Genomic DNA, 121896 nt, shown 5'->3' with positions numbered 1-121896 from the left:
GGCCCGAAAATAAATTCTTGGACTAGGAAGGCATCCTTTAATGCCCAAGTCTCCGGGTAAGAGCAAACCGACCGGCTAAGGCCAGAATCTCCAAGACCCGAGGTGGTGCAGGCGGTAGCCAACGCCCACAGCCCAGGTCCTCTGGGCCGGCACGCCCCTCCCACCACCTCAGCCAATCGGGGCTGAGGGGGCGGGGACCGGGCCAGCCGGGGGCGGGGACCGGGCCAGCCGGAGGCGGGGCAGACGCGGGAGGGGGTGTGTCTAAGGCGGGGCCTGGCAGGTCCCAGAAGGTGGCTATTTTCGCTGCCAGCGGCTTCCCAGCCCAGGTGGAGAGGCCGGGCTGGCCGGGGCTTCCACCTCTGGCGTCAGGAAATGGCGGCGGGGGGCAGGATGGAAGACGTGAGTGCACGGAGGCTGCGCGCCGCTGCCGGTCCCGGAATCTTCTTTTTCCTGTGTTGAGGCGCACTGGGCGGAGGCTGAGGGATGGAAACCTCCTTTGGCAAGTGCGGCCACGGCCGTAGGGGGCGCCGCCTGTGCCGGGGAGGCCTGGGCGCGGGGCTGTGGGAGGGCGCCGGGCGGCCGTGGAATCTGCGACACGCCGGGTCGGGGCTAATTTTCCCGGTGGAAACTGGGGCGGGCTCCCGGGCGGTGGGCGCGCGGCTCCAGGGGTCCCAGGCTGGCGCCCAGCCCACGTGCATGGCGCGTCTTTGGTCCCGGAACTGGCAGCTTCACGTGATGCGCGCCTGGCCTGACAGCCCTTCCTCCCCGCGAGTCTCAGGGCGCCAGGCCGCTGGGCTCCGCTCGGACGCTCCAGGGGCGCAGCGGGGCAAATCTCCCTTCCTGGCGGGGTCCCTTGCCTTGACTGTAGAGGCTGTGGACCTGGAGTGACAGCGACGCTCGGGTCGGGCGCCAGCGTCCTGCGGACAGACCTGTCGCTATCATCGCCTGAAAACCCACACGAGAGAAAAACAGTGTCATGTGCTGTTTTGAATCTAGCATGGTAGGAATGTAAAGGTTTTTAAATCTTTGATAGATTCAAACCGGATTACCAAAAAAACCCAGTGGCCTAGTTTACAGCGTGTGTAATACAGAATGATAGCATAATTACAAAAATCTTATTTCTTTCCTTAAGTATCATAAGACGTTTTTAGAGGAAACATGTATATATGTCAAGAATTAACTGGATTTTCTATTGGAAAGTAATAGAACTTTTGCTTTTGAGAAATGCAAAGTTGACAGTTACATTAAAGTACTAATTAGGGTTAATAAATTAGTAGGAATATTACTATGATCCTACTGAATGAAGTGCATTAGGAAAAGAAAGAAACGTGAAACAGTTCCAGCACTATGGTAGCTTAGATTCTTGAGCAGTGACCATAGTTAAGTAATCTTGATGAAATAAAAACCAAACATTTCTGAGACTAAAATTTTCTATTTTTTCCAGTTGAGAAAATGGAAAATTAACTGTAAGACCTGTAAGTAGACTTGAGACTCACATATATTTAAAGCAAAATCCATTGTTTCTAAGTTTTTAAGGGTGAACTTCATGAGCTGATAGTGTATGGGAAAAAATGAATATGTAAGAGGAAAATGAGAGACTCTTAGAAAAACCACGCAGTAAGTGCTTCTTGGTTGATACTGAGCTGCTCTAGCGTTCTTGGATCTGTAGCTTTTAGCTTTAGGATGCATACAGTATTAGAAATCTGCTTCATCAAACACGGAAGAACGGAGCAGTCTGGAAGGCCCATGTCTGTAATCCCAGCACTTTGGGAGGCAGAGGCAGGCGGATCACCTGAGGGCAGGAGTTTGAGACCTTAGGAGTTTAAGATCACCTAAGGGCAGGAGTTTGGCCAACATGGTGAAACCCTGTCTCTACTAAAAACACAAAAATTAGCCAAGCATGGTGGTGGGGGCCTCTAATCACAGCTACTCGGGAGGCTGAGGCAGGAGAATCACTTGACCCCAAAAGGCTGAGGTTGCAGTGAGCCAAGATTGCGCCACTGCCCTCCAGCCTGGGTGACAGAGCGAGACTCCATCTCAAAAATAAAAAAAAAAAGAAATAAAAAATAATTAGAGATTAATATTTTAACACCAATCACATATTGAAGTCACTTTAGATCTGACTAAGTCGCCTGCTTTTGGTATTTTGTAGACATGATTCCTAGCCTTCAGTAAAAAGCTAAAAATTGTGGACCATGCTTTGGGTGCAGACACTTAAATGGGTTGGATCAAAGACTTTGTGTTAGTAAGGATTCATTGTTTCCAAGCAGTGAAACCAACTCTGGCTATTAAGAAAAGGATTTATTTGAAAGGCTATAGGGTGAGTAAATGCCAAGGCCTCTGAAAGGACCCAAACAAAGGCATCTCAAGGGATTGAAGGGAGCAATGGGAGTTCTTTCAGGGTCAACCCCAGAATAAATCTGCCTAAACCATGATCTTTCTTTTTTTCTTTTGAGACAGAGTCTTGCTCTGTTGCCCAGGCTGGAGTGCAGTGGTGCAATCTTGGCTCACTGCAACCTCTGCCTCCCAGGTTCAAGCGATTCTCCTGCTCAGCCTCCTGAGTAGTTGGGAATACAGGCATGTGCCACCAGGCCCGGCTAATTTTTGTATTTTTAGTAGAGACAGGGTTTCACCATGTTGGTCAGACTGGTCTCGAACTCCTGACCTCATGATCCACCCTTCTCAGCCTCCCAAAGTGCTGGATTACAGGCGTGAGCCACCAAGCCTAGCGATCTTTTATTGCTCATGGAGAGAGTTGGATTCACCCAACTGTTGTTTTGTTCCATGACCACTTCTAGGCCAGAGGAGGAGGAAGGTTATTGAAGGATGTTTCCACTAAGACTTAACGCAGTAGACAGTGGGTCCTCAAAGGAAATAGAGTTATTGTCACAAAAGAAGAGGGAAGAGTTGCCATGTGGGCAAAAACAATGGATATGTTCTATAGGTGGTAATACAGTTAATAACGGAAATGAGGCCGGGTGTGGTGGCTCACACCTGTAATCTCAGCACTTTGGGAGACCAAGGCGGGCGGATCACCAGAGGTCAGGAGTTCAAGACCAGCCTGGCCAACATGGTGAAACCCTATCTTTTAAAAAAAAAAAAAAAAAAAGGAAATGAAAAAATCATTTGGATTCAAGAGTCCTCTTCCCCTCACCTTTACTTGCAGATGGTGAGTTAATAGAATGACTGGGTGCTGCTTGTATGGTTAGGCTGCATATTTCCTATAGGATTCATGGGAAAGTAAATACTCATAAGTGACATAGAGAAGAAGCATATTATAGTCCCCAACTCCTTCACTGTAGTTAGAAAAAACAAAAGATACATACATGGAAAGGAAAACAATACAAGGCAACGTAAGAAATACTCCAAATGACTGTTATGGGCAATATGTTTAATAGGAGTTTAAAGCAGAAGGAAAACTCTTAGGGCAAGTTTTATAGAGAGCATAAACTTGATTGGGACCTTGAAAGATGCATAGAATTCTGAAGAAGGCAAGAGAGGATATTTGTAGGGATCTATAGAAAGCTTATTTAGGCTAGACAAGGTGCATGAAAGTGACATAGTAGGAGATAAATAAAGTAGATTATTGTCTTATAGTGAAGGTTTCGATGCTAGCTTTGTTGAAATTTCCCAGGTCTGGCTAGATGTAGTGACTCATGCCTGTAATCCCAGCACTTTGGGAAGCTGAGGTAGGTAGGTCACCTGAGGTCAGGAGTTTGAGACCAACCTGGCCAACATGGCAAAACCTCTTATCTACTAAAAATACAAAAATTAGCTGGGCCTGGTGGCACGTGCCTGTAATCCCAGCTATTCAGGAGGCTGAGGCAGGAGAATTGCTTGAACCTGGGAGGCAGAGATTGCAGTGAGCCCAGATCACACCATTGCACTCCAGCCTGGGCAACAAGAGGGAAACTCTGTCTCAAAAAAAAAAAAAAAAAAAAAAAAAAGCAGTGGCTCACACCTGTAATTCCAGCACTTTGGGAGGCCAAGGTGAGTAGATTGCCTGAGCCTAGGAGTTCGAGACTAGCCTGGGCAACATGGTGAAACCCTGTCTCTACTAAAATGCAAAAAATTAGCCGAGCATGGCGACGTGCGTCTGTAGTCCCAGGTACTTGGGAGGCTGGAGCAGGAGAATTGTTTGAACCTGGGAGGCAGAGGTTGCAGTGAGCCAAGATGGTACCACTGCACTCCAGACTGGGCAACAGAGCGAGACTCCATCTCAAAAAGAAAAAGAAAAAAATTTCCCAGGTCTGAGGCATACAAGAAGTTGGGCAGCCTTTCATTCTCTCAACACACATACTGAACACAGCACCTGCTATGTGTTAAGTGTTAAAAATACAAAGAACATAATATAACAGTCTCTGCTCTTGTGAAGCACATTTTATTCTGACAATTTCAATACCATGTGCTTAGTATTGTAGGTTATAATACAGGTGTAAGAGAGTTTAGTAGGGACTTCCATTCCCAGCCAACATGGAATAACCAGGAATAGATGTACCATTGTGCCTGAAACAACCAAAAAACTAGATATAACATAAGATACAACACTTTGTGAGATATTGGACGTCAGACAACAAAGGGTAACAATCTCGGAAATGGGAAACAAATGCTGTGAACCCCATCACTGCCCCGGCTTACTGCCTTGAAAGAGTGCAGGCTGTGACAAGGAATGGGGAAACCAGGCAGAGCCCAGCAGATTTCTGAGTTAGCGAAATGGAGTTGAGGATCTGGGAGACAGAGGCAACTAGAGTTCCCAAGACAGAGCACCCAGAGAGGAGAGAGCTACAAAGAGGGAGGACCCTGAAGATCTGCATGGGGAGCCCCCCAGGCATCCAGTAGAGTGCTAATCAGGGCATGAGGAAGCTCTTGGAGGCCTCAAAAAGAACCACCTTAAAGGATTAGAAGGAACAGTTTCTCCATACCGGGCCAAGAATACTGCCTATTTCACCTACCAGCCAGACAAAAACCCCATAATTCACAGAACATGCAGGTGGAGTACTCAGAAAGGCCTTGTCTCAGTAGTGGAGTAGAATTAGCCCTAGATGAAGCCCACCTAATTTCTTAACAGCAAGATCAAAAAGATCAGACTGTTTCTAAGTGACTTCGCTGTACTCCAGAACAAAGTTTAAGAATATAGGAACACAGAAAATGTCCAGCACCCACGGAGGTAAAATTGGAAATATCTGGCATTCAATAAAAAATTACAAGGCATGTAAAGAGGCAGGAAAATATGAGCTGTACTGAGTCCATTGAAACCGATTCAGACATGACATATGCTAGAAATAGCATATGGACATTAAACATTATTATGAATACTTCTGTATATTCAGAGGTTAAACGGAGGCGTGGAAGATACAAAGTGGACCCAGCTCAAACTTGTGTAGATGAAAACTACAGTGTCAGATGAAGAGTGCCGTAGGAATGGTGCTGAGGCTGGGAATGCTGGAAAGGCAGCACAGAGAAGGTGGTTTTGCTGGGACAAGCATTTGACAGGTGGGGAAGAATAAGTAGAGGTGGTGTAGAGATGGAAAGTGTTTCATGAAAGATGGATATTATAAGCAGGCAGCACCAGGAAGGAGGGAAATGGTGAGGGGCAAATCCCTGGGCAGTCACAGTGGCTCATTCCTGTAATCCTAGCACTTTGAGGGGCCAAGGCAGGTGGATTGCTTGAGCTCAGGAGTTTGAGACCAGGCTGGGCAACATGGTGAAACCCCATCTCTACTAAAAATACAAAAATCAGCTGAGCATATTGGAGTGTGCCTGTGGTCCCAGCTACTTGTGAGGCTGAGGTAGGAGGATCACTTGAGCCTGGGAGAGGGGCATGGAGGCTGCAGTGAACCGAGATCGTGCCACTGTACTCTAGCCTAGGTGACAGAGTGAGACCCTGTTTTTTTTTTTTTTTTAAAAAAAGGGTCAGGCACAGTGGCTCACGCCTGTAATCCCAGCACTTTGGGAGGCAAAGGAGGGGCGATCACTTGAGGTCAGGAGTTTGAGACCAGCATGGCCAAAATGGTGAGCCCTGTCTCTACTAAAAATACAAAAACTAGCTGGGTGAGGTGTCGGGCGCCTATAATCCCAGCTACTTGGGAAGCTGAGGCAGGAGAATCATTTGAACCCAGGAGGCAGAGTTTGCAGTGAGCTGAGATCGTGCACTCCAGCCTGGGCAACAGAATGAGCCTCCGCCTCAAAAAGAGAGAGAGAGATCTTTAGAAGTAACTTGATTGTAAAGCGATAGACTAAGAATTTGGACTTTGTCCTGAGGACTATGGGGGTTGTATTAGGATTATCCAGAGGGACAGAACCAATAGTATATATGTATATGTAAAAGAGAGTTTACTAGGGAGAATTGGCTCACAAGATTACACAGTGAAGTCTCACGAGAGGCCACCTGCACGCCGGGAAAGGGAAAGTGGTAGTTGCACAGTCCAAGCACAAAACCCTCCAAACTAGGGAAGCCAACGGGGCAGCCTTCAGTCTACAGCCGAAGGCCTGAGAGCCCAGGCAAGCTGCTGCTGCAGGTCCCATCAGTCTATAGCCGAAGGCCTAAGAGCCCAGGCAAGCTGCTGCTGCAGGTCCCATCAGTCTACAGCCGAAGGCCTGAGAGCCCAGGCAAGCCGCTGCTGCAGGTCCCATCAGTCTACAGCCGAAGGCCTGAGAGCCCAGGCAAGCTGCTGCTGCAGGTCCCAGAGTCCAAAGGCCGAGGAACCTGGAGTCTGATGTCTAAGGGCAGGACGGAAGGAAGCAAGCATCTGACACAGGAAAGAAAGAGAGCCAGAAGACCCAGCAAGCTGCTTATACCCCCATTCAGTGCTTGGTCCTAGCTGCATTGGCGGCTGATTGGATGGTGCTCACCCATATTGAGGGTGGGTCTTCCTCTCCCAGTCCACTGACTCAAATGTTTGTGTCCTCACAGACATACCCAGAAACGATACTTTACCATCCATTTGATACCAGTAGTGACCATCACAGGGAGCTACCCAAGGGTTTTGAGGAGAGAAACACGAGTGTTTGTCTTGGAAGAATTCTGGCAGCAGTGAAAGAGATTGCCAAGACCAGGAGACTGGAAGCTTCTAGTGAAATGGGAAATGGGAGGCCCTGGATTAAGATAGTGAGAATAGAGAGGAAAGAACAGGTTTAGGGGTTAGAATGGTAATGATTTTTTCTCTTTTTATCATGCCCCAGCCCTGAGTGGTTAGAATGGTAATTATTATAGGAGTAGTGTCTTTGTTTGTTTGGGTTGCTATAACAAAACACAGGTGGAATAATTTACAAATAGAAATTTATTGCTCACAGTGCTAGAGGATATGAAGTCCAAGATCAGGGTGCCAAGAGCCCTGGCGTGGGTTGCTCTCTGCTTTAAAGATGGCGTCTTCTTGCTGATCCTCACGTGGTGGAAGGTGGAAGGGAGCTCATTCAAGCCTCTTTTATAAGGGCACTAATCTCATTTATGAGGGTGGAACTCTCATGGCTTAATTACTTCCCAAAGGAAAGTGGGGGACTATTGAGGGACACCAACATTTAGACCATAGCAGGGTGCAAGTGAAAAGTAAGAGTTAATAAAAAGGCTACGTGTGGTGGCTCACACCTGTAATCTTAGTACATTGGGAGTCCACTTGGGAGAATTGCTTGATGCCAAGAGTTCAAGATCAACCTGGCCAACATAGCGAGACCCCCATCTCATTTTTATTTTAAAATTTAAAAATATTTTTAAAAAAACAGTTAATAGGCTGGGCATGGTGGCTCATACCTGTAATCCAAGCACTTTGGAGGCCAAGGCGGGCGGATCACCTGAGGTCAGGAGTTCAAGACCAGCCTGACCAACATGGTGAAACCCCGTCTTTATTTAAAAAAAAAAAAAAACAGTTAATAAAGAGATAATAGTGGCTAATACTTATTGAGTGCTTTTCCTGTGTCAGGCAGTGTTAGGAGCACTTGCATGCCTGGTAACTCATTTAATATTTCTGACAGGGCTACAAAGCAGGTGCTATTATTAGTCTCCTTTTTAGATGTGAAAACTGAGGCATGAGAGGTGAAGTAACTTGCTCTCAGCTAGAAAGCAGTGAAACTTGTGCTGGAATCCAGGCAGTCTGCCCTTAGGAGCCTGCCCTTAACCACAGCTCTTACTGCCTTTGGTCACAGTTGATTCCCCATGTGTCCTGATAATCTCTTCCGATTAGCCCACGTCTTTGATGATGCCTGTAACCGAGTTAGAAAATACTGCAGAGACAGGTTTGGGGCACTCAATCATTCATCTATCAAATGTTTGCTGAGTGACAACTGTGAGACAGTGTTGGGTGCTGGGATTACAAAGACAAGAGGTGTAGAGTTAATGGGTCCAGTGAAGTCTAGTGGAGAAGAGATAAGTAAGAGACTATCACAGGATAGTATGATAGAAGAGGCAAGCACAGAACACTTTGAAAAACATGGAGGGTAGCATGATCCAGATTAGGGGCATCCAGAAAAGCCACATGGTGGGAATTACCCCTTCTGAGCATGAAAGAATGCACAGACATTAGCTAAGGGAGGAGCAGTCTTGAAGCTCCAGCATCTGCTGACTGAGAATGAGCTAGAGGCAGAGGGGTCTTGAAGAGAACAGGAGTAATCCAAATCATACCATGACTTATAGTAAACTAAACGGGAAGCAGTCTAGGCGTTGAAATTAAAGAGTTGGCCAACTGTGGTGGCTCACGCCTATAATCCCAGCACTTCGGAAGGCCGAGGCAAGCGGATCACCTGAGGTCAGGAGTTCGAGACCAGCTTGGCCAACGTGGCGAAACCCTATCTCTACTAAAAATACAAAAATTAGCCGGGCGTGGTGGCGTGTGCCTGTAATCCCAGCTACTCAGGAGGCTGAGACAGGAGAATCGCTTGAACCCTGGAGGCTGAAGTTGCGGTGAGGCGAGGTCAAGCCACTGCACTCCAGCTTGAGCAACAGAGCAAAACTCCATTTCAAAAAAATAAATAAATAAGTACAGAGTAGTGTTGAATGCCTGTGACTGGAAATTGAGGAGCCCACTCCAGCACTCCAGAGCTGGGTTATAACCCAGATTACTGTATTTACCTTTGTTATCTTAGCACTCAACAGACATCCCTTACATCATTCATCCTAGTCCCTACTTCTTCCAGAATGAAGAGCTCTCATTCTGTGTAACCAAATCCTATTTATGAATGCTTCATTTCCATCTCATCAGTGTAATTAGCTAACCTAATTTTTCTGCATTGTCCTCTGTGCTTTTCTTTTGCTGAATTATTATGTACTTCCCATGCACCATATTCTTTTTCTTTTTTTTAACATGTGGTGGGAACACTTAAGATCTATACTCTTAACAAATTAAAAGTATATACAGTGCAGTGTGTGTGTGTGTGTGTGTGTGTGTATGTGTATATATATATATTTTTTTTTTGAGACTGAGTCTTGCTCTGTCACCCAGGCTGGAGTGCAGTGGTGCGATCTCAGCTCACTGCAACCTCTGCCTCCTGGGTCCAAGCGATTCTCCCGCCTCAGCCTCCTGAGTAGCTGGGATTACAGGTGCATGCCACCATGCCTGGCTAATTTTTTATATTTTTAGTAGAGACGATGTTTCGCCATGTTGGCAAGGCTGGTCTCGAACTCCTGACTTCAAGTAATCTGCCCACTTTGGCCTCCCAAAGTGCTGGGATTACAGGAGTCAGCCACTGCGCCCGGCCTTACAATTCACTATTGTTAACTATAATTGCTATTCCGTCATTGGATCTCAGTGCACTGTGTTCTATTGTGCATTCTTGCACCGTCGTTAACTATAATTGCTATTCCGTCATCGGATCTCTGTGCACTGGGTTCTATTGTGCATTCTTGTACTGTCGTTAACTATAATTGCTATTCCGTCATCGGATCTCTGTGCACTGTGTTCTATTGTGCATTCTTGCACCGTCGTTAACTATAATTGCTATTCCGTCATCGGATCTCTGTGCACTGTGTTCTATTGTGCATTCTTGCACCGTCGTTAACTATAATTGCTATTCCGTCATCGGATCTCTGTGCACTGTGTTCTATTGTGCATTCTTGCACCGTCGTTAACTATAATTGCTATTCCGTCATCGGATCTCTGTGCACTGTGTTCTATTGTGCATTCCTGCACCGTCGTTAACTATAATTGCTATTCCGTCATCGGATCTCTGTGCACTGTGTTCTATTGTGCATTCTTGCACCGTCGTTAACTATAATTGCTATTCCGTCATCGGATCTCTGTGCACTGTGTTCTATTGTGCATTCTTCCACCGTCGTTAACTATAATTGCTATTCCGTCATCGGATCTCCGTGCACTGTATTCTATTGTGCATTCTTGCACCGTCGTTAACTGTAATTGCTATTCTGTCATCGGATCTCTGTGCACTGTGTTCTATTGTGCATTCTTGCACCGTCGTTAGCTATAATTGCTATTCCGTCATCGGATCTCTGTGCACTGTGTTCTATTGTGCATTCTTGCACCGTCGTTAACTATAATTGCTATTCCGTCATCGGTTCTCTGTGCACTATGTTCTATTGTGCATTCTTGCACCGTCGTTAACTATAATTGCTATTCCGTCATCGGATCTCTGTGCACTGTGTTCTATTGTGCATTCTTGTACTGTCGTTAACTATAATTGCTGTACCGTCATTGGATCTCTGTGCACTGTGTTATTGTGCCTTCTTGTACGGTCGTTAACTATAATTGCTATTCCGTCATTGGGTCTCTGTGCACTATGTTCTATTGTGCATTCTTGCACCGTCGTTAACTATAATTGCTGTACCGTCATTGGATCTCTGTGCACTGTGTTCTATTGTGCATTCTTGCACGGTCGTTAACTATAATTGCTATTCCGTCATTGGGTCTCTGTGCACTGTGTTCTATTGTGCATTCTTGTACTGTCGTTAACTATAATTGCTGTACCGTCATTGGATCTCTGTGCACTGTGTTCTATTGTGCTTTCTTGCACGGTCGTTAACTATAATTGCTATACCGTCATTGGGTCTCTGTGCACTGTGTTCTATTGTGCATTCTTGCACCGTCGTTAACTATAATTGCTGTACCGTCATTGGATCTCTGTGCACTGTGTTCTATTGTGCATTCTTGCACCGTCGTTAACTATAATTGCTATTCCGTCATTGGGTCTCTGTGCACTATGTTCTATTGTGCATTCTTGCACCGTCGTTAACTATAATTGCTGTACCGTCATCGGATCTCTGTGCACTGTGTTCTATTGTGCATTCTTGTACTGTTGTTAACTATAATTGCTATTCTGTCATTGGATCTCTGTGCACTGTGTTCTATTGTGCATTCTTGTACTGTTGTTAACTATAATTGCTATTCTGTCATTGGATCTCTGTGCACTGTGTTCTATTGTGCATTCTTGCACCGTCGTTAACTATAATTGCTGTACCGTCATTGGGTCTCTGTGCACTGTGTTCTATTGTGCATTCTTGCACCGTCGTTAACTATAATTGCTATTCCGTCATTGGATCTCTGTGCACTATGTTCTATTGTGCATTCTTGTACTGTTGTTAACTATAATTGCTATTCTGTCATTGGATCTCTGTGCACTGTGTTCTATTGTGCATTCTTGCACTGTCGTTAACTATAATTGCTGTACCGTCATTGGGTCTCTGTGCACTGTGTTCTATTGTGCATTCTTGCACTGTCGTTAACTATAATTACGATTCCGTCATTGGATCTCTGTGCACTATGTTGTATTGTGCATTCTTGTACTGTCGTTAACTATAATTGCTATTCCGTCATTGGATCTCTGTGCACTGTGTTCTATTGTGCATTCTTGCACTGTCGTTAACTATAATTGCTGTACCATCATTGGATCTCTGTGCACTGTGTTCTCTTGTGCATTCTTGTACTGTTGTTAACTATAATTGCTATTCTGTCATTGGATCTCTGTGCACTGTGTTCTATTGTGCATTCTTGTACTGTTGTTAACTATAATTGCTATTCCGTCATTGGGTCTCTGTGCACTATGTTCTACTGTGCATTCTTGCACTGTTGTTAACTATAATTGCTATTCCGTCATTGGATCTCTGTGCACTATGTTCTATTGTGCATTCTTGTACCGTTGTTAACTATAATTGCTATTCCGTCATTGGATCTCTGTGCACTGTGTTCTATTGTGCATTCTTGTACTGTCGTTAACTATAATTGCTATTCCGTCATTGGATCTCTGTGCACTATGTTCTATTGTGCATTCTTGTACTGTCGTTAACTATAATTGCTATTCCGTCATTGGATCTCTGTGCACTGTGTTCTATTGTGCATTCTTGTACTGTCGTTAACTATAATTGCTATTCCGGCATTGGATCTCTGTGCACTGTGTTCTATTGTGCATTCTTGCACCGTCGTTAACTATAATTGCTGTACCGTCATTGGGTCTCTGTGCACTGTGTTCTATTGTGCATTCTTGTACCGTTGTTAACTATAATTGCTATTCTGTCATTGGATCTCTGTGCACTGTGTTCTATTGTGCATTCTTGTACTGTTGTTAACTATAATTGCTATTCTGTCATTGGATCTCTGTGCACTGTGTTCTATTGTGCATTCTTGTACTGTTGTTAACTATAATTGCTATTCTGTCATTGGATCTCTGTACACTGTGTTCTATTGTGCATTCTTGTACTGTTGTTAACTATAATTGCTATTCCGTCATTGGATCTCTGTGCAATGTGTTCTATTGTGCATTCTTGCACCGTCGTTAACTATAATTGCTGTACCGTCATTGGGTCTCTGTGCACTGTGTTCTATTGTGCATTATTGCACTGTCGTTAACTATAATTGCTATTCCGTCATTGGATCTCTGTGCACTATGTTATATTGTGCATTCTTGTACTGTTGTTAACTATAATTGCTATTCTGTCATTGGATCTCTGTGCACTATGTTCTATTGTGCATTCTTGTACTGTTGTTAACTATAATTGCTATTCTGTCATTGGATCTCTGTACACTGTGTTCTATTGTGCATTCTTGTACTGTTGTTAACTATAATTGCTATTCCGTCATTGGATCTCTGTGCAATGTGTTCTATTGTGCATTCTTGCACCGTCGTTAACTATAATTGCTGTACCGTCATTGGGTCTCTGTGCACTGTGTTCTATTGTGCATTATTGCACTGTCGTTAACTATAATTGCTATTCCGTCATTGGATCTCTGTGCACTGTGTTCTATTGTGCATTCTTGTACTGTTGTTAACTATAATTGCTATTCTGTCATTGGATCTCTGTGCACTATGTTCTATTGTGCATTCTTGTACTGTTGTTAACTATAATTGCTATTCCGTCATTGGATCTCTGTGCACTGTGTTCTATTGTGCATTCTTGTACTGTCGTTAACTATAATTGCTATTCTGTCATTGGATCTCTGTGCACTATGTTCTATTGTGCATTCTTGTACTGTTGTTAACTGTAATTGCTATTCTGTCATTGGATCTCTGTGCACTGTGTTCTATTGTGCATTCTTGTACTGTTGTTAACTGTAATTGCTATTCTGTCATTGGATCTCTGTGCACTGTGTTCTATTGTGCATTCTTGTACTGTTGTTAACTGTAATTGCTATTCTGTCATTGGATCTCTGTGCACTGTGTTCTATTGTGCATTCTTGTACTGTTGTTAACTATAATTGCTATTCCGTCATTGGATCTCTGTGCACTGTGTTCTATTGTGCATTCTTGCACCGTCGTTAACTATAATTGCTGTACCGTCATTGGATCTCTGTGCACTGTGTTCTATTGTGCATTCTTGTACTGTTGTTAACTGTAATTGCTATTCTGTCATTGGATCTCTGTGCACTGTGTTCTATTGTGCATTCTTGTACTGTTGTTAACTATAATTGCTATTCCGTCATTGGATCTCTGTGCACTGTGTTCTATTGTGCATTCTTGTACTGTTGTTAACTATAATTGCTATTCCGTCATTGGATCTCTGTGCACTGTGTTCTATTGTGCATTCTTGTACTGTTGTTAACTATAATTGCTATTCTGTCATTGGATCTCTGTGCACTGTGTTCTATTGTGCATTCTTGCACCGTCGTTAACTATAATTTCTATTCCGTCATCGGATCTCTGTGCACTGGGTTCTATTGTGCATTCTTGCACCGTCGTTAACTATAATTGCTAATCCGTCATTGGATCTCTGTGCACTGTGTTCTGTTGTGCATTCTTGCACCGTTGTTAACTATAATTGCTATTCCGTCATCGGATCTCTGTGCACTGTGTTCTATTGTGCATTCTTGCACCGTTGTTAACTATAATTGCTATTGTGTCATTGTATCTCTGTGCACTGTGTTCTATTGTGCATTCTTGTACTGTCGTTAAGTATAATTGCTGTACTGTCATTGGATCTCTGTGCACTGTGTTCTATTGTGCATACTTGTACTATTGTTAGCTATAATTGCTATTCCGTCATTGGATCTCTGTGCGCTATGTTCTATTGTGCATTCTTGTATTGTTGTTTAGTCATCCTCGTCTTTGTCTCTTACCTCCCCAATGATAACCTGATCACCTTATAGTCTTTTACCCCGCGAAAAGTGTTACAGGTAATAGTTTACAGTAAGGGTCTGCGATTGAGAGAGTGTTTCGATTCATTTATATGGAGCAGAGACCTGGAAGAACTGTTGCTGTCAAAATCGTACCTTTAAACATGACTTGCTGAAATGTTTAGGTGACAGCCTCCACAAACTAAGTCTTTGTTGGCCGCTTGGTGAGATTACAACTCTGTAGTTGTTTTCATTGAGAATCTAGTATCTATGCCAGGCGTGGTGGCTCATGCCTGTAATCCCAACACTTTGGGAGGCTGAGGCGGGCAGATCACGAGGTCAGGAGTTTGAGACCAGCCTGAGCAACATGGTGAAACCCCATCTTAAAAAACAAAAGGGAGAGACTCTGGTATCTACAAACTGAAGTTTTCTCAAGGGCCAATCTGGGTGATCTGTTTCCATTAGTACACTAAAGTATTTCTATCATAATGGAAAGCTTGTTTTAAGAACTCTTAATAAAGCCTCCTTCAACTTTTAAAAATGTTGTGGAACCACCAGAGACAGTTTAAGAACTGCAACTCTGGGGCAGCAGACCCAGGAAAGAAATGGGGAGATGTAGGTCAGAGGATACAAAGCAGCAGATACAGAGGACGAGCAAGTCTACTGGAGTTACGTACAACGTGAGGGCTATAGGGAATAAAATTGTACTGTGTGTGGGATCCATGCTAAATGAGTAGATTTTAGGTGCTCTTGCCACAAACACAAATAGTGGATTACCATGTGAGATGTTGGATGTGTTAATTTGCTCTGCTATAGTAACCTTTTTACTATCTGTATATGTCCCATAACGTGTTATTTATCTTTTTTTTTCTTTTTTTTTTTTTCCAAGATGGGATTTCACCATGCTGGTCAGGCTGGTCTTGAACTCCCAACCTCAGATGATCTGCCCACCTTGGTCTCCAAAGTGCTTGGATTACAGGCGTGAGCCACCATGCTCGGCCTATATACCTTAAATATACATAATAAACCTTTTTTTTTTCCTAACTAGAATAACCAGTTTAAATAAAACTTTTTTTAAAAATTGCAACTGGGCCTGATGTGGTGGCTCACGCCTGTAACCCCAGCACTTTGGGAAACTGAGGCAGGGGGATCACATGAGGTCAGGAGTTCAAGACTAGCCTGGCCAACATGGTGAAACCCTATTTCTACTAAAAATATAAAAAAAATTAGCTGGGCTTGGTGGCAGGTGCCTGTAATCCCAGCTACTCAGGAGGCTGAGGCAGGAGAATCACTTGGAGTGAGCTGAGATGGTGCCACGGATAACCTGAGGTCGAGAGTTTGAGACCAGCCTGACCAACATGGAGAAACCTCGTCTCTACTAAAAATACAAACAGTATCCCTCAGGAGAGAGGAAAATAAAAAAAAAAAAGAAAAAGAGAAAATAGAAAAAAATACAAAAAGTAGCCGGGTATGGTGGTGCATGCCTGTAATCCCAGCTACTAAGGAGGCTGAGGCAGGAATCACTTGAACCCGGGAGGCAGAGGTTGTGGTGAGCTGAGATCACACCATTGCACTCCAGCCTGGGCAACAAGAGTGAAACTCTGTCTCAAAAAAAAAAAAAAAAAAATTGCAACTGTATGTAATTATTTCAACAATATAAGTAATGTTAAATAAATCAATATGTATGTTTTTAAGGCTTGAAAAAAAATATTTCCTTAGATCTCTTTACATATTAACTTGTTTATGAGAGGTAGATATAATTGTCTGGGCGTGGTGACTCATGCCTGTAATCCCAGCACTTTGAGAGGCTGAGGTGGGCGGATCATCTGAGGTTAGGAGTTCAAAACCAGCCTGACCAACATGGAGAAACTCCATCTCTAATAAAAAAAAAAAGAGAGAGAGAGAGATGTAGATATAATTGATTTAAGACTTCCTCTACCCGTTTAAAAACTTGTTTTCCCAAGATGTACATAGTAGTTATTCATAGGAGAGTATTTTTTGTTTTTTCTCTTTTTTTTTTTTTTTCTTTTTGACATTATTATTATTTTTTTAATTGGCTTTAGCCTGAGTGTGGTGACTCACATCTGTAATCCCAGCAACATGGGAGGCCTAGACAGAAGGATCACTTGGTGCCAAGAGTTCAAGACCAACCTGGGGCTGGGCGTGGTGGTTCACACCTGTAATCCCACCTCTTTGGGAGGCTGAGGCGGGTGGATCACCTGAGGTCAGGAGTTTGAGACCAGCCTGGCCAACATAGTGAAACCCCATCTCTACTAAAAATAAAAAAATTAACTGGGTGTGGTGGCACACACTTGTAGTCCCATCTACTCAAGAGAATTGCTTGAACCTGGGAGATGGAGATTGCAGTAAGCTGAGATTGCACCATTGCACTCCAGCCTTGGCAACAGAGCCAGACTCTGTCTCAAAAACAAACAAAAAACAAAATACAAAAAAAGCAAAAGACCAGCCTGGGCAATCCAGACCCTGTCTCTACAATTTTTAAAAAATTAAGTTTTAAAAATTGGCTTTAGGTAGGGAATGTGTTTTCTCGCCTTTAATTTGTATATGGTTAAAAAGCTCGGCTGGGCATGGTGGCTCACGCCTGTAATCCAAGCACTTTGGAGGCCAAGGCGGGTGGCTCACCTGAGGTCGGTAGTTCAAGACCAGCCTGACCAACGTGGTGAAACCTCGTCTAAAAAAAAAAAAAAGCTTTATAGTTTAGTAGATTTGTCTTCGAAACATAATCCAGAAAGTGGTGATTATAGCTTGCTTTCGTTTTTCTGCACCCCAGGGTTCCTTGGATATCACCCAGAGTATTGAAGACGACCCACTTCTGGATGCCCAGCTTCTCCCACATCACTCACTACAAGCTCACTTTAGACCCCAATTCCATCCTCTTCCTACAGTCATCATAGTGAATCTTCTGTGGTTTATTCATGTAAGTTGCTGGACGAAGGGGACCTATCCAGCGGTGATGTTTGTAAAAAATATATAAGTATTTCAGAGGGCAGTTGTGCTGTATCTAGCAACATTTAAAACGTAGGGCACATGGCCGGGCGTGGTGGCTCACACCTATAATCCCAGCACTTTGGGAGGCTGAGGTGGTTGGATCACAAGGTCAGGAGATCGAGACCATCCTGGCCAACATGGTGAAACCCTGTCTCTACTAAAATACAAAAAAAAATTAGCTGGGCGTGGTGGTGCACACCTGTAGACCCAGCTACTTAGGAGGCTGAGGCAGGAGAATTGCTTGAACCTGGGAGGCAGAGGTTGTGGTGAGCCAAGATTGCACCACCGCACTCCAGCTCTGGTGACAGAGCAAGACTGTCTCAAAAAAAAAAAAAAAGCCCACCAGTAAAATGTAGAACAGATGTCCTTAGGATATCCTAACAGCTGTGTCATGGGCAAAAAGAAAGTACATACATTTTTATCTATATCTTCAAAAAATTCATTGTGGATATATTGGCACACATGTAAAGATATTGCTGATAATAGCAGTGTTGTCCATCGTATCAAGAGACTACAAACTACTTGCTATCCAGAGGACACTGTGTGCCCATTCACACTCAACCCCTATTTGCAGTTTTTAAAAGGGAGTTGAGAGGGCTGGTGTGCACCTGTAGTCCTGTATATAATACAATATTTCTAAGGACAGGCTTGGTGGCTCACACCTGTAATCCCAACACTTTGGGAGGCTAAGGCGGGCGGATCACCTGAGGTCTGGAGTTCAAGATCAGCCTGACCAACTTGAAGAAACCCGTCTCTACTAAAAATACAAAAAGTTAGCAGGGCATGGTGACACATGCCTGTAATCCCATAATCTTCACTTGAACCTGGGAGGTGGGGGTTGTGGTGAGCCGAGATCACACTATTGCACTCCAGCCTGGGCAACGAGTGAAACTGTCTCACAATAATAATAATAATAATTATAATAATAGAATATTTCTAAAAGCATTCACAGATCTGGTTAACACATGTTGCCTCTGAAATGAGGACCGAGGGCCTTTGTGGAAGTGACACTAATATGTTTTACTGTTTACTTTTGAGTACTACTTGATTTTTTAACCATGTATATATATTACTTTTTCGGTTACAAAAAAGATGCAGAAAAGTCTATATATGGTAACATAGGAGTTTATCAATGTACTTAGACCCAGGTAATAATGTTAAGCAGACAAATCAAGTTGCAGTGGAATAATACATACAATTTTTATATGATGACAAGATTGCAAATATCTGGCATTTATAAAAACGCATGTGTGAAAGGTCTAATTGCAGGCCTCACTGGTGGTGACTCCGCTGCCAGTCAGTTTAATCACTTCCTCCATTTCGATCATTGTAGATTTGGAAGAACTAGGGGTTATTGTTGTTATCTGCTGCAGTGTGAAAACCAAGAGGGCCCATTCTCACCACTCCTTGAGTATTTATGAGGATGGTGAATGGAGTTGATTGACTTGCTCAACCTCTGCTCAGCCTCCTACCGATAAGTTTGCCTGTCTGTAGGGACCATATGCCCCAGCACATTTCCCGGGTTCCCCTGCAGCTGGGATTCCTCTCCGGCGAGGTGTACTGTGGGAGATGAGTTTGGAACTGAATCACTGGGGAGAGAGGTGGTGTCCCCTTTCCTTGAGGGAACTAGTAGCTGTGGCATGGCTCCACCATGGCCTCCCAGTCCCCAGATCTCAGCTGAAGCACTTTCTTCTCGGTCTTACCATGTGCAGGGGTGGCCTTGTGGTTTCCAGATGGTGGCCTCTTTTTCGTCTTTCCTTTGACTTTTTGTATGACATACTCTGTACCAGCCTGGGTACCATAGCAAGAACCCCTCTCTATAAAAACTTTTAAAAAATTGGCCAGGTGTGGAGCCACGGGCCTGTAGTCCCAGCTACTCTAGAGACTGAGGTAGGAGGTTCGCTTGAGCCCAGGAGGTAGAGGCCGCAGTGAGCCGAGATCACACCACTGCACTCCAGCCAGGGCAGCAGGGCAAGACCGTATCTCACACAAAAAACAAAAGTACATTTAAACAAAACAAATCAAAAATACATTTAAAAACTCATTTATAAAAGTAGGATAGTGGAAGCTATAGGTATAAGAGTATATGCTGGGATGGTGGTTATTGCTTCTTAATTCCAAATATTGAACATTAAATCCTGCTGCTCTCCTTTCCGCCAGCTTGTGTTTGTTATTTTAGCATTTTTGACAGGTGTGCTTTGTTCTTATCCTAATCCAAATGAGGACAAGTGCCCAGGAAATTACACAAACCCACTGAAAGTTCAGACGGTCATAATCCTTGGGAAAGTTATTTTGTGGATTCTCCATTTACTCCTTGAATGCTACATCCAGCACCACCACAGCAAAGTCAGAAACCGAGGCTATAACTTGATCTACCGATCGACAAGGCATCTCAAGAGACTTGCGCTAATGATACACTCCTCGGGTACGTCCAGTTTTCTTTCAGCTACGTGGTTGCTTGAGGGGCAAAAATGACAGAAGAAAGAATATATGAAGTTTGATTGTAGAATCAAATGTATTCTCTCATTTTTGTAAGGGTGATGTGTGTTGTGACCACTAAAATTTGGATCACCTTAATGTCGTAAAGCTTTTCTTATGAAATATACAGCCTTAATTTTCATTTGAAAGCTGTTATTTGTTATGAACATGGTATCGCATATGCATATGTGAAATGTGGAACTATACCCTCTTTTGTTATCAGGTGATTTACTCATCTCACAAAGATAGAAATGCTATTGCTATTTGATGTTTCTACAAAGATAGAAATGCTATTGCTATTTGAGGATAAGGAAAGGGAATTATTTTATTTTATTTTTTCTGGGACAGGGCCTTGCTCTGTCACCCAGGCTGGAAGGCAGTGGTGCCATCATGGCTCACTGAAGCCTGGAACTCCTGGGCTAAGCAATCCTCCCACCTCAGCCTCCCAAGTAGCTGAGACTACAGGTACATACCACCATACCCAGCTAATTTTTTTAAAAAAACTTTTATGTAGAAACAGGTTCTCACTGTGTTGCCCAGGCTGGTCACTTGAATCCTGGCCTCAAACAATCCTCCTGCCTCAGGCTCGCAAAACACTAGGATTACAGTTGTGAGCCAGTCCTGGTGGGAACTTTTTAAAAATGAAGCTCAGTGCTTTTCTTGTGGTAGGAGACAGTAATGGTTAGTTCCTAGGAAAGAGGGACTGTTATGCAATGAGATGCATTATATCAAACAGAAAACCTGAAAAACACACAGTCCCTAATATATGAAGGCAAGACCAGAAGACCTATATAGGACCTAGAATGCACAAGTACCTGCTTTTCTTTATTGTTGCAGACTTTTTTTTTTTTGAGACGGAGTTTCGCTCTTGTTACCCAGGCTGGAGTGCAATGGCGCGATCTCGGCTCACCGCAACCTCCGCCTCCTGGGTTCAGGCAATTCTCCTGCCTCAGCCTCCTGAGTAGCTGGGACTACAGGCATGCGCCACCATGCCCAGCTAATTTTTTGTATTTTTAGTAGAGACGGGGTTTCACCATGTTGACCAGGATGGTCTCGATCTCTTGACCTCGTGATCCACCCGCCTCGGCCTCCCAAAGTGCTGGGATTACAGGCTTGAGCCACTGCACCCGGCCTGTTGCAGACATTTTAAAGATTTAGTGGACTTAAATTGAACTTCTTTAGGTAAATTTGGCATTAAGCTATAGTAAATGGCTGGGCACAGTGTCTTATACCTGTAATCCCAGCACTTTGGGAGGTTGAGGTGGGCAGATCCCTTGAGGTCAGGAGTTTGAGATCCGCCTGGGTAACATGGTGAAACCACCTCTCTACTAAAAATATAAAAATTAGCCAAGCGTGGTGGCGTGCCCCTGTGGTCCCAGCTACTCTGGAGGCTTAAGTGGGAGGATTGCTTGAGCTGAGATGATGCCACTGTGCTCCACACTTTAGCCCTGGTGACAGAGTGAGACCCCATCTCAAAAAAACAAAAAAGAAAAAGTTGTAGTAAATAACTTAGTATCAATTTCTACCTTTTAGGAAGGTCCTGTTTTTCAATTTGAGTCCAGAATCAATCTTTAAAAATTTTGAATCCAGGCCAGATGTGGTGGCTCACGCCTGTAATCCCAACACTTTGGGAGGCCAAGACAAGAGGATCCCCTGAGGTCAGGAGTTTGAGACCAGCCTGGCCAACATGGTGAAACCCCATCTCTACTAAAAATAAAAACAAACATGAGCCAGGTGTGGTGGTGCATGTAGTCCCCAGCTACTCGGGAGGCTTAAGGCAGGACACTTGCTTGAACCTGGAAGGCAGACGTTGCAGTGAGCTGAGGTCGTGCCACTGCACTCCATCCTGGGCAACAAGAGTGAAACTCTGTCTCAAAAAAAAAAAAAAAAAATTGAATCCATATGTAGTCTTCCTACTTGGTGAGGGGTGGGGGTTGGGGGGCGGCAAGAAAAATAAAAAGAGAAAAAGAAAAAAAAAAATTTTTGGAATGCAGGCTGGGCACAATAGCTCATGCACATAATCCCAGACCTTTCGGAGGCCAAGGTAGGAGGATTACTTGAGGCAGGAGTTCGAGACTAGCCTGGGCAACCTAGTGAGCCCCCGTGCCATCTCTGCCAAAAATGAGAAATTTAGTGCTGTAACAAATGAGCACCAAGTTAAGTTTGAAAAAAAAAAAAGTTGGCTGGGTGCCGTGGCTCACACCTGTAATCCTAGCACTTTGGGAAGCCAAGGCAGGTGGATCACCTGATGTCAGGAGTTCGAGACCAGCCTGGCCAACGTGGTGAAACCCTGTCTCTACTAAAAATACAAAAGTTAGCTGGGCGTGGTGGCAGGCGCCTATAATCCCAGCTAATTGAGAGGCTGAGGCAGGAGAATTGCTTGAACCTAGGAGGTGGAGGTTGCAGTGAGCTGAGATCGTACCGTTGTACTCCAGCCTGGGTGACAAGAGCGAAAATCTGTCTAAAAAATAAATAAATAAATAAGGCTGGGCATGGTGGCTCATGCCTGTAATCCTAGCACTTTTGTTGGCTGAGGTGGGTGGATCACTTGAGGTCAGGAGTTTGAGACCAGCCTGGCCAAGATGGTGAAACCCTATCTGTATGAAAAATACGAAAATTAGCCGGGCGTGGTGGAGGGCGCCTATAGTCCCAGCTACTCAGGAGGCTGAGAGTCACTTGAACCCAGGAGGTGGAGGTTGTAGTGAGCAGAGAACGTGCCACTCCACTCCAGTCACTCCAATCTAGGTGACAGAATGAGACTCCATCTAAAAATAAATAAATAGGTAAATAAATGAATAAAAATAAAACAAAATAAATAAATTAGCCAATAAATTAGCCATGTGTGGTGGCCTGTGCCTGTAGTCCTAACTACTTGGGAGGCTGAGGTGGGAGGATCCACTTGAGCCTGGGAGTCCGAGCTATGATTATGCACCGCACTCCAGCCTCGGTGAAGGAGTGACATGCCCCTCTGTAAAAAAAGAAAATAAATTGAATGCAAATTAGAGACTTTTTTTTCCTCCAAAAAAAAGCTCTACAGAATTTAATATTTTTTTTTCTTCTCAGCAGGACAGAATTTAATTTTTTTTTTCCTTCTGTTCTGTTAGTACATTTTCTTAAAGGGCAGGCTGCAAGTTCATCTACTCAGTGAAATTCTCAGTGGAGGCTGAAGGGCTATGCTGTAGCAGAGAGAAGCAGTTTATAGAGATGGGTGATCTTGGCTGCTCTTGAAGCGGGAATATTTATTGCTTTCTGTCTCTTTTGAGAGTGAGTTTGAGAATGTTTAACTGTTGATATGCAGCACTCTCTTTTGGCCAGAAGATGTCAGGATAACACAAAAATTAAAGAAAAGAAAAAACTTTTAAACTACAACAGATCTTACAAATTATATTCAGTTTCTCAAGTGATGGAAATAGCATTTTTGAAGCTCACAAAGAGATTGTCTGATCTTTAACCTTCCCAAAATCTGCCTTTCAACTTCTTATTAAACATGTGAACCTTAACATGATCTATTTCTAAATACTTGGACCTTTAGAATCACAGGTGATATCACGTTTATGTGAAGACCCAGAAAATCAAATGGAATGGAGCAGGTATTTACCTTATTTCTGTTTTTAAAAATATTTTTTATTGGCCAGGTGCGGTGGCTTATACCTGTAATCCCAGCACTTTGGGAGGCCAAGGAGGGCGGATCATGAAGTCAGGAGATTGAGACCATCCTGGCTAATATGGTGAAACCCTGTCTCTACTAAAAATACAAAAAATTATCTGGGCGTGGTGGTGGGTGCCTGTAGTCCCAGCTATTTGGGAGGCTGAGGTAGGATTGAACCAGGGAGGCGGAGGTTGCAGTGAGCCAAAATCACACCACTGCACTCCAGCCTGGCTGACAGAGCAAGACTCCATCTTAAAAAAAAAAAAAAAGACAAGGTAAGTCTGTGGAGGTATAAGACTTACAAATAACAATACTGATAATATTAACTTCAGCCTGATACATTTCTTTTTTTTTTTTTTGAGACGGAGTTTCGCTCGTTACCCAGGCTGGAGTGCAATGGCGCGATCTCGGCTCACCGCAACCTCCGCCTCCTGGGTTCAGGCAATTCTCCTGCCTCAGCCTCCTGAGTAGCTGGGATTACAGGCACGTGCCACCATGCCCAGCTAATTTTTTGTATTAGTAGAGACGGGGTTTCACTATGTTGACCAGGATGGTCTCGATCTCTTGACCTCGTGATCCACCCGCCTCGGCCTCCCAAAGTGCTGGGATTACAGGCTTGAGCCACCGCACCCGGCCTTCATTTCTTATTTATTTATTTATTTATTTATTTATTTATTTATTTAGAGACGGAATTTTGCTCTTGTTACCCAGGCTGGAGTGCAATGGCGTGATCTCAGCTCACCACAACCTCCGCCTCCTGGGTTCAAGCAATTCTCCTGCCTCAGCCTCCCAAGTAGCTGGGACTACGGGCACGCGCCACCATGCCCAACTAATTTTTGCATTTTTAGTGGAGACAGGGTTTCACCATGTTGACCAGGATGGTCTCAATCTCTTGACCTCGTGATCCACCCACCTTGGCCTCCCAAAGTGCTGGGGTTGTAGGTGTGAGCCACCACACCCAGCCAAGCCTGATACATTTCGTTATTTTCTAGAGAAGAAAAACAATTATTTATTTTTGGATGAGGGTGGGAGAAAGGGCTTTGCTTTCCTACCAAGTAAAAATATTTGGCTGGGTGCGGTGGCTCACGCCTGTAATCTCAGAACTTTGGGAGGCCAAGGCCGATAGATCACAAGGTCAAGAGATCGAGACCATCCTGGTCAACATGGTGAAAACCCGTCTCCACTAAAAATACAAAAAATTAGCTGGGCATGGTGGCGCACGCCTGTAGTCCCAGCTACTCAGGAGGCTGAGGCAGGAGAATTGCTTGAACCCAGGAGGCAGAGGTTCTAGGGAGCCGAGATCGCGCCATTGCACTCCAACCTGGGTAACAAGAGCGAAACTCCACCTCAAAAAAAAAAAAGAAAAATTTACCTAATTTACCTGTTGTTCTTCCTTAGATCCAAATACATTTTTTTTTTTTTGAGACGGGGAGTCTTGCTCTGTTGTCCAGGCAGGAGTGTAGTGGCATAAACTCAGCTCACTGCAACCTCCGCCTCCCAGGTTCAACTGATTCTCCTTCCTCAGCCTCCCAAGCAGCTGGGACTATAGGCATGCATCCACACTCAGCTAATTTTTGTATTTTTAATAGAGACAGGGCTTCACCGTGTTGGCCAGGGTGGTTTCAAACTCCTGACCTAAGGTGATCTGCTCACCTCAGCTTCCAAAGTGCTGGCATTACAGGCATGAACCATTGCACCCAGCCTAATATTTGATAGAGTTCAAAATGTATTTGGGCCAGGTGCGGTGGCTTACGACTGTAATACCAGCACTTTGGGAGGCTGAGGCAGGTGGATGACTTGAGGTCAGGAGTTCGAGACAGGCCTGGCCAACATGCTGAAACCCCATCTCTACTAAAAATACAAAAAAATTTAGCTAGGCATGGCTGAGGTAGTGGCAAGCACCTGTAATCCCAGCTACTCGGGAGGCTGAGGCAGGAGAATTGCTCAAACCTGGGAGGTGGAGGTCGCAGTGAGCGAAGATGGCACACTGCATTCCAGCCTAAGCCAGTAGAGTGAGACTCCATCTTAAAAAAAAATCAATTATTATTAGTTACATAGCCAAGTTGCATATTTGGGGCTCTTTTCCCATTAAAATGAAAACTTGGTCCTTCACTGAAAATATTTTACCCCATCTGATGGGTCCAGTCAAGCAGTGTTCCTTTCTGGGGCCTCAGTGTGAAGCCAGAGGCTGGGGACGTGCAAAAGTGCAGTTCAAGGAAACTGCTCTCAAAGGTAAATTTGCAAAGAATACTTATTTATAAAGCAGGTCCCAGTAGGAATTGTAGGGCCTGAGAGCGTAGTGATTGTGTCCTTCCTGCACACCCTTAGTTCTCAGGGGCCCACATTCTTTGGGAGGGCCCAGGGCTGTCTTAGTTGACTTGTGGAAATGCCTACTGGAGTCCGCACTGATATCTGGGCCTGGTGCCCTGCGGTGAGCCAGAGAGGCTAGGTCTCTCCTGTAGCATAGCATCTGGCTGCAAGTCCCCTGTGAGTTGTCTGGAGGAGGGGCTGCATAGCATGTGCCTGGAACTGAAAATCAGAATTATTGTTATAATAATGATAACGATATATGCCACTTACTGCATGTCTACTTAGGTATTGTTAGTTCATTTCTTCCCACCAGAACCCTGTGTGATAAGTATTATTTCCCCCGTTTTATACTGAAGGAGTTCAGATCTGGGTGAGATCATGGGTTTTGTTTCTAGGAGGCAGCAGGTCCTACCCTGGATCCCAGGGGTGGCAGCTCTCAGCTTGTGGTCATTAAAGAACCTCCACAGCCCACAGGAACTTATTTCTTCCAAATATTTTTAGTGAATAGCAAGTCTTCCATTAACCTTAGAATATATTTTTTTTTTTTTTTGAGACAAAGTTTCACTCTTGTTGCCCAGGCTGGCACAGTTCGGCTCACTGCAGATTCCGCCTCCTAGGTTCAAGTGATTCTCCTGCCTCAGCCTCCTGAGTAGCTGGGATTACAGGTGTGCACTACCACACCTGGCTAATTTTGTATTTTTAGTAGAGACTGGGTTTCACCATGTTGGTCAGGCTGGTCTCAAACCCCTGACCTCAAGTGATCCATCCGCCTCAGCCTCCCGAAGTGTTGGGATTACAGGCGTGAACCACCGTGCCTGGCCTAGAATCTTTTTAAAATGGTGACTGAAGTAAAACAAAAAACATTTAGGCTCTGTCTATGGTTATAAAACCATTTAAAAAACACCAAAGTAGGCCAGGCACAGTGGCTCACACCTGTAATCCCAGTACTTTGGGAGGCCAAGGTAGGCGGATCACTTGAGGCCAGGAGTTCCAGAGCAGCCTGACCAACATGGAAAAAACATGTCTCTACTGGCTGGGCACAGTGGCTTACACCTGTAATCCTAGCACTTTGGGAGGCCAAGGTGGGCGGATCACCTGAGGTCAGGAGTTTGAGATCACCCTGACCAACATGGAGGAACTCTGTCTCTACTAAAAATACAAAATTAACTGGGCATGGTGGCACATGCGGGTAATCTGAGCTACTCCGGAGGCTGAGGCAGGAGAATCACTTGAACCCAGGAGGTAGAGGTTGCAGTGAACTGAAATCGAGCCATTGTACTCCAGCTTGGGCAACAAGAGAGAAACTTTGTTTAAAAAAACAAACAAACAAACAAAAACCCAAAAACTGTCTCTACTAAAAATACAAAAATTAGCTGGGCATGGTGGCAGGTGCCTGTAATTCCAGCTGCTAGGGAAGCAGAGAATCACTTGAACTAGGGAGGCAGAGGTTTCAATGAGCTGAGATCTTGCCAGCCTGGGCAACAGAGTAAGACTCTGTCTCAAAAAAAAAAAAAAGACATCAGTTATTAGACTATTACCGTATAATTGGAGAGTGTATTTGGTTAGCACAAAACTGATAAGGAGGCTGGTGTGGTAACCCAGAGCTGAAGTAACTTTCGTCTGAACTAAGATATTGTATAGGGTGGGAGGGGACTTGTGTAATGTCCACAGCACATACCATTATAGGGAATGTTTTATTTCAGTATGCCTTTCCCACCAGACTGCAAACTTCATGGTCATAGAACTTGCTGGTATATAGGATTTGCCTAGTACTTTGAAAACTCCTTTGAAAATGCTTTCATTTCTCTGCGTAAGTTTTTTCTCCTAGTATTTCTCTCCTAAATGTTGTAAAACTGTATTGGCCGGGTGCAGTGGCTCACGCCTGTAATCCCAGCACTTTTGGGAGGCTGAGGCAAGCGAATCACAAAGTCAGGAGTTCAAGATTAGCCTGGCCAACATGGTGAAACCCCATCTGTACTAAAAATACAAAAATTTAGCTGGGCGTAGTGGCAGGTGCCTGTAATCCCAGCTACTCAGGAGCCTGAGACAGGAGAATCGCTTGAACCTGGGAGGCAGAGGTTGCAGTGAGCTGAGATCACGCTACTACACTCCAGCGCTGGCTAATTTTTGTATTTTTAGTAGAGACAGGGTTTCGCCGTGTTGGCCACACTGCTCTTGAATTCCTGTTAAAAGTCGTGTTCTGAATGAAGAGACCCCCAAACAGGCTTTGTGTGAGCAACATGGCTGTTTATTCACCTGGGTGCAGGTGGGCTGAGGCCGAAAAGGGCGTCAGCGGAGGGCGGTGGGATAGGAGTTGGTTTTATAGGTTGTCGCAGAGGCAGTGGAAAGTTACAAAAGTTACCCAGTTACAGTTGGCAGTTTTTTGCAAGCTGGGAAGGAGTTGTAGGGTGTTGAGTCGGGAGGTTGGCCAAGCTGGGAGGGGGTCATAGGGTGTGGAGTCACTAGGTTGGCCAAACTGCGTTACAAAGTCCAATGGCCTTGTCAGTTGAGGCCAGAATAAGAAACAATAGAAGAATGTCTCACGTTAGTTAGGCACCTCAGGGGTTTATCGTTTCTTTCAGGAACTCATCTGGGGTGTACGTGCAGGTCACAGAGATTATCATGGTGAGGTCAGACCTTACACTGACCTCAAGTGATCCACCTGCCTTGGCCTCCCAAAGTGTTGGGATTATAGGTGTGAGCCACCGCACCTGGCCCCTCTCTTCTTGAGTTCTGTAATTGGCTAGAATGGCTCACAAAACTCAGGGAAACACTTTACTTATATTTACTGGACACTTTACTTATATTTACTGGCTTATTACAAAGGAGATCGATGAACAGCCAGGTGAAGAGGTACATGGCATGAGATCTAGCAGGGTCCCATGTACAGGAGCTTCTGTCTACATGGAGTTGGAGTGGACCACCCTCCTGGCAACCCAGGAGTTCATGTGTTGTTCAATAGTTTTTATAGAGCTTTAAATCCAGCCTCCCTCCTCCTCTGCCCTTCCCTGAGGTTCCTGGGTGGGGCTGAAAGCTCTAATCACTGGTCACCTTGGTGACCAACCCCACCATGAGACTGTAGGGGCGCCACCCTAAGTCATGTCGTCAGCATAAACTGATGAAATGTGATGGAAAGGACTTGTCATAAATAACAAAAGGCACTTCTCTCAGGAAATTCCAAGGGTTTTAGGAGCTCTATACAAAGACCAAATGGACCTGTTGACTCAGAACACCATACTCCAAAGTGCAGGGTCATGCCGGGGCATGCTGCGTACTCCAAACTAAAGGAACTTGGAGGGGCTCAGGAGCGGAGTGTCTGCCTTCCTGCCCTCCTGTTTCGTGACCTTCTTTCTCCCCAGCCAGTCGTAGAAACCAGAACTCCTCTTCCCAAAGGCAGGCCTTAGAAACTAGAATCCTCTCTCCAAAGCAGGCCATAACACCTAGAAAGGTTACTCTCTCGCTTTAGCTTGTTCCCTCTTATTTCGGAGGGGTCCTGCCCTGTATGTCAGGAGGGTTGGGGGTAAGGAGTCTACACAGAGAAGCCAAGGAGAATCTGAATAGACAGGCCTTGCTGGGTTTCCCCCTTCAGTCTATTCCCATTAGATCATATTTTGTCCAATCACATTTCTACAAGGCTGTCCATTCTTCATCAAACGTAAGCATAAGAATAGTTTTCTCACCAGGTGTGCTGGTTCACGTCTGTAATCCCAGCACTTTGGGAAGCTGAGGCGGGTGGATCATGAGGTGAGTAGTTTGAGACCAGCCTGACCAACATAGTGAAACCCCATCTCTACTAAAAATACAAAAATTAGCTGGGTATAGTGGCATGGGCCTGTAATCCCAGCTACTCAGGAGGCTGAGGCAGGAGAATTGCTTTAACCTGGGAGGAGGTTGCAGTGAGCTGAGATCACGCCACTGCACTCCAGCCTGAGCGACAGAGTGAGACTCCATCTTTCTTTCTTTCTTTTTTTTTTTTTTTTCCTGAGATAGGGTCTTGCTCTGTTGCCCAGGCTGGAGTGCAGTGGCGTGACCTCAGCTCACTGCACCTCAACCTTCCTGGCTCAAGCAGTCCTCCCACCTTAGCCTCCCAGGAGAATCGCTTGAACCCGGGAGGCAGAGGTTGCAGTGAGCTGAGATTACGCTATCCCAGGTAGCTGGGACTACAGGTGTGTGCTACCATGCCTGGCTCACATTTTATGTATTTTTTTTGTAGAGATGGGGTCTTGCTATGTTGCCTAAGCTGGTCTCAACCACCTGGGCTCAAGCAATCCTCTTGCCTTGGCTTCCCAAAATGCTGGAATTACAGGAGTGAGCCACTGCGCCTGGCCTGGGTGTTCATTTCTGAAGGCTCCAATCACTCAGGAAATTACAAGTGTTTTAGGAGCTCTGTGTCAGGAACTAGACAAAGACCAACTATATGTTGAACAAAGACCATACATGTCTTTCTCATTTCACGCTGTGTTTTCTGTTTCTCCTCCTCAGGCAACACAGTGCTTCTCCTCATACTGTGCATGCAGCACTCCTTCCCGGAGCCCGGGAGGTTGTATCTTGACCTCATCCTGGCCCTCCTGGCCCTGGAACTCATCTGTTCCCTCATGTGTCTCCTCATTTACACAGGTGAGAATTATAATCAGGCTGTTCTGAAAGGAACTTCGAACTACTTCCTTTCCTCCCAGTTTAAAGTATAGCTCATTTTCTTAGTGACAAGGAAGTTCTCTGTGTATCTGAGTGGAAACGACCTCCAGACGTCTTTAATTTCAAACCAACAGGAAGGTACAACCACCACCAGTGAGACCCTGTTCTTCTAAGATTGTGTCATTAGTAAATTTTTGTCAATGCAAGTGAAACTTGTCCCTTAAAACAAGACACAAACTTTTTGGGCTGGAAATGGCACCTCAAGCCTATAATACCAACACTTTGGGAGGCTGAGGCAGGTAGATCACTTGAGCTCTGGAGTTCAAGACCGGCCTGGACAACATGGTGAAACCCCATCTCTACCCAAAATACAAAAAATTAGCCAGGTATGGTGGTGCATGCCTGTGGTCCCAGCCCCTTGGGAGGCTGAAGTGGGAGGATCACTTGAGCCCGGGAGTCAGAGGTTACAGTGAGCTGAGATCACGTGCCCACACTCTAGCCTGAGTGACAGAGTAAGACTGTCTCCTAAAACAACAATAACAACAACAACAACAAAAACATTCACAAACTTGCTTCACTAAAGGCAGCTGAAATGTCAGCTTGGCATTTAAAATTAAAAATTAAGAAATAGGCCAGGCACAGTGGTTCATGTCTGTAATCCTAGCACTTTAGGAGGCTGATGTGGGAGGATCTCAAGCCCAGGAGTTTCAGACCAGGTTGGGCAACAAAGGGAAACCTAATCTCTATTTTAAAAAATTAGCCAGCTATGGTGGTGCACAGCTGGAGTCCCAGCTACTAGGGAGACTGAGGTGGGAGGATTGCTTGAGCCTGGGAGGTTGATTGCAGTGAGCCACGATCACCCCGCTACACTCCAACCTGGGCGACAGCAAGACTCTGTTATCTCAAAAAAAAAAAAAAAAAAAAAAAAAAAAAGAACAGAAAAGAAAAAGAAAGAAATGAAAAATAAATAAAAATAAGTTAATTAGTAGCTAAATTGTAGATGCAAAAAGTGTATTTATGAATCTTAAATTCAGCTGGGTAAATTTTTTTTCTTATATATACAAAATATATATACATATATACACATATTTTATACACACACACACACACACACACACACATATATATGTATATATATATAACTGAGACAGGGTCTTGCCCAACCTGGTCTCCAGCTCCTGAGCTCTAGCAGTCCTCCTCCTCAGCCTCCCAAAGTGCTGGGATTACAAGTGTGAACCGCTGTGCCTGGCCCCCCAAATTTTTTAAAGTTAAAAGGAAAAGAAAACAAAACTGTATTTAGCCCAAACTTACAGGGTGAAAAGTATGTAAATAGTGACCAAGCCCACCTGTCTTTAGTATTCTGATATTCTAGCATGTGCGCTTTCCTTGGCTTATTATGGGAAGGAGGAAGGGAAAATTCTCGTTCCATGTAATTGCTTTGGTGTTACGTCTGACCTGTGATCTGAAAAACGCCAAATGCATTCAATTTAACTTACTTTAAGGGCTGGTTGTGGTGGCTTACACCTGTAATCCCAGTGCTTTGGGACACCAAGGTGGGTTAGGAGTTCGAGACCAGCCTGGCAACTTAGTGAGGCCCTGTCTCTACAGCATGTTTTTTTAATTAGCCAGGTAGTGGTGGTGCACACCTGTAGTCTCAGTTACTTGGGAATCTGAGGCAGGAGGATTGCGTGAGCCCAGGAATTCAAGGTTACAGTGAGCCATGATCACACCACTGTACTCCAGCCTGAATGACAGAGTGAGACGCTGTCTTTAACAACAACAAATTATTTAAAAACTGCAGAGATGAGTCTGAAAGGTGGATTTTTTTTTTTTTTTTTTTTTTGGAGATGATGTTTCACTCTGTCACCCAGGCTGGTGTGCAGTCGCGATCTTGGTTCACGGCACTCTCCGTCTCCCAGCTTCAAGCACTCAGCTTCCGGAGTAGCTGGGACTACAGGCGTATGCCACCACACCTAGCTAATTTCTTGTATTTTTAGTAGAGATGGAGTTTCATCATGTTGGCCAGGCTGGTCTCAAGTTCCTGACCTCAGGTGATCCACCCACCTCGGCCTCCCAATGTGCTGGGATGACAGGTGGGAACCACCATGCCTGGCCTGAAAGATGGACATTTTTATATTGTCAGACTGTAGGTACCTCTTTTATTTCTGCCTCTTTTACTTTAATACCGTATCACTGTTATCCCCAATACTCCAATCCAAGAAACTTCTGTCTTCTATATCTAAGAGAGGAACGTGTTCTGACTTTCTTTGTTTATTTAGGAATTATTATGTTGAGATGCTATTTTAGGGAGATAAGACAGAAACATAAACAACTTATCTGATCTTTCAGTGACATTTGACTTAGTGGATCACTCCCTCCTTGAAATGGTCCTTCCCTTGTTCTGGGGCTCTTGCTTTCCTGGTCTCTTGCCTGCTTCTCCAGCTGCCTCACTTTCTTCTCCTTTGCTGAGTGTTCTCCTGGACCCTTCAGTGGAGGAACCTCAAGGCTTAGTCTCGGTCGTTCCTAGCCTGGCAGTGTAGAGCCTCATCTTCTGTGCCCAGTTCCATTTCTGGCCTTAAGATGCTTGTCATTTCTAGCTTTCTTGACTGCTAAAAGTTAAGGGCTTCTAGTTATATTTCCTCACTTGATTCTTTGGCTGCCTGCTTCCTGCTGCTTTCTGATGAACTCTGCAAATCTCCTCATCTTTTCACTTTTCTGTTTAACCTCTAGCTAGCTTCATCAACCTAGTTCTCAGCTGAGAATGCGCATCAGAATCATATGTGGGGGACAAAAAAGAGAATCATATGTAAAGTGTGCAGTTCGTCAAGGGGTTAAACATAGGTTTACCCTGTGGCTCAGCAATTATACTCCTAGGTATATATCCAAGAGAGCTGAAAACATGTATTGACACAAAAACAGGCACATGGATGTTCAAAACAGCATTATTCATAATAGAAAGTGGACACAACCCAATGTCGTTGGAGTAAACTGGTGAGTAGATAAATAAAATATGTTATATCCGTACAGTGGAATTTAATTCTACCATAAAAAGGAATTAATACATGGATTGGATGAATGTACTGATATAGATGCAGTGTGGATGTACCTTGAAAATTTGTGCTAAGTGAAAGAAGCCAGTCACAAAAAACCACATTATATGATTCTATGTACATGAAATGCCCAGAGCGGGCACTTCTTTTTTTTGAGATGGAGTTTCACTCTTGTTGCCCAGGCTAGAGTGCAATGGTGTGATCTTGGCTCACTGCAGTCTCCACCTCTTGGGTTCAAGTGATTCTCCTGCCTCAGCCTCCCAAGCAGCTGGGATTACAGACATGTGCCGTCATACCCAGCTCATTTTGTATTTTCAGTGGAGACGGGGTTTCTCCATGTTGGTCAGGGTGGTCTCGAACTCCTGACCTCAGGTGATCCACCTGTCTTGGCCTCCCAAAGTCCTGGGATTACAGGTGTGAGCTACCAAGTCTGGCTGAGCAGGTACTTTTTTTTTTTTTTTTTTTTTTTTTTTTGAGACAGAGTGTCTCACTCTGTCGCCCAGGCTGGAGTGCAATGGCATGATCTCGGCTCATTGCAACCTCTGCCTCCTGGGTTCAAGCAATTCTCCTCCCTCAGCTTCCTGAGTAGCTGGGTTTATAGGTGTGTGCCACCACGCCTGACTAGTTTTTGTATTTTTAGTAGAGACAGGGTTTCACCATGTTGGTCAGGTTGGTCTCGAACTCCTGACCTCGTGATCCACCTGCCTCAGCTTCCCAAAGTGCTGGGATTACAGGCGTAAGCCTCCGCCATCTGGCTGAGCAGGTACTTCTGTAGAAACAAAAATAGATTAGTGGTTGCCTAAAGCTAGAGGGAGGGGACAAATGAGGAGTGACTACAGGGTTTTTTTTGGAGATATGAAAATGTTCCATAATTGATTGTGGAGATGTTTACACAACTCTGAATATGCTGAAATCATTGAATTGTACACAAGGGTAAGCTGCATGATATGTGAACTCTGTCACAGTAAAGTTCTTATAAAAAAGGAAAGAATCATATGTGGAACTTTTAAAAAATTTGGTGCCTGAGCCTAACCTGCCTTCCCTCCCCCAACTCATGTGCTAAATACTCTGATTCATTTGGAGCTCCACATAGATGGGTGACAGTCTGAGTTGACAGTCACTCCCTTCATTGGGACTTGTCTCATCCCATGCTGTTTCTCCCCACTTTTTTTTTTGAGACAAGGTCTCACCCTGTCATCAAGGCTGTAGTCCAATGGCACGATCTCTGCCTCAGCCTCTCAAGTAGCTGGGGCTACAGGCATGCGTCACCACGCCCAGCTAATTTTTGTATTTTTAGTAGAGATGGGTTTCGCCATGTTGGCCAGGTGGTCTTGAACTCCTGACCTCAAGTGATACACCCACCTCACGCTCCCAAAGTGTTGGGATTACAGGCATGAGCCACCACGCCTCTTCCCAAACTTTTATATATTCATCTGCTTGGTGAATTTTTCGTCTACATGTCCCACAGACATAAACAAGATCAGAATTGAACTGAACATTATTTTCTTCAAAATTTCCCTCCATCCTAACCCTCTACTTCTAGCTCAGTTCACAATACCAGTCTGCATCCATGATAAATCAGAACCCTAGAAATGTAGGTGTCATCTAGCTGCTTCTTTCTTCTTCACTCCCCAAGAACTGGATAGGATTGGTGATTAGTCATCAGTCTTACTTGGTCTACCTGTCTTTGAACTTGGTCTCTTTTTTTTGATCCCTGCCACTGCCTTGGTTGGGTACTCATCATCTCTTGCATGACTACGTCCATAGACACATTACAGGTCTCTTTCCCTCTGTCCACTCATTCATATTCCTTATTCCTGCCAACGTGATCTTGTTCATAGTTAACTCTATTAACAGTTTCCCTGCCCAGAGTTTTCTAATGGCTGAGGGAAAAAAAAATATCTAAAGTTTTATTGTGGCATAAAAAGCTCTTTTTCTTTTTTTGAAACAGAGTTTTGCTTTTGTTGCCCAGGCTGGAGTGCAATGGTGTGATCTCAACTCACTGCAACCTCTACCTCCTGGATTCAAGCAATTCTCCTGCCTTAGCCTCCTGAGTAGCTGGGATTATAGGTGCTCACAACCATGCCCAGCTAATTTTTGTATTTTTAGTGGAGACGGCATTTCGCCATGTTGGCCAGGCTGGTCTCAAACTTGTGACCTCAGGTGATCCACCTGCCTCGGCCTCCTAAAGTGCTGGGATTACAGACATGAGCGACCACGCCCAGCCTAAAAGGCTGTCCTTGAATGGCCTCTACCATCTGCTCTTCAGGGATGATGGTGAGATCCTTTCAATGACTGCCAGTTGCTCTGAGGATAAAATCTAAATGTCTTAGGCCAGGCCCGGTGGCTCACACCTGTATTCCCAGCACTTTGGAAGACCAAGGCGGGCAAATCACTTGAGACCAAGAGTTTGAGACCAGCTGGCAAACATGGTGAAATCCTGTCTCTATTGAAAATACAAAAAAATTAGCCGGGTGTAGTGGCATGCACCTGCAATCCCAGATACTTGGGAGGCTGAGGTGAGAGAATTGCTTGAACCTGGGAGGCAGAGGCATTGGTTGCAGTGAGCTGAGATTGTGCCAGTGTACTCCAGCCTGGACGACAGAGCAAGACTCCATTTCAAAAAAAAAAAAAAATATCTAAATGTCTTGCATGACATAACAGTCACTCCTGATTTGTTCTCTGCCCACCTTCCCAGCCTCACCCCTTGTCTATACATCCTCACACCCGTACACACATTTACCTTCTCAAGACCATGGCACTCGCTCAGACTCCTCCTGCACCTGAAGCACCCTTCTTTATTCTCCTAGTCTGTGTGATTAATTCCTGTGTTAATTCTCAAGGATGGGCTCAAGCTCTATCCTCTTTCCCCTCTCTGATACCTCCTGTTGAGTTACACACTGCTTCCCAGGGCAAACAGCAGCTTGACAACTCCTTGTGCAAGCTTGTTGCGCAAGCTTCTATTGAAGGTACTTTCTAGACTGTCTTAGATAGGCTTATTATGTATATTTTCCTCTGGAGCAGAGGAAGTCATGATTTCTGAATTAGATGGCTGGCTAGTTGCTCAACTTCTCTGGGCTTCACTGAGGGGTAATAAGAGCATCCATTTCATGCAGGTGGTTATGAGAACCGAATGAGGGCATCCATGTAAACCATTTAAACTGTGCCTCATGTGTTCTAAGTGCGAGTTAAATGTCAGCTATTATTGCTGTTTTCAGTGCTAATGTAATCCCTGTATTCAGGGCTTAGTACAGGCCTGGCACATAATAGACTTTGTAATACTCGAGGACGTTAATAAGAACAGCAAATTAGCATAATTTGAAAAAATGAATAGACTTGTTTTTCAGAATTAGATCTGATAATGACTTTTATTATTTTAGTGAAAATCCGGAAATTTAATAAAGCTAAACCAGAGCCTGATATACTTGAAGAAGAAAAAATCCATGCTTACCCCAGCAATATTACCTCGGAGACTGGATTCAGGTAAGATTTAGGTGAGAAATAAAATAATTTTTTCCCTTAGAAAGCTAGAAACCATTCTGATGCCTAGAATTTATGACCCTGTATTTGTACTTTCACAATTGCTTGATTTATTTCTTTTCAGCTGTGGTAAAATCAAGTCTAAATCAGGACATGTAAATTTATTAAATAGGTCATATATTTGATTCAAAAGTTAGATTAACCCACTTAGCCGACCTAGTTAACCTCTCAAGAGCTTTTGACATCATTAATTGGTTACTCCTTCCTTGAAGCATTCTTTTTTGTAGATGTCTTGGTTTTTTTTTTTTTGAGATAGAGTCTCTCTCTGTTGCCCAGGCTTGAGTGCAGTGGTGCGATCTCGGCTCACCGCAACCTCTGCCTTCCAGGTTCCAGTGATTCTCCCGCCTCAGCCTCCCGAGTAGCTGGGACTACAGGCATGCACCACCATACCCAGCTAATTTTTATATTTTCTTTTCCTTTTTTTTTTTTTTTTTTTTTTTGAGACGAAGTTTCGCTCTTGTTACCCAGGCTGGAGTGCAATGGCGCGATCTCGGCTCACTGCAACCTCCACCTCCTGGGTTCAGGCAATTCTCCTGCCTCAGCCTCCTGAGTAGCTGGGATTACAGGCACCCGCCACCATGCCCAGCTAATTTTTTGTATTTTTAGTAGAGATGGGGTTTCACCATGTTGACCAGGATGGTCTCCATCTCTTGACCTTATGATCCACCCGCCTCGGCCTCCCAAAGTGCTGGGATTACAGGCGTGAGCCACCACACCCGGCCCAATTTTTATATTTTCTAGTAGAGACAGGGTTTCATCATATTAGCCAGGCTGGTCTCGAACTCCCGACCTCAGGTGATTTTCCTGCCTCGGCCTCCCAAGGTGTTGGGATTACAGGCATGAGCCACCTTGCCCAGCCTGTTTTATTCTTTTTAATGGATGGAGTCTCTCTGTGTTGCCCAGACTGGCCTCAAACTCCTGGGTTCAAGCAGTCCTCCCACTTTAGCCTCCCAAACAGCCAGCCTGGTCTGCCCTCCCTTGTTTCTATCACAGTCTCTCCCTAAGTGACTTCCATGGCTTAAAATATCATTCATATCTGTTGGAGATCTTGGGGCTAAAGTAGTTGTAAAAACTATATAGGTTGCGTATGGTGGCTCACACCTGTAATCTCAGCACTCTGGGAGGCTGAGGTGGGTAGAACACTGGAGCCCTGGAGTTCAAGAGTAGCCTGAGCAACATGGGAAAACTGTGTCTCTGCAAAAAATACAAAAAAGTAGCCAGATGTGGTGGCAGGTACCTGTGGTCACAGGTACTCAAGAGGCTGAGGTGGGAGGATTGATTGAGCCCAGGAGGTTGAGGCTGCAGAGAGCAGAGATCATGCCACTGCATTCCAGCCTGGGTGACAGAGTGAGACCCTGACTTAAAAAACAACAACAAAAAAACTATATAAACAAAAAATGAGGTGATTATTCTAGGTAAATCAGAAGGCTGATTTACATGGCTTAACTGTGGCTAATATTTAGGTAGTGATATTGCAGATTCTGAATATTGATTTAATCCAAAATTATAATACTGCTTACTGGATTGAGAGACTGCAAGAAAGAAGACATAAATGAGTATGTATGGCCAGGTGCAGTGGCTCACACCCATAATCCCAGCACTTTGGGAGGCCAAGGCAGGTGGATCACGAGGTCAGGCGTTCAACACCACCCTGGCTAACATGGCGAAAGCCTGCTTCTACTAAAAATACAAAAAATTAGCCAGGCCTGGTGGCAGATGCCTATAATCCCAGCTACTCAGGAGGCTGAGGCAGGAGAATCTCTTGAACCTGGGAATCGGAGGTTGCAGTGAGCCAAGATCATGCCACTGCACTCAAGCCCAGGTGACAGTGCAAGACTTCATCTCAAAAAAAAAAAAAAGAAAGAAAAGAAAAAAAAAAGGATTATGTATATGGATTTGGGGAAAGTAAGAGAGCTAAATTCTAATTTTTTATATAGGAAGTGTGCAGATAATAGCAAAAACTTAAAAATCAAGAAATTATATAATCTCATTGTTTAGAAATACGGAGATAAATATAGAAGAAACACAAGAGTTGAAAGAGGTTATTTTTGGGCATGAGACTCAGAGGCGGTGGGTAGTGAGGAGCGAGGGAGGGGATTGTTGTTTTTCAACTCTGAGTATTAAGTGGATATAAACAACAACAACAAAAATAGATTCCTTAGCTGGGCACGGTGGCTCACGCCTGTAATCCTAGCACTTTGGGAGGCCAAGGTGGGTGGATCACCTGAGGTCAGGAGTTCAAGACTGGCCTGGCCATCATGGTGAAACCCCATCTTTAAAAAAAAAAAAAAAAGATCCCATAAATATGCTGCTGATTCCCAAACCTGTATCTCCAGCTGTGAATTTCTCCTGTGGTCCAGATGTGTGTATCTGACTTTCTCGTTAGCTATCAGCATCTCCAGCTGGATGTCTGCAGACTTAATGTGTCCAACACAGGGCCCTCTCCCAACTCAAATTCAGCCTTCCCCCATCTTGGGAAGTGGCATCGTATTCAACAGGTTGCTCAGGCCAGAAAGCTGGCATCATCCTTGACTCCTGTTTTCTTCACCCCACCTCCACCCAGATAAGCCATCAGCAAGTCCTGTTGGGTCTGTCTCTACTATTATAATCCAGCGGAGTGCAGTGGCTCATACCTGTAATCTCAGCTACTTGGGAGGCTGAAGAGGAAGAATCACTTGAACCCAGGAGGTGGAGGTTGCAGTGAGCCGAGATGGAACCACTGCACTCCAGCCTGGGTGACAGAGTGAGACTCCATCTTAAAAAATAATAAGAAAAAAAAAAAGTATATATATATATATAAATAAAGCAAAATAATAATCCAACCACTGCTTTCTACCTCCACTACCACTAACATTTGTCACTTGGATGTGCAAGAGTCTACTTACTGGTCACCCCACTCCCATCTTTCCCTGCAGTCCCTCCCCTCTTAGCAGGATATATACCGATGGCCTCTACTTTGCCCATTCCAGAGTGAACTGACTCTCGGTCCTTGTTTTTGCCCTCTCAGTGGCAGTGGTCACAGTTAACCTTTGACTTTTCCTTGAATGCTTCTTTCCCTGGACTCTGGGGCATGATGCTCTCCTGGTTTCCTTGCAGATATCAACCTGCCCTTCCTTCTTCAGTCTCTTTATCCTGCTCTCCTTCTCCTTCCAGATTCCTAAATATTGATGTGTCCAAAGTTCAGGCTTCAGACCTCTTTTCTTCTTTATGTGTGTCATGTCTGTGCTGCTGCTGCTGCCGCTTCTTCTGTCGTCTTCCTCCTTCTTCTTTCTTCTTGGTTCTTTATTCTTCTTTCCTCCTCTTCCTCCTCCTTCTTCCTTTTCTATTTTTTTTTTTTTTTTAGTGAGAGGAGTGTCACTCTGTCACCCAGGCTGGAGTGCAGCGGCACAATCCTGTCTCACTGCAACCTCTGCCTCCTGGGTTCAAAGGATTCTCCAGCCTTCTGAGTAGCTGGTATTACAGGTGCCCACCACCACACGCAGCTAATTTTTGTATTTAGAGACAAGGTTTCACCACATTGGCCAGGCTGGTCTCGAACTCCTGACCTCAAGCAATCTGCCTTCTTTGGCCTCCCAAAGTGCTGGGATTACAGATGTCAGCTACCGTGCCCTGCCTTTTTTTTTTAGAGATACATCAAGAGCTCTGTCCCCCAGGCTGGAGTACAGTGGTGTGATGTTGGCTCACTGCAGCCTTGACCTCCTGGGTTCAAGTGATTCTCCTGCCTCAGCCTCTCGAGTAGCTGGGACTACAGGCATGTGCCACCACGCCCGGCTAATTTTTGTATTTTCAGTAGAGGCGAGGTTTCACCACGTTGGCCAGGCTGGTCTCAAACTCCTGACCTCAAGTGATTCACACGCCTCTGCCTCCCAAAGTGCTTGGATTACAGGCATGATTACACCTCCTGGCTATGTCCATGGTTCTTCTCATACCACTATTGGATCTATATAATCTAGGACACAAGTTATTCCTTAACATCATCTGAAATGGACAGCAACTGACATAGGAGTAGAGTCAGTATATAAAGAAAGTGCGGGCCCGGTGGGGTGGCTTATACCTGTAATCCCAGCACTTTGGGAGGCCAAGGTGTGTGAATCACTTCAGGTCAGGAATTCAAGACCAGCTTGGCCAGCATGGCGAAACCCCATCTCTACTAAAAATACAAAAACTAGCCAGACACAGTGGCACACACCTGTAATCCCAGCTACTTGAGAGGCTGACGCAGGAGAATCACTTGAACCCGAGAGGCAGAGGTTGCAGTGAGTTGAGATCATGCCACTGCACTCCAGCCTAGGCAACAGCGCGAGACTCCATCTCAAAAAAAAAATAAAATGTATTCTTCAGGGGCTTAAGAAATTGACTCAGTGCTATTTCTGATACACTAGTTAAAAAACAACAACAACAACAAAACACCGATTGGGTGTGGTGGCTCATGCCTGTAATTATAGCACTTTAGGAGGCTGATCACGAAGTGAGTGGATCACGAAGTCCAGAGTTCGAGTCCAGCCTGACCAACATGGTGAAACCCCATGTCTGTTAAAAATACAAAAATTAGCTAGGCATAGTCATGCATGTTAGGCTCATTGCTCACATAAAGAGACCACCAGGCAGGCTTTCTGTGGGCAGCAAGGCCGTTTATTTCGTGCTTGGGTGCAAGCAGGCCAAGTCCAAGACAGGAGTTAGGCAAAGGGGGAGTAAAGGGGGCAGGTTATGTAGTTTGGGGCAAATGGCCAGTTAAAGGTGGTAATTTACTTTAGGGAGGGGAAGGGAGTCACGGGATGCATGATCACAAGGGTAGGGGTTATCTATTACAAACAGGCGTGATCACAAGGGTAGGGGTTATCTATTACAAACAGGCGTGATCACAAGGGTAGGGGTTATCTATTACAAACAGGCGTGATCACAAGGGTAGGGGTTATCTATTACAAACAGGCGTGATCACAAGGGTAGGGGTTATCTATTACAAACAGGCGTGATCACAAGGGTAGGGGTTATCTATTACAAACAGGCGTGATCACAAGGGTAGGGGTTATCTATTACAAACAGGCGTGGTCACAAGGGTGAGGGGTTATCTATTACAAACAGGCGTGATCACAAGGGTAGGGGTTATCTATTACAAACAGGCGTGATCACAAGGGTAGGGGTTATCTATTACAAACAGTCGTGATCACAAGGGTAGGGGTTATCTATTACAAACAGGCGTGGTCATAAGGGTGAGGGGTTATCTATTATAAACAGGCGTGATCACAAGGGTAGGGGTTATCTATTACAAACAGGCGTGATCACAAGGGTAGGGGTTATCTATTACAAACAGGCGTGGTCATAAGGGTGAGGGGTTATCTATTACAAACAGGCGTGGTCATAAGGGTGAGGGGTGTTATCTATTATAAACAGGCATGATCACAAGGGTAGGGGTTATCTATTACAAACAGGCATGATCACAAGGGTAGGGGTTATCTATTACAAACAGGCGTGATCACAAGGGTAGGGGTTATCTATTACAAACAGGCATGATCACAAGGGTAGGGGTTATCTATTACAAACAGGCATGATCACAAGGGTAGGGGTTATCTATGACAAACAGGCGTGGTCATAAGGGTGAGGGGTTATTGGTTGCAAGGAGAGGGGAGGGTGCGGTAAGTTACATAGTTATAGGGGTGGTGGTGGTGAGAAGCCCAGTGTTCCGGGGCGGGAGGACGTTCCACAGGCTGAGCAGGAACAATGGTTGCAGGTTGCAGGGGGAGAGCAATTAGTTGAGGCAGGAACAAGTTGTTTCATTTGCAGCTCTCTGGTTACTTCAGACTTTCTAGCTCCTGGAGACCATCCCAAGGTGTACGTGTAGGTCATCAAGGCTGTAATGGCCAGGCTTGGACTGGGAGGCCTGACAGTGCATGCCTGTAGTCCCAGCTACTTGGGAGGCTGAGGCATGAGAATCTCTTGAACGCACGACGGGGAGGTTACAGTGAGCCAAGATCTCACCACTGCACTCCAGCCTGGGCGACAGAGCAAGAATCTGTCTCAAAAAAAAAAAAAAAAGGTTGGGTGCGGTGGCTCACACCTGTAATCCCAGCAGTTTAGGAGGCCCAGGTGGGCAGATGACCTGAGGTTGGGATTTCAAGACCAGCCTGACCAACATGGAGAAACCTTGTCTCTACTAAAAATATATAATTAGCCAAGCGTGGTGGTGCATGCCTGTTATCCCAGCTACTCGGGAGGCTGAGGCAGGAGAATTGCTTGAACCCAGGAGGTGGAAGTTGCGGTGAGCCGAGATTTTGCCATTGCACTCCAGCCTGGGTAACAAGAGCTAAAGTCCGTCTCAATAAAAGAAGGAAAAAAAAAAGAAAATTTGAATCAACTTCAAAGAAAGAAGGTGAATTTAGCCACCCATTTATCCCTTCACCCTCCGCAGATCCTTCCAAAAGGATAGTGAAGGATTAAAAAAGACCACCCTACCCACACTAAGAGAAAAACTGGAGGAGAAAGGGGCCATCAGTGGTTGAGTGATTTCTGAAAATATATGGGCTATGGAATACAGATGGAGGAGTGGTAAAATGATACTTCAGGGCAGGGCAGGCTACATTTAGAGGACACGGGGAGAAATAAAGCCAAGGAGGCAGCCATTCTTTTTGTAGCCCCAGAGAGACTTGGAACTTAGAAATGAACAGGATGCCCTTGGGAGTGGGGGACAGGGCAGGGAACAGGGACACTAATTGAAAGTCTGCTATATATAGAAGATGGCCAGGTCTAGGCCCAGTGGCTCAGGCCTGTAATCCCAGCATGTTGGGAGGCTGAGGTGAGCAGATTACCTGAGGTCAGGAGTTCAAGACCAGCCTGGTCAACATGGTGAAACCCCGTTTCTGCTAAAAATACTAAAATTAGCTGGGTGTGGTAGCACACACCTGTAGTCTGTAGTTCCAGCTACTCAGAAGGGTGAGGCAGGAGATTTGCTTGAACCTGGGAGGCAGGGGTTGCAATGAGCCAAGATCATACCACTGCACTCCATCCTGGGTGATGGAAAAGACTGTGTCTTGGAAAAAAAAAAGAAGATGATGGCCAGGAGTGGTAGTGGTGGTGCATGCCTGTAATCAGCCTTATGGGAGGCCAAGGCAGGAAGATGACTTGAGTTCAGGAGTTCGAGACTAGCCTGGCCAACATGGAGAAAGCCCATCTCTACATTTCTGTAAAAGTACAAAATTAGCTGGGTGTGGTGGTGCATGCCTGTAATCCCAGCTATTTGGCGGGGGGTTGAGGCAGAAGAATAGCTTGAACCCAGGAGGCAGAGTTTGCAGTGAGCTGATATCTCACCATTGCACTCCAGCTGGGCCACAGAGCAAGACTCAGTCTCAAAAAAAGAAAAATAGAAAGTCAGTATATAGAAGAGTTGACTCTACTCAGAACATAACCCTTCTCAGTTCCATCAAGATAACTTGAAAACCTTCAATATATTTTCAGTGAATAGCCAAGCTCAGAAAAAAAAAAAAAGGTAGGAGGTTCCTAGGTGCTTTATACATATTAAGTGCCAAATGTTTGTTGTTATATTAACCTCTGAAGACCAGAGAGTTTAGGTAACTTATTAAGTTCACACAGCCTATGGGTGGCAAAGTCAGGATTAGAACTCAGGTAGTCTTTTTCTGAATATGCGTATAAATAATAGCATATTCAAAGTCTTTTTAACGTTATGTTTATAAATAACGTGGTTATTGGCTGGGCATGGTGGCTCACGCCTGTAATCCCAGCATTTGGGAAGCTGAGGTGGGCAGACCACTTGAGGTCAGGAGTTTGAGACCAGCCTGGCCAACATGGTAAAACCCCATCTCTACTAAAAATACAAAAATTAGCTGGGTGTGGTGCCAGGTGCCGGTAATCTCAGCTACTTGGGAGGCTGAGGCAGAAGAATCACTTGAACTTGGGAGGCGGAGGTTGCAGTGAGCCAAGATCATCCCACTGCACTCCAGCCTAGGTGACAGAGATAGTCTCCATCTCAATAATAATAATAATAATAATAATAATAATAATGTGGTTACATAGTCCATTCATGTAACCATGTTATTTATAAGCATAACTATTTATAATTATTTCAAAGAAGAAATATTTTTTGTTCACATGGGACCATTCTATATTTCTTATGCTGAATTTCTCACCATCCCTTGAAATATTTCCCTTTTAGCACATAGAATATATGAGTAAAACATATCAAATAACATTTTATTTCTTGAATAGGCAATTTTTAGTCACAACATTAAAATTCATCTGGCATATTTTGTCATCATTATCGTCATCACTATTCCTAGTACTAATATCTTATATTAGTGGAAGGAAATTAAAAATACTTTATAGCTATTACTTCTGAGCAGTGAGACCAAAGTGGGTTGGGACAGCAGCATAGGAAGGAGTTAGATTTTGTTTTGTTTTATATACTTATGTACTATTTTTATTTGTGTCAAGTGTAAAATACATTTTTATGGTATGGGGGAAAAAAGGAGAAATGCAAAAAGAAACAAATGCCATACATAAAAAAAAAATGTTTCTTGGCCAGGAGCGGTGGCTCATGCCTGTAATCCCAGCACTTTGGAAGGCTGAGGCAGGTGGATCACAAGGTCAAGAGATCGAGACCATCCTGGTCAACATGGTGAAACCCCATCTCTACTAAAAATACAAAAAATTAGATGGGCATGGTGGCTCATGCCTGTAGTCCCAGCTATCCAGGAGGCTGAGACAGGAGAATTGCTTCAACCCAAGAGGCGGAGGTTGCAGTGAGCCGAGATCACGCCATTGCACTCCAGCCTGGGTAACAAGAGCAAAACTCCATCTCAAAAAAAAAAAAATGTTTCTCATGGTCAGAGTTGTCTATTTTAATCGTCGCTTGATTATTGAATGATTTTGTCTTGTCTTCAAATGCCATTTAAGTTGATCACTTATATTCAATTATCTTACTCTAACAAATGAGGATTCTTCTTATTTATTTATTTTTTTTGAAATGGAGTCTTGCTCTGTTGCCCAGGCTGCAACACTGCCTCCCAGGTTCAAGCGATTCTCCTGCCTCAGCCTCCTGAGTAGCTGGGATTACAGGCACGTGCCACCACGCCCGGCTAATTTTTGTAGAGACGGGGTTTCACCATATTGGTCAGACTGGTCTTGAACTCCTGACCTCATGATCCGCCTGCCTCGGCCTCCCAAAGTGCTGGGATTACAGGCGTGAGCCACCGCACCCAGCCTACAAATCCTTCTTAAATAAAGCAATGATGGCCTTTTTTAAAACTTAGAGTTGTGAAAGTTTATAACATTTTAAATTTATTTTGAGAGTAGAAGTTACAAAAATGATTTATGGAAAAAATATTGTTTGCCAATATTGCCCTGACTTCTGACATCTAAGAAAAGGTAGCAAATACAATATGCTGTACTAAAAACTAATAGGTACTCGTTTGCAAAGACACTAATGAGTATTGGTGAATATGTGTAACCCACTTATATCTTGATTATTTGCAGGACTATTTCAAGCCTAGAAGAAGTTGTTGAAAAGCAAGGAGACATCATTGAATACCTGAAGCGCCACAATGCACTGCTGAGTAAGCGATTGTTGGCTCTCACTTCCTCGGACCTGGGCTGTCAGCCAAGTAGAACGTGAGAGGCTCGCCCTCATGACAGCAATTGCAGAGAAACCCAGAGTGATTCAAACTAACTGACTACTGGACAAGCTGCCACAGGGAACTGCAGCTTTTGCTGAATAGCATTTTACAGTGTTTGTTGGAAACCTGAATTTGGTTCTGACTTCTGTGGCTGTTTAAAATATAGGGCTTGACTGGGCATGGTGGCTCATGCCTGTATGTAATCCCAGCACTTTGGGAGGCCAAGGCAGGTGGATCACCTGAGGTCGAGAGTTTGAGACCAACCTATCTCTACTAAAAATACAAATTAGCCGGGCATGGTGGCACATGCCTGTAGTTCCAGCTACTCGGGAGGCTGAAGCAAGTGAATTGCTTGAAGCTGGGAGGCGGAGGTTGCGGTGAGCCAAGATTGTGCCACTGCACTCCAGCTGGGCAACAAGAGTGAAACTCTGTCTCAAAATAAATAAATAAAATAAAATAAAATATAGGGCTGTGGGTCACTTGAAAAGTGCCTGTAGAAGCCCTGATAACTTGAGGAGAATGTCCGTTTTATACTTCTTGAACTGATTTAACTGCTTGGTTTATCCTAGGATCAGAGGCTAAACAACTCCATGGTCAACATTTTTCTACCTGACACTGAACCCTGTAATGATTTGGTTATGAATAGGGGAAGCCTAACAAGACAATCTATTTTAAACAGGGTTTTAATCAAATAAGTTCTTCTCACTTTTAAGCTGTTGAAAGAAGTCATTATTTCTTGTGAATGTTTTTCCTGCAGAGTGTTATCATGTATTTTATATGCTTATGTGGTGTTGAATGACATCATGGGCCATGTAGCTTTCATAGAGAAATTTTCCCACCATAGGACTGAGGTCTCACTAGGTGATATACTATGCAAACTCCTACAGCTTTCTATTCTCAAGAAATAAGATAGTCCAGGTGTGGTAGCTCACGGCTGTAATCCCAGCACTTTGGGAGGCCAAGGAGGGCAGATCACGAGGTCAAGATTTCAAGACCATCCTGCACGACATGGTGAAACCCCGTCTCTACTAAAAAAAAAAAAAAAAAATTAGCTGGGCATGGTGGTGCATGCCTGTAGTCCCAGCTACTCGGGAGGCTGAGGCAGGAGAATCGCTTGAACCTGGGAGGCAGAAGTTGCAGTGAGCCAAGATGTCACTGCACTCCAGCCTGGTGACAGAGTGAGATTCCATCTCAAAAAAAAAAAAAGAAGTTGTGATAATTATTTGGGCCAGTGTTAGACCGACCTGTGTTACACAAACCTATGTTGCCTGTTATATTGGCAGCACATTTCATTAGCAATAGCTGCAAAATGCAGAGAAGAATTTAGAACTTCCACTTTGTTTTTATCATTCTTCAAGAAGTTGCCATATATTTCAGTCTGGTTATACCTTCATTGGATCAATAACTTGTTATAGGAAGGGCATCTTCTGTGATTTTAAATTACTGGGTAAAAAGAAAAAAGATACCTTTTAAAATCTTGGATTATACTTAAAAATTATAATGGGGATAAAATGCATATTAAGTTATTTGCAGATATTAAACATCTGATTCTCAAGATAAAAATGAAGTTGTTTTCAGAGCAAATGGCATTATTTCTCCATTTTTCCTAGTATGCTCCTTTTGCCAACTTGCTATTAGCATTGTTATATGCTGCTGTAGAAAGATTTTTGGTTGAAGGCTGAATATGAGGGGAGGGGATATTTGTGACTGTGTTAATCTTTTTTGATCATTAGCTGAATATTCAATACTTGATATGTAACTATATAGGGATATATTCAATATAACTATATAGGCAAGAGATATATTGATTTGGCCACATCCATTTGATTTATGGAGCACAAATACTTGTTTCCTTTAGATATAGCCATTGCTGGGGCATTCTAAGTTTTCCAGTAAGATACAGATGATTGTGTATGGCTGGGAAGAGTTGCTCATGCCTGTAATCCCAGTACTTTGGGAGACTGAGGCAGGAGGATCACTCAAGTCCAGGAGTTTGAGAGCAGCCTGGGCAACATAGTGAAACACCATCTCTTGAAAAAAAACGAAAAGATCGTGTGTCACCTGCACACAACAGTCACAAACTTAAAGCCAAATTGTATTTTTAAAATTCAGATTGTGTTCAAGGTCGCTCCCTTCTTTCTCCCTTCCGTTTTTTTTTTTTTTTTTTTTTTTTTTTTAGATGGAATCTTGCTCTGTTGCCCAGCCTAGAGTGCAGTGGCACGATCTCGGCTCCCTGCAACCTCCACCCCTTGGAGTCAAGTGATTCTCCTACCTCAGCCTCCCAAGTAGCTGGGATTACAGGCATACACCACCATGCCCATCTAATTTTTATATTTTTAGTACAAATGGGGTTTCACCATGCTGGCCAGGCTGGTCTCAAACTCCTGACCTTGTGATCCACCCTCCTTGGTTGAGATTACAGGCATGAGCCCCTGCACCCGGCCTTCCTTTTTTTTTTTTTTTTTTTTGAGATGGAGTTTTGCTCTTGTTACCCAGGCTGGAGTGCGATGGCGCGATCTCGGCTCACTGCAACCTCCGCCTCCTGAGTTCAGGCAATTCTCCTGCCTCAGCCTCCTGAGTAGCTGGGATTACAGGCACGTGCCACCATGCCCAGCTAATTTTTTTATTTTTAGTACAGACGGGGTTTCACCATGTTGACCAGGATGGTCTCGATCTCTTGACCTCGTGATCCACCCGCCTCGGCCTCCCAAAGTGCTGGGATTACACTTCTTTCTTTTTAGTATGTTTCAAAGCCATTGCCTTCTCTAGAAATCTTTTTCTCTGTTCTGGAAGAAGAGCCTATAAACTTTGGTTTCAGTTGTTTTTCTTTTCAAAAAGGAACAGCAGTGTTAGTTAGATGATAACTCTTATTTATTTTTAAAATTTAATTTGGATCTATAGAGTTTCTGAGATTTATGGGGTAAACTTTGGTTTACAAGAAACGGTGTCGTTAAAAAGTTAGGGTGCCCAGGTTCTCATGTAATATTTGTATAACCATCAACATTTTTCTGAATCCAGTAATGAACACTTCAAACAATAAATGAAAGTGAAACTAAGTATCAGAAGTAGCAAAACGGCCAGATGTGGTGGCTCATGCCTGTAATCCCAGCACTTTGGGAGGCTGAGGAGGGTGGATCACCTGAGGTTGGGAGCTCGAAACCAGCCTGGCCAACATGGTAAAACCCCATCTCTGCTAAAAATACAAAATCAGCCAGGTTTGGTGGCGCATATCTGTAAACCCAGCTATTTGGGAGGCTGAGGCAGGAGAATAGAATCCCTTGAACCTGGGAGGCGGAGGTTGCAGTTAACGGAAATTGTGCCACTGCATTTCCAGCCTGGGTGACAGAGCTAGACTCTGTCTCAAAAAAAGAAAAAAGAAGTAACGAAACAGAAAAATGAACAAAACGATTTTTAAAAGTTTATTTATTATACTTTAAGTTCTGGGGTACAAGTGCAGATGATGCAGGCTTGTTACAGAAGTATATACGTGCCCTGGTGGTGGTTTGCTGCATCCGTTGCCCTGTCGTCTATATTAGATATTTCTCCTAATCCCATCCCTCCCCAATCTCCCCACACCCTGCTATCCCTCCTCTAGCCCCCCATCCCCCAGACCCTGGTGTCTGATGTTCCCCTACCTGTGCCCATGTGTTCTCATTGTTCAACATCCACTTATGAGTGAGAACATGTGGTGTTTGGTTTTCTGATCTTGCGGATCCCTTCCTTACACCTTATACAAAAATTAACTCTAGATGGATTAAAGATTTAAATACGAGGGCTAACGCTATAAAAACTCTAGAAGAAAACCTAGGTAATACCATTCAGGAAATAAGCATGGGCAAGGACTTAATGACTAAAACACTAAAAGCAATGGCAACAAAAGCCAAAATAGACAAATGGGATCTAATTAAACTTAAGAGCTTCTGCACAGCAAAAGCAACAGTCATTAGAGTGAACCTGCAACCAACAGAATGGGAAAAAATTTTTGCAACCTACCTATCTTGACAAAGGGCTAATATCCAGAATCTACGGAGAACTTAAATTCACAAGAAGAAAACAACCTCATCAAAAAGGATATGGACAGACACTTTTCAAAAGAAGACATTTATGCAGCCAACAAACATATGAAAAAATGCTCATCATCACTTGTCATTAGAGAAAAATAATTTAAATGTTAAACATTCTATTCACCAGGCTGGTAATTGTGCCAGTACTGTGGATAACAGAAAGAAAAGACTCTGGTTGGTAGCTTACATTCTAAAGAGACCGAGGAATAGATTTCCAGACGTTGTGCTGAGTGCAGTAAGGACATTGGCCCAATGTGCTGTGCCAGATCCACATCAGGGGACACCTGGGGGCGGGAGGGTAGAGGGTGTAGGAATGCCAGGCAAAACGATGAGTAAAGTAGCAAGGCAAATAGCTACAAAATATCACAAGCACTGTGTGTAGCTGGAACCAAAAGTGTGAGGCAAGACCTGGGTGGAGAGGTGGACGGGGTCAGAGCTTGGAGGGCCTTTATACTACGCCGGAGACCCGCACTTTATCTTGTTGATAATGGGATCCTCTGAAGCATTTCAAGCAGGAAATGACGTCAGTTTTAGTTTCAGGAGTATCAGATCATAGTTCAATATGGACAAAATATAAATGGCAGAAAGATATGGCCCCGAACTAGGGTAGGTGTCGTAAACCTTTTGTTATAAGTATATATGTGTATATGTATATAGATAGATATAGGTATATATATATGACACAGTATCATGACTTAGAAAGTTAAAAGCTTATTTTTTTTAATGGCAATATGGAAAAACATAAAGCAAAAAAGTTATTTGAAATCTCACTACCAAGGAATTATACCAATGTACACTTTTTTTTTTTTAGTCTCACTCTGTTGTCCAGGCTGGAGTGCAGTGGCGTGATCTGGGCTCACTGCAACCTCCTCCTCCTGGGTTCAAACAATTCTCCTGCCTCAGCCTCCCAAGTAGCTAGGATTACAGATGTGTGCCACTATTTTTTAGTATAAAATACTAAAAATTTTATATTTTTAGTGTGAGCCAGCACATTCAGTCTCCATATCCTTACCAATAGTGGGTGTTATCTTATTTAAATCTTGACCCATCAGATGAGTATGTCATTGTTTCAAATTGCATTTCTTTGGATACTAACGAAGGGTTAAACATTTTTTTCCAAATTATTTGGTCATTTATATAACTTTTATGACATGTATATTCAAGTCCTTTGCTTATTATTGTCCTGTGATATTCTTTTTCTTAACAAATACAATCTTCTGAGCAGGCATGGTGACTCATACCTGTAATCACCAGCACTTTGGGAGACTGAGGCGGGCAGATCGGTCAGGAGTTGGAGACCAGCCTGGCCAACATGGTGAAACCCTGTCTCTACTAAAAATACAAAAATTAGCTGGGCATGGTGGCAGGTGCCTGTAGTCCCAGCTACTCAAGAGGCTGAAGCAGGAGAATCACTTGAACTCTGGTGGTGGAGTTTGCAGTGAGCCAAGATCGTGCCACTACACTCCAGCCTGGGTGACAGAGGGAAACTTCATCTCAAAAAAAAAAAAAAAAGACACACCACACACACATGGTTTTTTTACATACACATATATATAATATGTGTATATCCGCCCACCTTGGCCTCCCACAGTGCTGGGATTGCCGGCGTGAGCCACTGCACCCAGCTTGCATTGGATATCTTCTTGTCATGTGAGAGCTGCCAGTGGCTTAAGTGAATTTTAGTATATCCAGGCTTCTGCCATAGGCCCTCTTTCTTCTTTCAAGGATTCAAACAAAAGTTTTATTTGAGACTTTTTTATACACACACACACACAAAATCTTCCTTTATATATTAAAGATAGTCCTCACGTTTGTTAGAAATACATCCTAGTTACTTACACTGGTTATTCTAGTTAGCAAAAAATAAAAAAAATAAAAAATAAATAAATACATCCTACTTTGTTATTTTGGGTTCTTTTGTCATTTACTTTTTAAATACTGCAGTCTGGATTCTTCCTCCACCAGCACTGGTGAAAAAGTTTACACTAATGAATCACTAGAGCCACATTGGATATCTTCTTTTTCTTTTTGGAGACAGGCTCTATCTCTCAGGCTGTGCAGTGGCATGCTCACAGCTCACTGCAACCTCTGCCTATCAAGTTCAAGCGATTCTCCTGCCTCAGCCTCCCGAGTAGCTGGGATTACAGGTGTGAGCCACCGCGTCTGGACTGTTTGTTTTCTTTCCTTTTTTTTTTTTTTGAGACAGTTTCACTCTTCTGCCCAGGCTGGAGTGAAGTGGTACAATCTTGGCTCACTAAAATCTCTGCCCCCCAGGTTCAAGCGATTCTCCTGCCTCATCCTCCTGTGTAGCTGAGATTATGGGCGCCTGCCACCACGCCTGGCTAATTTTTGTGCTTTTAGTAGAGACGGGGTTTTACCATGTTGGCCAGGCTGGTCTCAAACTCCTGACCTCAGATGACCCGCCTGCCTCTGCCTCCCAAAGTGCTGGGATTACAGGCGTGAGCCACCGTGCCCGGCCATATTACACTCTCCTTTATATATTTTCTTTATGTGACTTCCAGGTCAGCACAGTCTTGTGGTTTCTTTCCACCTTGTTGGTGACTTCTTCTCAGTCTCCTTTGCTGTTTCTTCTTTTTCTATACTCATTTTAATGTTTATATTCAGTAAAATTCACTGTTGGCATATAGTTCTATGACTTTTGAAAAATGGTCATAAAGTCGTATAACCAATATTACAATAGTAATAGGGTGAGACTTTGGGGATGTTGAAATGAGGTGAAAGTATTTTGCATGTGGGACAGATGTGCATGTTTGGGTCCAGAAGATGGACTGTAGTAGACAAAATCATGTCCCGGCCCCAAAGATGTTTATGTCTTAATCCCAAGAAACTGTGAATATTTTAATTTACATAACAAGAGAATTTGCTGTGTAATTAAATTAGGGATTGAGAGAGATGGTGAGATTTTCTTTAATCAGCTGTGTGGGCCTACAGTAATTTAAAAGATTCTTTTTCTGTTTGTTTGTTTTTGAGATAGTTTTGCTCTTGTTGCCCAGGCTGGAATGCAATGGCATGATCTTGGCTCACTGTAACCTCCGACTCCCAGGTTCAAGCAATTCTCCTGCCTTACCCTCCCAAGGAGCTGGGATTACAGGCATGCACCTCCATGCCTGACTAATTTTGTATTTTTAATAGAGATAGGGTTTCACCATGTAGGTCAGGCTGGTCTGGAACTCCCGACCTCAGGGATCTGCCTGCCTCATCCTCCCAATCAGCTGGGATTACAGGCGTGAGCCACCATGCCCAGCTTCTGTTTACCTTTTAAATTTAATTTTTTTTTTTTTTTTTTTTGTAGAGGTGAGGACTCACTATATTGTCCAGGTTAGTCTGGAACTTCTGTCCTCAAGTGATCCTCCAGCCTCAGCCTCCCAAACTGCCGGGATTACAAGTATGAGCCACTATGCCCATCCAAAAGGAGGCTTCTAAAAACCATGAAGATACAAGAAAATATTGGAGACCAGTTTTACAATTGTGGTATAGGAAATGACTTTCTAAATGATTTGAAACCAGAATCTACAACATGTTTAATGTTTTGTAGTAATTTACATCAAGAAAAAATTTTTAATTGAAAAAAAATTGCATGTATCAGGATTAAAAATAGAGGTCAGGAGATGGGAAATCCCTCAAATTCTCGTAAGGAATTTACGAGACCTATATCTGATCTCATGCACTCCTCCTTACCTTTTAAAAATGTTTATTATCTATGTTTTTACAATTCCACTGGAACCTTTTTTATTTTTTATTTTATTTTTTGAGATGGAGTCTTGCTCTGTCACCCAGGCTGAAGTGCAGTGGGGTAACATCCACCTCCTGGGTTCAAATGATTCTCCTGCCCCAGTCTCCTGAGTAGCTGGGACTACATGCCCAAGCCACCATGCCTGGCTAATTTTTGTACTTTTAGTAGAGACAGGGTTTCACCGTGTTGGCCAGGCTGGTCTCGAACTCCTGACCAAAGGTGATCCGCCTGCCTTGGCCTCCCAAAGTGCTAGGATTACAGGCATGAGCCACGGCCCTCAGCCAGGAACCTTTTTTTTAAATCAAGGAATTACCTGTCCACATGTCAAAGGTTGAACATTCCTCTTGTGATTTGTATACCATCCTCTTTGCTTGTGGAACTTTAAAATTGTAATATTCACTTTTTTTTTTTTTTTTTTTTTGAGGAGTCTTGCTGTGATGCTCAGGCTGAAGTGCAATGGCGCTCCACTTGGCTCACTGCAAACTACACCTCCTGGGTTCAAGCAATTCTCCTGCCCCAGCCTCCCAAGTAGCTACGGGTGCGTGCCCCTATGCCTGGCTGATGTTTGTATTTTTAGTAGAGACAAGGTTTCACCATATTGGCCAGGTTGGTCTTGAACTCCTGACCTCAGGTGATCTGCCTGCCTTGGCCTTCCAAAGTGCTGGGATTACAGGCATGAGCCATCACGCTTGGACTAGTTTCTATGCAGTTACTGCTGACTTCTAAATTTATATATCCAGCTGAGACCAATATTCGAAATTTGAGTGATACAGCCAATGAGATAGGAAAATCTGATGATCTCAGTTCCCTGCTTCAAGCTTTTCATTAGCTTCCCATTCTTCTTAAAGTCCCAAATCCTTAATGTACTAACAAGTTTATGATCTACTTTCTTCCTATCTTTTAAAGCTTAATGTTGGCCTTATTATAGATTAGTTCATATTAAAATAATGTATATAAACTAGTTTATGTAGGCCAAAGAAATCTCTATAGATATATACCAAAAATGTGTGCATGTGTGTGGATAGGTGAGGTTATACTAATAATTTCTATTTATATGCCTATTATTTGATTTTTTTTTAAGCGACGGGGTTTCACCTTGTTGGTCAGGGTGGTTTCGAACTCTTGACCTCAGGTGATCCACCCACCTTGTCCTCCTGAAGTTTTGGGATTACAGGCGTGAGCTACCACGCCCATCCAATTATTTGATTTTTAGTAAGCATGCTAAATTACTAGTATAAGAATCAAAGAGTTACCCAATTGGAAACCAAAGGTGAAATGTGGCCAGGCGCAATGGCTCATGTCTGCTATCCCAGCACTTTGGGATGGGTGGTTCGCTTGAGCTCAGGAGTTTGAGACCGCCCTTGGCAGCCTGGGTAGAGACCCTGTCTCTACTAAAAACACAAAAATTGCCAGGTGTGGCGGTGCAGGCCTGTGGTCCCAGCTATTTGGGATGCTGAGGTGGGAGGATCGCTTGAGACCGGTGTGGTAGAGGGGCTCAGAGGTTGCAGTGAGCTGAGATCACGCCACTGCACTTCAGCCTGGGTGACATAGGAAGACCCTGTCTCAAAAAAAAAAAAAAAAGGTTGGGCAAGGTGGCTTACGCCTATAATGCCAGCACTTTGCCTGAGGTTGGGAGTTCGAGACCAGCCTGACCATGTCAAAACCTTGTCTCTCATAAAAATACAAAATTAGCTGGGTGTCATGGTGGGCACCTATAATCCCAGCTACTCAGGAGGCTGAGGCAGGAGAATGGCTTGAAACTGGGAGGCAGTGGTTGCGGTGAGCAGAGATCATACCATTGCACTAAAGCCTGGGCAACAAGAGTGAAACTCTTGTCTCAAAAAAAAAAAAAAAAAAAAGGGAAGTGTACTCCTAAAAAGTTTATAATAACATAATTCATATAGAAAACTAGGTATTAATAGAAGAGGCTGGGCCGGGCATGGTGTCTCATTCCTGTAATCCCAGCACTTCGGGAGGCTGAGGTGGGCAGATCACCTAATGTCAGGAGTTTGAGACCAGCTTGGCCAACATGGTGAAACCCTGTGTCTACTAAAAATACAAAAATTAGCTCAGTGTGATGGTAGGCACCTGTAATCCCAGCTACTAGGGAGGCTGAGGCAGGAGGAATTGCTTGAACCCGGGAGGCGGAGGTTGCAGTGAGCTGACATCATGCCATTGCACTCCAGCCTGGATGACAAGAGCAAAACTCCATCTCAAAAAAAAAAAAGAAAAAAGAAAAAGGCCAGGTGAGGTGGCTCACACCTGTAATCTCAGCACTTGGAGAGGGCTGAGGAGGCAGATCACCTGAGGTCAGAAATTTGAAACTAGCCTGACCAAGATGGCTCCAATTCTAAGGAAATGGACAGTTAATAATATTTATAGTTCAATAGCTAGTTTCTCAAATCTTAAGAAATTTGAAACTAGCCAAAATACACAATTTAACTGAGTTTTAGACAGGGGAGTAGGGATGAATATGTTCATTCAACTATAAGTGTGCCCAATCAAACCTCAGGTAGAAATGGCAGTCATACAGAAACCATAACTCAGAACATATGGATAAAAGGAAACAATTTTACTTGTTCTTTAAGGTACAAAGAATAGTACATAAAGTGAAATGTCCATCACCTAGACACAACAATTATTGATATTTTCTCACATTTGCTTCATTGATTGTATTTTTTTTTTTTTTTTGGCTAGAGCTCTTTAATAAAAATCACAGAAATACAATTTCACCCCTAAATATTTTACTCTGGATAAAAGCATTTCGTAAATTGTAATGCTATCACACCTAACAGAATTAACAGCCTTGTTATCACCTAATGCCCTGCCATACTCACATTTTCCTGAGTCAGAAATGTCTTTTTTGGGTTGGGCATGGTGGCTCATGCCTATATTCCCAGCACTTTGGGAGGTCGAGGCAGGAGGACCACTTGAGGCTAACAGTTCAAAATCAGCTTGGTCAACATAGTGAGACCCAGTCGCTACTAAAAAAAAAAAAATTAAATTAAAATTGCCTGGGGCAGGTTGGGCACAGTGGCTCATGCCTGTAATTCTAGCACTTTGGGAAGTGGAGGCAGGAGGATCACTTGAGCCTAGGAGTTTGAGCCCAGGCTGGGCAACAAAGTGAGACCTCATCTCCTCAAAAAATCAAAAGTTGACTGGGTAGCAGGTGCCTGTAATCCCAGCTACTCAGGAGGCTGAGGCAGGAGAATCGCTTGAACCCAGGAGGCAGAGGTTGCAGTGAGCTGAGATTGCGCCATTGTACTCTAGCCTGGGCAACAAGAGCGAAACTCCATCTCAAAAAAAAAAAAAAAAGTTAACTGGGCATGGTGGCATGCATGCCTGGAGTTCCAGCTACTCGGGAGGCTGAGGTGGTAGGATTGCTTGAGCCTGGGAGGTTGAGGCTGCAGTGAACATGATCCTGTCACTGCACTCCAGCCTGGATAACAGAGTCAGACCCTATCTGAAAAAAAAAAAAAAAAAAAAAAAAGCTAATTGTGATGGTGTGAGACCATTATTCAGAGGCTGAGGTGAGACAATCCCTTGAGTCCAGGAGTTCAAGTTTAAGGTTATGATAAGCTATGATTGTGCCACTGCACTCTAGCCTGGGCAACAGGGTGAGACCTCATCTCGAAAAAATTAAAAAAAATAAGTTAACTTTGGTGCATACACACACATATAACTTCACCTTCATAGCTTTCATGCAAAATAAGTATTATGTCCATCTTACACATGAGTTTAGGCCCACTACCAGACATCAGTGGAATCTAGATATAAGCCCAGATCCTTCTGGTTAAGTTAGTTTAGCGTTCTGAGAGTTTAAACATGTACCTGTGGACATCTCCTTTCTCATAGTCAGAGGGAAAAATAATACCTTATTACTTCCTGTGTATGTATAAAGCATTCCATTGACAAACCATTTAAGGGGCTGGTTTTGTCAGTGATTGAAGGCATCCCTAGATACTTCTTTACCACTGATTCACCTTAACTAGGATACTTTTTTTTGTCTCAAAACTGTTTTCTTAATTTTAAATCCGTTTTTTTTGTTGTTGTTGTTAACCTACTGCCTACATCTCAGAGTTGTTTTGAAAATACTGCAACTTCTGGGACATAGTTAGGGCTCCATAAATGTTAACAGTCTTTGAAAGAAAACATTCTGAGTCAATATAGGTGCACCATCCTGCCCAGTGATTCATCTTTTAGTCTCTGACATGGTGTCTAACAGTAATGTCCATTAGTAACGAGATTTCCCAGGTCTCTCTAGTGTCATAACAAGTCACTCTCTTCCAAAATACTGTGCACAGAATACAGGAAGAGATGAAATAGCAAAGAATACAGGAAGAAATGAAAATGATGTGACGCAGAAGGTTTCTAAGAAACCTAACGTAGTGATTCCCACCAGTAGGTGGCTTCTGGCGATAACAGAAAAAAACTGTTAAAGCCTCACATGTTAAAAGCTAAAAATGCTTACCCTCTCCCTGTGGTCCCCACTCCATCCCTTTAAATTGTGCCCTATGGTTTAACTAAGGATTACAAGCTGCTCCCTGCCTAGTATGTGTCAGGAATAGCACAATCCAACCTTTACACTGAGAAGGCAAAGTTGATAAGTTTGTTCTAGTTCATCCCCTGGAAGCTCTATCTGCACTTTCTGAAAAACAGAAATAATCACCCTTCTACTCAGCGATGCACCAAGTCCACGAACATGATAGGTAACCCCCACAACATTCCCGAAAGGTAACCAATCCTAGCACTGTTTCATAGACAGTTGTCGGAGCAACATAAAACTTTCTTCTTGGAAACTGTGAGAGAAAAAAAACTAGAGGGATTATATCCGTAGATACATTAATACAATAGCCTCTGCATCTTCCATTAAAAAAAACAACTAGAAAATTAGTTCAGCCTCACAGGTGAGTTTTTATTCACCAGTGGTTCCTGTATAGATTCTGAGAGGTTGTGAATCTGGTCCAACGTAGAAATAAGGCCAAAGAGGTCTGGTAAAAGTGTCAGAGAAAGTACAGATGTGAGATTTCTCAGCCATGTTATACAATGAGATCTCACCCAGCTCCTAGTCCACCAAAATGCCAATGGTCCTAGCTTTCACATCTAACAAGAGAGGGGTTGGAAAAGCCCCTGGTGCGTGATAGCCATCATCCTACAGCTCAGTTCTCCAACATCCCTACTGGGCTGATGAGGGTCTCCTCGCCTTTGTGGGAAGAGAATCTTTGCAAATGCCAATAGCCCATTCCGACTTATCTCCCACTTCAATCTCCCAGAAATGCCTGCCAGAAGGAAAACATGGAAAACCCAGAACAACTGGCTTGACTGTCAATCTTTTTGGGAAACCAGGAACTTTTTGTTTTCTTTTTGTAAATTTCACACATTTTTTATCTTCGGATACAATCAGGTTAGCGTGTGCTGTTTCAGAGTCTAGAATTACATCTACTTTAAATTTCTTTATAATGCTCCGCAGAGCAGAATACTGGGGAGGAAAACTGCAGCCATCTCTCTTCAAATGAATTGAAAAGATTGACGGGCTACTCTCATTTTCAGACTCGTAGAAAAGTTTAATTTGTGACAGCAGTTCCAGTTCAGACAGCTCACTGAGCTCTACCACCTTACTTAATTGGCTTTTGAGTGTGCTGATGTAGTTTGAAAATGCTGTTATGTTTGCACTGAGTTTCTGTTGATTGTCCTTCTCTTCTTCAGTTAGTCTGGAGAGAGCTGCCTGTTGCTCACAGTCTAAAAACTGGGTGAGGTGCTCAAATTCAGAGGACAGTTCCTGCCTTTGGCTTTCCACCTTCTCTCTCAGCTCTAAGAGTTTTTTGCTTTGAGTGCTTATTAATTTTTGGAGGTCTGCCAATTGCTTTTTCAGGGGCTGGATGTAACTGCGAAGCCTTTCCCTGTGATGAGAGGCAGCCTCCGCTATGGGCCTCACATGGTGGCCCTGGTGGTCAGGGGGCTGAGTGCACAGGGGACACAGCACCACCAGGTCCTCCTCGCAGAAAACACTCAGGGGCTGGTTGTGCTTCTCGCACAAGTTCCTCTTTTCCTGCCTCTTTTTCTTGCTCTTAGCGCTCTCGAGTATCTCGGCAATTTCAGTCATCCGTCCCATCTGGGTGTTGCTCCTGAAGTGCCTGTCTTGACATTGGTGACGACAAACAGGGCAAGGGAACAGTTCCTGCAGATCCATCCAGGACTGTTGGATGCAGGAACGACAGAAGTTGTGCCCACAATCGATGGTGATGGGGTCTCTTAGATAATCCAGACAGATGGAGCACTTGGATTCTGCTTTGAGTTTGGTCACACGTGCTGCTCTTGCCATTGGTCTGTCAATGAAGGTCTTGACCAAGGTGGTTGAGCTCTGTGGGTTTCTCCAGTGAGAAGCAGATATGCTCTTAGATCTCACCATCCTTCCTGGAGACAGTCACTGGAGACAGACCTCACTACAGTCCCACTGATTTCTCACATTGGTGGTAGCCCTTGAAGTCCTTTGAATCATCAGACCCTTTATTCCAGCTGCCAAAAGGAGTCCCACACACAGCCTGCTGGCAGTCACAGCTCAGCCAGACAATTACTCTTCCAACCTTTGGCTGCACGGAGAAAATGAAGCCAAGCTAAGCAGCTCTGTTAGGAAAACATCCGATGCCTCAAATCATTAGTTGCTGTAGGTGAGAAGATATTTCTTTCTTAAAAACAAAACAAGGTGAAACAGACCTGAATTTATTTCAGGTGGTCCTAACTTCCACCACATTCTAGCCAAACACAAATTATCCTCCCCTAGCCCTAGTCTTTTATTTCCATGCCTTTATTATTGTGCCCTAGCTACTCCACATGCTCGGTACCACAATCCCCACATCCCATCTACCTACCAGTCATCCTAACTGGGGTTGTGGGAACAGCCTAGGCCCTGAGGCATGGAGACCACCCAAATTAGAAACATCTTCGGTTACCTATCTCTGTAACTTGGAGAAATTTGCTTTACATCCCAAATTCTGGGAATCGGGTAAATAATGACAATCTCCCTTTAAATTTTTGTCTTGATAAGGTATCTCTAGCCTGGGCAACGTAGAGCGAGCCTGTCTCTCCAAAAAAAAGGAAGAAGAAAAACAACAACAAAATGTAAAAAATTAGCTGAGGGTGATGGTGTGCACCTGTAGTCCCAGCTACTTGGGATTCTGAGGCAGGAGGATTGCTTGACCCCATGGAGGTCAAGGCTCCCATGAGCTCCAGTGAGCTGTCATTATGCTACTGCGCTCTAGCCTGGGTGACAAAGTGAGACCTTGTCTCTAATTGAAAAAAACAAAAGTGTCTTTCTGATGGTTCAAAATCACATCTACCAAATTTACCTTGCTCTTTCATCCTTGCTTCTCTACAGCTGAATAGGCCACAGAAGACCTATCCATTTGTGAAGTGAAATCAAACGAGACAACAAATTGAATATAGACAAAATTTGGAAAAATACTTTTAGTATTTGCTAAAATGTCATTATGTCTAAATGCAAAATATCTATAAGAAAATAAACAAAAACTGAACATATTCCCAATATATAGGAACATGCTCCCCAAAGGAGCATAGAAGTAACAGTTATGGAAAGATGCAGGACTTTATTATCTAAGAGTTGAAACGTAGATATTCCAACACTGTAGGCATGTGAAATAGAAACCTCTTTTTTTTTTTTTTTGAAAGCAATGCTAAAATTCCAAAGGCTGAGCTTGGTGGTGGCTCACACCTGTAATCCTAGCACTTTGGGGGGCTGAGGCAGGAGGATCCCTTGAGGTCAGGAGTTCAAGACCAGCCTGGACAACATGGCAAAACCCGGTTGCTACTAAAAATACAAACAAATTAGCCTGGCATGGTGGCACACGCCTGTAATCGCAGGTGTAGGCTGAGACACAAGAACTGCTTGAACCCAGGAGGTGGCAGTTGCAGTGAGCTGAGATCATGCCACTGCATTCCAGCCTGGGTGACAGAGGCAGATGCTAACTCAAAAGCAAACAAACAAACTGAAAACTTTTTTTTTTTTGAGACAGAGTCTCGCGCCAGGCTGGAGTGCAGTGGGATCTCGTCTCACTGCAACCTTCGCCTCCCAGGTTCAAGCAATTCTCCTGCCTCAGCCTCCCGAGTAGCTGGGACTACAGGCACGTGCCACCACGCCCAGCTAATTTTTGTATTTTTAGTAGAGACGGGGTTTAACCATGTTGGCCAGGATGGTCTTGATCTCTTGACCTCGTGATCAGCCCGCTTTGGCCTCCCAAAGTGCTGGGATTACAGGCGTGAGCCCCGGCGCCCGGCCTAAAAACTTAAATTGAGAAGTTTTTCCTATGCCGTTGTAATTCTACAATACTAATCCTATAAAAATGCATATAACTTGAACAAATATTCAAACATATATACGAAGACTTCTTTTTTTTTATTTTTTTTGAGACAGGGTCTCTTTTGGTCACCTAGTGGCGTGATCATGGCTCATTTCAGGCTAATTTCTTGTTATTTTTTCTAGAGGTCATGCTATGTCACTCAGTCTGATCTCAAACTCCTGGATTCAGGCAATCCTCCTGCCTCACCCTCCCCAAATGCTGTGATTACAGGTGTGAGCCACTGCAAAATACAAAAGTTAGCTGGGTGTTGATGGCGCATGCCTTAGTCTCAGCTACTCTAGACGCTGAGATGAGCGAGTCACCTGAACCAGGAGGCGGAGGTTGCAGGGAGCTGAAATCGCGCCACTGCTGAGCGCGGTGGCTCACTCTCTCCTACGATCCCAGCACTTTAGGAGGCTGAGGCAGGCGAATCACGAGGTCAGGAGTTTAAGACCAGCCTGGCCAAAATGGTGAAACCGCTTGTCTACTAAAAATACAAAAAAATTAGCTGGGCATAGTGGCTTGGGAGCTGGGCATAGCTACTTGGGAGGCTGGGGCACGAGAATCGCTTGAACCCGGGAGGCGGAGATTGCGCCTCCGCACTCCAGCCTGGGCGACAGAGTAAGACAATGTCTCAAAAAAAAAAAAAAAAAAAAAAAAATTCAGAGCCCCGCTCCCACGGCGCCGCTGCTCAGTTGTCTCGCCCAGCCGACCCACTGCCCACGACCCACCGACCCACGAATCGGTCCAGCCCTCGTGCACCATGTCTGGCTCCTCCAGCGTCGCCACTATGAAGAAAGTGGTTCAACAGCTCTGGCTGGAAGCCAGGCTCAACCGCATAAAAGTTTCCCAGGCAGCTGCAGACTTGAAACAATTCTGTCTGCAGAATGCTCAACATGACCCTCCGCTGACTCGGGTATCTTCAAATACAAATCCCTTCAGACCCCAGAAAGTCTGTTCCTTTCTTTTTTTTTGAGACGGAGTCTTGCTCTGTCGCCAGGCTGGAGCGCAGTGGCGCAGTCTCGGCTCACTGCAACCTCTGCCTCCCAGGTTCAAGCAATTCTCCTGCCTCAGCCTCCCGAGTAGCTGGGACTACAGGCGCGTGCCACCATCCATGTCCAGCTAATTTTTGTATTTTTAGTAGAGACGGGGTTTCACCATGTTGGCCAGGATGATCTCGATCTCTTGACCTTGTGATCCACCCGCCTCGGCCTCCCAAAGTGCTGGGATTACAGGCGTGAGCCACCCCGCTCAGCGCACTTCTTGATCAAACATAAATTTCTGGAGCAGAGTGCAAGTATATTTCTCTTGCCCTGAGCCATCTCCAGACAGCTATCTAGAGTACTGCAAAGCTCTGGTCCTGCCACTAGTTTCCTTCCTTAGCTCCTCCTCTTTCTTCAGATCTCAAGCTTCCTCTCTGGCCTCATCTTCCAATTTCAAGGTTCAGTATCAGACACCTCTCCTTTGTAAAGTGAATTACCTTACCGGGCACGGTGGCTCATGCTTGTAATGCTAGTGCTTTGGGAGGCAGAGCTGGGAGGATCACTTGAGTCCAAGGAGTTCAAGACCAGCTCGGGGCAACAGAGTGACCTCAGGGCCTTGTATCACGGCTCTAATCCCTCCCACTCCACCCAACTCTATACACAACCCATTCCTCACTTCTACATCCTGGAAGATAACTCCACACTCACCACCAGACCAGCATTTCTGGGAATGTTCCCAGACAGATAATCAGTCACCTCTTTTTCTGACTCCTTAGGACAGAGTGGTCTCTGGGCTTACATATTTTTAGCAAGCATTTCGGTGACTTAGGACAAAACTAGTAAATAAATCGGGAACCATAATAAATGGTGGCTGGGCATGGTGGCTCACGCCTGTAATCCAGCACTTTGGAGGCCAAAACGGGTGGATCACCTAAGGTCGGGAGTTCAAGACCAGCCTGATCAACATGGTGAAACTCTGTTTAAAAAAGTAAATAAAAATAAAAACAAATAAATAGCATGCGTTTTTAAATAAACTTATGCTGCAGGTGCGGTGGTTCACACCTGCAATCCCAGCACTTTGGGAGGCCGAGGCAGGAAGAACACTTGAAGTCAGGAGTTTGAGACCAGCCTGGCCAACATGGTGAAACTAAAAATACAAAAATACTAAAAATACAAAAATTAGTCTGGCTGGTGGCAAGTGCCTGTAATCCCAGCTACTCGGGAGGCTGGGGCAGGGGAATCACTTGAACCTGGGAGGCAGAGGTTACAGTGAGCCGAGATCGCTCCACTGCACTCCAGCCTGGGTCACAGAGCAAGATTGAGTCTCAAAAAAATAAATAACTAAAAATAAAAACAAAATAACCAGAGGTTGCAGTGAGCTGAGATCGCCCCACCACACTCCAGCCTGAATCACAGAGTGAGACTGCATCTCAAAAAAAATAAATAAATAAAAATAAAAACATAAAATAACCTGATGATGAGTTCGGGTTCCCTTGTGAGGGGCAAGCTGCCTCCAGGCACAGAGCAGATGCTCGAGAGGCCACAGGTTTCACTCCAGTCTCTGGCACCCACAGAGTCTCACCTCCAGGCTTATCTGGAGCAGGGGGAACCCTGCGGCGGTCCCTTATCCGTGCAAGCGGCCACACACTAGACACTAACTAAACAAACCTGGAATGTACAGCAGTGAGGACTCCACCCAGCTAAGACCGGCTTCTACCCGGAAGTGGGAGGGGTGGGGGCAGGAGAAGGTGGGGAAGGCTTCCGGCCTGTAAGCAGTTAAGTGTCCTTGGCCTTGATCCAAGAACTTTAGAGTCTTTTTTGTAATAAGTGAATAGGACAGGTTTGCATTTGCTCATGCAAATAACCAGAGCCTGCTTTATTTAGATGAGTAAAAAGGAACAGAGAAGTTGAGAAAGACTAGAGATTTCAACCCAGAGCCTGCAATTGGGCTACCTGCTGAAAGATATTCCTTATAGAAGATTAACAGTGAGGGTGTCGGCCAGGCTTGGTGGCTCATGTCTGCAATCCCAGCACTCTGGAAGGCAGAGGCGGGTGGATCACTTGAGGTCAGGAGTTCGAGACCAGCCTGGGCAACATGGTGAAACCTTGTCTCTACAAAAAATACAAAAATTAGCCATGGGTGGTGGGGCAGGTGCCTGTAGTCCCAGCTACTTTCAGGGCCTGAGGTGGAAAAATCACTTGAGTCCGGGAGGGTGAGACTGCAGTGAGCTCAGATTGTTCCACTGCAATCCTGCCTAAACAACAGAGTTGAGACCTTGTCTCGAAACCCAGTGAGGGTGCTCATATAAAACTTTGACCGGCTGACAGATGCAACCTGATTTTATAAAGATATGTTTGCAAAATAATCGAAGTCATTTTTTCTTCTTTTTTCAGACAGAGTCTGGCTCTGTTGCCCACGCTGGAGTGCAGTGGCGGGATCTTGGCTCACGGCAACCTCTGCCTCCCAGGTTCAAGCCATTCTCCTGCCTCAGCCTCCAAAGTACCTGGGATTACAGGTATGCATCACCACACCTGGCTAATTTTTGTATTTTTAATAGAGATAGGGTTTCACCATGTTGTCCAGGTTGGTCTCAATCTCCCCTGTCTCAGCCTCCCAAAGTGCTAGGATTACGGGTGTGAGCCACCGAGTCCTGCCCGAAGAAATTTTTGTCTACTATAAATAAAAAAAAATTCTAAGCCTGGCGCGGTGGCTCACGTCTGTAATCCCAGCACTTTGGGAGGCTGAGGAGGGCAGATCACAAGGTCAAGAGCTCGAGACCATCCTGGCCAACATGGTGAAACCACGTCTCTACTAAAAAGACGAAAAAAAATTAGCTGGGCATGGTGGTGCGCACGCCTGTACTCCAGACTACTCGGGAGGCTGAGGCAGGAGAATTACTTGAACTCAGGAGGCAGAGGTTGCAGTGAGCGGAGGTTGCCCACTGCAATCCACCCTGGCACCCTCTATCGAATACGGATGGAAGGGAAACAATTCTCAGAAAGAAAACTTCTCAAAGCTAAGGCTGTGGAAAGGTGCGTAAATTCTACCAACCTCATGTTTTCCTCCCTCAGGAACGAAACTCTGTTTTCCTCCTCTGCTTCTCTGGGAAAACTGCAACAACAACAACCACCACCACAGCAACATCAAAACTCCAGACCATATCCAGTTACTGCTTAAGGAAAAAAGAAGTTTCCTCCGTCAAACATGCTCGCTTAAATTAGGCTCTTGGAACATTATCTACTTCTCATTCCTATTTTATGGGACCACTACATTTTTTGACCATTGATGCCATGGTATCCCAGGCCACGGGAGCGGTCACTGTGACGCGAGCCCCGGCTGGGAGGTCGCTCTTCTGACGCGCCGCTCGCGCATGCGCATTGGCGTGCCCGGCTGACCAGCCGCAATGTCCGCGGCCCCCCACCGGCCGGCCGCACCGGCACGGGAAAATGCCGGCGGCCGTGTCCGAGGCGGCCACTGGGAAGGAGGCTGCCTGCCACAAGCAGCGCAGGAGCCCGACCGTCCTGACCTCAGTGGCTCCCCGAACCGACTTTCCTGTTCGGGTCCGCTGAACGGGGAGGGCGCTTCAGATCGCGAGGTGGGCACTGGGGAATGCTCTCCCCAGGAGATTCCGGATCGGACGGCGTGGGCGGGGATCGGGTCCCACGGGGTTGCAGATTCACTCTGGTGAGGTGTGGCGGGGGTCGCCGGAGCCCCGAAAGATGGCTGAGACCCTCCGGGAGGATGTCGGCGAACGTTCCCCATCTCCCTGAGCTCACCGCCCCCCTTTCGACCTGGGCCACCCGCCAAGGGGCCCTGCCTTGCTCTCCAAGCCCAGGGACCCCTGCTTCTCATCACTGCTGTCCGGTGAAGGCGGGAAGAACGACAAAGCGGCGGCAAGCGCAGCGCAGCGTGCAGCAGAGGACTCAACACCTGGATCGGGCCTCCCCTGGGGGCAGATCGGGTGGAGACAGCGTCTCAGAAGCTTTCTGGGGCCAAGCCAAATCCCGAGACGGATGTCCAGGCATGCCGCTGAGGACTCCCACGAAAGCCCAGCACAGCATGCTAACGGATCTTAGTCACTTTATTGGTTTCACAGAAAACAGAATCATCTTGCTACCGAGTGTTTCGATCCGACTGCCTTGATGGCCCATACACAGAGACCCGTTGTCAACTTGTCCTGTCGAGAGAAAAAGAATTCCCGCTGTTACAAATGCAGATTCTCACTCTTACCGACCCCAGAGTCCAGAGTGTTACCGGGTGTGGGAGGTTATTCAGTGGATGAAATCTGGTTCTGAAGGACCGTTTCCACTTAATCATCTTTTCACGAAGGTCCTACCCTGCCATTTGGTCTGACATTTTTGCCGTGATGAGCAAGTCAGAAACATGGAACCTTCATCCCCTCCACACAAGCTTGTAGCATCCAACTTACCTGACAGGAGTTTCATTGTCTCCAGTTCCCTTGCAGGTTGCACATTCCGATCTCCAGTCTTCAGCCTGGGGCTTCTTTTGCAACACAGACCATCTTTGTCTTCTCTCTCTAGGAACTATTTCCTACCATACAAGGGCTAATCAAAGAAAACAGAAGAAAACCGGATAAGGTTAGAAGGCAAACAAGTTTCAGAAAGAAAACTTCTCAAAGGTAAGGCTGTGGAAAGGTGCGTAAATTCTACCAACCTCATGTTTTCCTCCCTCAGGAACGAAACTCTGTTTTCCTCCTCTGCTTCTCTGGGAAAACTACAAGAACAGCAACCACCGCCACAGCAACATCAAAACTCCAGACCATATCCAGTTACTGCTTAAGGAAAAAAGAAGTTTCCTCCGTCAAACATGCTCGCTTAAGGTAGGCTCTTGGAACATTATCTAGTTCTCATTCCCATTTTATGGGACCACTCCATTTTCTGACCATTGATGCCATGGGAAATAAAAGGGACCCAATTCAATGTACTTTATAGATAGTGTAATAAATGTCCCTGATTAGGATTGACTCAGAGTGTGTCAGTTTTCCTAACTTGTCTGGTGTGACTTCTACAGCTGATAGGCTAAACCTGGGATCGTCCTACACACATTGTTTGCCCACATGTAGGCAGGTGCGTTCGTCTTTACGGAAAGAGAGAGTTTTTCAGCAGCAGCAGAAGAACGGAAGGAAAAGGCCTCACAGCTCCTAAGTCCTAGTTGAGGTCAAACCGCTTAGAATTCCATAGAAAGGATCCCTGTAAACTAATTCAGCTAAAATTCCAATCGTACAGTTCAGATGACATTGACCATCTCAATGAAGGCATACAGATGTTGAAAGGAACTGTAAGTACCTGAGTATTTGCAGCCAATAGGTTAGAAATCTCCACCAACCACAGCACAACCTCTGTGTAGATGTTGCCACGAACACGTGCAGACCACGGTTCCTTAGACACTGGAAGGGAACGTGTGCACTGCTTCCCAGAATTACCTGGACAGCTGAGATCAAGGATCATTCCCAAGCTAGAGTAGGTACCAAATCATTCTCAACACAATGACATGATAGTGGAAATCTATAAACGTTTTCCTACCTTACTGTCATTTCAATTTTTCCTGATACCAAGCCCACTGTGATTTCGTCCCATGGCTAACTGCATACCATTTCATCTGTCCGTACAAAAGCAAAGAGTCCACTAAATGAGTCATTGAAGAAAAGACAATTTAGGACCTATCTCTCTGTTTCCATCAGTCTTGCCAATCAGTGTGTTTGAATCATGTTACCGAAGAAATTAGGAAGAAAAGTGAAAACTGTCTCCAGAAGACACCTTGAAATGCACACCCTACCTCTAGAATCATGACTTCCAAAGAGCAATAGTGAGACTTGCTCCTGGAAATATCGATCATGTCCCAGAAGCACTGGCATCCCCTGAGGGCCTACTCCAAATGCAGAATCTCAGGCTCACTCTGACACAGGAATGACAATCTGCTTTCCTAACAAGAATCCTAAGTGGGAAACCTACCAAGAGTGTAGTCCCCGAAGGGGTCCCAAGGACAGCACCAGCCCTCCATGTGTCGCACGACCAAGGGCCCATGGAAGAGTTTCCTTTTGGGTGTGCTGTGCTCCTCTTCTTTCAGGAGGATTGGCCCCCCTCGGGATGGGCAGGTGATTAGGAGGCCTGCGGGTGGGAGCCACACCCCCACTACACTAAGGCTTCAGAGACCAGGAGCAACACAAAGAAGGCGGGGTCCCACAGCCCCTCAGCTAGCCGAGGACACACGTGCACCACAAGCTAGACAGACTCCAAACAGCGCTGGAGTGCACTGGCCACACTTCGCTCCAGCATCCACGGCTCGCACACACAAATGAAACCACACAGAAAGATACACACAGACTGACACATAGACACACACACACACACACACACACACACACACACAAACAGAAAAAAGACACACGGAGACATCCAACAGTCGCAGGCTGCTCCTGAGGCTGCGGAGGTCTGCTCTCTGCCGGGAAGCCCCTCGGGGAGAGAGCAGCCCCGTGGCACACAGGCTGGCCGTACCTTGAAATCCCAGCAGAGAGAGCTTTCGAGGAGGCGCACCGCCCACAGCGTCTGAGCAGGCTGGAAGCATCGTGGGGATTCCTGGGGATCGCCCTGGGCATCCCTGAAGTTCCGCTGCAGCTTCTCTCAGCCTGGCTCCGCCCTGCCCGACTCGTGAAATCGCGGCACCGTGGCCACGATCCCCGCCCGGTAGAGGGGGTGCCGTCGCCCAACGCCGAGGCACTGTCACGGAGGGCCCCTGCTTGGCCAAGCTTTTGACAAGGTGGTTCCCAAGGCCACGGCTCATGCATGCGCATTGGCGTGTCCGGCTGGCCAGCCGCAATATCCGCGGTCCGCCACCGGCCGGCCGCACCGGCACGGGGAAATGCTGGTGCCCGTGTCCGAGACGGCCACTGGGAAAGAGGCTGCCTGTCACAAGCAGCGCAGGAGCCCGACTCTCCTGACCTCAGTGGCTCCCGAACCGCCTTTCCTGTTCTGGTCCGCTGAAAGGGGAGGGCGCTTCAGATCGCGAGGTGGGCACTGGGGAATGCTCTCCCCAGGAGATTCCGGATCGGACGGCGTGGGCAGGGATCGGGTCCCACGGGGTTGCAGATTCACTCTGGTGAGGTGTGGCGGGGGTCGCCGGAGCCCCGAAAGATGGCTGAGACCCTCCGGGAGGATGTCGGCGAACGTTCCCCTTCTCCCTGAGCTCACAGCCCCCCTTTCGACCTGGGCCACCCACCAAGGGGCCCTGCCTGGCTCTCCAAGCCCAGGGACCCCTGCTTCTCATCACTGCTGTCCGGTGAAGGCGGGAAGAAAGACAAAGCGGCGGCAAGCGCAGCGCAGCGTGCAGCAGAGGACGCAACACCTGGATCGGGCCTCCCCTGGGGGCAGATCGGGTGGAGACAGCGTCTCAGAAGCTTTCTGGGGCGAAGCCAAATCCCGAGACGGATGTCCAGGCATGCCGCTGAGGACTCCCACGAAAGTCAAGCACAGCATGCTAACAGATCTTAGTCACTTTATTGGTTTCACAGAAAACGGAATCATCTTGCTACCAGGTGTTTCGATCAAATTGCTTTAATGGGCTATACTCAAAGACTCTTTGTCAACTTGTCCTGTGGATAGAAAAATATTTAGAATATTGTAGACATAAATGGTCACCAGCCCTTGCACTCTGAAAGTTCAAGAATGTACTGATTTTTACTTTTCCTTATAAATATTACTGTCACTAGAAATATAAATTTAAAGTTAATATTTTGTGATCTGGAAATTCATGGCTTTTAAATTATTTATTTATTTATTTATTTGAAACACAGTTTCTTTCTTATTACCCAGTTTGAAGTGCAGTGTCACTATCTTGGCTCACTGCAGCCTCTACCTCCCACGTTCAAACGATTTTCCTGCCTCAGTCTCCTGAGTAGCTACAATTATAGCCACCCTCATCCACACTTGACTAATTTTTTGTATTTTTAATAGAAACGATGGTTCACCATGTTGATCAGGCTGATCTCGAACTTCTGACCTTATTTGATCCACCTCTCACAGCCTCCTAAAGTTCTGAGATCAGAGGTTTTAGCCATTGTGCCCAGTCACATGCATATTTTTCAAGTACTCATATATCTCTGAGACAGTGAAGAAGGAAATATTAATACCTTAATTGAACAAATCAGAATAATAAGGTAAAGCAACAAACATATGAAGAAAAAACTCTCAAAATCACTGATCATTAGAGAAATACAAATCAAAGCCACAATGTGATACCATCTCACACCTGTCAGAATAGCAATTATTAAAATATCAAGAAAAGATAGATGTGTCAAGATTGTGGAGAAGTATCAATGCTTTTACACTGTTGGTGGGAGTGTAAATTAGTTCAACCATTGTGGAAGACCGTATGGTGATTCCTCAAGGATCTAGAACCAGAAATACCATTTGACCCAGCAATCCCATTACTGATTATATACCCAGTGGTATGAGATCATGTTCTTTGCAGGACATGGATGAAGCTGGAAGCCATCATCCTCAGCACACTAACACAGGAACAGAAAACCAAACGCTGCATGTTCTTACTTATGAGTGGTAGTTCAACAATGAGAACACAGGGACACAAGATAGTGAATAACACACACCAGGGCCTGTTGGGTATGTGGGGGGCAAAGGGGAAGAAACTTAGAGGGTGGGATAATAGATGCAGCAAACCAACATGGCACATGTATACCTACGTAACAAACCTGCACATTCTAGACATGTATCACACAACTTAAAGTAAAATTTTTTAAAAAATAGAAAGAAAATTAAGGTAAGGAGAAATTACATAGCTAAACTGATGTGGTATATTTAGATGACAGGAAGTAATGGAAACTGACTGAAGTCTCCCGACCAGATAGACTACCCAGCAGATAAGCAACATGTCTGCTGCATGATCCTTGAGTAACTGCAACTAACCCAGTATGTACTGAGTAAGTTAAAAATCCTTGTTTTGTCTGGAACCTCCTACTAAAAAATTAAATTATTTTAGAAGATATGTAAAAAACCAGATGACTCCTTTTAAAAATACCCAAACAGTTGAAGTTTATTTTTAATAACTTCCAAGTCATATAAAATGTATTTTGATCCTTGAATATATACTGTTCCATAAATATTTCAGAATCTATATTCCAGGTTAAGGGCTTAGCATCAAAAATAAAAATCACAGTCCCTGCTTTAAACAGCTTGAACACATCTGTTACACTAGAATGTTGGTAACTTGTGGACGCCAGTGAAATATATGTCCCTCTGTATGGAGGGGAAAAAAGGTGATTTGATAGACTACATTTTTTCCTTTAAATATAGGGCCCAAACATGATAAAGGATCAGGCAAAAAGTCTCTTAGGATATTTCAAGCATCTAGCTGGTATTGAAGTCTTCTATTATACCAGTGATTTCAAAAAACATAAAAGTTTAAATGTCTTCATAAATATAAAAAACAAATTAATTAAAAATATTTGTCCAATTAATACAGGAAAAATGCTTGTCCATTTTATATCATTAAATAATGATATGTTTGTATTACCATTGCAAATAAAATGTATATAATTTACTAGGTCTGCTGGAATTAATATTCATAAAAATTAAAAACATTTCTTCATTTGAAATCTCAGATGAAAACATGAGTTCTTATCATTAAAAATGATATCACAGGCTTGCTTATTTCAGTTAAAATGTTTTTCAAATTGGATGGTGTTTATTGAGTACGAAAAAGATACTGCTACCCAAGAGAACAAAATCAACTTCATGAGTGAGTTCTTAATTTTTCTGAAGAGCCTATTGTCAAATAATTTGTCTTTTCCACAATGTGCTCTGTGACACTTACAGCATATCTCCTTATATAAAACAATTGGCTGTTAATATATATTTTGGTTGGCATGCTCTTCATAGTTGTGCTTTAAAGAACTTCTTAGTATCCACCAAAGTGCCTAATTAACATGGTGAAACTCTTATTATAAAAGTGCACCACAAAAATGATAAATTATTTCTTAGTTACCGTTTCTCTGTCTCCTTACTGAGGTTCTCATTCTTGGCTCAGATTGAAAGCGAAAATGTATACAGATGATTTGCAATTAAATCATATTTTTAATTTTTTAAAAAATGTATTTGATACAAATAATCTTATGTGTTTAGATCAGTTGTCCGCATATCTATAATTCTGCTTTGCAATTCACTCTTTAGGGGGATTCAGGAGGACCACTGATGTGCCAAGAAAACAACAGGTGGTTCCCGGCTGGCATGACCTCATTGGATTCCAGTGTGCCCTGCCTGATCGCCCAGAGCGTACGCCAGAGTCTCAAGGTCTGCAGAATGGATCCAAAGTTTTCTACATTAGAGCATTTCTTAAACCAAATGTGAAAGTCAGGTTATTTTCACATTCTACTCTAGAAATTATGGAATTTAAGTGTTTGGTACAAAATTTTTAAAAAGTTACCAGAAGTATTCTTACCTATGCCAATTAAATGCTAGGGGGCCAGGGAAGCAAAATTTTAAAAATAATAGAATTCATCTTGGCAATAGAGAGTAACTTTAAAATACCATTAAATACATTTTTATTTCATTGTGAACAGTTATTTCTTCACAGATCTCATTTTTTAAATTCTTAATCATTATTTTTATTATTTACTGTTATTTAAAGGGGTGCTATTTTAAAACATATACCATATACTTAAGAAATTTTGAGTGTAATTAAAAAAGAATGAAAATAAAATGTTTTGCTCATAGTATGTCACTGTTGGAAATAAACTGCCATAAATTTTCTAGTTCCAGTTTAGCTTGCTATTAGCAGAATCTCAATAGTTTTCATCTCAATTACTTTTCTGTTTTTTTCTATCAAAATGCATTCTTATTTTGACATATGCATAACCTTAATATTTTCCCCACTAATTGAAAATATTTACTGTAAGCTTATATCACAGGCCTGGACTGAATTGACTTTACCTTCCTCTTAAATAAGCAAATTAAATAAAAGATAAATTAATTAATATGGTCATTATATATTAGATAAATTTTTACTTGGATTATGTATAGTGTCTATTTATTTCAAGCTAGTATTTTTAAGTCCACCCCAAAATAATCAGACATACCAAAGAAATGCACCTATTGCAAATGTTGGTCTTGGTTTATGTGTGTTCCGGTGAATATTTCTAATATGTGAAAAACTTATTTAGACACAGCTGAATTGCCCATGAGAAGGTCAAATGTGTGTAATAAATGAATTTGCTTCGCTTGTTTCATCTGTTGGATCATCTCCAGAGTAAGTGCAGACTTCAATTTAGCTCACCATACAGAGTCTGTTGATGTATTTGGGGAGAAAAAATTCATACTTAGTTAATACAAAACAACACACACACATGCACACACACACACATTCTTGCATGGACAATATAATAGAAGAGAGCGTAAGGTTAAAAGAAGTTGAAATAAGGGACTAATCTGTGTGGATTGGCCTTATGGAAGAAAGGATACTTGCACTTCACCGGGAAAGAATAATTATTACAGAGGCACTGAAGAGGATATTGGGGACCCACTGTGCAGGTGGGAGTCAGTTAAGGGAAAGGGGTCAATAGAGAACCATGTGTTGTCATACCAAAAGACTCTCTCTCTGGCAAACAGTCAGATAAAGGGGAAAAAGTGTTATATGAAGATGTGGCCAGATGATGGAAGACTGTAAATTCCTGTTAAGGAATTGTAGAATTCATTATTTGGACAAAAATCAGAAGCCACTTGTTTAAGTCCATTTTCATACTGCTAATAAAGACATACCCAAGACTGGGTAATTGATAAAGGAAAGAAGTTAAATAGACTCACAGTTCCATGTAGTTGAAGAGGCCTCACAATCATGGTGGAAGGGAAAGGAGGAGCAGAGTCACATCTTACACGGAGGCAGGCAGGAGAGCATTTGCAGGGGAACTCCCATTTATAAAACTATCAGATCTCTTGAGACTTACTCACTACCATGAGAACAGTATGGGGGAACCAGCCCCATGACTGAATTATCTTCACCTGGCCCTGCCCTTGACACATGGGGATTATTACAATTCAAGGTGAGATTTGAGTGGTGACACAGCCAAACCATATCACCACTGAACACACTATTCTTTTTCACCTTTCCAATGGTCTGATTCTAACAGTTGGGGAAGACAGACTTACCAGCAGGGTGTTTGTTTTTAGTACCTGAAGATTGTTCCATATTTCTGCTCCATTTCCAACATATAGCAAAAATATATTCTAGAAATGCTAACACTTAAAACAGATACAGCATGTATTTCTTTTCATTTTTCAAAGATTAGCTAAAATTTTAAGAAACTGTTAAGACAGCATCACTACCATTTTCTAATAAAAGAGTTCTTTTTTTTTTTTTGGCTCAAAAAGTGACATTTATTCAATGAAAAAAAAATGACCAGATGTTCATCCCTTGATTCCCTTCCCTCCCTCTTCCTGCTGCTCCTCAGCTCCCACCAAGACTGAGCTCTGGCTGGGGCTCAGTGGCAGGACAGCCCCTCAGATGAGGTCAGCAACATTGTTTCACCTCTAGTCGCTTATAGGTTTAGTTGTTGATACCAGAAAAGTTACCCAGACCTAGATAAAGATCAAGGGCAAAAGCAAGGCGTATCTGCATTGATTTGCTGTTTTTCTCTTGTAACTGTTATAGTCATGACGGCAAAGACAAGGGGGAACACCTGGTTTTCCTCCACGGTGTCCACACAAGAGGGAGAAATCCATGATAGTAGTTTGGAGGAAAAAGATTAGGTCCCAGCAGCTGGTCTCCAGTTCTACCCAGAAAGACAGGTAGCCAAGAAAAGAAGGAGGAGTGCTAGATGTTGGCAGATCTCAGCTTCAAATGCAGCTGCTTATTCTCTCAGTCTATGAGCAGCTGAAGACAGGCAATGCTCATTGATTTCTCTTTTGCCTCCTAGCTTTGCCAACCAATGTTAGTTGTGAATTGTGTTAAAGAAAATACCTTATTATGTAACTGAAAAGAATTCATAGGGAAAATATTAGACATAACCATGCCTTCCATTCTTAGCACACTTAAAGAGTAATTTGTTTTCAACTTTATATATCGATGCAAACATATCTGTACTTTTTTCACATAAGAGTTTCAGACAGGACTAGTGATCATTCTTCAGAAACAAGAACTCTTTATTTGATTAAAAGGAGCACAGGGACATATGAAGACCAGACAGTTACAACTCTCTCTTGAGAAGATCAAGGTACAAGCATTGAAGAAACTAGGACATAAGACAGAAAGGACCCACCGTTTTCTATCTCAAGCAAACTCTCTTCAATGAAAATGTGGTCACTGATGGGTTCCAATCCATTTTCACACAATTTTGTGGTTCCTTTCCTTCCTGAAATGTCTGTGTGTTGTGCTTATCTCCACACTGATGGTGACTATTCACCTGGTCTCAACCACAAGACCTCTTTGTATACTAATATAGTTAGAGGCTAAATGCAGCTAGGGAAACTTAGACAAACTCTGCAACTATCTGTCTCAAGTGTCAATTCCAAACCCCAGACAACCATCTTTGTTTAGTGGTCAAGAGAGGGACCACACTGATTCCAGAACCCTCAGAGAGCTGCTTGTCATTATATAGGCATCGTGTGAAGACATATGATTTATATTGTGTATGCCACTTTTGTTCAAATTGACTGCATTACAAAGTTACATTATTACAAAATCTGTTGAATTTTAAACTAAAAATAATTATAAGGCACGTGTCTTGCACAATTGAAATCAGACAATCCTTGCCTCTAAGTAAAATGTTTGAGGAGGTTTATATCACACTTAATGAAACAGCTTCTTATTTCTGAAGAGATTTCTTAGACTTTTGACCAAAAGCAGAGAAACTGAAAGATGAATCATTTCTAGAAAACAAACTTTTCCATGGTGCTACATTTGTGTGTGTGTGTGAATTCCACTGATAACAGTAATAAATTTCTTTAATCAAAACAGCATGTATTAAAAAATAAGATGCCATAAAAATAAATATTAGAACAGTTAAATTTTATCAAACACTTATGCAAACGTAAAATATTTTTGCACACTGTAAATTTCAATACAATATACATTACATTAACTACATTACAACTTTTGAAAGGTGAAAGAAATAAAAATAATTGCTTCTAACACACGTAATCCCAATGTGTTGATAATAACTTGATCTGCATTGTCCAATTCATTTGCTTGGTGTTTGGGTGCATCCTTTAGCAAAACAAGCATGTCTCACTCCATCATTAGCACAGAGGATTTTGTAAGTGAAATAATAAACATATAAAAAATTACTTTAATATTTGCCTCAAGGGGGGAGCTTACAGTTCGTCTTGCAGATCCTTTGTGATTTCAAGCCATTCCAAGCTAATGCTCTGATGCCATTCCTTATACAGATCCCGAATTATAAAACTCTGGAACCAAGTCGATGAGTTATTATACTTCCATGCCACTTTCTTTTCTGGTGCTCTTTGAAATCCACAGTGTAGACTGGTTTGGACTAGTTTTTGTTCTTCCTTTACTGAAAAACATAAGAAAAAATATGTTTAGTTCCTAAAACCTCTTATTAAACTAAGCATGTCTTGAAGGGAAATATCTCAGACAATTATTTATGAAAGAGCCCTTCTCCTCTCAGTAGTATATTTTCCCATTCTTACAAAAAATTCTAGATTATTCAAATATGTGAAGATGGCAAACAGTTTTTGTGAATTATGGAGAAAACAAAACACATCTTTTCCTGTTGGATCTTTCCTAACTTAGACTTCATGATTTCTGTTTTGGTTGTTGTTCTTTTAATTTTTTTATTGCCATAGGTTATGGGGAACAGGTGGTGTTTAGTAACATGAGTAAGTTTTTAGTGGTGATTTGTGAAATTTCGTTGCACCCATCACCTGGTTAGTATACACTGTGCCCAATTTGTAGTCTTTCATCCCTCACCCCCTTCTCACCCTTTTCCCTGAGTCCCCAAAGTCCATTGTGTCATTCTTATGCCTTTGCATCCTCATAGCTTAGCTCCCACGTATGAGTGAGAATATATGCTGTTTGGTTTTCCATTCCTGTATACTTCACTTAGATTAATAGTCTCCAATCTCATCCAGGTCGCTGTGAATGCCATTAATTCAGTCCTTTGTATGGCTGAGTAGTATTCTACCATATAAATATACCACAAATTCTTTATCCACTCAACATTTAGGTTGGTTCCACACATACAAACATGTGCCTGACACAATATTAAAAATTTCTGTTTTATTCACTACTTAAAAACCTTTATTTTCTTTGATCAATTATTTTGGAAGTCTTCTGTCACTAATGTCTGTTGAATTCAATGCCAAATTATCAAAACAATGTTATTATACTACGTGTAAGGATGCGTCTATTCCCCTCGTCCCGTCCGTTCTCCAGTCTTGCACCTAAGTCACTTGATTTCTGGAAGCTTACTGGTGCCTCAGTCTCTGAAACTAATGTGGTTCAGTAGCAGGTTCGGGCTTTGGTGACTTAACAGTATCTGAGTTCCTCCAGATCTGAGATACAACTGCACCCTTGTCAGATTTGGAATTCTGGCCCACATTTCCAGCCTGTGTCTAGGGTTCTGCTATCTTCTGTCTTCCCATAAAATGGTAACTTTTCAGGCACCTGCAGAAGTTATCTGTTCCTGAGTTTACCCAAGTCATTCTCTTTATTTTATTATATGATTTTTTGAGGTGGAGTCTCACTCTGTCACCCGGTTGGAGTGCTATGGTGCGATCTCAGCTCATTGCAACCTCCCCCTCCCGGGTTCAAGCGATTCCTCTGCTTCAACCTCCCAAGTAGCTGGGATTACAGGCACCAGCACCACACCAGGCTAATTTTTGTATTTTTAGTAGAGATGAGGTTTCGCTATGTTAGCCAGGCTGGTCTCAAACTCCCAACCTCAGGTGATCCGCCCAAGTTGTTCTCTACTAGACGCCCTGTCAAAATCTAGATTTCTTTGGGCTGGTTTCCTCAGGATAATCTTTTGCCTGGAACATAAGTGTTTGTGTGTCCCAGTTCACTGTGTTGTGCACTTACTTGCTCGCTGACCACCCCAGCCCCGGTTCCTAGCATCTGCCTCAGTCCTCACAGACTTCTCCTCATCTTCTCCTCTCCATCCACCAGACATTGCAGAATTCCCTCAAAGATAGAAAATAACTATTTCTAAGCACACTTGACCATTACTCTTTTAAACTATTGCTTAATTCACTTCGATTTAACTCTTTTTATTACGAATAAAATATTACGTCCAAATTTTATGGTTTGTGAGTTCTCATCCAAATAAGTAAGATCAACACAAGTTTATTCTACCAAGTCATCTAACATCGATGATGTTAATAAGCCAAGAAAGTTTATTAAAAGCACAAAATGTTCTGAGTGGTAAAAAAAAAAAAAAATTACTAATGTGGCTTTTGTGTAGAATTAGTATTTCATTTAAGGATTACTACCCCATAAGGAGGCTGAGGGTGGTGGCTCATGCCTGTAATCCTAGCACCATGGGAGGCTGAGGTGGGCAGATCATTTGGGGTCAGAAGTTCAAGACCAGCATGACCAATATGGTGAAATGATCTCTACTAAAAATACAACAATTAGCCAGATATGGTGGTGCATGCCTGTAGTTCCAGCTACTTGGGAGGCTGAGACAGGAAAACTGCTTGAACCCGGGAGGCAGAGGTTGCAGTGAGCCAAGATTGCACCATTGCATTCCAGCCTAGGCAACAGAGTGAAACTCAATCTTAAAAAAAAAAAAAAAAAGAATTACCACCCTGTAAGGAAACAAGAATTATTTTGAACAGGACATGGAATGATAGAAACCATTGTGTCCACCAGATTGGAATTTAAACTTTCTGCAAGGTACCCAGATAATAATGGAATAGACTCTTTGATGAAGTTTCTCCTTGCTTTCCTGGAAGAAAGAAAAAGGGGAGGATCTAAGAACAAATGAATTCAGTACTACAATTAATCACAGCATCTGGAGGTGCTGTGTTTTGGTTTATGTTCTCACTCTGAGAATTTCAAACAAGTGAAAACTCCACAGATCTTTAAGCTGTAAAAGCCTGGGAGAGATTTTTGAATGAATAGAATCACCACTATAATATACTACTTGGAAGAAAGGAAGCAAATAAGGAAGCAGTTACTTGGCACTTTAATGACTTTTACTTTATAAAGAGGAAGATATGAATAAAAAGTTCAAATCATCTTTTCAAGCATATTTGCTACTTTCAGGTCTTCCATAACAGTTTGGCTGGAAGGAAGGATTTATGTCAAATTCTCCCTCTGTTTCACTCCTTTCCACAACATTAAATCATCTTTCCATCTATAGTCTTAGAAATCAGAGCAAGAAATTACATATTTACTGTTCTTTTATTCTATACAAAATACAAAAAGAAAAATTTTTTTTTTTTTTTAGAGAGTCTCACTTTTATTGCCCAGGCTGGAGTATAGCAGCATGATCTTTGACTCACTGCAACCTCCACCTTCTGGGCTCAAGTGATTCTCCTGCCTTGGCCTACCAAGTAGCTGAGATTACAGTCACACACCATCAAGCCTGGCTAATTTTTGTATCTTTGTAGTAGAGGTAAGGTTTCACAATGTTGGCCAGGTTGGTCTCAAACTCCTGACCTCAGGTGATCTGCCCACCTTGGCCTCCTTAAGTGCTGGGATTACAGGCCTGAGCCACCTCATCTAGCCCAAAAAATATTTTAACTGTGATCCACATATATACTAGAACTCCAAAAGGACCCAAAGTATAATATTAATTCACCAGGCTTTATTTATCATTACTCAAAATGTTTTACTTTAACATCCAGCTAGTTACAGTTTGGATTCTTTGGAAAATTTATGTGAATCATTTAAAACTGACATCTACTTAATTTTTTTCTGGGTCTTTTGTTACTTGATGGGTTCTTTGGGGTTTATTTCAGAAAAAGAAGGAGACGCAGAAAGGTCAAAAAGAAAAATGAATTTGTTTGCAGGTTTTCCTGATGGGGGTAGTCTCTTGACCAGTTCTTAGTTAAACCACTCAGACAAAGATGTCTACTTTATTCTGGAAAATATGCTCTTTTATAAACAGAACAGCTTTTCTTTTTTTTCTTTTGACACGTTTACATGTCATTTTCATTTGAAAATGAAAAAAAATTATTTAATTTTTTTCATTTTTATTAAAAAATTGACACACATGGAAAAACTTCTCTAACTCAAGGTTATGAGTAAGCAGATACAAAAGTCATAATATTCCCCCAGAAAACCTGCTGGTAAAATACAGGATTTTATTTCAAGATACCTGCCAAAAAGTGGCCTATTTTAACCACTGTATTTTATTTCCTATTCTTAAAAGATCTTTATGAAATAAAATAGAAACCTGTAGCTTGAATTTTGAAAAGTAATACAAAGTGAACCTACAAATATCAAGTCTTACATATAGCTTGATGTCTAGATTGAAAAGTTCAGCATTAATTCTTTTATTTCATAAACAAGAAACAATATAGTGTAGTGCATATGTTGGAAGTTTACAAATATTCAAATTTCAGATTCACCTTAAACACTAGCTACGGGACCCGAGGCAGAACAGGAAACCCATCTAAGACACCATCTGCTCAGCTGAGAAATACAAACAGAAGGGTAACTGCTTAATAAGGCTTGTGAAGATTAAATGATACATTAATTCTGTAATCAATGTATATCTTATTAGATGTATGTGTAGGATTGTATGTGCAGGGTTTCTTAAGGCATATTAAAATATAATTAACTTTATACTAATAGTTTGAAAACATTTCTGAAAACCTATTTAAAGTTTTTCAAATTGTCTCTACATGTGTGAGTTATTCACCTTTCATGTAGCATCTGGAAGCAACAGGTTCCAAAAGCAGCCAGCATCAGTAAGAGCAGCGGTGTTGTTACAACAACATAAATCAGGTTGGGAATTATATCTACAAAATCAAACAGTCTTCGTGTGAAAAGATAGTTGAGGAAGAATTCTAACACAAAAATTTGTAAGAATGTTTCAAAAAAAAAAGAAGGTGAAGTTGAGTTCTCACTAAATTGATCCCAAAGTTCTTCTCAAAATGTTGACAAATCTAATGAAATAATTGACAGTCCTGTACCACATAGTGACATTGCAGGCAGTGATGCACCACACGAGACAGTGGGCCTGGAAGGTTACAATGGAGCTCGCCTGTATAGCTGCACCATCTTTTATAGTTCATATCCCATTTTATGCATTTCTATGCTTAGATAGGTTTTGAGAGATACCGTTGTGTTACAGTTGTCTACAGCATCAGTACAGTAACATGCTGCAGGGGTTTGTAGTCTAGAAGAAATAGGCCATATCAAATAGCCTAGTGCATAGTCAGCTGTATGATCTAGGTTTAAGTACACTCTACGATGTTCGAACAATGACAAAATCACCTAATGGTGCATTTCTCAGAACATATCCCCATTGTTAAGTGGTACGTAACTATTCATGTTCTGGTAAAAATTAAAAACAGAGCTTTACTGAACTGAAAATTGAATTGTACTGATCTGTAGTGGTATCAGACTCTTCCAATTTGATATCCATACCTCCAAAACTATTATTAAATCAGCAATTCAGACATGGACTAGCTTTCACAATATATTAATAATCTTAGGTAACTCATTTCATTATTCCTTCTCAATCATTACTTACAAAAATAAGTGCTTATTAAAAATAATTATTATTAATATTATTGTGGATATATTGGATATATCATTACCTAGCCAATAAGCTTAGTGCTATGATTATACGCTAGTCACTGGGATTAAAATGAAATATGTAAATATTAACTGATGATACAGTAATGACTCAGAGACACAAGACTCCAGTGGCACAAAGACTTGATCTTAATTAAATTCTAAAATGAATTATTTTTTAATCCTGTTCCATAACATTTGATAATGCTAGATGTTCTTAGTAAAATTAAAAAAGTGTGACACCAAAATCCCATACAACTTAAAATTACTTTAGTAAACATTTGTTCAATTTCATAAGAGAAAACATGTTTCCAATGTGATTATTTACCGATTTTTTTCTTTTTTGAGACAAAGTCTTGCTCTGTCTCCCAGGCTGAAGTGCAATGGTGCAATCTCGGCTCACTGCAACCTCCACTTCCTGGGTTCTAGCGATTATCCTGCCTCAGCCTCCCAAGAAGCCATGCTTACAGGCACCTGCTACCATGCCCAGCTAATTTTTATATTTTTTTAGTAGAGACAGGGCTTTGCCATGTTGACCAGGTTGGTCTCAAACTTCTGACCTCAGGTGACCCACCTGCCTTGGCCTCCCAAAGTGCTGGGATTACAGGTGTAAGCCACCGTGCCTGGCCTACTGACCTTTTTAATTACTTTTAGATGTTCTGAATGGTTTTAAAACCAGGCACCTGAAAAGTGAAAAGCACTGAGCCTTAATATCATGTCTATGCAAGAAAAGCAAATTGAAGAACTATGCATTTAGCTTGCAAATTAAAAGTCATCATCATGACTAATCTAAATAATTCTGGTCAAAGTGGACCAGATGTGTAGATAAAGCTTTCCATTGAAATGCACATCATTTCATTTGTTAACAGAAGACAAACTCATGAGGTCCAACAATCAATAGGGTATCTGAGCAATAATTTGCTGTTTCCACCCACTCTTGTTTGACTTCAAGCAATTTAAGGATTCAACCAATCTCTAGACATGTGTCAGCACACCTTGGTTTGCTCTCCACTGAATGTGCCAATTTGCATCATGACACCTACGTTAGAGAAGTTTCTTGTAGACCCAAAGTTGTTTTTGTTGATGTTGGTGGTGTTTTTATCGTTGTTGTTTGTTTGAGACAGGGTCTCACTCTGTTACCCACTCTGGACTGTGGTGTCATGATCACTGCTCATTGCAGCCTCAGCTTCCCAGCGTCAGGTGATTCTCCCACCTTAGCTTCCCAGTAGCTAGGAATACAGGTGTGCACCACCATGCCAGGCTAGCGTTTTGTATTTTTGTAGAGATGGGGTCTTGACAGGTTACTCAGGAGTCTTGAATTCCTGGGCTCAAGTGATCCCCCTGCCTCAGCCTCCCAAATTGTTGGGATTACAGTGGCGTGAGCCACTGTGCCCAGCCAGATCCAAATTTTCACGTGGATCACATAGTTTAGTAAGACTTTAAAGAAAACCAAACAGATTTTTCTATTCAAATACTAGCTTAACATAATTTTTTCTAATCTAGTTCAAAAGTAAATTTCCATAGTACCAAACTCAGTGCACCACTTCCCCAGGCAAGAAAAGTTTCACTGGAGTCAACATGAAGCAGCGTTTGAAAGTGCAGTTCAGTTCTTGATGAAGTTAAAGACACATGAAGTAATTACCTGCTTCAGTAACAACCACATTTTGATGGGTGTCTCCTGGTTGATTTGTAAGATAAGGCTTTCCTACAGGTGCTGTTGGATTAATCTCTGTAAATAATAAGTATCAGCATCATATATGATGATTAAATAAGAGAATTGAAAACATATATGAATATGAATGTTTATTATAAAACCATAAAAATATACTTTTGATTTCTGAACATCTTACAGCTAATAAAACATATTCTGAATTTATATTTACATGAAATTACCTATCTTTGATAACATTTAAATATATTTGAATAAACATTTAATTATCTTTGAATAAAAGATGCACTTGATACATTCTCCCTTGAAACTCCAAACTCCATTCAGCAATTAACAGTGGGTCTGTGCTGACGGCAGCCTGCTGCAGGCAATAATGGTAGACCAGGAACAAAGTTCAGCTAGGATAAACAAGAATTGGTAAGTTGAAGAGTGTGATATACTCAATGCAATTCAGAGACAAAAAAGATAATTTCTTTAGTAATATCAGTGTATTATTTAGGGTTTCCCTTGCGATAATAATCAGATGACTGTATGTGGATTGCATTTGGAATTGATTCAAGCCACAATGTTCTAAGGCATATTTCTGTTCTGCACATACAATGCCATCCTTAGATTTGCTCTTCAAGAGTGTCTACTGTTAAAAATAATAATAATATTGAATTAAAGCCTGCAAATTTCTTTCAGTAGTTTTATAGATGTCTCTTCTATTGACACACGCTTTGTTTTTGATTGGTTTTCTAACTTTTACTTTAAGTCCAGGGGTACATGTGCAGAATGTGCAGGTTTGTTACATGGGTGAACATGTGCCATGGTGGTTTGCTGCACAGGTCATCCCATCACCTAAGTATTAAGCCCAGCATCCGTTACCTATTCAGCATCCATTAACTATTCTTCCTGATTCTTTTCTTCCTGCCACACAATTTAAAATTGTTGACATTTCTTGTCACAATTTGGTATTGCTCTATTTTCTATTTTTATTTTCCTTAAGGAACTATTTGTTAAATTAATAATTCAATGAAAGTAAATGGAATTATTATTAAAAACCTGTGCATTTGTTAGCATTTGTTCCAAAAGTGTAATTTTCTACTTACTTTTGTCAATGGAAATAAGAACACATGTAACATCTTATATAGTTTTTAGGATACAAAAGAATTTTAATTTAATGTTTACCATTATTACATTGTCCTAGAATGTCATAGAGTCTCCCTTTGTTGGAAGTTTGACCGTATACCATCCTGTAGTAATATTTGTTACTCTTGTATACAGATTTTACCCTGACATCTTAATAGCCTCCTCTGATTCAGTCCTAAACTATACCTGCTCTTCTGTAGTATTTAGTCACCCTATGCCTACTCGATTGGCATTTTTTTAACAAATAATATAAATATTATGCAAAATATCACTAAAACTCAAGCAGTGATTACATAACCAAGGAATTTAATCTAACCAACATCCTTACAAAGCAGACACTAAGCTCAAGGAAGGTTAACTAAGTAGAAAAAAAAAGGTTAAATCATGAAATAAAAAGTTGAAATCCTGAGCACATTAATAAGACCAACAGTAAACCTGTGAATGTGGTTCAAAATAATAACTACATAAAAATATTTTAATCAATATAGATTATTTGAATATTTGGGTAGAATGTAGAAGATAAAAAAGAATAATTTGATATCTTAAATGCTCTTGCATGAGTAATATAAACCTAGTAATGTAAACAAGAAAAGAAGATTGTAAGATTTATAGTGTTCTAAATAATGGCATAAGTTTGAATGCAAAACTTAAATTATATATAATACAATGAAGGGTCAAATAATTGATCTGTGAACTCAAAAGAAAGGAGAAGGCAACAATAATGTGATATTAAGAATAATGTATAATATTGTATTTGTTTTATTCAATAGTTTTAAGTACATAGAATGTCACAAATTAAAAATATCAGAGAATTTCAACTTTATACTTCTCCAAGAGAAAAATAAAGGACATAAGTGTGTAACAGACTCAGCTTTGCAAAGGCTTCCAGGAGGGTAATGATGGGTTTAGCAACCAAGGTGTTTAAAGAATAAACTCACCAGGGATGTAAAAAGTTGCCTAATACACTCAAGAGCAGGTTAAATCTAAGAGAAGGGTAAGTCTAATCCAAATAATCCTTTGTGCTTTATGTTATTATGAGAAAAAGAATAATGTAATTTCAAGAGAATAATGGAAGCAGCAGTACTCAACTATAATTACCTTCTGTGAACACATATTATGAGTTCAAGAAGACACCCCTTCAGAAGAGTTAAAATGACACAAACACTGGGGAGAAAAACAGCTAAGAGATCTCAAAGCCTAAGGATCTAACTTGACTTTCTCAGATGATTTAAAAAAATGGGTCCCCGGAGTTTTTATTAATCCCTCTTTCAGTCAAATATCTATATCCAGATGATCTGCCCCATTCAAAGTAATTCAAAATTTACCATATTTTAATCTAGAACCCACGCCAGTATAGCCCAAGTCAATGTAATCTTCCCATTTGCTGCATATGACAAGTAGTGGGAGATTTCAAAAGAAAGCTGACTGAGGAGGCATATTTCAAGAATGGGAATCATAGGGAGAACAAGCCACATCTTCCCACTTTTTTCCACGATGGGGCAATGAGCTATGATAGTCTTATTTTCACTCAGTACCACAGGTCAAGTATTATACCATAAATGATAAGCAAATTATCCAGGAGAAAGTGTGTTCTTCTCTTAAATTCATGAGATAAAGAACTGCTGCTCACATGTGCAAGTCTACAGGTGCTTTGGTAACTTACACCTACTTCCCACGTTATAGTAACTGTTTAAAATAATTTAAAATAGATATTTATTGTTTATAAAATCTATTTACAAAAATCAAATTATTTTTAATGTTAGAAATGATTATTTTCTCTTAAGGACACTTCTTCAGATGTTTTTATTTACTCTCTTCTTTGAGCTCATTGCGGAGTTTGCTCTACAGGATATGATAGGTTTCAGTACACAAGTGATATGACAAGCTGAAGGTAATTTTCTATTTCACAGCAGAAAAACAAAAAGAGCCAAAGGTAGTGAAAATTAAAGACAAAACTTAATATAATGAAATATGCACAAAATCTTCTATACCTTCTTTTGCTACTGCTTACCTGGTTCACACTTGCAAATACAACTGGGCTTCATGTTGCGCCTGTCATCATTCCACTGGTAAAGGTAGCGACCCCCAAGGCCAAGATTGGCAGTTGGTTGGTGATACATCACAACACACTTTTCACTTCCACAGGAAGGTTCATCTGTGTACCAGTTTCTGCAAACACAGAGTAACACAAACACTCAGATATAAGCCTCCTAAGTGATTCTTCTTCTTCTACTCTTGACATCCTCTACAGGCAACAGAGTCCTCTCCCCACCTTGTGGAGTTCCCCAGAGCACCTGTCAACTGCTCAGGATCCATACTCACCAGTACTGTGAACTGCTTCCATCAGACCACTGGTAGAGATCCTGGCAGGCACCAGAAGTTTGCCCGTTTCCACTCCTCCAAAGCCCTATCCAGAAATCGCCATCAGAAATCCCTGTTCCAGGTTTTGTCAAATTTTGCAACATGCTCTCTATTAACTTCTGTTCTGCTTCATTCTCAAAGCTGGGGAGGACTCCTCCCTCACTCTCACAAGCCAGGCGCACCTCCTGAAAGCTCACTCGGCTGGACAGTTCATGGAGGTAGGCCATTTTGAAAGGTGTGTACCTTTCAGCCTGAAAAAGAAAAAAAAAGATGCCAATATATTGATAATCTGAACTCTATTTGTAACACCACTAAACCAAAATTTAAGAACCAACGCTTCTCCCACTGAATTATTTCATAAAGTTTATTTTCTAGCCTATTGTTTGCATTTGTAAAAGCAAATTGATTCCCTAGTAAACTTGGAACATAAACTTTTAAACCCAGTACTTCAAGAAACGTTTGTTAAGGGAAGTTATAACTCTTCTGGCTTAGATTTTATAAACCAATTCACATAGGAAATGGAAACAGCTAAAAGAATTTCAGGAGCATATATTAAAGTGAGCTAAAACTTTATGAAAGAAGAAGAACAACTCATAAACCAATTTAGTTATCAAAACAAGTAAAGTAAAATGAAACAGTTTTATATAAGGTGTTCTGAAAGAGATACACAGTGGCAAATTTAAGGTATAAATATTTGCTTTTATTTTGTATACCCAAAAGCAAATCTATTAACATTGAAAGTTTAAAGAGGACAGAATGAAGGTAATTGGTAGTATTAATTAATTAGTATAATATTACATTGGAAGTGACAGAGTTGATTTCTAAAGTACTCATTATCTCTGAAAAAAATCTCATTACCAGTTTTTTGAGTATTTTCTGGGGGCTTCTGGGGAGATATTTTGTGTAAATTCCAATTCCTAGGACAATGTCTTCTCTCATTTTACAAAGATAACTCTGATAAGTGATCAATTGCAAATAAAAACTCCCAGCTATGAACATAGAGAAATAAGCACTTTTTAAAAAAAGAAATATATTTTAAATGTGAAAAAATGATGGCTTAGAAAACAGTGGAACAAATATATCACGAAATAAAGGAGCTAGTAATATCTTATCAATGGCTAACTAGTGTTGATGTCTCTCAATTTGGATGGAGACCTAAATAGGCTGAAATTTGGCCAAACTGGTCTTTCAAAGACAGTTAAATAATTAGCTGGAAACAAGGTAATAAACATTTTGCAAACTTGAGAACAAATTATTTGTCAGCTTTAGAGGCTCTACTTACATATTAACACATATGAAATAACAATGGCTTCCTCTCATTTAAACTTAAAAGATTCCATTAGTTCCTTTATGAGTTTGAAAGTAATATCACATTTTTAAACCTTCCCTAACTCAGAATTTTATTAAACTTAAATACAAATTTATTTAAATTTACCTTTCTCTGTAGTTAATCTTACTACTGGTGGTTTTGTTGCGTATTTCTTCAGGAATAAAGATTAGGATGAACAAAATATCCAAAATCTATGAATAAATACATACCTACTCTAAATTTGAAAGTGAAGCTTACAATCTATTTTTTATTTTAAACCTGTATTTTAAAGGTTTTTATATTACAGGATTCAGTTTAACCACCTATCCTGACATCTATTGACTATGTACACTATATACTATACACAATAAAGTCGTTATGTGTAGTATACTGAAAATCAATTTGTTTTAAAATATTAGACAGAACCACAAAAAAAAAGCTTAAAAGAATTTTTGAGACCTCATAATGGAATTCTGCTCTAATAACATTTGTGAAATCTTAAACACATAGGCAAAAAGAGTTTGAAAAAAATCTCAAAACTAAATTTTACATACCTCTACATGAAGTGGTGTGAATTTTCCTAATAACCTAGTGAAATAACTGTAAATATTCATGATCATATCAAGTCATAATAAAGTCATGTATATTTATATTTACATATATATGTCAGAGAAAGAAAGGGAAAAGAGGGAAGGAAGGAAGGAGGGAGGGAGGAAGAAAGGAAAGAGAGAGAAAAAAGAAAGAAGGAAGGAAGGAAAGATAGAAAAGAAAAAGAAAGAAAGTAGGAAAAGAAAAAAGAAAGAGAAAGAAGGAAGGAAAGAAAAAAAAGGAAAGAGGTCAAGAATATTATGACGTATAGGATTTATCTAGCTCTACCAGCAATAGATTTTCTATTGTTCTATTGTCCACACTCATCCTTGTCTACCACTAAGAATGTAGGCCGAAATTATAGACAATCTCCAGAATGATCATTCTGGCTTGTTTTGGTTTTCACCGCTTCTACTTTTATTCACCTCTGGTGTCTGCTGTCAACTTTTTAAACTGCCAAGAATCCCTCTCTGTTGCTATTTCTTATGCCCAAACTGCTTTCCATAGCCGCTTCTACTTTCTCAGTCTCCCCCTCTATTTTAGCTTAGATTTGGACTTGGAAAATAGACTATCTATTACTTTGTGTAAAATTAAGACAAATTACTTTATGCTAAGAGATTACAACATCGTTTCACTGCTTTCTTACAATTCATCTCCATTAATATTATTCTTGTTGGTATTTGTGGCCTTTTCTACTATGTATTTAGTTTTGTAGCCTACCAATAGAAGTTGTCGGTAGTCACAGATTTGTGGGGGTGGGGGAGATTCTTGTATTTAAGTACTGGCAAGAAAAAAAGCATTCAAACTTTGTACTGTAATTACAGTACATCACACTGAGCCAGTGTATCATATCCATCCCCTTCTGGAGTCAGCAATTCATGACCTATGATGACACTCAGAGGTAGAAAGGCTCAGAAATCAGTTGAAGGTCACTAACTTCTCAACAGTGTTCGAGTGATAGGCATTCAATATCTTGACACAAACTGAGAACGCCTATCATAAAATAGTAGTTCTGGCAATGCAAGCAGGCCAAGAGTTGTTTCCCTGTCTCGTTAACCGTGATCTGGACCCAGGAACAGTGCACTGAAAAAGGTGAACAAATTAACAGGCTGCCGAAATAATTAATCAAAAATAACATGAGTATGAATGACAATGGGAAATGAGTTGGAGGGAATTCAGGAGGACACATCAGCCTGAAAATACACATTCTTTGAGAGATGATCATGAAAGTCCCAATGGCTGACTCTGAAAATTAATGTATTATTTTTAAAATAGCTGAAGATTTTATTAGGTTTTGTGATGATTTTGTCATTTAAAATGGTTGTTCTCAGTCAGAGTTTAACAATACCATTAAGCCTATATTTTAGTGCCTGTATTTTAGAAGCAAGCTGTTTCCATTTTCACCTACTACATCCTTTACGTAGTTCTAAGTGTCCAAATATATCTTAATTACATTCCCTTAAGTTTTCAACTTGTTCAATTTTTCACTCCAAGAGTTTTCTGCCTTGGATTTTATACCAGCACTTTTTAAATATCAAATTTGTCCAAAAAGATTGTTTTGCAAGATGTCAAAAATGTCATATTAAAAAAAAAAGAGTAGCCAGACCTTTTAGTGGGTAACAAGTGTTATATGTAACAAAGCCCCACACATTCAGGGGATTCCTGGGTATGACGCATATGCTAAAAGTCACTGTTCATTATCTCTGATTCATTAAAAAATAAACGCAACACAGATTTATTCATGATCGTACAAAAATGGTGAAATGAATTAACTCACTTATAACATTAAGATAGCATTTCTAATTAAATGCATGATAGCCTTAGGTTTCATGTGGAAATTTCTAACACCATTATGTTAGTTTATATAGATATAATAATAGTAATTATCATCATCATCTATGGGCAGGGATTATATTTAAAACAATTAAAAATTAATACTGTGCAGACCCTGGATAACAGCCAGCTTGACACGTTCTGTGCCAGGCCATGTCTCTGGCTGTGGATAATGGAGCAGTCCTCAGGTCCTGCTTCAGGGAGTGGAGACTGTGATGTCTGCACAGCAGGGAGACTCTCAGGGCATCCAGACAGCAGCCCATTGACAACTGGAACAGATACGTTAACTCTAAAGTTTGATCATCAGCTGTATCTAGAGTTTGAACTGAAAAGTCACTAACAGTTCGGATCTTGCAAGGCATTTTTCAGAAAATTATAAATATATTGCACAATTTGTATGGTTTATATACAATCAGTTAAAGCTGACACTGTGAATTTCTTTACATTCAATTCTATTTTATTACTGATTTCCACCTTAGCGTGCAAATTCGGTCCAAGTTGCAGCAAAATCAGCAGAAGCTGCAGCTATCGAACCTCTCACCGCTATTTCAGCTGATCACATTTGGCCACTAATGCAGTGAAACTACAACAGCTGGGAAACAAACGTTGACCTAATTCCCAGAAAAGTTTTGTTAATGCAGATCTTCTGGAGGAAACTTTCCCACTTCTGCAAAAGCCAATCTTCCTAGAGAACAATTACAATTCCCTCTTTTCTAATTATGGAGATAACATGGAGAATTTCTCTGTCTCTTATTTTCAAATGTGACGTTCAGATAAAATCTTCCACCAACATTTTATGGGATAGGTATTCAGAGAACCATAGAATGAGTTCTATTACACTAAGGTTACATTTATGCTAACTATAAATTACTACATGTCAACTAGCACCTGTAGTTGAAAACATCCTTTAATGGTGGGCTTATCTATAAGAAAGAGAAAAGATCTACCCAGGATTCTACAAACACATTGAGAAATAAAATTCAAAATAAATTCTCTACAAATATATTTAATAAAATACAAGATAATTTATTTCCTAGATGTGCACTAGGAGCTAATTTTTAAATCTAAAAAGTATTTAAATATGTAAGTTTTTCTGCACTGAATTTTTTAACATTTAAGTTCACGGGTACATACATAGGATGTGCAGGTTTGTTACATAGGTAAACGCGTGTCATGGAGGTTTGTTGTACAGATTGCACTGAATTTTTATAGAAATATAATATAGAATATTTTCTTATATATAAAAGAGACTTTTTAAAATAAAATATATAAATTATTTTATGTATTAAAATATTTATTTTATATAATAAATATTCATCTTTATTGGTTTCACACACACAGCTACATAAATAAACAGGCCTTTTTATTTAGACAAAGTTACGATTATTAACATTCCTATCACTGTCACAACAAAAATTTCATCACTATTTCCGTGAATAAGTAGATTATTTTTGTCTTTTACCTTATACATTAAAATTTCGATAGAACTAACTATTGGCAGAGGTTTAAATGCTTTTGGCAATGATATAAAAGTTGGGCCAAACTCATGCAGGCATGGTAGCTGCTTTTTCTTTTGAATAGAAAGGATCTATAATTTGGTTGTCTTATTGCTTATATTTATTTACTTTCTGACAGTTGAGTGCTCAGTTAGTTATGAAAATAATAAATATTTTCTTATGTCTCACACTGTACTTATATATTATCAATATTAGATGAGCGTCGAATTTATATCACATTTTTCAATAAAAATATAAAGGATGTATCACAAATTCCTACTGTTCAATTATGATCTGCCATGAGTTGCAAAAAAAAGTAAAAAAGAACATCCACATGGTAAATATTCCCTAGACCAGAATGACCTTAGAATGTTTTATTAGAATCACATAAGATATTTTTTCATAATTTCTTTTTTTTTTTTTTTTTTTTTTTTTATTTGTGACAGAGTTTCACTCTGGTTACCCAGGCTGGAGTGCAATGGCACGATCTCGGCTCACCGTAACCTCCGTCTCCTGGGTTCAGGCAATTCTCCTGCCTCAACCTCCTGAGTAGCTGGGATTACAGGCACGCGCCACCATGCCCAGCTAATTTTTTTGTATTTTTAGTAGAGACGGGGTTTCACCATGTTGACCAGGATGGTCTCGATCTCTTGACCTTGTGATCCACCCGCCTCGGCCTCCCAAAGTGTTGGGATTACAGGCGTGAGCCACCGCACCCGGCCCCATAATTTCTTCTTATCCCCCTCACAATCACACTGAGAAATATGTTGATACTACTATGCAAGGCCGGTGATACCAATGCCAGCACTTTTGAACTAAAAAGACAAGGACTGGTATTCATTTTAAGTGTTCTGCTTTCAGCATTCAATATTATACCAACTTCCTAAAATTTTTTCTTATAAAGAAAGAGTTTTATTATAATAAACTTTTATTTTTACAATACAGATTTTATAATGCACTTAATTGCATAGTGCGCTATAACTGGAATGCATTCTCTCACTTTAATAAACAAAACTAAATCTGTAGGTTGTGGTCATTTTATAATGGTGGCAGCAGCAGCAAGCCCTGCTTCTCCAGTTGGAAAATGCCATAAGCTTTCTGAGAAGAGGATGAGACTATTTTTTAAAAAATTCACAATATTTTTTAGAGTAAGTCAAGTATCAGTGTGACTTAAGAGTTCATGTAGCCAATCAGAATGAATTAGCTTTGAAACCAAACTCTACATTTAAATTGTGGGTACTTGGGATTATTTAATCTCCCCAAGCCTGTTTTCTTACTTAAATAATGAGACCAGTGATGAGTTTTGTAGAAATAATGATTCTAATAATACAGGCCCGAAATTTAGCAATAATTTAGAGTGCAACACCTCACTTCAACCACAATCCATGCTTTGGGATAAATTAGGAGAAGGTGACCTCTCCTGGTGAGAGATGGCAGAAAGGTCCCCCTTATAGACTGTTCAACTAGAAAAAGTTGATTTTGCCTCCAGGAGGCCTGAGCTCCAGGGACTGGGTTTGCCAAGCTCAACTCCTTCTTCTATCTTTTGGCATATACCTCGGCACAGTGCACAACCTGCACAACTGTGTTTGAACTTTTTTAATATTCCTAGCAATCCCATGACAAAGGTCTTATCCGTTTTCAAAATGAGGCAAAATGGGCAGACAATAGCTGACTAATTTGCCCACATTTACACAGCTCACAAGTGCTGAAGCTGAGGTTTGGCACCAGGCCATCTGACTCTACAGTCCATGCCTTTACCAGATATCTCTGCTGTCTCCATATGTCTCAAATCTAATATAAAGGTGAAATATTTCATGAACAAAAGGGATTTATGAATACATGCACTGTGCACGTTGTCTATGTCAGAATCATTAGCATTAATCTGTTATTCATTATTTAGTGACTAATACATGCAAGAGTTTGTGCCCTGAGAGCTTGTTTCTAAACAGGTTCAGATTTTCTGTTACAAATATTTAAATAAGAATTAATGTTGCCTCCATCTCAGATTTTCAAACCATATACATCTTTCAGAATTTTTTCCCCTAGTCTTTTTATTTTCCAAAATAAAACTATGTCCAAATTGAATGCGTTCCCCATTACAAAGAGGACAGCTTTAGCCAAGCTGCCATCCTGTGTTATGTCATTAGGAATATGTTAAAGCAATGAAGCACTCTCGCCTCGCAGTTGCACACATCCGTCTACTTGTATGTGCGTGCCTGACACAGAACGTTGTTGTAAATAGTAAAAAGTGTTTGTGAGTGCATCTTCTGAATTTTTATCTTGGACTCCTTTATATAATGCTGCTTGTTTTCTAAAGGTAATGTAACAGATATTTCCATCTTCAGGAAAAAGTTATTAAAATAAAACCATAAAATGATAACAAACGGCAGTTAAAGAATAATGGCTATGATAAACGGTTAGTTTATTAAATGACTGGTAATAAGATTAAATTGTTCGTTTCATGCCCAAGAGATATTAAAGTAATTGCAACTTTGAAAACTGCACTGTCATCATTTTATGTTTTTGATGATGTCATAGAATAGTTCCATAGGCTGAGATATGTTCCTCAGTTTTTCTTGTATCTCCCTTGCTATTATATTATATTATGTTATGTTATATTATATATTAATCTATGTGCTACTGTTCACCACCCATGCATTTGTAATATTCTGTGGTATCTGCACGACAAGAAGAGAGGTCTCTAAGTCACCCAGTCTCCTAAATAAAATGTGTGCCAGTTTTAATAAAGATAACTAGCATATGTTAAAGTGTTCTGGAGAAATCTGGAAGTGCCATGAAATACTCCTAATGTCATTTTGCAGCAAAAAAAGACTGGGGATCACTGCTATGCACACTACAAAGAAAAAGAAAAAAAAAAAAGAAACACATTATTTGAAAACACTTCAATTGTTTCAAATTATCACTTGTGCTTCCAACATACCCTCCCAACTTAGAGAACTGAATTTTGAATCTTTCATATTCATCCTTATGCCTACAAGTAAAATCTTTTTACCTTTGTCCTAAAGAAGACAGCATTACTCACTAGTCACTTCACAAAATTAAATGATTGCAGCTCCCACAGACATTCTCTACACATCTGTGCATAGTAAGAAATTAGTACAGGTCTAAGCTCCCAAAAGTAGTTTCCAAGTTAATATCATAAATTCAATAAATAGGCTTTGATTACTATCATCATGTCACATATTACTTTACATTTTCATACATCAAAATAAGCATGACCATTGACCTAGAAAAAATACTTCTGTATTACTACTAGATGCCACTAAATCTTATCGGTCAGATTATGATGACCAAGTTGTTTGAAATGCCATTTCTTGCTAAAATATATCCACTTTATTTTTAAGTAATACTCTACACTTTAGAAAAGGTGATGTATTTAAAAGTATTGGAAAGTATCTTATTGAATATTTTAAAGTATTAAAGATAATTTCTGTGGAGAATTATTTTGTGTCTATCTTTTTTTCTGGAGTAAGTGATTATTTGAGTATCCTACATAGAAGTTATAAGTTGTTGCACTGAAACTTAACAAATAGAAATATATTCCATATGTGGTCAGTATGTTCCTGCTAACAGCCCCAAAGAGGCTCTTACACTTCAGTAAAGATTTGGTGAATGGTCCCAAGCGGCATGAAAAAACTGATGCACCAATTCAAAACTTACATTGACCAGGTAGACAATAGATCCATCAGAAACTATTGCTACAAAAATGTCAGGCTTTAGGCTGCTGTGTTCTCCAGCCATTGTGGTTAAAATATATCTTTTCTAAAAATTAGTCTTCAAATAATAAATGTTACAAATCAATTTACAGATAGTTAAATTTCAATGTGAATTTAATGACCAAAGACAGTTGAATTATTAATAAGAAAAACATAACTAATTATTTTGATATCAAATAAACATCATCATTTATGCTAAATCAAATAGATCATGTTCAGTTAATTAGAAATTTTCCAGATGTCATCTACAAGATGACTATAAATACATAATAAGAAAACCTAACAAAAGGTTTGGAAAAAATTATGTACTCACAGAACACAAAATACACCTCTTCAACAATTTTTTAAGCTCTGTTTTTACTTTAGATATTATTTTGTCTCCCTTGCGATTGTTGAGGCCTAGGAACAAGGTATATCTGAAGGATATTATTTAGGTCAATGATGTTTGTTTAAAAACAAAAACACTTATGTTCAAAGCATGGTCTCTGCTGTTCATTCAGTTGCATGAATAATTCTGATAAACACAAAGACAGTCAGATAAGTAATTTACACAATCAGATGAATCTGATTGAACTTTTTCTTTGCAGCTAAATTAGGGAGGAAAAGGATCTAATATCACAGATTCTGAAAATTCTGAAAAAATGTAGAGTGATTGGTAACTACACATTTAAAAATTATATTCTGAAACTGCAGAACATCACAAATTGCTAAGGGGAAGATCAGTAACAATTAAGCTTCATATGTCAATGTCTAGAGGTCTGGCTTCACAACTGAATTAGTTGCTGTCATCTGTCATCCATTTCGACATCTAGTGACACCTGTTGTATAGATGTACAAAAGTGAAAAGGACTATTTGTGCTTTTTATGTTTGAAAAAAAAAACTTTCACCTTGAAAACACAGATATCTAACAAATACTGCAATGTTTCAAAGAGCATAGCAAGAGATTTCTATAAAGTGCAGTTATGTTCCGCCTTCATGTGAGGCCCTGATCACATTCATCCTAGGCCACTGAGAATATGTATCCTTTTGAAGAGACCTTCGCAAAAAGTAACGGAGAGTAGATGCAATATAAATTGTTACACAATAGGACAGTGAGAGTCAAAAAAAGAAAAATCAAAGAAAACCTGGGAAGCTTGCCAATTTTCATCCATTTCCCATGCACTGACCTGACAGACCTAATTGTGCACCTACTGTGTGCCAAACCTGCAGTCATTACCAAGTATACCTCGGCCCAACTCCAGCTGACTTCATTTTCTGGGAAGTCCCCAACTTGGAACGAAGTGTGTAAAGGAAAACCATCTACACACACGAGCACACTCCAGGTCCTCGCCAGTAGTCCTGCTGAGAACAAAGACTGGATGCCCAGGCATCCGGAGGCGACCCACGGCGAACTGATCTGGTCTCAGAAATCATCCGAGAGAACACGGTGCAGGGACCAAAGTCCAGTCAGAGCCACAGAGGGTGGCATTTCTGCGGTGGCTCTTCTGTCTCTGGGTTCCCTCTGCCTCCGCCCTACCCCACCCCCTCTGCAGGTACTGAGCCCTACCCTTTGACCAACTCACTCACAAAGTGGAAATCACTCCAGAAAAAGGCTGTGCCGCTCCCGATGAAGCAGAAGCTCGCTCCGCGGAGACTTAGGCAAGCGCTTCACAAAAATTTAAACTTTTCTGCGAGTGTGTTACGAGAGAGAGGAGAGTAGCAAAATCAATTTCTTCCCGCCTCCTCCCGGGCCCTCACACTGTCCAGGTTTCAAACGCCCCGGAGACCCTCCGCCCGAGGACAGGCTGCCCCGCCGCGCCCCGTGGTCCCCTCTCCCAGCCCGTCCTCCGGGAGGACGGCCCGTGACTCACCGCTGACCACCCGGCGGCAGAAGGCTCCGTGGCCGCAGAGCAGCGCGGCGCCCGGCAACAGCGAGACCACGCGGCTCATCGCGGCGCGGTGGCAGCAGCAGGTGTTGCGTGGAGCGAGGGCGGCCTCTGCCTGGGGCGCAGCCCGCGGCTCTGACTCCGCAGCCTCCCTGCCTCCCTGCTGGGCCCTACTCCCGCCGCCGGAGCCCAGCTGCCCGAACCCCTGCGCGCATCACCTTTGGCCGGGCCCTGCCGCCGGCCGCGCCTGTGCCGCGCCTGGATGTGCCGGGCTGGAGCCCAGGACTTCGCGGGTGCGTGTTTGCGGATTGAAGTTGGGCAGTCCCGTGTGTGTCTCAGAGGCGAGGCAGGAGCCCCGGCTTGGACCGCACCGTTGCGCTTTGCTTCTCTCCCCGGCCTCTGACAAGTGACAGGCTGAGCCCGTGCGACCTGGTCCTGGATCACAGCGGCAGCAGCAGCTCTGCGCTCAGGCACCGTCTTATATACCCACGTCCCGAGGTTCCAGCCCCTCGCTAGTAATAAATTTTAACTACTTCGTCTCTCCCGTCATGTGGAGCATCCCAGCCCCTCCCCTAAAAACGGAAGCCACTTCGAAAATAGTCCAGTCAGCTGCCCCACCTCCTCTGGTCCCCTCCTGAATTGAGCTTTAAAACGATTTACCATATCGTTTTAAATATTTATCATTTTTTAAAAAGTTAGAACAATGCATCAGTTGTGTTAATCTAAATAGCACCTTCTAAGAAAAGTAATTGCTTTTCAAAAATAATTAAAAGAAAGCATTGTTTTACAATGTTACAAATATATTTAATATTTGTCTTACTAAAAGCTGGATTTTCATATCTGCTTCTTTATCCTCTCTGTTGTGTTGTTTTGGTTGAAGTATATGAAGAAAATCCAGCCTTACACAGTTATGTAGTTGGAAAAGAGAGGAGTTTTTTAATAACGGCCTTTACAGATAACTGGGTATTCTTTTATATACACCAACACGTGACAAGTGGTTGTTACTTAAAGGTTAGATGCAGTGTGGAATCTGAAAACCTAGTGATGAACTTTTCATCCTCTATCACATTAAAATTCATTGACCTCTCTTGTACTTTAAATAAATCATTTACTTATGCATGATTTTATCATGTCATTTGAAAATATTGGTTCTCTAACAAGCATATCTTCTAAATGTTCACACATTTCATTATGTAATACTCCAAAATCACATGCATTAATATCACCACCATCTCACCAAAAAAGCCTGTAAATAGTGAGCTTTCAAGATTACTGTGGTGGATACAAGGCTTCTATTCTTCTAACTTTTACTTCAGAGTTTGATTTTTACCATTTGCAACACATACAGTAGGTCATTTACCTTGAAGTGACACACTCATTGTATTCATTCCTTCGAAAATGTCCACCACACACGCAGGCTTGAATAGCTATAGTTGAGTTATCTAAATCTATATTTTTTATTAAAATTATTTAATAAACTACCTTATCTTTTAGTATAGAACTAGGTACAGGCTTTCAAAGGAATAAGATGAAGCCTCATGTAATAAAATAAAAGCTTTGTAACATATAGTAAGAAAAAAAACAGTTAGCTGAATAATATATTTAGTATCATTCCACTTTTATAATTAAAAATGATACAAATGCATACTTATCCCAAAATTCTGGGGGTATGTCACGTGTCAGTTATGGGTAAGTAAATGGGATTGATGGTGGCAGAGATGAGGCAGGAATTTCATATTTAAATCCATACTCTTTAAACACTCTACAACAAATTTATACATTATTTTGCAATTTAGAAAGCAAAGGAAAAATCTATCTCAGCATAGTAAACTTGGAAAAGTGGGAAATACGCAAAAATAACACAAAGACACTGAGAAGAGAGAAGCTATGTGAGGATAAGAAGGTGGTTTTTGTTAAAGTTGAATGACAGGAAAAGGGTTTCCTAAATTATGTAAATAATTCACACTGAATGTTATGCTTGAATAATTATGTCCATAAAAATATTAAAAATATTAGATCATTTCTATAATATTTTCTCAAGCTGCTATATATTTATATTATATATATGCACACAAACTAATCTCTGATATTTGCTTGAGAAACTATGATTAACTGAATATTACTAAACAGATATTCTTAAAAATACAATTTCCCCCACTAGAAAAAAAAATCAATAAGAATAGTTTTATACTGAAAAAGGATTTTTCATTAGTTTTAGTGCAGTTACTTGTAAGAAGCATGATGAAACATATTAAAACTTCCATGACTAGAAGCTAATAATCATAACTTACGTGCCACACATGCTACCAGTTAATTGCTTCTTTGACATTTTAGGGTGGCCAAATGATATAGTCACATTCATTCCTGAATATAAACTCTAGGTAAATGTAATTGTTACATGAAATTACCACTATTATTTCCCTAGTAATCTAAATGATGCTCATTTCCAAGAAACTATTTAAAATTAAATTGTTGTACTTACTTTCAACGATTACTTGTCTGTCTTCCCAGTTATCTTTAATAAGCTGTATATTTCCAAAGTGTGCATCACTGCAAAAGATTCAGTTGGTACCTTTTCTTCTTTGATTATAGTCAAAAGCCAAGGCTATGACATTTTTGAAATAATGTGGATTCTCATATGGCCTTATTGGGGAATTTAAATTGGTTTCATCAGAAAGATGTATACTTTTTAATATTGTTCTTCCTGAATAGAGCAAATAGCCTTCATGCCTTAGGCAAGTAACTCCATCCTCTGCCAAATATCCATAGGCACAAGCACAAGTTCTCTAGGAATCTCCTTGATAAAGACAGAGTTGCTTACAGCCACCATTGTCCCTGGCACAAACATTGGTCCCTAAGGGCGAAAAAATATATATACACACGCACGTTTATGTTTTTCTTTTGTTTTTCAAACAAAATTCTCCACATAGAAATATTAAAACTTTGATATTGAATATTATTTTTATTCTTAATGTAAGCTAGTCAATAACAAATTTTAAAAGACTATATTTTAAAAAAATCACAGCAGTTTAAAATCTTGGATTTCTTTATTTGGAAGGAATATCATATTCTGTTTCATTCACCATCCAAGTAAATCATTACACTTCTTCCTTAATGGGTCAGTTACGTACATAAATCTTTTTTGAAACTTGATCCTTAAATTATAATATTTCATATAGTGTTCATTCAAAACACAAATCGATTTAACCAAAAATAATGCACTGCTTTAAACTCTATGAGATATGTAAAGTATCAAAGAAATGCCTAACCTCCTAAAGGTATTGAGCATCAGTTCCTACTCCAATTTTGAGTGAAGATATAATATGCACTTAAGATTTCTTCATCAGGCCAATTCTCCTCTGTGATTTCACTATTATTATTTCCAAGATTAATGTATCTTCCTTTGATATAAAAAGTACAATTTATTTTAATGAAGGAAAACAAATTTAAATACCCAAATCATTGTCCTAAAAGTTTAAAGATAACTATTTTAAGGAAGTAATGACTTTGGAAATATTTTACACTAACAGCATCATCTCTGGGGACCATAAACATTTATATATAATATGATTCATATAATATATAAAAATTTCAACTTCCTTTTACTCTCTAATATCCCACTTATGCTTAATGTACTCTGCTTCATAACACAGATTAGAATGGCAAATTTCCACTTGCATTTCCTCACATTATCATTTGTTATTAATAGTTTTTGCCCCTACTAAACTGTAGGCTCAACAAGGACAGTGATCACTTCTCTTTTTTTTTTATTCACTTTGCTCCTTCAGCACCAGATAATTAGAAATTTAGTGGTCCATACACATTTAATTTATGAATTTATACATGAATGCATCATAACGTTCTAATTTGTCCACTTAGATTGCTAAATGTGACTATTCTAGTTTGTACTTTATCTTGTGAAGTCATCCTAAAATACAGTTTTATGCAAAAGCAGAATTTCTTATTTTAGTAATCTTATAAAACAAAATGTAATGGGGGAGGAGTGTGCAGGAAAATATAATGCAGAAAGAACACACAGAGTATGCCAAAATAAAACAACATGTCATAAAATATAATGTAGAAAAACAGAATGTATACAATCCATGAATTTCACTCATTCATTCAAAAAATTCAGTATTTATAGGACTACACAGAAGTCCATGCTTTTAGATAAATATAATTCCTTCTTAATTTGAAGGTGCATCTATTGAAGTATTTATCCAACTATCAGATATCAGCAGTTAATAAAGTTTTTAAAAATATGGCAAGCATTGATTCAAAAACTGGGTACAGATTTCCTCATTTAAAAAAATTATTTATATTATTATTATTATTTAATGGGTATATTGCACCTAGATAGTGAAAATAGTACCCAATGGGTAGTTCCCCCCACAAGTAGTCCACAGCATCCATTGCTCCCATGTTTATGTTCATGTGTGCTCAATGCTTAGCTCCCACTTATAAGTGAGAACATGCAATGCTTTCTTTCCCGTTCCTGCATCAATTCATTTAGGTTTATGGCCTCCAGCTCCAGCCATGTTGCTGCAAGCGGGATGATTTCATTCTTTTTATTGCTTCATAGAATTCCATACTATCTATGTACATTTTCTTTATCCAATCTACCATTGATAGGCACCTAGGTTGAGTCCATGTTTTTGCAATTGTGAAAAGCAGGGTGATGAACATATGAGTTCATGTGTCTTTTTGGTATGATGATCCATTTTCCTTTGGGTGTATACCCAGTAATGGGATTATTTGAACGGTAGCTCTGTTTTAAGTTCCTCGTGAAATCTCCAAGTTGCTTTCCACAGTGGCTGAACTAATTTACATCCTCACCAACAGTGTATAAGCGTTCCCTTTTTCCTGCAGCCTCATCAGCATGTTTGAATAATATGTGTGAATAGTCATGTAAGAATCAGATTACATACAGAAAAAATTAAAGACATATTCTGTTTATATTCAATAGAGTTATTTAAGTACAAATTGCTACTTAAACTACATAAAATATATGTATTATTTATGTATATTCTTTTAATTTGTTTTAATAGTTGACATTTTTTTCTTGAAAATGCTGTGTAAAATAAACACATTAGAGTTTTCCAGACAAACAAAACGAGGTATGGCTACAATCTCAATTCTATTAATCCTGAAGAAACTTTCATTCATATTTACAAGCTTTATAAATCAGAAAGGAAAAAATTTTGTAGCATAAAATCCAACTAAAATTTTGTTGGTAAGATATTATTGAAGAAGGCATTTAAAAATTGGCCAGGTGCGGTGGCTCACGCCTGTAATCCCAGCACTTTGGGAGCCCGAGGCGGGCGGATCACGAGGTCAAGAGATTGAGACCATTCTCATCAACATGGTGAAACCCTTTCTTACTAAAAATACAAAAAAATCAGCTGAGCGTGATGGCGCGCGCCTGTCCCAGCTACTCAGGAGGCTGAGGCAGGAGAATTGCTTGAGCCCAGGAGGCAGAGATTGCAGTGAGCCGAGGTCGTGCCACTGTACTCCAGCCTGGCGCCTGGTGACGGAGTAAGACTCTGTCTCAAAAAAAAAAAAAAAAACAACAAAACTATACGTTTATTAAACTCAAGATGTTTAAGACTTTAAGGTATGCTCTCACTGAATGAAAAACATTATTTAAAATAAAATAACTAACTGGCAGATAAAATGTATTGCTACACTTAACTTTTTAAGAAAAAATATGTTTTAAAACAGCAGGTGATATACTGTGAAGGAGGCAATGTGAGACCAGGACAGAAGCGTGCTTACTCATCTAATCAGATTCTCGTTATCTATTTTTAACATACTCCAAAGTTCAAACAAGAAAAGAAATGTATACAGTAAACATTTTACTTAATATTAATCTATTTGCAAATGCACTAATAAAAATATTATTTTCAGTGAACAGACCAAATAAACTAATTATAGGTCGGTGCACAAATAATTGTGGGTTTTGCTATTAAAAGTAATGATAAAAATCACAATTACTTGTGCACCAACTAGCCTACTTAGCCCTAATTCTCACAGCTATGGTAATTATGGATTAGGAAGTAGAGGATCCACAGTCCACGTGGCCAATAACAGGGCAAGTCAAGAACCACACTTAGGCTTTGCTAATCCAAGCCTATATTGTCTTCCCTAGAATATGTTGCCTCACCAAACAGAAAGATAATACAGCAATATATAATGATATCATATCAAAGGTTGTTTTTCATTAGCTATAAGAAGTGTAACAAGAAATCTCCATATTTAAAACCACAAAATAAAGCACACAAAAGGTCCTAGCATTAAGAAAGAAGTCTCTTTTTTTCCCAAGTAATCTTTATTCATTTTAAATGTGATACTTCCATACTGAGATGAATGTAAAAAATTATGTATAAAATTATGCTAAGTAAAAGGATTTTTAATACAGAATTTACACAATTTTTTCTGTGGAAAACAGTAATAAGTGGATAAACTATCATTATACATGAAGCCAAATCTTACTGTGTAGGAATCATTTTACAGTTAAATAATTTATCAACTTAATAAAAGTAAAAGGTTTTAAATCTATCAAAATTAAGCAAACATTTTATGTCAAGCAAAAAATGATTTATTTGCTCCTTAAACTGAAATTGAAAGTAAAGAAATGAATAGCATTTGCACCTTAAAATCTTTGGGGATTATAAACCAAACGTAGAGAAAGAACCCTCTCCAAGCCTGTAAAACTGGAGGAAGAGATTTGTAATTTAAGATAATAATTTACACAGATGCACCTGAAATATCATTAATGAACATAGATTCTTCATATCTAAATCTGGTCTTTAGCAGTAGGAAGAAATGAAAATATTTGTTCCTGGTTTTTGAAACTCTACTGATAGTAACATTGAGTGACAAAATTACTATTGATTGGGACTCTATTTGGGTTCAAATTTTGCAATTGTGAAATATGTGTTTACTATATGATACAGCCAAGAAAACTAACTTTAGAGTATCAACTTGGTACATCTAGCCCTGAAAATACTTTCTCAAATCCAGAAATTATTAAAATTGTCCAAACTAATGCCACTTTGTATATTTAAATAATAAAGTAGTATTTGTTAAACTAAACCAAAAACTTCTTTATTTAAATAAGATTGCACTTAAAGAATTAAAAAACATAAAGTTTTAAAAGGGACATTAAAAAGTGGCTTTTAGAATTACAGAAATTCTATCAAAAACTGTCATAATACAAATATTCTATTGTCTTAATTAGACTACAACAGTTTTGGTAAGGAAAACAGTGCAATGAACACATATCATGAGTTAATTTCCAACTAATTATTGACATTGGATAATAAGTAAAAAGATCACATTTGGTAGTACTAGAATGCCTAAAGGCCTAGCAGACTCTTAATGGACGCTGAACGTTAATTGTATTTATCATATGGCAACTGTACAAATTGGCATCAGAATTAGTTTAGATATGGGTAGACTTTTCTGAAAATCTTTTGTTTTTTCTGTCACAGGTAGTTATATTCAAGCTGAAAAATATACTTCAAATTATTATAAATGCCCATAAATAAATTTGAGAAAGCTAACACTGGTGACAAAGCTATGATTTTTGTGGGAGAAGAATAATGGAGTGTGAGAAAAAAAATAAATCTAATTTTGAAAGGGAAACAGTATTAAATGTTATCCTTATATTCTAGATATATGAACAGTTGTCAAAAGTAAAACTAATTGGAATTAATCATTTTCTCTGGATTTAAAATTCTCTCATTTGACTGCTAAACTGTTTCCCTGGAGCTCAACTTAGAGTTGCAATTCTTACAATAAATGTGCTATTTCTTCCTACTTTTTTGCCTTCCCTAAGTATGATTTAGACCCTTTGTCATATATGATAAAGAAAACCTGAGATAACCAAAAAATGTTCATGCTGGCATAAAAATGAAGATCAGGTAATTCTCTTCTGTCAGCATTTGGCCTTGGTCAAGAAGAGAATCGAGAATGTCATTGTGTCCTCTCTTAGCATGGGGCTCAACAGTGGATTATCCTATCTGCAAAAAGTAAAACAAACAAAAAAGAAAGCAAAGTAAAAACCCTAAAGACAAACAATAGTCGGTAGCCTTCACATGAACGTATGCTTTTAATTGGACAAAAGATGCTTGTTATTTCCAATCTTACAGATGCAGTAGAATCTCTTAAAATTCACACAAACAGAATGCCTTATGGGTCAACATGTTCATGGCTCCATCTTCAGATCATAAGTAAAATAAGATAATATTGTAAAAGTTTGAATATATTTTATGAGTAAATGATTGGACATTTTTTATCCCCTGAGGAATAAATGAAATGTAGGACTTTCTCTTTTCCTGTGAGACCTTCTTCACATTTTCTTTTTTTTCTTTTATGTCAAGTTTTGTTTGAGAAAGTATTACAGGCCTATCTCAAATCATTTTTCATGTCTTAAATATGTTGCTATTTATGAAAGAATCCTGTAATATAAAAAGCACTCAACCGCAGGTAGCAGAACCCTGTGCTAAAAGGATGAAAATACAGAACCAGTCTACCCTTGGACACTGTTGCCCTTTTCAAAGTTTTTGTTGGTTTTGTGGTTGATTCTCAAACTTATTCTTGCACTGCAGTCATGCACTCATCAACAGATATTTAATGAGGCATCTATTATGTGCTGGGAGTTGATGATACAAAAGAAATTGGATTTAGGTACCCTCATAAAGCTAATTGTTTAATGGCAGAGGCAAATGGATAAATAAGTATCTGAGAAAGATGCTGATTAGAAATACTTAAAATTTGTTAGTCTCTTTAAGTCATAAATGTAGGGGCTTCAACAATGAAAATGTTGCAGTGTTGTGGTGAGAAATGTATCTTTCCTGTCAACAACTTCAGAAATATATATATTTTTTCTTTTAGGTCAAATAAAGATATAGGTCATTTGAGTTATTCTTTCTATTTAAGCTTCAACATTATTTAACTTATTTTTTAATTTGTCTCTTTCTTGCTCTGCTATTCTTAAGTTTACAGTTGAGTCTTTCTTGATTCACTACATTGTCATTTTGAGTAATTATATAGGACAATTACTATGTGTATGGATAGCACACACTGGAGAAGAACAATTATTCACAAACAAAACAGTATATATATATTCATATATATATGCACATATATAATATTCCATAGCACATTTATTATATCATATTGTAGTTAATTTATCATTTTATATATGTATTTACACCCTGCCTCATTCTTCTCATTTAAACAAATAACATACACACGTACATATATATATATAAATTAGCTTGTTCACATTTATCATTTTCTTGCATAGATCATGTTTATGCACTTTTGTATATCCAATATATATTTGATATTTTCTTATCACTATAAACTTGCCAAATATCTAACATCTAGCCACCTAGAGCCTACACTTCTAGAGCTCATGAGCTGACTTAGAATCATCAAAATATTACAGAGAAGTTTTAAATGTGTTTCATGACTTACAATCTATCTTACCCAACATTATTCCTATGGTAAATCAAATTCGTTCAATTTCCTTTATATATGTGTTGCCTTGCTTTAAGATGCAAAATACACTCTAAGAGATGCTATTAAACTATACTACACTGTTGTTATCTTAACAGGTGTTAAACTGTCCTCCAAGACCTTTCCCATATTGGTGGGCATACTGTAAAGTGTATACATAATCAAAGAGCATATGACAATATGTACTTACAGAACAGCAGGATCCCATGTCAATAGGAATATTTGCCATGGAAAGAGAAACTTTTCAGCACATTATTTACAGTCACAGAAATATACAGCTAAGTTAAGAGAGGCAACATACATCCTGGTGCTTAAAAGGAAATGAAACAAAATCACAATATGTGTGTTTCCATTGGAGATTATATACCATGGGAACTTAACCAAAATTTTAACATCATAAGTGATTTCCTACATATCTTTTGTCAGATATGTAGGTGAGAACAGGCAACACAGCACAGCCTCTCTGTTCACCTGAGAGTTCTGAATCTGACACCTTCAGGGCTTATAAGCCTGTGGAGAGTTTCCTTTCTGTTTCCCTATTGGACAGAATGCAGATGAAATTAACCTTTGGCCAATGACAGGCTCCAATGAACATTTTCCACCTTCTTCTCTGATTGCATTTTAAGCCTGGGAGGTGGGGTGGGTGGGGAGAACATGATTACATTAAAAGCGGAAGATTGCATTTATCTGTCTCTCACTAGTCCATTGAAACTCCTCTAACTTAATCAGTGATTTGGTCTGGGGTGTATTAAATATTGGAAATATTTGTTGGCTAGCGTTGACCTTTTCTTTCTCAGGCAGTTTTAATTTTTTTGTCCCTTGAAGGTTGTGCTTCCAGAATCAGTCCTTGCCTTTGTTTTCTGGATTCCCAAACTCATTCCAGAGTTTTCAGCATCCACAGGCTCAGACATTGAAGACAGACTGCTGGTAGAGATATTTATTCTTATTTATTTATTTATCTATTTATTGAGACAGAGTCTTGCTCTGTTGCAAGACTCGAATGCAATGGCACGATCTGGGCTCACTGCAACCTCTGCCTCCTGGGTTCAAGTGATTCTCCTGCATCAGTCTCCGAGTAGCTGGGACTACAGGCGTGTGCCACTGTGCCCAGCTAATTTCTTTATTTTTAGTAGAGATGGTATTTCACCATGTTGGCCAGGATGTTCTCGATCTTTTGATTTCATGATCCTCCTGCGGAGGTTGCAATGAGCCCAGATGGCACCACTGCACTACAACATGGGCGCAGAGCAAGACCCAGTCTAAAAAATAAATGAATAAATAAATAAATAAATAAATATTAAAAATTCTGGATAAAATTTTTAGGACCCAATTTCAAATATTCAACTATGTGTTATCTTTCTAGAACTGAATTCTGAAAACTGTTACATCCTTATTTTCTTAGATAATAGTGGTCACAAATACTTGAGTACAAAAAAGTGATTGGAAATATCCTTAGGAGCCTGACTGGGTTTGAGTGTCAGTTGTTCCTTTTGCTATATATGCAATGTTGGGTTTATTATCTACAAAGCGGGAATAAGGTTCTTACTTTACAATATGTAAAGTGGACTAATTTGTTAGGTGCTTGGCCTGCTACTGCCAGCTGCTCTTACTTTTCCACATTATGGACACTAAGATACGCACTTTATGCAAACACTTACTAAATTATAACCACCCCTTGAAATGGCAATTATTGTCTCCAGTATGCAAACAGGAAAACAGGATGTGAATTGTTCTTTTTCTGAAATTTAAAATCTTTATTTTCTTTATTATACAGCCCAAGTTTTGAAATTACAGGCATGAGTCACCCATCTGGACTGTGAATTGTTAAGAAACATGTCTGAGGTTCAGAGCCACATTCTTTTTCCCCAGGCTCCCAGAATGCCCATCTCCACCTATGTCTTCAATTTTTTTGAGATGGAGTTTCACTCTTGTCACCCAGGGTGGAGTGCAAAGGTGCAATCTCAGCTCACTTCAACCTCTGCCTCCCAGGTTCAAGTGATTCTCCATCCTCAGCCTCTCCAGTAGCTGGGATTACAGGTGACTGGCCATGGTGGCTGGCTAATTTTTGTATTTTTAGTAGAGAAGGGGTTTCACCATGTTGGTCAGGCTGTTTTCAAACTCCTGACCTCAGGTGGTCCACCTGCCTTGACCTCCCAATGTGCTGGGATGACAGGCATGAGCCACTGTGCCTGGCTCAATGGTTGTGGTTTTAACACAATAGGTGTTGGGGCTGGAAAAGGCTCCTTAAAGGAACAGGGTCTCAGAGGGAACCTTAGCTCCACATTGGGTTACCCTAAAGTCTGCCTAGTTTTGCAAATAGTCCCTTTATTAAATGACACTGAAATCACCATATTTGAATATGCTTTTCTGTTTAAACCCTGGCTGAACCCAAGGCAATGAAACACAGAAAGTCCTGCTTCTCCACCAATCTAGGGTGAGAGCGACCATCTACTTTAATATATTGTAGGTAACAGAGTGACCACAGGAGGTGTCTAGCAGATGATGGTGTTCCTGCAGTAGCATGTCATCCTTGCAAACTCTGATGATTTTATTTTTATTTCTTGTTTCAAAACTATGTTAATATTTGGCTTTGTCCTCAGCTTCAGCCAAATGTTAACTATAACATTGAGCCAGTTGGCATCTGACTGAAATGTGAATTATTTGTACTCCAATTCTATTTGTGTACATATATATATATGTACATGTAAATATATTTAGTGTGTGTTGTGTTCAGTATGATATACAGAAAATGCATAGATCAAGTTAGTGACTGTGGATGTCCTAGAGGGTGGAGGCAGGATTGTTTCACTTTCTACTTTAACAAAGTTCTCACTTTGAAAATATATCTGCAGGGCACGGTGGCTCATGCCTGTAATCCTAGCACTTTGGGAGGCTGAGGTGGGCAAGTCACGAGGTCAGGAGTTCAAGACTACTCTGACCAACATGGTGAAATCCTGTCTCTACTAAAAATATAAAAATTAGCCGGGTGTGGTGGCAGGTGCCTGTAATCCCAGGTACTCAGGAAGCTGAGGCAGGAGAATCACTTCAACCTGGGAGACAGAGGTTGCAGTGAGCCAAGATAGCACCAATGAACTCCAGCCTGAGTGACAGAGCCAGACTGAATCTCAAAACATATATATATATATATATATATATATATATATATATATATATATATACACACACACACACATATATTTTTTTCAACAATGGAAGCATCTTGGATGCCTGGTTGTTTAATCAAGCCATTCTCTGAGACATGTTCTGAGATTTTTCTGAGAATGAGACAAAAGATTTTAGAGCCAGGTCCTCAACATGGTTTTTAGATCATACTTACCTGGCAGTGCCCTGATGTTGAGATTTGCCTAGAAGCTGTTGTACCTTTAGAGTCATTTGCAGTCTCAAAAGGCTAAGAACTTGCAAAATCAGCAAGTCCTGACTTCGTTAGCCTCTCTGTCCCCTCCCCCATTTTCCTTTAAGTAACAAGAAGCAACCGGGCAGCACCTTCACTGAATAGGGCTCATTTCTGAAAACACTGAGACGTTGCCGATATGACAGTGTAGAACTTCCAGGACAGTCGCTGCAGCTCCCACTTTACTTTCTACTGGATGGATTACTCTGGGGGAGCCCAGCGACCACGTCACGAGTCAGATGTTCAAGGGTGGCTTAGCTGGCCCATTCTGGCTCAGGTTCTCTTATAAGGCTGCCATCAACATGTTGGCTGGGGCTGCAGTTATCTAAAGGCTGGCTGGGGCTGGAAGATTCACTTCCAAGGTGGCTCGCTCACAGGCTGGAATTTGGTCTTGGAGACTTCAGGTCCTCCGCACGTGGGACTCTCCACAGGCTGCCTTCTTCTATTTATTTTTTCTGCTTTCCTGTTTCTCTCTCTTTCATTTACTTTGCAGGTTATGATAGCCTGTTGCCAAGACAGCCCCCAAAGATCAGAGCTAACTCAAAAATAGTTGAAGCCATGTTACCAGTTCTAGCAACAAAATAAATGCAGACACCATGTGTATTATTTCCTGCTTGGCATGTTGGACCAGACCAACAAAATGTTCTCTCACTTTCTTCCATACATTTCCATATCTCTTTATTTTTGCATAGTTTTAGATTTACAGCAAAGTTGCAACAGTACTACAGAGTTCCCATGCATCCTGTACCCAGGGTTTTCTATTGTTAGCATCTTACATGACTTTGGTACATTTGTCACAACCAGTTATCCCATATTGGTACATTATTAACTAAACTGCACTTTCCATTCAGATAATATTAATGTTTCCCTAATGTCCTTTTCCTGTTCCAGGATGCCATCTATTATGCCACATTGCATTTAGTCATCGTGTAGCCTTAGCTTCCTCTGTCTGTGTCAGTTTCACAGACTTCTATTTTGATGATCCTAACAACTTTGAGGAATACAGAGGAGGCATTTTTGTAAAATGTACCTTCATTTTGTTTGTCATGCTATCGTCATGGTTAGACTAAGGTTACCCACATAGGAAAGAAGACTCCAGAGGGGCAGTGGTTATCCTGATCACATCACATTAAGGGTACCTGCTATCAGCATGACATATTGCTGTTGACCTGAACCTTGATAACCTAACTAAGGGAATGTTTGCAAGGAGCAAGTTACTAAACTCTTTGGGAGCATATCACAGTGCTCTCTCTACCTCTGCTACAAAGCCTGAGATGGTGTGTCACAAGGTCACGGTACATGGGTCTCAGAGCCACTCAATAGAGCCAAAGATCCAATATTGGGGGGAAAAAAAAGCATAAATTTTGTGTTCCTAAGCCATCAAGAGGTCAGAATTTACTTGTGACAGCAGTGTTGGAGAGTCAAATTTCACTAAAAACACCTTTATATGGTATTTTGCTCAATGAAAGAGATAAGAAATAGAAAAGCAAAATGAATACACACACAAAACCCAAAAGAAGAGACAACTAAGTGTATAGAAGTAGAACAAAATATCTGCACACAGATTTATGTTGAGGTGTTTCTTTAAAGTGTGAGAGAATAACAGATCAAATGCTACTCGTTATTTCATTTATTTCAGGTGATTCTCAAGTTGCAATGAGGTTTTATTAAAATAAACCTATAGTAGAGTGGAATTTTTTATTTTTCATTTTTTTGAGACAGAGTCTCATTCTGTCACCCAGACTGAAGTGGTGTGACACAATCACAGCTCATTACAACCTCCACCTCCCAGGTTCAAGCAATTCTCCTGCCTCACCGTCCTGAGTAGCTGGGATTATAGATATGCACCACCACGTCCAGCTAATTTTTCTATTTTTGGTAGAGATGGGGTTTCACCATGTTGGTCAGACTGGTTGAGAACTCCTGACCTTGTGATCTACCCCTTCGGCCTTCCAAAGTGCTGGGATTAGAGGTGTGAGTCACCGGGCCTGGTCAATGGGAAATTTTTAAGTCAAAAATGCATGACAACACAGCATATGGTCCCTGAATTATAAGCTTCAAGTTATAATTTTTTGACTTTACAATGGTGGAAAGGCATATGAATTCAGTAGAAACCGTAACCCCATCAGAAGTCTTAAGAAGCTCCTTGACTTTCATTGTGGTTATGTCTTGATAAACCTGTCGCAAAGTTGAAAAATTGTTGAGCCGAATCATAATTCAAAGACCATCTGTAAGAGTTTTTATTAATGTGATTTACTTTCTTTATATGCTTTTTTTCTAATTTTGTAAATTTTCTTTTGTAAATTTTGTAAATGACCTTTGTATATAAATCTAACACCTGTGCAACTGGGTGGGTGGTGATTAGGGACTTTTGTAATCCTATGCTGAAAGCATAAGTGTGTAATACTGTCACCAGCATTCTCTTCAAAGCCTGCATAGGACAGTACAGTTCAGGAAAGAGGAACGGTAGGATCAATTAAAATGACATAGATGGAAATGTTTTCTAGAAAATGGAAATGGCGAGTTACATTGAGATGTGTCTTCTGGCAGCAAATAATTTTATGAATCCCTTTTCAAAGTTGATAAAGTATTCAGAGTCCCTAAAGAATAACTCCACTTCTATTTAATTTTATCCACCTCTTGTAGATGTGCACAGACTGAAACTGAGGGTTATAGCCTGCCCTTCACCCACAGAACATATTCTCTGCATGGACAAGATGAGCCACAATCAGTTGCTTTGCAGATCCGGACAGCCTATTACATTTGAACTTACTTATCTCTAAGAAATGGAGTTCTCCCCAGAGCTCAGGACATCCTATGTGGTTTTGCAGGTGGTTTACTGCACAAATCCACATAAACAAGGGGGCAAATTGGTGACAAAATCTGTACTAGGTTCCCAAGTCATGGTCACTGATGCTGGTCTGTGCCACGCAAAAAAGGACAATGTTTGCAAATTACTGGTAGGCCAGTGGTAGCAGCAGTACCAGGTCTTGGTCCGGCCCAGGCTCCAGCACCAGCACTGACACCAGCAATTCCTCAGCCTCCAGCTGCTCAGGAAGCTCCAGCATCCCACAGCTCCAGCAGCTCGTCCTGCTCTCCAGGTTCTTCTTGACACAGACACAACAACAGGAGGCACTCCCACTCCAAGTCCAAACCACCTGAAAGAGATGAAAGGAGAGGAAAAGGTGGAGCCCGTTCCCTAAGCCCACCAAAGTGCACACGGGAGACTCACCAGGAATGTGACCAGGAATCACATCAGGGAGATATTTTCCATCTATGGGAAAATTAAAACGATTGGCATGCCTGTGGATAGGATACATCCCCATCTGTCCAAAGGCCCTGCATGAGTAGAGTTTGAGAATCTAGATGAAACTCAGAAGGCGCTGGAGCACGTGGACAGGGGACAAATAGATGGCCAGGAGAGATCACTGCTACAGCTGTTCTGGCCCCCAGGTCTAAGCCACCGTCAAGGTGATTCTGCCCTCCCAGAAGAATGCACAGGCCCCCCACAGATGAGGAGAAGGTCCTGCTCCCCGAGGCCCAGGTCCCCCATTCACTGGTGATCACTATCCCCAGGCCGACACCGCCACAGGAGCCGCTCCAGCTCCACCTCCTCCCGATAGATAAGCAGACCACCGAAGCTCTCAGCCCTGTAACTTGTACCCCACCCAGCTCAGTTTAGTCACTTTTCTAGTGAAAGGAAGAACAGTAGGAAAGCAAATCCCTGACTCGGGCAGACATTGTAGGCAGCGGTCAGCACCCCTCTACTGGTCGGGGTCTGGCTGCAGAAATGCTGTCTGTTTGGGTTTGTCTGCCAAGATGCCCTCCAGTTTTCTGTCTGTAAACTGTTTCCAGTTTCTAAGAGTCAGTGCAGTGGCAGAGCCAACAGGGATGAGTGAGGCTCTGGGGGTGATGTGACCCTGCCTGTGTGGAAGCATGCTTTTCCCTTCCCTGGTGACCTGGGATGGTGGCCAGGCCATGCCCTTGCTGTTGCTGTGCAGTGTCCTTTTGGAAAGGGAGCATCCCGGACTTTAAAGCAACTGCCAACCCTGTTAGGCCCGGCCTCTTGAAGCCTCTTACGATTTCAAGGGTCAGACATCCCCTAAGAGCCTCTCACCCATGGCAGTTGCTATGCATGGTTCTGTCTGTCCGTGCAGCCATGCACACACCCCACCCCACCACCCTATTCAGAAACTGGCCAGTGAGCTGAGAGTCAGCTCGGTGTGGTCATCGTGCAGCCCCGGTTCTTCCTGCCCTTCATGGTGGTCTTTCAGGATACCTTGGCAATATGTACACTGATTTATTTTTTCTTTTTTTCATTTATTGCGTAGTCAGTACTATGAAATCTCTGTTAGAGTTTTATAACTTTGCAGCATTTTTGATGGCATTGTGTTTGTACTTTGTTGTGTAGAGTGGAAAAATTGTGTTGAATAAATGCACAATTGGAATGCAAAAAAATGTGAGGAGATTTTTGTGAACTGTGATGGGAGACAATGGCAAAAGGGATTTTAGAGCTTTGAATTGCAGCAGAAGTGAAAGATGAGGCTCAAAAAAAAAGTAAGAGAGAAGCTGGTCTGGCTTGGAGACACTGACACAGAGACCACTGGCTTTTGGCGCCTGAAAACTCTGGAACGAGTTTGGGAATTCAGAAAACAGGCAAGGACTGACTCTGGAAACACTTCCATTAAGGGACAAAATGAACTAAAACTGCCAGAGAAGGAGGAGGCCAACACTAGCCAAAAAGTCCTACATCCGCCTGCCTGAGAAAAACACGATGAAAATATTCTCAAACTTCAATTAACCCAGGAACAAATCACTGATTAAGTTAGAGGAGTTTGAGTGGACTAGTGAGAGAAATCCAATCATCCACCTTTAATCTCCTGTTCACCCCACCCACCCCACCTCCTAGCCTGAAAATAAAATCTGAGAAGAAGGGGGGAAAATACTAATCAGAGTCTGTCATTGGCCAGACGCTAATTGCATCTGCAGTCTGTCCAATAGGGAATCAGAAAAGAAACTCTCCACAGGCTTATAAGCCCTGAAGGTGTCAGATTCAGAACTCTCAGGTGAACAGAGAGGCTGTGCTGTGTTGCCTGTTCTCACCTGGACCAAGAAGGACGCCACTGACCTGCCAGGGCAGGAGAAGCCATTCTTACCACCTCGGCAGTGCTGCTGAGGGAACCACCCCTCACATCTGGAAATTTAAGGGCAGCTCCGGAATACTCACAGAGCCTGGACCCAAGTGGAGATTTGGCGTCAGGAGAGCGCCCCTCGGACCACAAGTGCAGGTGAGCAGGGACTGAGGGAAGGAGCAGGCGCCTTGGGTGGGTTTAGGGGTTGGGGGAGACCTCGGAGGCTCAGGCTGCAAATGGAGCGGCCCCGTGAGGGCTTCTGCTCACAGTCCATGAGGACGAAAATGGGAAAACTCCCCTAACCAGGGTGGAGTAGGAGGCTACTTTGAGGAACCGCTTAGGAAATTCCCTTTGCAAACACCTGGCCAGTGGAGTGGATAATGCAGGCAAGGTCAGAGGAGGATGGAGCAGATGGGAGCAAGGGAGAAGGGGCAGCTGTGCTTGTGGTCAGTGACCCCAACATAGGAGCGCTTGAAACCATAATGCCTGGCCTTGCTCTTGCAACATTAATTTGGTTTGTCTGAACTTGGGAGATTTGTGTGACCCTAGAGGAGTCAGGCCTGGAAGCCAGATGGAGTTGGAGTAGAAAAAGAATGTAGAGAGATTTGTGTGAGCTGTGAAGAAGGGAGAGGAAGGCAGAGGGGATTTTAGAGCTTTGCGATATAGCAGAAGTGACAGATGAGGCTCAAAAAGAGGGTAAGTGAGGCAGGCTGATCACAAGGTCAGGCTGATCAAATGACCTGGCCGACATAGTGAAACCCCATTTCAACTAAAAATAAAAAATGTATATATATATATAGCCTGGCATGGTGGTACGCACCGGTAGTCCCAGCTACTTGGGAAGTTGAGGCAGGAGAATCGCTTTAACCGGGAGGTGGAAGTTACAGTGAGCTGAGATCGTGCCACTGCACTCCAGCCTGGGCAACAGAGCAAGACTCTGTCTCAAAAAAAAAAAAGAGGGTGGTAAGAGAGAAGCTGGTCTGGCTGGAGACATTGACACAGAGATCACTGGTTTGTGGAGGCTAAAAACTCTGCAATGAGTTTGAGAATCCAGAAAACAGTCAAGGGCTGACTCTGGAAACACTTCCATGAAAGGTCAAAAAGAATTAAAACTGCCTGAGAAGAAGCAGGCCAACACTAGCCAAAAAATTCTATATCTACCTTCCTGAGAAAAACAGGATGAAAATATTCCCAATCTTCAATTAACCCAGAGCAAAATCCCTGATTAGGTTAGAGGAGATTCAATGGACTGTTGAGACAGCGAAATCCAATCTTCCACTTTTAATGTCTTCATTTTCTCCCCACCCACCTCCCATCCTAGACAGAAAATGCAATCAGAGAAGAAGGTGGGAAACGTTCATCAGAGCCTGTCATTGGCCAGATGCTAATTACATCTGGAGTCTGTCCAATAAGGAAACAGAAAGGAAGCTTTCCACAGGCTTATAAACTCTGAAGGCACCAGATTCAGAACTCTCAGGTGAACAGAGAGGCTGTGCTGTGTTGCCTGTTCTGAGCTAGAAAAAGAAAGACATAAGCAGCCACTCTTAGTAGGCAGTGGTGTTGAGGGAACCACCCCACATCTGAATTTAAGGGCAGCTCCAGAATATTCACAGAGCCTGGATCCAAGTGGAGATTTGCATCAGGAGAGCGCCCTTCAGACCACAAGTGCAGGTGAGTGGGAACTCAGGGAAGGAGGAGGCGCCTTAGGCAGGGTTAGGGGTTAGGGGAGACATCGGACGCTCAGCCTGTGCATGGAACAATTCTGCGAGGGCTTCTGCTCAGTCCATGTGAGGATGAAAATGAAAAAACTCCCCTAACCAGCGTGTAAAAGGACACTGCATTGAGGAAGTGCTTAGGAAATTCACTTTGCAGACACCTGCCCAGTGGAGCAGATAATGTAGGTGAGGTGAGAGGAGAATGCAGTAGTTGGCAGTGAGGGGGGAGGGCCAGTTATGGTTCTGATCAGTGACCCCAAAATATGAGAACACAAAACCGTAATGCCTGGCCTTGTTCTTGCCACTAATTTAGTTCATGTGAACTTGGGAGATTTGAGTGGCCATAGGGGAGTCAGACCTGGAAGCCAGGCGATGTTGGAGTAGAAAGAGAATGTGGAGAGATTTGTGTGAAGTGTGAAGAAGAGAGGAAGACACAGGGATATTTATTTATTTTTATTTTTACTTTTGAGACAATTTCACTCTTGTTGCCCAGGCTGGAGTGGAATGGCACTGTCTCGGCTCACTGAAATCTCCACTTCCTGGGTTCAAGTGATCCTCCTGCCTCAGACTCCCAAGTAGCTGGGATTACGGGCACCCACCAACACATCCAGCTATTTTTTGTATTTTTAGTACAGATGGGATGAAACCTCATCTATATGTTGACCAGGCTGGTCTCAAACTTCTGACCTCAGGTGATCCACCCACCTCAGCCTGCAAAAGCAGAATTACAGGTGTGAGCCACCGTGCCTGGCAACAAGAGATTTTAGAACTCCGGGATGTAGCAGAAGTGAAAGGTGAGGCTCATAAAAGAGAGGAAGAGAGGAGCTGGTCTGTCCTGGAGACAGTGACACAGAGACAATAAGGCTCAGCTTTGATTTTATTTTATTTGAGACAGGATCATGCTCTGTCCCTAGGCTAGATTCCAGTGACACAATGACCGCTCACTGCAGCCTCACCTCACAGGCTCAATTGATCCTCATACCTGACCTTCCTAGTAGCTTGAACTACAGGTGTGCGCCACTAAGCCTGGCTCATCTTTGTATTTTTTTGAAACCGTGTTGTCAGGGCTGTCGGCCTTTTCAATAATGTTTTCTACTGGAGAGCATCTAAAGTATATAATATAGTAGCAAAGTTACTACAACAAACACCGTGTATCCACTTACAATTGATATCCCAATTCCTGTACTTTGTAATACTGTGTGGCAAACCCAGGATCACGTATAATCTTGTGGGTAAATGCTGCACTATGAATGTCTGAAATATAGAGTCTCTTTCAAATATTCAGCTCATAATATCATTATCAGAAATCACAGCTTGTGAATACTTATGAGATTTCCTCTATCCCAATGCACTTTGTTTTTAGAAGGGTTTATGTAGAAGTAAGGAAAATTATTAGGTAGATATTTTCATTGACATACATGTTCTTTATTGCTTTAATAGGTCTTATTCTTTTTTCTCCTTTTGTAGTTGAAGACAACTGCCTTCTTGTTCTGTTCAAAGTCTCACCCTCTGGAGTATTTTACGTGGTCGTTATTTTCCATTGCCTCTTGTAACTGTGGCTTTCTCTGAGAAAGAGCCCAGCTTGAATTTGAGTAAAGGAGGATCTGGTACCAAGGGATCAGCCGGTGCCCTGGGCCCTCCCTCCTGCTGGAGCTGCTTCTAGAGCCAAAGGGAAAGAAACAGACTCAGGCCTGTGAAGTGCTTGCAGGAGAGAACACAGAGGAGGCGCCAGCTTCTCACCTTCCCTCCTTCCTGGAGGATCACACCTTCTGAAGGGAGTCTCCCCACACAGATCCCTCCCTGCACCATGGCCCTCGCAGCATCCCTGGCTGAGCTCCAAGCACAGGCCAGCTGCCCCATCTGCCTGGGTTACCTGAAGGACCCAGTCACCACTCATTGTGGGCACAACTTCTGTCGCTCCTGCATCCACCAGTGCTGGGAAGACCTACAGGACATCTTCCCCTGTCCCGTCTGCCTCCACCACTGCCCTGAAGAGAACCTCAGGAGCAACACCCAATTTCGCCACATGACCGATATGGTTCAGCAGCTTCTGGCCACGAGGAGGAAGAGGAAAAGGCAGGAGGAGGAGCCGCTGTGTGGGAAGCACTGTCAGCGTCTGGCCCTGTTCTGTGAGAAGGACCTGGAGCTGTTGTGTCCCGAGTGCAGGGTCTCCTCTGACCACCAGCATCACCCCCTGCTGCCCATCGAGCAAGCGGCAGCCAGGAACAGGAGAAGACTCAAAAGCTACATTCAGCCACTAAAGGAGAAAATTGAAGATGCCAAGATGCGACGTGAAGCGACAATTTTGAAATCTTTTAATGTGAAAATAAAGATGGAAACATGGAGGAAGGAATTACAGTCTGAATTTGAAGAAATTAAGGTTTCCTTGGTAAAGGAACAAGATGCAATTTGTGCCTCTTTACTTGTTGAAGAGCGCGATGCTGAAGAA

The 121896-nt window shown here is 41.8% G+C and overlaps 3 protein-coding genes, 2 long non-coding RNA genes and 2 pseudogenes across 9 annotated transcripts; 4 read left to right on the top strand and 3 right to left on the bottom strand.

Annotated features, from left to right (window-relative positions):
• The first annotated feature begins 279 nt into the window (after positions 1-279).
• On the top strand, positions 280-47294 carry LOC105732472 (transmembrane protein 192). 3 transcript variants are annotated; one of them, XM_064384058.1, is made up of 6 exons: positions 280-399; positions 17278-17424; positions 19656-19920; positions 30415-30549; positions 36998-37100; positions 46641-47294. In XM_064384058.1, the coding sequence occupies exons 1-6, from the start codon at positions 373-375 to the stop codon at positions 46777-46779; spliced, it is 816 nt and encodes a 271-aa protein (XP_064240128.1). In that variant the 5' UTR covers positions 280-372; the 3' UTR covers positions 46780-47294. The 3 variants fall into 3 exon arrangements, with proteins under 3 accessions (XP_064240128.1, XP_064240130.1, XP_064240129.1); XM_064384060.1 differs by having other exon boundaries at positions 36998-37111; positions 46641-46728; XM_064384059.1 differs by lacking the exon at positions 280-399 and adding an exon at positions 854-1000.
• Positions 47295-57953: 10659 nt separating this feature from the next.
• Positions 57954-61072, bottom strand: LOC135277756 (tripartite motif-containing protein 75-like). The gene is given in 1 exon segment (XM_064383743.1): positions 57954-61072. A coding segment is annotated over 1 exon segment (1494 nt). The 5' UTR covers positions 61008-61072; the 3' UTR covers positions 57954-59513.
• Positions 61073-63715: 2643 nt separating this feature from the next.
• LOC135277772 (guanine nucleotide-binding protein G(I)/G(S)/G(O) subunit gamma-5-like) lies at positions 63716-63928 on the top strand. Its single transcript, XM_064383747.1, has one exon. The coding sequence runs from the start codon at positions 63716-63718 to the stop codon at positions 63926-63928; it is 213 nt and encodes a 70-aa protein (XP_064239817.1).
• Positions 63929-67999: 4071 nt separating this feature from the next.
• Positions 68000-69340, bottom strand: LOC135277803 (uncharacterized). Of its 3 annotated transcripts, none has more exons than XR_010345405.1 (4): positions 69243-69340; positions 68611-68728; positions 68366-68501; positions 68000-68113 (listed from the first exon to the last, which is right to left on the bottom strand). It is a non-coding gene; the product is annotated as an uncharacterized LOC135277803 (long non-coding RNA). The 3 variants fall into 3 exon arrangements; XR_010345406.1 differs by having other exon boundaries at positions 68611-68731; positions 69243-69317; XR_010345404.1 differs by having other exon boundaries at positions 68611-69329.
• LOC135277804 (uncharacterized) lies at positions 68546-76314 on the top strand. Its single transcript, XR_010345407.1, has 2 exons — positions 68546-68776; positions 74139-76314. It is a non-coding gene; the product is annotated as an uncharacterized LOC135277804 (long non-coding RNA).
• A 1182-nt stretch (positions 76315-77496) lies between these two features.
• Positions 77497-99724, bottom strand: LOC135268090 (chondrolectin-like; annotated as a pseudogene).
• A 15662-nt stretch (positions 99725-115386) lies between these two features.
• Positions 115387-116223, top strand: LOC110569434 (RNA-binding protein with serine-rich domain 1-like; annotated as a pseudogene).
• The last annotated feature ends 5673 nt before the right edge of the window (positions 116224-121896 follow it).

This window comes from Aotus nancymaae, unplaced genomic scaffold (assembly GCF_030222135.1).
Source record: "Aotus nancymaae isolate 86718 unplaced genomic scaffold, 86718_ANA_hifiasm-v0.15.2.pri h1tg000033l, whole genome shotgun sequence".
NCBI lineage: Eukaryota > Metazoa > Chordata > Mammalia > Primates > Aotidae > Aotus > Aotus nancymaae.
The sequence above is the reverse complement of the archived record's forward strand: the minus strand, read 5'-3'. Positions and strand labels throughout refer to the sequence as shown.

Coding starts and splice junctions, on each gene's coding strand:
- LOC135277772 (XM_064383747.1), top strand. CDS start 63,716: ATGTCTGGCTCCTCCAGCGTCGCCACTATGAAGAAAGTGGTTCAACAG.
- LOC105732472 (XM_064384058.1), top strand. CDS start 373: ATGGCGGCGGGGGGCAGGATGGAAGAC. Junction 19,921..30,414: donor GCTAATGATACACTCCTCGG/GTACGTCCAGTT, acceptor TCTCCTCCTCAG/GCAACACAGTGCTTCTCCTC. Junction 30,550..36,997: donor GTGTCTCCTCATTTACACAG/GTGAGAATTATA, acceptor TTATTATTTTAG/TGAAAATCCGGAAATTTAAT.